General features: G+C 43.7%; 3 protein-coding genes across 4 annotated transcripts in view; 2 read left to right on the top strand and 1 right to left on the bottom strand.

Moving 5' to 3' along the window:
- Positions 1-84, top strand: part of LOC115108053 (TSC22 domain family protein 2-like) — a 37,368-nt gene extending 37,284 nt beyond the window's left edge. Inside the window, exon 3 of the mRNA XM_029631969.2 lies at positions 1-84. This exon is cut by the window's left edge and continues 2,638 nt beyond it. The gene's annotated coding sequence lies outside the window, so the exon portion shown is untranslated.
- Positions 85-8,034: 7,950 nt separating this feature from the next.
- LOC115108052 (run domain Beclin-1-interacting and cysteine-rich domain-containing protein) lies at positions 8,035-35,522 on the top strand. 2 transcript variants are annotated; one of them, XM_029631967.2, is made up of 21 exons: positions 8,035-8,285; positions 11,762-11,915; positions 12,288-12,371; positions 15,361-15,520; positions 15,899-16,005; positions 16,369-16,600; positions 17,632-18,069; positions 19,305-19,403; positions 19,569-19,684; positions 20,057-20,246; positions 20,379-20,486; positions 25,744-25,818; positions 27,509-27,569; positions 28,458-28,590; positions 28,717-28,862; positions 29,000-29,064; positions 29,199-29,437; positions 29,624-29,685; positions 29,900-30,053; positions 30,327-30,420; positions 34,620-35,522. In XM_029631967.2, exons 1-21 carry the CDS (start codon positions 8,248-8,250, stop codon positions 34,766-34,768), a joined length of 2,904 nt encoding a protein of 967 aa, XP_029487827.2. In that variant the 5' UTR covers positions 8,035-8,247; the 3' UTR covers positions 34,769-35,522. The 2 variants fall into 2 exon arrangements, with proteins under 2 accessions (XP_029487827.2, XP_064865001.1); XM_065008929.1 differs by lacking the exon at positions 25,744-25,818.
- A 12,427-nt stretch (positions 35,523-47,949) lies between these two features.
- On the bottom strand, positions 47,950-137,861 carry LOC115108051 (calmodulin-regulated spectrin-associated protein 2-like). Its single transcript, XM_065008927.1, has 18 exons — positions 137,235-137,861; positions 121,710-121,969; positions 83,752-83,916; positions 82,548-82,628; positions 70,342-70,483; positions 69,622-69,761; positions 63,621-63,725; positions 62,956-63,053; positions 61,727-61,758; positions 61,552-61,621; positions 59,227-61,426; positions 56,785-56,921; positions 56,137-56,354; positions 55,441-55,528; positions 55,031-55,096; positions 53,920-54,035; positions 51,229-51,347; positions 47,950-50,175 (listed from the first exon to the last, which is right to left on the bottom strand). The coding sequence occupies exons 1-18, from the start codon at positions 137,371-137,373 to the stop codon at positions 49,870-49,872; spliced, it is 4,482 nt and encodes a 1,493-aa protein (XP_064864999.1). The 5' UTR covers positions 137,374-137,861; the 3' UTR covers positions 47,950-49,869.
- Positions 137,862-144,179: the final 6,318 nt, after the last annotated feature.

Here is a 144,179-nt window from a genome sequence, read left to right as displayed (position 1 = left end):
ATCTTTGCCCTTGTAATGTGCTGTTGTGGCAACAAACAAAAAAATGTGTAAAAAAATAAATTACTGTTTTATTAAGAATGTCAATGTCTTGCCTGTGTGTCATCTTACAATGAATGACTAATAATCAACCTTCTGGTTACTGATGACTTGTTGTACAAGTATGAAACATGCTGTATCCAGGTTATAGAGATGCCAAAACATGTATCTCTCACCACAATCTCTGCTTGCTGTACTTTGCTCTAGGATCAACAAGAACTGAATTGATGTACACTAGGCTATTTTATTTACTCATAGGTACGGTTTTGTGCTCCAAACGTATTGGGGCAGTGACACATTTTGTGTTTTGGCTCTGTACTCCAGCACTTATGATTTGAAATTATACAATGACTGGGGTTCAGGCTTTAATTTGAAGGTACACTGCTCAAAAAAATAAAGGGAACACTAAAATAACACATTCTAGATCTGAATGAATGAAATATTCTTCTTAAATACTTTTTTCTTTACATAGTTGAATGTGCTGACAACAAAATCACACAAATTATCAATGGGAATCAAATTTATCAACCCATGGAGGTCTGGATTTGGAGTCACACTCAAAATTAAAGTGGAAAACCACACTACAGGCTGATCCAACTTTGATGTAATGTCCTTAAAACAAGTCAAAATTAGGCTCAGTACTGTGTGTGGCCTCCATGTGCCTGTATGACCTCCCTACAACGCCTGGGCATGCTCCTGATGAGGTGGCGGATGGTCTCCTGAGGGATCTCCTCCCAGACCTGGACTAAAGCATCCGCCAACTCCTGGACAGTCTGTGGTGCAACGTGGCGTTGGTGGATGGAGCAAGACATGGTGTCCCAGATGTGCTCAATTGGATTCAGGTCTGGGGAACGGGCGGGCCAGTCCATAGCATCAATGCCTTCCTCTTGCAGGAACTGCTGACACACTCCAGCCACATGAGGTCTAGCATTGTCTTGCATTAGGAGGAACCCAGGGCCAACCGCACCAGCATATGGTCTCACAAGGGGTCTGAGGATCTCATCTCGGTACTTAATGGCAGTCAGGCTACCTCTGGCCCCCTAAAGAAATGCCACCCCACACCATGACTGACCCACCACCAAACCGGTCATGCTGGAGGATGTTGCAGGCAGCAGAACGTTCTCCACGGCGTTTCCGGACTGTTACGTCTGTCACGTGCTCAAGTGTGAACCTGCTTTCATCTGTGAAGAGCACAGGGCGCCAGTGGCGAATTTGCCAATCTTGATGTTCTCTGGCAAATGCCAAACGTCCTGCACGGTGTTGGGCTGTAAGCACAACCCCCACCTATGGACGTCGGGCCGTCATACCACCCTCATGGAGTCTGTTTCTGACCGTTTGAGCAGACACATGCACATTTGTAGCCTGCTGGAGGCCATTTTGCAGGGCTCTGGCAGTGCTCCTCCTTGCACAAAGGCGGAGGTAGCGGTCCTGCTGCTGGGTTGTTGCCCTCCTACGGCCTCCTCCACATCTCCTGATGTACTGGCCTGTCTTCTGGTAGCGCCTCCATGCTCTGGACACTACGCTGACAGACACAGCAAATCTTCTTGCCACAGCTCACATTGATGTACCATCCTGGATGAGCTGCACTACCTGAGCCACTTGTGTGGGTTGTAGACTCTGTCTCATGCTACCACTAGAGTGAAAGCACTACCAGCATTCAAAAGTGACCAAAACATCAGCCAGGAAGCATAGGGACTGAGAAGTGGTCTGTGGTCACCACCTGCAGAACCACTCCTTTATTGGGGGTGTCTTGCTAATTGCCTATAATTTCCACCTGTTGTCTATTCCATTTGCACAACAGCATGTGAAATGTATTGTCAATCAGTGTTGCTTCCTAAGTGGACACTTTGATTTCACAGAAGTGTGATTGACTTGGAGTTACATTGTGTTGTTTAAGTGTTCCCTTTATTTTTTTGAGTAGTGTATTTTCATCCATATCGGGTGAACCGTTTAGAAATTACAGCACTTTTTATACATAGTCCCCCCATTTTAGAGTACCAAAGGTATTGGGATGAATTCACTTATGTGTAAGAAAGTTAGACAAATATCATACCCCTGCAAATGCTAACCTTCCCTGTTATTGTAATGGTGAGAGGTTAGCATGTCTTGCGGGTATGATATTGGTGCATCTGTAACTTCCTCACTCATCATTATTCACAATTAATTCAGGACTATCCGTAATCATGGTAGCATCCACATTCATGTAGTAGTGTTTAGAAACATATTCTTATTAACAACAAAAGTGACTCCTAAATGACACATTATTTACGATTAGTTTCTATTCGGCACAAAATAATCTATTAAACAACCAAAACAAACAGCAAATGCATCCAACAAGTTTGTAGAGTCACAAGCTTGATTTAATCATTGCATGCTTGGAATATGGGACCAAATACTAAACCTTTGGTACTTTAATGCACATAAGTGCATTTGTCCCAATACTTTTGGTCCCCTAAAATGGGGGGATAATGTACAAAAAAGTGTGGTAATTTCTAAACAGTTCACCCGATACAGATGAAAATACCCTCAAATTAAAGCTGACAGTCTGAACTTTAACATCATAGTCCTTATATTATTTCAGAGCCAAAACAAAAAATGTGTCACTGTCCCAATAGTGTTGAGGCTCACTATAAATATTCTGAACCAGGATCCTGATAGAGCAACATAAATTAGATTGAACACAAGTTACATCTCCACAATGTTTGAAACCTAGTGAAAAGTACAATATAATGCATGTTGGTATGAAGACAGATTATGAGCACTCACTACTCTGCTCAGTCATTGACACCTGAGATGTCACAGGCCATGGCTCCCATTTACCTCAACTGAATAGCTTTATTATACAGTAATTTAATAAACTGGTCTATGCAGAGACTTGTTACTGGGGAGGTTGAGGAAGCTTATTCAGGTATGTGCATGAGTGGAGCCTACACAGTTATTTAAAGAATACAGGAAATGGCCCAACAAAATGTGACTCGCCCACTGGCATCAGTCATTCGATCTCTGATTCACCTGCTCAGGAGTAATGGACCCAACATGGCTGCAGCCGTCTGAGGACACTGTCATTTTTCAACGTCTGTAAACAAAAAAATGGTGTAAATGACACCACTCTTTCCCAAGAGCAGAATTCCTCTGATCTTTATGAAATCGGTCTATTCATGTCAGACCAATAACCTAGTTTGCACTCCATCAAGATGGTTAAGTTAGAGCTAAAAGCTGAATAGGAAAGTGCCTAGGGGGCTAATACCTGTTTCCAATTTATCTAAATGGAACATATAAGTTTTACATTTGGAAGTGATTTAGGTAGCGTTTTATTATTATTTAGCTGGTATTTCCCTAGTATTTACTAAGCAATTATGTGCTAATCGATCGATCTGTACTTTCTGATACTTCATAAATTGGCACTCACTATCTGGTACTGAATAGTACAGCATGTTGCCTGTTTCCATGAATCCCTAAGACACAAAAATCCAAAATATAGGTAGTAATAAGCTTCTACTACTTTACTAGCCTGTGGAAGAGGTTTAAATACCTGGGGCATAATTTATAAACCATGAGCTTGTACAGTGAACAAAAATATAAACACAACTTGTAAAGTGTTGGTCCCTTGTTTCATGAGCTGAAATAAAAGATCCCAGAAATTATCCATATGGACAAAAAGATGATTTCTCTAAAATGTTGTGCACAAATTTGTTTACATCCCTGTTAGTGAGCAGTTCTCCTTTGTCAAGATAATCCATCTACCTGACAGGTGTGGCATATCAAGAAGCTGATTAAACAGCATGATCATTACACTGTGAACCTTGTGCTGTGAACAATAATTGCCAAATAATTGAATTTTCATTTCTCTACCATAAGCTGCCTCCAACATCGTTTTAGAGAATTTTCCAGTACGTCCAACTGGCCTCACAACCACAGACCATGTGTATGGAGTCGTGTGGGCAAGTGGTTTGCTAATGTCAACGTTGTGAACAGTGTGCCGCATGGTGGCAGTGAGGTTGTGGTATGGGCAGGCATAAGCTATGGAATACCAACACCATTGCATTGTATCGATGGCAATTTGATTGAAAAAAGATACCGTGATGAGATCCTGAGGCCCATTGTCGTGCTATTCATCCGCCACCATCACCTCATGTTTCAGCATGATAATGCACAGTCCCATGTCGCAAGGATCTGTACACAAATCCTGGAAGCTGAAAATGTCCCAGTTCTTCCATAGCCTGCATACTCACCAGACATTGACCCATTGAGCATGTTTGGCATGCTTTGGATTGACGTGTACGACAGTGTGTTCCAGTTCCTGCCAATATCCAGCAACTTCGCACAATCATTAAAGAGGAGTGGAACAACATTACACAGGCCACAATCAACAGCCTGATCAACTCTGCGAAGGAGATGTGTCGCGCTGCATGAGGCAAATGGTGGTTACACCAGATATTGACTGGTTTTCTGATCTACGCCCCCACAATAATACATCTCAATATTTGTGTATGTGCACAGACGTTTTCAGAAATGGTGCACACAGACATTTTGGCTGAAATTTACACAACAGTTATAAATAACATCCTTCTTAATTCACTTCCTAAAACAGTTCAATGGCTGTGATAGGAGAAAACTGAGGATGGATCAACAACATTGTAGTTACTCCACAATATTAACATAAATAACAGAGTGAAAAGAACGAAGCCTTGTACAGAATAAAAAATATTCCAAAACAAGCATCCTGTTTCCAGTAAGGCACAAAAGTGATACTGCTAAATATTTTGCAAAGAAATTTACTTTTTGTCCTGAATACAAAGCATTATGTTTGGGACAAATCCAACATAACACTGAGTACCACTCTTCATATTTTCAAGCATGGTGGTGACTGCATCATGATATGTTTGCTTGTCATCGGCAAGGTCTATGGAGTTATTTAGGATAAAAATAAACATAATACAGTTAAGCACAGGCAAAATTCTAGAGGAAAAACTGGTTGAGTCTACTTTCCAACAGACACTTTCACCTTCAGCAGGACAATAACCCGAAACACAAGGAGTTAATTACCAAGAAAACATTGAATGTTCCTGAGTGGCCAAGTTACAGTTTTGCCATAAATCGGCTTGAAAATCAACAAACAACTTGACAGAGCTTGAAGAATTTTAAAAAGAATATTGGGCAAATATTGTACAATCCAGGTATGCAAAGCTCTTAGAGACTTACCCAAAAACACTTACAGCTGTAATCATTGCCAAAGGTGATTCTAACATGTATTGACTCAGGGGGTTGAACACTTATCTAATCAAGATATATTAGTGTTTAATTTTTCATAAAACGTTTTAATTGTAGAATTTGTCTTCCACTTTGAAATGACAGAGTATTGTGTGTGGATCGTTTGCAAAAAAGGACAATTAAATCAATTTTATTCCCACTTTTGTAACATAACAAAATGTGTAAAAAGTCAAGGGATATGAATACTTTCTGAAGGCCCTGTATACACAATCACACACACACTACACAGATTCACATACACACACACGCGCATACCGACAACACACTTTTACACTCATCATACACTGCTGCTGTACCTCTGTTCTTTATTTTACTCTTATTATTATCTATCCTGATGCTTAGTCACTTTACCTTGCCTTCACGTACATACTGTAGATACTTCAAATACCTCATACTCCTGCACCATGATCTAGTACTGGAACTCCCTGTATATACAGTGCGGAGAACAAGTATTTGATACACTGCCGATTTTGCAGGTTTTCCTACCTACAAAGCATGTAGAGGTCTGTAATTGTTATCATAGGTACACTTCAACTGTGAGAGACGGAATCTAAAACAAAAATCCAGAAAATCACATGACCAGGTTTGCACACACTGCAGCAGGGATTTTGGCCCACTCCTCCATACAGACCTTCTCCAGATCCTTCAGGTTTCGGGGCTGTCGCTGGGCAATACGGACTTTCAGCTCCCTCCAAAGATTTTCTATTGGGTTCAGGTCTGGAGACTGACTAGGCCACTCCAGGACCTTGAGATGCTTCTTACGGAGCCACTCCTTAGTTGCCCTGGCTGTGTATTTCGGGTCATTGTCATGCTGGAAGACCCAGCCACGACCCATCTTCAATGCTCTTACTGAGGGAAGGAGGTTGTTGGCCATGATCTCGCGATACATGGCCCCATCCATCCTCCCCTCAATACGGTGCAGTCGTCCTGTCCCCTTTGCAGAAAAGCATCCCCAAAGAATGATGTTTCCACCTCCATGCTTCACGGTTGGGATGGTGTTGTTGGGGTTGTACTCATCCTTCTTCTTCCTCCAAACACGGCGAGTGGAGTTTAGACCAAAAAGCTCTATTTTTGTCTCATCAGACCACATGACCTTCTCCCATTCCTCCTCTGGATCATCCAGATGGTCATTGGCAAACTTCAGACGGGCCTGGACATGCACTGGCTTGAGCAGGGGGACCTTACGTGCGCTGCAGGATTTGAATCCATGATGGCGTAGTGTGTTACTAATGGTTTTCTTTGAGACTGTGGTCCCAGCTCTCTTCGGGTCATTGACCAGGTCCTGCCGTGTAGTTCTGGGCTGATCCCTCACCTTCCTCATGATCATTGATGCCCCACGAGGTGAGATCTTGCATGGAGCCCCAGACCGAGGGTGATTGACCGTCATCTTGAACTTCTTCCATTTTCTAATAATTGCACCAACAGTTGTTGCCTTCTCACCAAGCTGCTGGCCTATTGTCCTGTAGCCCATCCCAGCCTTGTGCAGGTCTACAATTTTCTCCCTGATGTCCTTACACAGCTCTCTGGTCTTGGCCATTGTGGAGAGGTTGAAGTCTGTTTGATTGAGTTATGGACAGGTGTCTTTTATACAGGTAACGAGTTCAAACAGGTGCAGTTAATACAGGTAATGAGTGGAGAACAGGAGGGCTTCTTAAGGAAAAACTAACAGGTCTGTGAGAGCTGGAATTCTTACTGGTTGGTAAGTGATCAAATACTTATGTCATGCAATAAAATGCTAATTAATTACTTAAAAATCATACAATGTGATTTTCTGGATTTTTGTTTTAGATTCCGTCTCTCACAGTTGAAGTGTACCTATGATAACAATTACAGACCTCTACATGCTTTGTAAGTAGGAAAACCTGCAAAATCAGCAGTGTATCAAATAGTTGTTCTCCCCACTGTAGCTCCATTCTTGTGTATTTTATTCCTCTTGTATTACTATTTTTCTTTTAATTTTTTAGCTGCATTGTTGGGAAGGGCTCAAAAACAAGCATTTCAAGGTTAAGTCTACACCCATTGCATGTGACAAATAAAAATGTATTTGATTTACTTGGAGGAATATGGTACATAGGACTAATAGCCCTTTCTTCTTCTTTTCACCAAAGTAGCAATTGTCAGCAATTGAAATTACTACATACTATTTTTTACTCTGTCTTCTGTTTGCCAACATGACCAGAGAGATGCATGTCCCCTGTAGGTAAGGCTGTCAAATCCTCTTCTTATGCACGTGGCTTCTGAACATCTTTTGTCTGTGGTTTGTTTGTTTGTGGTTTGTTTGTTTGTGTGTGTGAGAGAGAGAGAGAGAGAGAGAGAGGAAGGAAGGAAGGAGAGAAGAGAAGAGAGAGAGAGATCCCTTCACCAACAGCAGGTGGCATCATTGTAAAGCTATTAGCAGGTTTGGCATAAAAAGTGGGGTTCTAGGCTGTACTGGAATTTTCTAGAAAAGTAATTCATGCATTACCCACCAGTTACAAATAGTAATGTGAAACTTTATATTGAATGTCACTGACTTTATTTAACAGAGAAATGGAGGATAATTGAATAAGGTAGCAAATGTGCAGGCATCTTCATTTGAATAACTCAGTTATAAATTCAGCATAAGGCTATTTTACAATAAAGAGCCTAGGAAAATAAAATCTCAATCTATCACTTCAAAAACAACCTGTGTCAAGGAGTAGGAGTCTTTGAAACATCAACCCCGTCCACTACTGATGATGGCCAGGTCATGCGGTTTTGTGTTTCTGTTTAGGCCTCATGCAATTTTTGACACTGACAGCGCTCTTATTGGACCACACCAGTCACCACTCCTTACTAGCCAAAGTGAATGCGACGAGATAATGTTGAGCCACTGGCTGTAAGCGGCCGGTGACTTGTGTGTACTGGAAGTGGACTTGGGGGAAGCTGATACCATATTCGGTTTCCCCCCGGTTCGAGGAAATGGAGATTACGGCGGAGGCTGAAGCCGAGGAACGCAGGTGAGGGACTAGGTGGGGAATCGGCTAACCTAGCTGTTGTTTGCTAGCTAGCTTAGCCGGCTAGCTCGTTGGGTAACTAACTAGCTACATTAAGGTTGTTCACGAATGAAAACAAGTCTGAAATTGGCCAATGAACTTCAAATGTTGTCCTCAGTTACATGCCATATATAATACTGTCCATGACAATATGTATTTGCTAACTAGTGTGTTGACTAAATTAGCTATCGTTAGCTAGCTAACTTGAGTTAGTTTAGCGTCAACTAGCTAATAATGCTAACGTTAACTTGATATGTAGTTATCTTGCAAACTGGAAGGAAGTGAAATGTTGTTATGGCAAATTCCCTATTACAGGTGCTGTACAAGAGGGGTATTTATATAATTCACCAGGAGTGAGCCAGGTGCCCCGCTCTGTCCGACGTGAACGCGGCTCAAAACAAAAGTATAATTAAACAATTATAGTAATCAGTACGATTCTGCGGTTTCCCATACAAACGCGATTGCTTTTGATTTTAAAAGATCTCTCCTTCCCAATGAAAACTAGTTTGAAAATGCAAACATTTATAGAATATCTAGTGCGTTTCTGGATGATGCACTATGCTGTCTTGACACCATGACCGATCGGTGCAGATTACTGTTCGATTTAAGAAGGGCGCTCCTCCTTTCCTGTTTAGGCCTGATTATGTGACGGGCCATACATAGTACGGTGTAGCCTGGGCTAGATTCATCTAACCCCCTCAGTGATCGAGATACAGTACTGTAGGTGAGTGTCGACATGACCTGGATGATGGGCACTTTGGGGTGTACCCACCGGTTTCAATCAATGAAAGAATATTTCAAATAGATAAATTGGCGCTGTACACATTGTTGGATTACTTTATGGAGTAAAAATGGATTCATTTTAATAACGGAGAATCTTCTAAATTCAAACGTACCACCTGCAATTGGACGCAGACATTTTAGAAGAAGATTGGCCTATATTTTTGGGCAAGTTTAAGGTTGGTAGAACAGGATCTTAATCTGCGCTACACCAAACAGTACCTAACCTGTAACTCATGAATGGAGACCAAAAAACATTTATACCAGATAATGTGATTTAACCAATCTATAATCACTGACAGACCCCTTCAGTAGTCATGAAACAGTGGCACACACTTCAGTAGGTTCATCCTTGACCCCTTCTCCTCCAACCCTGTAACATGAACGAGCCCTGGATGTTTTAAACCGAATTTCTGTCATACTTTGCTGCAGATGAGTAATGTGAAGTTTTTAATAAGATACTTCTTACTAGAAAACTAGATCTTCCTAAAATCTCCCTTCTGGTATTGTTCTTCATTGTTCCTCATTACTCAAGACTATTTTCCCAAGTGTGTGTGGGAGAGTGTGTGTCAGTTTGAGTCAGCATTGAGTTCCAGCTAGCTGCTGATTTAAGGAAAAATGAGTAAGTCCTGGGTATGAGCTTGCACTTTGTCTGTTGTTCAAAGGGATTTCGTGCTCAGCCACCCCCCCCCCCCCTCAACATCAAATAGGCTATTTTAAGGCATAGATTCACTTTTGATTTTGCTGCTCTCTCAATGCAAGCAGAAAGTGAAACACACTTCTATTCACTCACCCAGAACAACAATATGTCAACTCTTTGTACTCAATACTGTTGTTTTAAAGAGTTTGCCATTAACCTATGTCCATTGGAGGTTGTAATCCACATCACCTTTGCCAAGGCTATATTGGCTAGGCCTAGTGTCTTACCTACAGTGCATTCGGAAAGTATTCAGACCCCTTGACTTATCATATTTTGTTACGTTACAGCCTATTTCTAAAATGTATTACATTGTTTTTGTTCATCAATCTACACACAATACCCCAAAGTGACAATGCAAAAGCAGGTTTTTCTGAAATAGGTATTCAGACCCTTTACTCAGTACTTTGAAGCACCTTTGACAGTGATTACAGCCTTGAGTTTTCTTGGCTATGACGCTACAAGCTTGGCACACCTGTATTTGGGGAGTTTCTCCCATTGTTCTCTGCAGATCCTCTCAAGCTCTGTCAGGTTGGATGGGGAGCGTCACTGCACAGCTATTTTCAGGTCTCTCCAGAGATATTCGATCGGGTTCAAGTCCGGGCTCTGGCTGGGCCATTCCGAGACACTCCTGCGTCATCCTGTTGGAAGGTGAACCTTCGCCCCGGTCTGAGGTCCTGAGCAGGTTATCATCAAGGAACTCTGTACTTTTCTCTGTTCATCTTTGCCTCCATCATCAGTCCCCGCCACTGTAAAAGATCCCCCACAGCATGATGCTGCCACCACCGTGCTTCACTGTAGCGATGGTGCCAGGTTTCCTCCAGATGTGATGCTTGGCATTCAGGCCAAAGAGTAAAATCTTGGTTTCATTAGGCCAGAGAGTCTTGTTTCTCATGGTCTGAGACTCTAGGTGCCTTTTGGCAAACTCCAAGTGGCCTGTCATGTGCCTTTTACTGAGGAGTGGCTTCAGTCCGGCCACTCTACCACAAAGGCCTGATTGGTGGAGTGCTGCAGAGATGGTTGTCCTTCTGGAAGGTTCTCCCATCTCCACAGAGGAACTCGAGCTCTGTCAGAGTGACCATCAGGTTCTTAGTCACCTCCCTGACCAAGACCCTTCTACAATGATCGCTCAATTTTGCCTGGGTCGGCCAGCTCTAGGAAGAATCTTGGTGGTTCCAAACCTCTTCCATTTAAGAATGATGGATGCCACTGTGTTCTTGGGGATCTTCAATTCTGCAGAAATGTTTTGGTACCCTTCCCCAGATCTGTGCCTCGACACAATCCTGTCTCAGAGCTCTACGGACAATTCCTTCGACCTCATGGCTTGGTTTTTGCTCTGACATGCACTGTCTACTATGGGACCTTATATAGACAGGTGTGTCCCTTTCCAAATCGCGTCCAATCAATTGAATTTACCGCAGGTGGACTCCAATCAAGTTGTAGAAACATCTCAAGGATGATCAATGGAAACAGGATTCACCTGATCTCGATTTCTAGTCTCATAGCGAAGGGTCTGAATACTTATCTAAATAAGGTATTTATGTTTTGTTATATTTAATAAATGTGCTAACATTTTTAAAAACCTGTTTTCTCTTTGTCATTATGGGGTGTTGTGTGTAGATTTCTGAAAAATATATTTAATCCATATTTAATAAGGCTGTATGTCTATGGTCTCAGTATACTTTAGAATACTTAGCCTATATCTACTTAGCCTAGTACAATGCATTTCATTGGGTGCTGTATATGCAGTGCACAGCAAGTCGTTTTTAGTCACAATGGTTCATTCGGGGTCATTGCACAGTAGTTTGTTTGTTATGGCAGATTCTTACTGTGTGATTTCCTCTGTCAGTCAATGCCGGTTTTAATTTTTCTTCTCAACTGTCTACTCTAGAATGTTTGGGTGAGGCACAAGTTCAGTCAAGCCTATACCTACCTCTTCACACTCTTCCTCCCTTCTTTCCAGGAGGGAACACTGGAAGCTGCTCTCCAGTCTAAAGACCACGGTGGAGGGCCTGGTGTCCACCAACAACCCTAATGTGTGGTCTCGCTACGGGGGTCTACAGCGGCTGCACAAGGACATGAACCACATCCTCAGCCACGGCCTCAAGCACGAGCAGGTCAGGCCTCCTTTACTTACTCTTAACTCTTTTACACTATCATTTGTGCTTTCGAAAAGGAAATAATAAGGCCTTGTTATTTGGCTGTTTCAGCCTCTTTATTTAAATGCACTTATATTATTGCCCTGGGTAAAGAGCCTCTGCTAAGTGGGAGTTCAGCGTTTCTTCCCTGCTTCCCTGCTGTAATTCTACTGCTTTTTCTCTGAATCTGTTTTCTGATGTTCTGTTTTTATCCTGTCCTGGTAACCCAAATGTATGATGGATAGGGAAAAACTGGTGGAAATGTGGTCATAACAGCACATTGTGGACTTTCATTGGCCATAAGTAGGACAATGCCATTGTACTGTAGTAAACGCCAGTTTTGTGTTGCAGGTGTACTACAAGCAGAAAGACTACTGGCCCTTTGTGTGTTGTGTCCGCTACATCAGCCCTCACCTGGCCTCACATGTAGAACAGGTATTGTACTCTAGCTATCTCTTTACAGTGATTCATCATCCCGTGTATATGATGGTGGAGCCAGTACAGTTTGTTGTGACCACAGACATTGGTTGAATCCCAAACGGCACCCTATTCCCTACACAGTGGACTACTGTTGACCAGAGCCTAATTGTGGGTATTTTATTCACAAATAAAATGTCAACATCAAATGCATTATAAAATAATGACTCATTATTTTTGAGCTTTTTCATGGAAATACGAAAGCCTAAAATAGTGAACATTCAATTGCTAAAACATTGAAAACATCCTATTGCCTCCATCAGGTCCACCTTGGCTAGACCTCAATAGGAAATTACTATGAAATCAAATATTTACTTAGTTTTTTTATTTCATTCCTTAAAGGTGCACTATGCTGAAATTGCTCTGCCATTTCCTGGTTGCTAAAATTCTAATAGTTCCCCTAATTTCCGTTTTTGACAAACCAAGTATAGAGAATCATTGAAATATGTTTTCCATAACCAAAAATATTGCATTTTCAGCTGGTGTACAAAACCGAAAGTAAAATGCACTTTTTTCCAGGTACGTTGACTGAGAACACGTTCTCATTTACAGCAATGACCTGGGGAATAGTTATAGGGGAATGAATGAGCCAATTGTAAACTGGGGATTATTAGGTGACCGTGATGGTTTGAGGGCCAGATCGGGAATTTAGCCAGGACACCGGGTTTAACACCCCTGCTCTTACAATAAGTGCCATGGGATCTTTTAATGACTTCAGAGAGTCAGGACACCCGTTTAACATTCCATCTGAAAGACAGCACCCTACACAGGGCATTGGGATCTTTTTTTAGACCAGAGGAAAGAGTGCCTCCTACTGGCCCTCCAACACCATTTCCAACAGCATCTGGTCTCCCATCCAGGGACTGACCAGGACCAACCCTGCTTAACTTCAGAAGCAAACCAGCAGTGGTATGTAGGGTGGTATGCTGCTGGCTACATAGTAGCTGCCTAAGTATTGTGCAGAGCTGTCTGACAAAATCGTTTGACTAGTTCTTCAAAGTAAATAAGGCATACTTTCAAGACCGCTTATTACCAACTACAACTATCAATCAGAGCTACCTCAAGAACTTTCTCTATCCCTCTCATCTTTGTGTTGTTTATAATTCCTCTCTCATGCGGTCTGTGTTAAGGCTATCAGTCTCTATCGAGCCGGGAAGAACAGGCGCAATAAATTATGGTCATTATAGTCGATTACCACGTTTCTATGCTGAACTAGGGTGAATATTTGCCTAATGAAAACTACAACTCCCTTCAGCCCAGCATCCCACAAAGAAAGTTCTTGACTTAATTTCTCTCGTGAATTATTTAATTTCTTTCTAGATAAACAGCGCGTTGAGCTCACAAAAAAATTAACTAATGGAATTAAAAGCAATTGAACTGATGTTTTTTTATATTTTATGAAGCCCCTTTTACGTTTGCAGTTATCACAAAGTGCTTATACAGAAACCCAGCCTAAAACCGCAAACGGCAAGCAATGCAAATGTAGAAGCACGGTGGCTAGGAAAAACTCCCTAGAAAGGCAGGAAACTAGGAAGAAACCTAAAGAGGAACCAGGCTCTGACGGGTGGCCAGTCCTCTTCTGGCTGTGTCGGGTGGAGATTATAATAGTATATGGCTAGATTGTTCTTCAAGATGTTCACAAATTCATAGATGACCAGCAGGGTCAAATAGTAATCAGTGGTTGTAGAGGGCACAACAGGTCAGCACCTCAGGGGTAAATGTTAGTTGGCTTTTCATAGCCGAGCATTCAGAGGTCGAGACAGCAGGTGCAGAGCAGCAGCACGACCAGGTGGACTGGGGACAGCCAGGAGTCATCAGGCCAGGTAGTCCTGAGGCATGGTCCTAGGGCTCCGGTCCTCCGGATGGGTGCATACTTAAAGTCACACAGGACACCAGCTAAACAAATCTAGCCCCCCGGCACATAGACTATTGCTCTCTGAGCTCTAGTCAAAAGTAGGACACTATGAGGGGTTGCGGTAACGCAGGATTCTGTGTTTTTCACACAGATTTTTTTTTTTAAATGCATAAGAAATATCTTGCTGTAGATTTAAAATGCTTGTTATTGTAATTTCTGCTTTTCATCAGACAAATGTTGTGCTTCAGTTGCCCTTCTCCACTCAGCAGACAGCACTCTGACTGATGTGTAGCTATTTTTCTCCAGTGCTTTTCACAGTTGTAGTCAGCTAGCTTTTCTCTGGTAAAATTCAATATTAACTTGAAGCAAAACATTAGGAAATGTAGCTGGCTACATTCTTTCTATGATAAACATTTAGAAAATATAATGGCCATGCATCATTTAGCAAAAAATACCTTGTCTTTTCATTGTAAGCTCATTTGGCTGCCAGCCAAATAGTGTTGAAAGCATATATATATATATATATGAGTGTCATTTGGGACACAGACATTATTGTATCTATATAGTTGTGACAACAATACAATGATTAGTCATTGTGTAACCTAATGATAAGTAGTGGTTCTAAGTTGATGCTAAACCTGAAACCTTAATGGTAGGCTGGCCCACAGTTGAAAAGAGGCAAGGATAAGTTTTAGTGAATGAATAAGCACAACTTTTGCACTCTTTCCAGGGTTGTGCCTCATCAACACCCTTCTCACATGCTACGGTGGTGAAACCCAAATGTCTTTTAACCTTTTAGCCCCTGACCTCTTTCCCATCTTGTTGATGTGCTAATGTTTTTGTGCAATCTGCTGTATCTTCAGAAAACTCTCTTGATGATCTCAGCTACCCCCTGTTACATTATCACAGAATGTACAAACAGATCTGGGTGGGTCCAGCCACAGGTTCACCTGTTTATATAGTGGTCATCTCTCTCACCATCTCTTTTCTCTTTCTGTATTTTTCCTCACCCTTCCCCCTCCGCTCTCTCTTTCTCTCCCTCTACCCTCACTTCGCTCCTTCCTCGCTCCCTCCCCTTTCTGGGCCCTGTAGTTCAGTAAGCTGGAGCCCGTGCTAAACAGGGGTGTACAGAGTGTTGGGGAAGGCTACAAGGCCGAGCGCTGGCTATTGCACAGCCTTCAGGTCCATCTGCTCTCCGCCCAGCTCAAACCCCTGCTCAAACACCAGGAACACACCCGCAAGTACTACAACGGTAAGGCTGCGTGTGAGTGTGTGTGCCCCGGCCAAACCAAGACAACTGTAGTTAAGTTTGTGGACTTGATGAAGGAATTAGGGCTGGCACGGTAATTGTAGGATCATGTAACTGTCGATTCTGGATGAAAATAAAATCATCTTCATAACCGTTTCAAATTTTTTTTTTGCTATTCAAACGAAAACAAAACGTCATCCAGAATTCCATGACCATCATAGCCCTAGAATGAATCAATGTTTTGGGCCTGTGATATCGATTGGACTGTGTCTGTGGTATTGCTTTGTCCTATTGACCTTATCTTGACTCTCTCCCTTTCTCGGTCAGTTGCTCTCTCTGTCTCACGCCTCTCCCCCTTCTCTCTTTTTCTCTGTCTCTTAGAGGATGCTTTTCTCCTAAAAGAGCCCCATGTGACGGCCATGTTTCAGTATCTGGAGGCCGTGGAGCAGAACAACCCCCGTTTGCTGGCACTCGTTGACACTGTCAAGGTGGGCACCTCTCACGCAAGCACGCACACACACACACGCGCACACACACACACACCAATCATACTCTCTCTCTGTCTGTACATCTTGGTGCCTTAAGTTCCTGTCCCTGATATCCACTTAAGCATTAGTGGAGGACCTCTCTCCCTCCATCTCTCTATTTGTCTTCTCTTTTCTGATACAGCTCAACCATGCCTTACACATAAATTGTCTCTTGCCATATTTTTTTTTTCTTTCCCCTTGTTTTTACTATACCTAATTGCCTGTGCCTGTATTGATCTCTTACCATTTATCTTACTGTACCTCTCTTTCACACTCTAATTTGTCCTCTAATCCTCCCCCTTTGTTTTTCTCCTTCTTTCTCAGCTGTCCACTCTGAAGGGCCCTCTGTGTGTGGGAGGCCTGTTGAAGAGCCAGAGTCTGTGTGAGCTGCCTGGGGCCGGGGGAGGCTGGAGGGCCGGGCTGGGCAAGAGCCAGGGGCCCCCCAGGGAAGAGCTCAACCGCATGCTCACCACCTCCCAGTGCTCCCTCTCCCACCGAGACAGAGGACACACACTGAACAGCATAAACACAGGGGTCATCTCAGAGAGGAACTCAGGTGAGGAGCGAGGGGTGGAAGGAGGATAGAGGAGAGAGAGAGAGAGAGAGGCTCCCACTGAGACAAAGGACACACAGTCAGCAATAACACAGGGGCCATCTCAGAGGGTAACTCTGCTCAGGTGAGGAAATAGGGAGCTGAAGAAGGTTAGCGAATGGAGGGAGGAAGAAGGTGAGGGATGGGTATGAGGGTGGGAAAGAGAAAGTGGTACCCAACACTGACACCACTACGGTCAGCCACATTAGAGAGCAACACAGGTGAGGATTGAGGGATAGGAGGGAGAGACGGAGGGATTTGGGTAGGGAGTGAGAACATGGGACGAAGAGCAACACCAACACAGATCAGGAGATATGGAGGAAAGCAGATGGATTGAGTGTAAGGAAGGTAGACGGGAAAGAAAGGAGGGGAGTAATAAATTAAACACAGATTAAAGCAGGGAATAAAGTAGAGGTGGATGACCTGTAGGGTAGAATTTCAGAGGGATGGAGTGGTGGGTTCTGAGAAGGAGAGGAACAGCATTGTGAATGGAGGTTAGGTAGGACATGTGCCTCCTGTTATTGCATTATCATTTCAGAAGGTCAAGGTCCACAATAAGTCACAATAGCTGAATTCACTACAGTGCTTGTGACCGCTGTGAGCCTACACAGGCCTGATTTGTAAATGGAGATATGGTTTATTGGCGATTGTAAGGAGAGAGAGGAGTTTTAGTGAATCCATCTGCCTCATCTCTCATTTGGTGTGTCTGATGGAAACATTCATAAGGTTGAAGATGGATATGGGAAGTATAGAAGTGACACTAAGAATAATTTCTGCTCTGTTATTTTACAGTTCTAGTTGAAAGTCTCAGAAAATGTCAGCCACCTTATATAAGCTGCTTCCCTTGATGCCTAAATTCCCTAGTATTTTGCTTTTGAGGTCACTGAGTCTACACCAACTTGATTGTGTAAGGAGATGCGATTTGAATAAAGCATTGATGAAGTTTCTTCAAAAAGCAGTCTGACTGAAACTCTCTTCTTGTTCCCCCTCTACAGACTCCATTCCATCAGCCAGCGCCCCGGGGGCCCCTTGGGGGTGCGTGTCAGGGTCCGGGGGGGAGGGTGAGAGGGGTGTGACTCCTCCCCGCCCCTCGGCAGCTGTCCCCCACATCGCCCTGACCGAGCCCGCCTCCCCAGGCCCTGCCCACTCAGACACCCTAGACTCTGGCGAGGGTGACGACGGCCCAGAATACCTGGCCATCGGTAACCTGGTGCAACGCTGCAATCGCCGTGACTCCCAGAGCTCCACCCCCATCAGCGAGCCCAACAGCAAGCCCAGCGGGGGTGGCGCATCAGGTGGCGAGGTTCCGGTCCCGCCTCCCGCGCCGCGAAGGTCATCCTTCTCGGAGGGACAGAGGGGGCAGGGTCGCGGGGGCAGCAGGGGGCACATCCGCTCGATGTCTGACATGGGGATCAACCACAAACATAGACATGGTGAGTGTGTGTTGTGTGTGTGTTTGTTTGCGTGTGTGTGTAGCAGGTGAGAGGCTAGGGTATGTTTGCTGAGCATGAGTGCAAACCAATACGTGTATGTTTCTTTGTGAATTTTTATTTCAAATAAGTAATTGAAGGTTAATGGCTGCAAGACTAGTGTTTATATAAGAGTGTGTGTATGCAGCAGGTTAGCGCCTGGGAGAGAGAGTGTGCAGTGCTATGTGGCGTGGCATGGACCACATCCAGCACATTTGTCATTTACCACAGTGCTTTTTCCTTTTCCTCTATTTTCTCACTGCTAACCTCCTCTCTGTCTCTGTCTGCGTGAAGGAGGGGGCCACAGGAAAATCACCATTATAATAGAGGACCCTGTAGCAGGTTGGCAGTGCAGTTCTTCTGTGCTCCGTCTCTTCCCCTCTCATCCCCCTTTTCCTGCATGATAATTCCCCACTTCCCCTTCTCTTATCTCTGGCCTTGCTTTTGGTTCCTCATTTGTGCTTTTTGTTTTTGGTTGTTGTTTGGTTGATTTTAGGTCGAACCAAGGTCACTCAAGACCCTAGGTCTTTGATTAATGTTTGGCTGGTTTTAGGTGAAACCAAAATCAAAACTGTAGGCCAAAACAGCTTGCCAGGTTCATTCATTGTGTTGGATAAGGTTTGAATACACACCACTTTCATTACATTGTGATGTTTTAATGTTGTTGTTTTTTGGTCTTTCATTGATTTTACTATTCTTTTTTTATTTATTTTTTACAAATGTTACCTTTCATCTGTTTTTTTTTCTATGGTCAGTATATAACTTCAATTTATTAGTTGCTTATGTGGTGAGAATCACTGTCAGCAGTCATAAGCGTATCATCACAATATTCACCTTGGATTTGCAGTTGGAAAGGAGACTGTTTTAGTACTTCATATTTGATCTATTTTTTAAATATTTTTACCCTGATGTCATTTACCTAGCTGATAACAAAACATTGATGTGTTCGTTGATACATTTACTTTCGATACATCCTTTGTGGGCGTCTGACTGAGCATATCTCAAAATTGATATTTAAAGATGAAATTTCAAGCTACTATGACACTGTTCAGTTCAGTCTGTTTCTGCTGTTGCCAACTTTAGCACACATGTTGAATACAGAAAACATCTGGTAACTAGGCTAGTTGGCCCTGATCTGACACTGATCTTCCTTCATTTTTGTGGTCAATCTAACATCAGCTGTGTGTTCTGTTTGTCAGAATCGTTGGTTGGAGTAGACTGCTGTGTCAAGGCCTACAGCCCCTTCTCCCCTGTCATCAGTGATGTCAGCACACCCAGCTCCCTCTATATGGAGTCAAGTGAGTACACTGGTTAAATACATGTAATTGTCAATGTCCATCACCTTACCTGAGGTATATATTCCTGTGACACCAATACTAATCAACATACAGTGTTTGAGGCTTGTCTTTGCTGAAAATGTGTGGGTGTGTGTGTCTCTGCATGTGTGTATTGTCTCTCTGCAGATGGCTCCCAGTACAGCAGTGTTCCAGACGGCATGTTCCGGAAGCCGTCAGAGGGCCAGAGCCTCATCAGCTACCTATCGGAGCAGGACTTTGGCAGCTGTGCTGACCTGGAGAAGGTGAGCCTGGGGGAGGGTTCATAATCCCACATCATCTGACCCCTGACCTTTGAGAAATTAGAATTGGAACATCTAAACGTTCCAATTCTCCCGAAGTCTGCACTCGTGCACTTTTCCCCACACATTTTAAAGCATTGGATTTGTGTACCATAATTTCTTACCCCAGAACTTGCCTTTTAAAGGAAATGTATGAGTGCACACTAAGGACAGAAAGTTAGAGAATAGGGAGAGTTATGACCTAATTGGATGGGTATCATTTAGGAGACCCTTACACTCACCTCTCCAACTGTGTTAAATCAATCATTACTTAATTTTGAAAGTGTTACAGCAAGGCCTCACTCTCCCCCCGCCCATCTGCGTGTCTCATTCCAGGAGAATGCCCACTTCAGCATCTCTGAGTCTCTAATTGCCGCCATTGAGCTGATGAAGTGCAACCTGCGGAGGCGGCGGGAGGAGGAGGAGGATGGCGACGACAGCGACTCAGAGATCCAACAGTTAAAACAGAAGATCCGCCTGCGCAGGCTGCAGATCCGACGCACCTGCCTGCCGCCCTCACAGCACTGTAAGAGCTTACGCATGGCCGGACATACACATGCACGGATGCATGCACACACAAACACACAACAACTCCCAACTTAGTCCCCATGTTGTAATTTTGCTGCTATTGATTTTAATCCTGTCTCCCTTCCTCCAGTGTTCCACTCCACAGACAGCGGAGGCTCCTGCAGAAGCTCCCAGGATTCCTTTCACATGTCCGACTCCTCAGGCTCTGCCGAGGAGGTGGAGGAGTGTGAGCTGAGAGGTAGAGAGAGGGAACCTTAGGAAGGATTGTGGACTTGGATGGAAGGGTTTATATTATATACACATCATGCAAGCTTTGTGTGCCATAAGTTCACAACCTCATTGTCATGTCCCACATATCATTCATCCACCCACCATGGCTGGAAACAGCTCCCATTTTTAATGGTATTCATTAACATTGCTCTCTGGACTGTTGAGGCAAGGTAGCTAGGTCTTTGGTAAATGTGTGTGTGTTTGTTTGACTGTGTGTTCTAAAAGTAGCCTTCGTGTGTGTGTGTGTGACTACTTCCTCCTGTTTATGTGTGGGTATACACAGTACTACTGTGTGTAGTCATAGTGCATTTGGACCCCTTGACTTTTTCTACATTTTGTTACGTTTACAGCCTTATTCTGAAATGGAGGCCATTTAAAAAAAATAATAATAATAATATCCATCTACACTTTTTTAATTTTTTAATTTCACCTTTATTTAACCAGGTAGGCTAGTCGAGAACAAGTTCTCATTTGCAACTGCGACCTGGCCAAGATAAAGCATAGCAGTGTGAACAGACAACACAGAGTTACACATGGAGTAAACAATTAACAAGTCAATAACACAGTAGAAAAAAAAGGGGAGTCTATATACATTGTGTGCAAAAGGCATGAGGAGGTAGGCGAATAATTACAATTTTGCAGATTAACACTGGAGTGATAAATGATCAGATGGACATGTACAGGTAGAGATATTGGTGTACAAAAGAGCAGAAAAGTAAATAAATAAAAACAGTATGGGGATGAGGTAGGTGAAAATGGGTGGGCTATTTACCAATAGACTATGTACAGCTGCAGCGATCGGTTAGCTGCTCAGATAGCAGATGTTTGAAGTTGGTGAGGGAGATAAAAGTCTCCAACTTCAGCGATTTTTGCAATTCGTTCCAGTCACAGGCAGCAGAGAACTGGAACGAAAGGCGGCCAAATGAGGTGTTGGCTTTAGGGATGATCAGTGAGATACACCTGCTGGAGCGCGTGCTACGGGTGGGTGTTGCCATTGTGACCAGTGAACTGAGATAAGGCGGAGCTTTACCTAGCATGGACTTGTAGATGACCTGGAGCCAGTGGGTCTGGCGACGAATATGTAGCGAGGGCCAGCCGACTAGAGCATACAAGTCGCAGTGGTGGGTGGTATAAGGTGCTTTAGTGACAAAACGGATGGCACTGTGATAAACTGAATCCAGTTTGCTGAGTAGAGTGTTGGAAGCAATTTTGTAGATGACATCGCCAAAGTCGAGGATTGGTAGGATAGTCAGTTTTACTAGGGTAAGTTTGGCGGCGTGAGTGAAGGAGGCTTTGTTGCGGAATAGAAAGCCGACTCTTGATTTGATTTTCGATTGGAGATGTTTGATATGAGTCTGGAAGGAGAGTTTACAGTCTAGCCAGACACCTAGGTACTTATAGATGTCCACATATTCAAGGTCGGAACCATCCAGGGTGGTGATGCTGGTCAGGCGTGCGGGTGCAGGCAGCGAACGGTTGAAAAGCATGCATTTGGTTTTATTAGCGTTTAAGAGCAGTTTGAGGCCACGGAAGGAGTGTTGTATGGCATTGAAGCTCGTTTGGAGGTTAGATAGCACAGTGTCCAAGGACGGGCCGGAAGTATATAGAATGGTGTCGTCTGCGTAGAGGTGGATCAGGGAATCGCCCGCAGCAAGAGCAACATCATTGATATATACAGAGAAAAGAGTCGGCCCGAGAATTGAACCCTGTGGCACCCCATAGAGATTGCCAGAGGACCGGACAGCATGCCCTCCGATTTGACACACTGAACTCTGTCTGCAAAGTAATTGGTGAACCAGGCAAGGCAGTCATCCGAAAAACCGAGGCTACTGAGTCTGCCGATAAGAATATGGTGATTGGCAGAGTCGAAAGCCTTGGCAAGGTCGATGAAGACTGCTGCACAGTACTGTCTTTTATTGATGGCGGTTATGATATCGTTTAGTACCTTGAGCGTGGCTGAGGTGTACCCGTGACCGGCACGGAAACCAGATTGCACAGCGGAGAAGGTACGGTGGGATTCGAGATGGTCAGTGACCTGTTTGTTGACTTGGCTTTTGAAGACCTTAGATAGGCAGGGCAGGATGGATATAGGTCTGTAACAGTTTGGGTCCAGGGTGTCTCCCCTTTGAAGAGGGGGATGACTGCGGCAGCTTTCCAATCCTTGGGGATCTCAGACGATATGAAAGAGAGGTTGAACAGGCTGGTAATAGGGGTTGCGACAATGGCGGCGGATAGTTTCAGAAATAGAGGGTCCAGATTGTCAAGCCCAGCTGATTTGTACGGGTCCAGGTTTTGCAGCTCTTTCAGAACATCTGCTATCTGGATTTGGGTAAAGGAGAACCTGGAGAGGCTTGGGCAGGGCCTGGGTTTACCTCCACATCACCCGCGGAACAGAGAAGGAGTAGTATGAGGGTGCGGCTAAAGGCTATCAAAACTGGTCGCCTAGAGCGTTGGGGACAGAGAATAAGAGGAGCAGGTTTCTGGGCATGGTGGAATATATTCAGGGCATAATGCGCAGACAGGGGTATGGTGGGGTGCGGGTACAGCGGAGGTAAGCCCAGGCACTGGGTGATGATGAGAGAGGTTGTATCTCTGGACATGCTGGTTGCAATGGGTGAGGTCACCGCATGTGTGGGAGGTGGGACAAAGGAGGTATCATGGGTATGAAGAGTGGAACTAGGGGCTCCATTGTGAACTAAAACAATGATAACTAACCTGAACAACAGTATACAAGGCATATTGACATTTGAGAGAGACATACAGCGAGGCATACAGTAATCACAGGTGTTGAATTGGGAGAGCTAGCTAAAACAGTAGGTGAGACAACAACAGCTAATCAGCTAGCACAACAACAGCAGGTAAAATGGCGTTAACTAGGCAGAGAGAGGGTCGGATTAACTACACACAGAGCCTGAGTGCGGCTGGGGCCGACAGATAAAACATAAACAAGCAGAATGGAGTACCGTGATTAATGGACAGTCCAGCATGCATCAGCTATGTAGCCAAGTGATCAGTGTCCAGGGGGCAGCGGTGGATGGGGCAGGGAAGCTGGACTGGCGAGTGTTATCCAGGTTTTAAAAAACGAACAATGACTAAATAGCTTGTAGCTAGTTAGCTGGTTAGCTTCTGGAGGTTCTTGAGTGTGTTCTAAAAATGAAAAATAATAGCGATTCCGTATCACATTGGGTGAGGCAGGTTACCGGAAGGTATGAACAAATTAAAAATCGAAAGAGATAGAAAGTAAATATGGGTCCAGTGACCAGGTTTCTATAAATTTCTATAGAAATTCTATAAATGTTTGCAAATGTATTAAAAATATATTTTTTACTTTTTTTTTACTTAAGTATTCATACTCTTTGCTATGAGTCTCAAAATTGAGCTCTGTTGTATCCTGTTTCCATTGATCATCCTTGAGATGTTTCCACAACTTGATTAGAGTCCACTTGTGGTAAATTCAATTGATTAGACATTATTTGGAAAGACACAGACCCGTCTATATAAGGTCCTACAGTTGACAGTGCATGTCAGAGCAAAAACCAAGCCATGAGGTCGAAGGAATTGTAGAGCTCCGAGACAGGATTGTGTCGAGGCACAGAATGATGGGGAAGGGTACCAAAAAATGTCTGCAGCATTGAAGAACCGCAAGAACACAGTGGCCTCCATCATTCTTAAATGGAAGAAGTTTGGAACCACCAAGACTCTTCCTAGAGCTGGCCGCCCGGGCCAAACTGAGCAATCGGGGTAGATTCTCTGGTCTGATGAAACCAAGATTGAACTCTTTGGCCTGAATGCCAAGCGTCACATCTGGAGGAGACCTGGCACCATCCCTACGTTGAAGCATGGTGGTGGTGGCATCATGCTGTGGGGATGTTTTTCAGAGGCAGGGACTGGAAGGCTAGTCAGGATCGAGCGAAAGCTGAACAGAGCAAAGTACAGAGAGATCTTTGATGAAACCTGCTCCAGAGCGCTCAGGACCTCAGACCAGGGCAAAGGTTCACCATCCAACAGGACAATGACCCGAAGCACATAGCAAAGACAATGCAGGAGTGGCTTCAGCACAAGTCTCTGAATGTCCTCGAGTACCCCAGCCAAAGCCTGGACTTGAAACCGATCGAACATCTCTGGTGAGACCTGAAAATAGCTGTGCAGCGACACCAAAGCTTGTAGCGACTCAAGACTTAAGGCTGGAATCGCTGCCAAAGGTGCTTCAGGCCCCAATTAACATTGACTGGGCTGTTGTGGAGCGGGTTGAGAGTTTCATGTTCCTTGGAGTCTACAACGCCTACAAACTATCATGGTCTAAACATACCAAGACCGTTGTGAAGAGGGCACGACAAAACCTTTTCCCCCTCAGGAGACTGAAAAGATTTGGCATGGGCCCCCAGATCCTCAAAAGGTTCTCAGCTGCACCATTGAGAGCATCACTGCCTGGTATGGCAACTGCTCGGCATCTGACCGTAAGGCGCTTACAGAGGGTAGTGCGAACGGCCCAGTACATCACTGGGGCCAAGCTTCCTGCCATCCAGGACCGGTGTCAGAGGAAAGGCCATAAAATTGTCAGACACTCCAGTCAACAAAGTCATAGACTATTTTCTCTGCTACCGCACGGCAAGTAGTGCCAGAGCGCCAAGTCTAGGACCAAAAGGCTCCTCAACAGCTTCTACCCCCAAGCCATTAGACTCCTGAACAATTCATAACCCCCCCTGTACACTGCTGCTACTCGCTGTTTGTTTGTTACCTATGCATAGTCACTCAACTAGCCTATACCCCTCCACACTGACTCGGTGCCCCCTGTATATATCCTCGTTATTCTTATTGTGTTACTTTTTATTATTACTTTTTATTTTAGCCTACTTGGTAAATATTTTCTTCTTGAACGGTGCTGTTGGTTAAGGACTTGTAAGTAAGCATTTCACAGTAAAGTCTACGCCTATTGTATTTGGGGCATGTGGCAAATAAAGTTTGATTTGATTCAACAAAATACTGGTAAAGGGTCTGAATACTTATGTAAATGTGACATTTGCAAACATTTCTAAAAACCTGTTTTTGCTAAGTCATTATTGTGTGTAGGTTGATGAGGAACAAAAACAATTTAATCAATTTTAGAGGCTGTAAGGCTGTAACGTAACAAAATGTAGAAAAAGTCCAGGGTTGTGAATACTTTCCAAATGCACTGTATATGTGGTGGTGTGGGGCCAGTGCTGAGTGTAGTCTCTGTCTCTCAGATGGCTGTGAGGGCCAGTCCCTGATGGCGGTGTCAAGAAGCGGCCTCTCCCTGTCGCTCGCCTCCCTCTTCTCAGGTATCTGATCTAGTGTGGGGGACAAGGGACAGGGCTAGCGGGGCACGAGAATTACGGATGTGGAAGGCTGGACAAATGTAGCTGGATTCCATGGCTCTTTCTCAATGAATCTTTCTTCGATTCCTCCCGTCCTATTCTCAACTGTATTGAAGGAGGAGGTTCAAAGTCCCTCCCCTCTGTGACCTTCTCCAATGTGTTTTGAGGAGGAGGTGGCGTGGAGAGAGGAAGCGAGGAATTATGTGAAGAGGAAGAACTCTTACCTAAACAATTATTTCCCCTTATTCTCTGCCTTTGAGTGATTTGATGTTCACTGTTAGCATCATATGGACTCTACCTTTTCCTTTGAGCATTCAGTTTAATTTGGTATCATTTCTACCAGATTGCTGCCCATTGTACAAGAGGGAAAACGTTTTCAGTTTGGAATCCAGCTAGTTGCTGGCCTGGCTTGTGTGCTTTATGGTGCCTTTGCTGCTCCAGAGTTAGGGAGACCGGCGATGAGTGTATATACATCTATGGTTTGATGGGGGTTAGGGTCTTCAGTAGACTAGTACATTTGCGGTCAGCAGTGTATAGCTACTGCTGCTATTGTGCATTAATTCATCCATCCATCCATCCATTGATTCACACGACAATTAATTTAGGCTTTATTTGTGCATGAGATTGCATCACTGATATGTTAGTACTCAACACGATCTCACTGCTTTTGAGTTCCCCCTAAAAACAGGAACTACTTAATATTAATTCCACCTTGCCAATTTGCCTATTTCTAGCATGCTGCAGTGGTAGCAAATAAATAGTCTGGCTTGCATTAAAAGAAACATCAGATATTACACGTGTGAGACAAGAATTAACGGCTTAATGGACTGCGAACAAAATGACTCCCACAGTCTTATTATATATAAGTATAGCTGTTAATAAGATGATAATTAATTTGTGTGTGTGATGCTGCTGCGTAGTATGCTTTCATAAGAAAAAGGATACTTGCTGATTATGTCATTTGTTGCAGCCTAACATTCTAATCTAGCATCCCTTTGTCATATCGTTGTTTTGAATCTTGCCAAAAGGGCTTTGGATTTGCATCGACTGCACAAATCCACATATGAACATATTCTGAAATGGACAAAAAAATTGTTTTAGACTGAACCCCTGGACTATATTGGTCAGAAACTGGGTTGTGGATTTGTGATTGGGTCATTGTCTGCTGGCCTGCCTGTCAATGACATATATTGAATATGCTAGTTCTTTCATCCCCTAGCCTAGTGATCCATAATACCCTAGTTTCCATGAGATTTTCCAGAGGCTTATAGCTCTTTATCAGATTCATGTTCTTTGAAATCCCTCGTGTTTTCAACTAGCCAAGGCTTTCTGACTCCAATGTCCCAAAATATTCTGCCCAAAATCTCTCACCAGCAGCACACTAATATGACTCCTTTTAAAAGTCCCTATGTGAACTCTCTACCACACATGTAATGTCTGATGCTTTTGTGCCTTCTATAGGACGTGTCATATCTAGGACAAATTAGTTTTCTCCTGAAACACCACCTTCAAATTTTAGCTGTAAATGTTTTTATTTGTGATTGTCTGAATGTGATGCCTGCCTTTAGAACCAAATTATGCTAGGTACTGTAATTGATGTGCTTTAAAGGAACTGAGCCTAATCTCTCGCTCTCTCTCTCATATATATATACAGATGCAGACATAAAGCGCAGTGTGACGTCCAGTGGCCGCTCGTTCCTCACCTCAGAGTCTATGTAACAACTGCTCCCCCCCACACACTCACACTCTAGCCTTGTAGATGTAGGCCCAATCCCAACTTGACCCTATGCCCTAGACCCTTTGTCCAAAGCACTTGAGATTTGATAGGTTTAGGCAATTTTGTAACAGCACCAACTTGCCCTCTGATAGGATAACATCTCCACAAGTGTATAGGGCATAGTGTCTAGAGATGGATTTGGCCATTGTCTGCTGACCTGCCTGTCCATGTTAATGACATAGGTCATATGCTAGTTCTTTCATCCCCCGAGCCAAGTGATCCATAATAGCCTAGTTTCCACAAATTTTCCAAAGACCTTATAGCTCTTTACCAGATTTATGATCCTCAAAACTTCATGTTTTCAACTAGCCAAGGTTTTCTGACTCCAACATCCCATATTTTTCCATCTGAAATCTATCACCAATATTGAATATTTTGACGTTGATTGCATGTGTGAATCTCCTGCATCTCACCTTGGCCACACCCTTTCTCCTATTGGCCCAATGAAGAATGGTAGTCCGTGGAGTGGGCCGGACGATAGACAGAATGTTTAGGTTTCGATCAAGCCCATATCAAGCACAGAGGTAACTGTAGAAAAAGAAAAGGCATGGTAGTTAGATAGCGGTAGTTAAAATTAGGCTATTGATTGCAGTAGTTGAAATGAAGCTATTGTTCACAGTAGGCTACTTGGAAATTATGCTGTCATTTGCGGTAGTTGAAATTAGGCTGTTCGCGGTAGTTGAAAATAAAAGGCTATTCTTTGTGGTAGTTGAAATTAGACAATTGTTTGATAGTGTGGCTATAATTTGCACTATTGGAAATGATATGTTGTTCACAGAAATGTGTTTGGTATATGCTTCTTCACACTTCCTACTCCCTCTCTCAGCTCTCCGTCGTTCCTCCAGTCTAACTCGGCTGAGTCGGTGGCCATGGGGCTGCTCAGGCAGTTTGAGGGCATGCAGCTCCCCGCAGCCTCAGAGCTAGACTGGCTGGTCCCAGAGCAAGACGCACCGCAAAAGGTACTCTCACACAGACACACAAGCATGCAGACACATACATGCATTTATAAACACATACATACAATATCCCCCACACATACACCTACACTCACACAAACTGACCTGTATTCTCCCTCTACCCTTCAGCTCCTGCCCATCCCTGACTCCCTGCCCATCTCTCCTGATGACGGGGAGCATGCTGACATCTACAAGCTGAGGATCCGGGTGCGAGGGAACCTAGAGTGGGCCCCGCCCCGCCCCCAGATAATCTTCAACATCCACCCCACGCCCAAGTGAGTCCTTAACACACGGACTTCTCTCCCCCTTCTTGTTTGCCTCTCCCCCTTTTTGTTTGCTTGTCTGTCACTCTTAACCCTCCTATGTCTGTCTGTCTCTAACCATCCTCTCTCCCCCTTTTTCGCTCTATTAGAAGGAAAATAGTTGTGGCGAAGCAGAACTACCGCTGTGCAGGCTGCGGGACTCGCATAGACCCAGGTACAAACCACATTGACGACCCCCCCTTTCCAAAACACAACCACATATGTTATCCTCATCCCACTGTGGTCATTTTGTGTCAAGCCTCACCCCCCTGCCTCACTCTGTTACCACTACTCCCCTTCACCGGACAGACTACATTAAGCGAATGCGCTACTGCGAGTACCTGGGCCGCTACTTCTGCCAGTGTTGCCACGAGAACGCACAGGCGGTGGTGCCGGGCCACGTGTTGAGGAAGTGGGACTTCAGCAAGTACTACATCAGCAACTTCGCCCGGGACCTGCTGGGCAAGATCGCCGGAGACCCCCTGTTCAACCCCAACGACATCAACAGTGGCCTCTACAAGAAGAACAAAGCCCTGGAGACTGTCCGGGTGAGAGGGCCGGACTTTAGCCTGGTTTAGTTTAGTCTAGTTTGATGCTTAGTTTATGCTTATCTTTGGCAGTATTTTATTTAGCTTTAGTTTAGCCTACTCATACAAGAAAGAAAATTTGTTCTGGTTATTGGTTGTGGTTTGAAATGTGTCGTATAAACCAAGTGCATTTGTACTATTCTTCAGGTTTTGAGGGTCCAACTATTCCACATGAAAAACCTATTCAAGACATGCCGCCTAGCTAAAGAGTAAGTTGTGTGCATGCATGCGTGTGCCGCCTCCTGCAATGAATTGTATTGTCGGTATGAGATTCCCTTTCTTTTACATGTGTTACATTCCTCCTAAAGTATTCTCCCCATAATGAACTGTGTTATTGCTATGAGACGACACTGTCTGCACTGTCAGGTAAAGTATTGCTGGTAGGAATTCCCCTCATGTGTGTCTTTGCGTTTGACCCCATAGCGTGCTGGACCATTTTGACAGCCTCCCAGGTCACCTGACTGAGGACCTGCACCTGTTCTCCCTCAACGACCTCAGTGCTGTGCGCAACGGAGTGCTGCCCACCCGGCTTCGAGAGCTGCTGAAATTGGGTTCCGCGCATGTGGCTGGCTGTGTGGTTAGAATCTGTTGAATTATCCTGAACTATATACTCTTCCTGTTGTCTCTAGTTCACTCTCAATTAATTATATTAATGGCTTGCTAACTATAGATTTTCCTGTAATAGAGACATTCATTGTTATACTGTAATGTACATTTTGAATTGTCATTCTATAATAGAAAATATGAGTGAAATTACTATTTGCACCATGTGTGACAGTGGACTTGAGGGTGACATTTCCATTCTCAGTGCGTCCCCTTAATGTCAATGTCTCAATTTCCCCTCTCACAGCTCTGTCAGGCCAAGGGTTTTGTGTGTGAGTTCTGCGGCAACGACAAAGACATCATCTTCCCTTTCGAGCTGAACAAGTGCACACGCTGCGAAGGTGAGCTCCCCCCGTATCCAGATTGTCATAAATTCATCCATCCCAGGAAATTCGGTAATACCAGCACTGAACACAAGAAGGGGTGTAATTTTCAATCCAAAGGTTAGCAATGCTAACAAGTACTTGTAAAATCCCATAGTGCATGCTAGCTAAATGCTAACGAACGGTCTGACAAAATATTTGCATGACATCCCAGCTCAGCTAACTAAAAAATTATTCTCAGTTTAGCTGGCAAACATTTAGTCGTGAATTCCATACTGTAACTAGATCACCTGGCTCGTGCTGCACAACAGTCAGTGACTCACCGGCTCTGTTCTCTCACCGTGACTGGGGACTATAAGCTTCATACTGAAAAATTGTAAGACCGGTGAAATGAAGAACGCCTAATAAAATAAATGAAGAACACAATCTACTTCATCTCTTAACATATTGCACAAGTGGGCTGCAGGGATTTACTAAAAAAGGATCTACAAATATTAACATTTATGAAAAAAGTACAACGGTATTGATAAATCATTCTAAGACTATTTCGAAATAACCCAGTATACCGCTCAAGCCTAATCCCAAGACAGGAGAGAGGGAGCAGGAGGAGTGGAAAAGAGTGAGGAAAGGGAAGCTAGTAGTGAGGGAACAGATGACTAAAGCAAAGGGACTGGAGAGGGCGAGATAGGAGAGTAAGGAGGGGGGGAGAGGAGGATGTTATTCAAAGCTCTCAAACAGAAAGTGGCCAAGGCATTTTGGAGGAAGATGAGGAGATAGGAGTAAATGAGGAAGGAAATCATGAAACTGAGTAGGTGGAGGACAAAGAATTTGAGGAGAGGCCATGGCTTAAATTTGGCAGAAGCAATCGGGCCTGGGCAGGGAAGGGCCTGAACGTTGCAGGTATGGCTCGGTCTTAAAATTCATGCCCGTGCAGGGCTCTAATAAGGATATGGGTCTATTTCATGTCTATGTAATGGCAGGATGAATTGGAGGGATTGAAGATGTTTTTTTTTCTTTTGATATGCACCTACCTGTTCACATTATTATTTAAGCCTAAACTTCTCTGTGTGAATGTGAAATAAACATGTTTGTGAATTTCAGTTGCTTTATCATTTCATTATCGAGGGGAAAATGTAGTAACAAATGTATACAATTGAAGCTTCCACACAGGTGTAACCTGAAATGTTTCAGTCACACCTTCATAGCTTGAGAAGCTGTGTGTCTCTCTTTTGAGAATAGGCTTCTCGTTGTTGTCTGAACTGGTTTGTGTGGTGACTTTTGGCAGGTTTCTCTGCATTTCACCACTCCTCTCCTCCCTTCTGCTTTGCCACCCTGACACGCCTCTTTTATAGTCCCATGTCACCCCTTCCCTTCGCTTCAGAGACTGTCATTGGCTATTCTGCCGTGACATCACAGCACCTCAGTCTTCTTCCCATTGTGAACAATGTTGTCAAACCGGTTATTAGCGTTGCGGGAGCGCTCCCCCATGTTTGCTTAGAGCTGGTTAACAGGTGAGTTATGGGGTGGAACATCAGTCTAGGGACTAGGCTGTTGGCCATATATTTTCTTGCGTCCTTCTACACATTTACATTTACATTTATGTCATTTAGCAGACGCTCTTATCCAGAGCGACTTACAAATTGGTGCGTTCACCTTAAGACATCCAGTGGAACAGCCACTTTACAATAGTGCATCTAAATATTTTAAGGGGGGGTGAGAAGGATTACTTTATCCTATCCTAGGTATTCCTGAAAGAGGTGGGGTTTCAGGTGTCTCCGGAAGGTGGTGATTGACTCCGCTGTCCTGGCGTCGTGAGGGAGTTTGTTCCACCATTGGGGGCCAGAGCAGCGAACAGTTTTGACTGGGCTGCGCGGAACTGTACTTCCTCAGTGGTAGGGAGGCGAGCAGGCCAGAGGTGGATGAACGCAGAGCCCTTGTTTGGGTGTAGGGCCTGATCAGAGCCTGGAGGTACTGAGGTGCCGTTCCCCTCACAGCTCCGTAGGCAAGCACCATGGTCTTGTAGCGGATGCGAGCTTCAACTGGAAGCCAGTGGAGAGAGCGGAGGAGCGGGGTGACGTGAGAGAACTTGGGAAGGTTGAACACCAGACGGGCTGCGGCGTTCTGGATGAGTTGTAGGGGTTTAATGGCACAGGCAGGGAGCCCAGCCAACAGCGAGTTGCAGTAATCCAGACGGGAGATGACAAGTGCCTGGATTAGGACCTGCGCCGCTTCCTGTGTGAGGCAGGGTCGTACTCTGCGGATGTTGTAGAGCATGAACCTACAAGAACGGGCCACCGCCTTGATGTTAGTTGAGAACGACAGGGTGTTGTCCAGGATCACGCCAAGGTTCTTAGCGCTCTGGGAGGAGGACACAATGGAGTTGTCAACCGTGATGGCGAGATCATGGAACGGGCAGTCCTTCCCGGGAGGAAGAGCAGCTCCGTCTTGCCGAGGTTCAGCTTGAGGTGGTGATCCGTCATCCACACTGATATGTCTGCCAGACATGCAGAGATGCGATTCGCCACCTGGTCATCAGAAGGGGGAAAGGAGAAGATTAATTGTGTATCGTCTGCATAGCAATGATAGGAGAGACCATGTGAGGTTATGACAGAGCCAAGTGACTTGGTGTATAGCGAGAATAGGAGAGGGCCTAGAACAGAGCCCTGGGGGACGCCAGTGGTGAGAGCGCGTGGTGAGGAGACAGATTCTCGCCACGCCACCTGGTAGGAGCGACCTGTCAGGTAGGACGCAATCCAAGCGTGGGCCGCGCCGGAGATGCCCAACTCGGAGAGGGTGGAGAGGAGGATCTGATGGTTCACAGTATCGAAGGCAGCCGATAGGTCTAGAAGGATGAGAGCAGAGGAGAGAGAGTTAGCTTTAGCAGTGCGGAGGGCCTCCGTGATACAGAGAAGAGCAGTCTCAGTTGAATGACTAGTCTTGAAACCTGACTGATTTGGATCAAGAAGGTCATTCTGAGAGAGATAGCGGGAGAGCTGGCCAAGGACGGCACGTTCAAGAGTTTTGGAGAGAAAAGAAAGAAGGGATACTGGTCTGTAGTTGTTGACATCGGAGGGATCGAGTGTAGGTTTTTTCAGAAGGGGTGCAACTCTCGCTCTCTTGAAGACAGAAGGACGTAGCCAGCGGTCAGGGATGAGTTGATGAGCGAGGTGAGGTAAGGGAGAAGGTCTCCGGAAATGGTCTGGAGAAGAGAGGAGGGGATAGGGTCAAGCGGGCAGGTTGTTGGGCGGCCGGCCGTCACAAGACGCGAGATTTCATCTGGAGAGAGAGGGGGGAGAAAGAGGTCAGAGCACAGGGTAGGGCAGTGTGAGCAGAACCAGCGGTGTCGTTTGACTTAGCAAACGAGGATCGGATGTCGTCGACCTTCTTTTCAAAATGGTTGACGAAGTCATCTGCAGAGAGGGAGGAGGGGGAGGGGAGGAGGATTCAGGAGGGAGGAGAAGGTGGCAAAGAGCTTCCTAGGGTTAGAGGCAGATGCTTGGACTTTAGAGTGGTAGAAAGTGGCTTTAGCAGCAGAGACAGAAGAGGAAAATGTAGAGAGGAGGGAGTGAAAGGATGCCAGGTCCGCAGGGAGGCGAGTTTTCCTCCATTTCCGCTCGGCTGCCCGGAGCCCTGTTCTGTGAGCTCGCAATGAGTCGTCGAGCCACGGAGCAGGAGGGGAGGACCGAGCCGGCCTGGAGGATAGGGGACATAGAGAATCAAGGGATGCAGAAAGGGAGGAGAGGAGGGTTGAGGAGGCAGAATCAGGAGATAGGTTGGAGAAGGTTTGAGCAGAGGGAAGAGATGATAGGATGGAAGAGGAGAGAGTAGCGGGGGAGAGAGAGCGAAGATTGGGACGGCGCGATACCATCCGAGTAGGGGCAGTGTGGGAAGTGTTGGATGAGAGCAAGAGGGAAAAGGATACAAGGTAGTGGTCGGAGACTTGGAGGGGAGTTGCAGTGAGGTTAGTGGAAGAACAGCATCTAGTAAAGATGAGGTCGAGCGTATTGCCTGCCTTGTGAGTAGAGGGGGAAGGTGAGAGGGTGAGGTCAAAAGAGGAGAGGAGTGGAAAGAAGGAGGCAGAGAGGAATGAGTCAAAGGTAGACGTACACAAAACAAAGTATTTTAAAACTGGACTCCAGATTGTTTGTCTCAATCTTTTATGTAGCGTTTCAGTGTGGTTGCTTTTGCAATGACATTTCTCTTGTCTTGTCTTTCAGAGTGCAAGGCGTGTTTCCATAGCAAATGTTTCCGTGCAGGCAAGGAGTGCCCGCGATGCCAGCGCCTGGCAGAGAGGCGGGAAAGGATGGCACGCAAGAACATGGAGGAGCAGGAGGATAAGGAAGAGGACAAGGGAGGCGGGAGCTAGGATGACGGACTGAGAACTAGACTGGAGAAAGATTTTTTTTTTTTTAAAGAGAACAATGATTTTACTGACTGACAGGGACCCTTATTCTTTCAGCTTATCCCTCCATCCCTCTCTTTTCCTTGAAACTGGACGAGCTCTGATTTTGTTTTTCGTTTGCTTTAGTGAAAGATTCCATTTTTTTCCCTTCACCCAAAGTGACAGGATTCTTGCTTTTGTTTTTTGAATGCATTGTCAATATTCGAAATATTATATTCATATATTGGCTTGATTTTTATGGTTTGCTGCTCTGATTCCAAGTGCAGATATCATAATAAAATGGAGTCCTGCCGTGTACAGTATGTATAGAAGTGGTAATTTTAAATAGAACAAGGTAGGTAGAAGTACTGAAATGTAAGTACTTATTACTCCACCTCCATGTTATGCTATTTTAGCCAGCCCTATGTGCCTCTGTCACCAATGTTCTTATACTGGCAGAGATAGCGCCCCATTTGGTTGTTTAAGAGGAGTTGGAATGACAGGTCTTTGGAGGGGGTCTCTCAATCAGTATTGCACAGAGTTGCGAATATTTTAAGATGATGCAGTGGAGACAGCATGTTTGTGCTACTTTGTGTGCATGTGTAAAAGGTGATATATGCATCTACTAAAAGGTGTGTGTGTGTGTGTGTGAGAGAGGTTGTCTCTGTACCTACTGTACATGCATCTGTGCAGAAATGTTTTGCACCAGCCTGATCAGGCAATTAAATATATAATTTTTTGTCTGTGTAAAATATGAAGTCTTTTTTTATTTTTTATTGCACTTGCATGTCTGGGGTTAGGGAGGTGGCAAGTCACTCTTCAAATCAAATCAAATTTTATTTGTCACATACACATGGTTAGCAGATGTTAATGCGAGTGTAGCGAAATGCTTGTGCTTCTAGTTCCGACAATGCAGTGATAACCAACAAGTAATCTAACTAACAATTCCAAAACTACTGTCTTATACACAGTGTAAGGGGATAAGGAATATGTACATAAGGATATATGAATGAGTGATGGTACAGAGCAGCATACAGTAGATGGTATCGAGTACAGTATATACATATGAGATGAGTATGTAGACAAAGTAAACAAAGTGGCATAGTTAAGTGGCTAGTGACATAAGAATGCAGTCGATGATCTAGAGTACAGTATATGCATATGAGATGAATAATGTAGGGTAAGTAACATTATATAAGGTAGCATTGTTTAAAGTGGCTAGTGATATATTTACATCATTTCCCATCAATTCCCATTATTAAAGTGGCTGGAGTTGGGTCAGTGTCAATGACAGTGTGTTGGCAGCAGCCACTCAATGTTAGTGATTGCTGTTTAACAGTCTGATGGCCTTGAGATAGAAGCTGTTTTTCAGTCTCTCGGTCCCAGCTTTGATGCACCTGTACTGACCTCGCCTTCTGGATGATAGCGGGGTGAACAGGCAGTGGTTCGGGTGGTTGATGTCCTTGATGATCTTTATGGCCTTCCTGTAACATCGGGTGGTGTAGGTGTCCTGGAGGGCAGGTAGTTTGCCCCCGGTGATGCGTTGTGCAGACCTCACTACCCTCTGGAGAGCCTTACGGTTGAGGGCGGAGCAGTTGCCGTACCAGGCGGTGATACAGCCCGCCAGGATGCTCTCGATTGTGCATCTGTAGAAGTTTGTGAGTGCTTTTGGTGACAAGCCGAATTTCTTCAGCCTCCTGAGGTTGAAGAGGCGCTGCTGCGCCTTCTTCACGACGCTGTCAGTGTGAGTGGACCAATTCAGTTTGTCTGTGATGTGTATGCCGAGGAACTTAAAACTTGCTACCCTCTTGGGCGTATTGCTGATGTTCATCTCACACAAAGCACAGGAGGCTTTCACATTTTAGAGGACCTTTCTCGCTCTTCTTACTTTGCCTCGTATTGCCATCCTGATTCTGTTTTGCTACATGGATTAAACTTTGGCCTCTTGGGCTGAGGTCCAATGTTCCAAAATGGCATCCTTTCCTCGTATTTCTGTCATGATTGCTGTCTTGAATGGGCATGATAGGTTTCCAGTGTGAAAACACATCATCCTTTCACCCTTATTGGTTATGACAAGGGAAAGGAGATAAGGAACGGTGTCAATTGAAGAGGTTTTGTACAGATCGGGACTTGAATGGCAGGAGTGGTGCAAACAGACACAGGTTTTAATTGGCTGATCTATCCATCATCTAGCACCTCCCCCTCGTGGATTTCAAAGGGTGAGCAGCGCAAGTAATGCGCTAAACAAAGCGGTGAGTTTGGGAAATCGGAAAAGTATGCATCTAAAAAACTCAGAACCAATAGATTTTCAAAGTCCCATCTAATACAGCTGTATCAGGCTTGCTCCCTCATGCCTTGATTAACCACACCCCTTTCAAATCTCACTTTGTTGCAAAATGTTACCAGACTGCAATTCAAGCCTGAGGACGAGGTTAGCTATCCCCTGACTGTCGGACAATGACAGTGTGTATGAGGCATAATATGCACATTCACAAGACTATTGGTAATAATCAACATTTTGGCCTGGTTTTCCAGACACCGAGGGAACTTAGTCTCTGACTAAGAATTTCAATGGAGAATTTCCATTAAACGGGCTTTCTGTGTCTGGGAAGCTAGCACATAGATCACAGGACTATATTCAGTGCCCTTGACTTTTTCCAAATTTTGTTACAGCCTTATTCTAAAATATATTTTTCCCTCAATCTACACACAATACCACATAATGACAAAGCAAAAACAGGTTTAGATATTTTGGCAAATTTATTTAAAATACATTTACTCAATCAAATGTATTTATTTATAAAGCCCTTTAATATTAGTCGATGTCAGAGTGCTATACAGAAACCCATCCTAAAACCCCAAACAGCAAGCAAAGCAAATGTAGAAGCACGGTGGCTAGGAGAAACTCCCTAGAAAGGCAAGAACCTAGGAAGAAACCTAGAGAGGAACCAGGCTCTGAGGGGTGGCAAGTCCTCTTCTTGCTTGGGCCGGGTGGCGATTATTAGAGTAGATGGCAAGATGTTCAAATGTTCATAGATGACCAGCAGGGTTAAATAATAATAACAGTGGTTGTAGAGGGTGCAACAGGTCAGCACCTCAGGAGTAAATGTCAGTTGGCTTTTCATAGCCGATCATTCAGTTAGTGACAGCAGGTGCGGTAGAGAGAGAGAGTCGAAAACAGCAGATCAGAGAATCTTGTTCTCATGGTCAGTCCTTTTTAGGTGCCTTTTGGCAAACTCTAAGTGGGCTGTCATGTGCCTTTTGCTGACAGGTGTGTGCATTTCCAAATCATGTCCAATCAATTGAATTTACCACAGGTGGACTCCAATCAAGTTGTAGAAACATCAAGGATGATCAATAGCACCTGAGCTCAATTTTGAATATCATAGCAAAGGGTCTGAATACTGTAAATAAGTTGTTTAAGAAAATATAATAATTATATCAATTTTACACAGGAAAATAAGACCCAGAGTTACCTCTGCTGAAGAAGATAAGTCCATTAATTGCAGCCCAAATAAATGCTTCAGAGTTCAAGTAACAGACATCTCACTCACCCGCAATATTAGACTTAAAAATAAACATCCAGTGATCAAACCAGTATTGTTTACCAGGGGGCAGGACTAAAACTGGTGAGAGTATAGGGATACTGTTACCCACGTCGGCACCAACGATGTTAGGATGAAACAGTCAAATGTCACCAAGCGTGGTAACATAGCTTCAGCATCTAAATTAGCTAAAATTATGTGGCAGTAATTGTCTCTGGCCCCCTCCCAGTTAGGGGGAGCGATACGCTCCCCAATTGCTGGTTGAAACTGTTTTCTGTCCCTCCCAAAAGATAGAATTTGTCAATTATTGGCCCTCTTTCTGGGACACACACAAACATGACAGAGCCTGGCCTGCTGAGTGAGTGACGGACTCAATCCTAGCTAGAGGGGTGCTCTCATCTTATCTGTCAACATAAACAGTGCTCTAACTCCTAGCTCCACAATGAGATAGGGTGCAGGCCAGGCAGAAGGCTGTTTGCCAGCTTAGTGGAGCCTGCCACTAGCACAGTCAGTGTAGTCAGCTCAGCGTTCCCCATTGAGACTGTCTGTACCTCGATCTAGGTTGGGCAAAACTAAACATGGCGGTGTTCGCTTTAGCAATCTCACTGGAATAAAGATCTCATCCATTCCTGCCATATCTCAAAATAGGGCTACTTAATGATCATGAGCAGATGGGCTCCTGCATTTGCTCAGTATGATTTTACAAAAATATAGATTTAGAGAGAGATTAACTTGGATTTTTCCACAAGGTCATATACAGGATACTACCCTCCACAACATAACCATCACTCCAAATAAAAACTTCAAACTTGCAACCTGATTTTGGACAAAATTACCTGGAAGGATTCCTATTATCAAGGTTCTTATTTCCAAGGACTTTACAGCTAATGCTCTGGCAAACCAACGACCAGCAAACGAAGCACAACAGAAACCTGAAAACACCATGCAACCTGCAACTGAGTGAGTAATGTTTAGTCTGAAGCTACTTTTAAAGCCAAGAAGAAAAATACACATTACAATGATATATGTTACTTTATAAGGACTGAATGCTATGTTAAGTCGACCAAGCTTGCTAGGACAGAACAGATCCGGTTGCAACTTCAATTAGCACTGAGTTGTGAAGTGCGAGGTGTCAAAGCCCTTGAGCCCAACAATGGCAGGATGTGTTTTCTGTAATGACCTTAGTGATAAATGTTTTACAGCCTGTGTTCCTAGTGGCTGCTCAGTGAAACGACCTGTCCTGATTTGTCAAAACTTGAGCAAGCCATCCTTCATGACCTGGCCTCTGTAAATTGGTATAGAATATAGCATAGCATGATCCCCCTCTGTTGAAGATGCTGAGACCTTGTTTTTTTTATATTTTCAGTGGTATTTTTAACAAATGCGCCCCCATAAATGAGAATTAAAAACCCGTTCGGACCCTGGTTCAACTGTGATCTGGCAGAGTTACACCACCTCAAGAATTCAATTTGAAGGGCTCGGCACACTCATACTCAGGCTGACTGGCTCTCGTTGAGAAATAAGTGCACTCAGGCTATCCGGAAGGCCAAAGTTAGCTACTTTAAGGAACAGTTCTCTCTCTCTTTGGGTCTAACCCCAAGAAGTTCTGGAAAACGGTTAAAGACCTGGAAAATAAACCTCCTCCTCACAGCTGCCCATATCCCTTAATGTTGATGATGTAGTTGTTACTGACAAGTAGCACATGGCTGAGCTCTTTAATCAACAGGATTCTAATTTGACTTTATAACATTTACTCATCTCCCACCCCTTCTAATGCGACTATCCCCAATGCTCCTCTCACTTTTCCCCCTGCACCGCTACAAAGTTTCTACCTGCAGGCAGTCGCTGAGTCTGAGGTGCTAAAGGAGCTTCTTAAACTTGACCCCAAAAAAACATCTGGGTCAGATGGTTTAGATCCTTTCTTCTTCAGATCCTTTCTTCCCCTATTATCGCCAAGCCTATCTCAGACTTTTTTAACTGGTCTCTCCTTTCTGGGGAGGTTCCCATTACTTGGAAGGCAGCCACGGTGCATCCTTTATTTAAAGGGTCAAGCTGATCCTAACTGTTATAGACCCATTTCTATTTTGCCCTGTTTATCAAAAGTGTTGTTAAAACTTGTCAATAATCAACTGACAAGTTGCCCTTGATTCTAAGCAATGTTGTGCTGGTATTTTTATTGACTTGGACAAAGATTTTGATACAGTAGAACATTCCATTCTTGTGGGTGGCTAAGGAGTATTGGTGTCTCTGAGGGGTATTTGGCCTGGTTTGATAACTACCTTAAAGAGTTCAGTGTATAAAGTCAGAACATCTGCTGTCTCAGCCATTGCCTGTCACCAAGGGAGTACCGCAAGGCTCGATCCTAAGCCCCACCCTCTTCTCAATTTACATCAACAACCTAGCTCAGGCAGTAGGAAGCTCTCTCATCCATTTATATGCAGATGATAGTCTTATACTCAGCTGGCCCCTCGTGTTTTGTGTTAAACGCTCTACAACAAAGCTTTTTTAGTGTCCAACAAGCTTTCTCTGCCGTTAACCTTGTTCTGGACACCTCCAAATCAAAGGTGATGTGGTTTGGTAAGAAGAATGCCCCTCTCCCCAACAGTGGGATTACTACCTCTGAAGGTTTAGAGCTTGAGGTAGTCACCTCATACAAGTACTTTGGAGTGTGGCTAGACAGGTAAACTGTCCTTCTCTCAGCACATATCAAATCTGCAGACTAAGGTTAAATCTAACTTAGTTTGCTCTATCGTAATCGCTCCTCTTGCTCCTCGTAATCGCTCCCCAGCTGCCAAACTAACCCATGCTAGATTCCAGAGATATAATTTATAGATCAGCAGGTAAGGGTGCTCTCGAGCGGAAAGATTTCTGGCTCCCAGGTGTCTTTTATACAGGTAACGAGGTAGGAGCACACTCTTAAAGGGAGTGCTCCTAATCTCAGCTTGTTACCTGTATAAAAGACACCTGTTCACAGAAGCAATCAATCAATCAGATTCCAAACTCTCCACCATGGCCAAGACCAAAGAGCTCTTCAAGGATGTCAGGGACAAGATTGTAGACCTACACAAGGCTGGAATGGGCTACAAGACCATCGCCAAGCAGCTTGGTGAGAAGGTGACAACAGTTGGTGCGATTATTTGCCAATGGAAGAAACACAAAATAACTGTCAATCTCCCTTGGCCTGGGGCTCCATGCAAGATCTCACCTAGTGGAATTGCAATGATCATGAGAATGGTGAGGAATCAGCCCAGAACTACACGGGAGGATCTTGTCAATGATCTCAAGGCAGCTGGGACCATAGTCACCAAGAAAACAATTGGTAACATACTACGCCGTGAAGGACTGAAATCCTGCAGCGCCCGCAAGGTCCTCCTGTTCAAGAAAGCACATATACATGCACGTCTGAAGTTTGCCAATGAACATCTGAATAATTCAGAGGACAACTGGGTGAAAGTGTTGTGGTCAAATGAGACCAAAATGGAGCTATTTGGCATCAACTCAACTCGCCGTGTTTGGAGGAGGAGGAATGCTGCCTATGACCCCAAGAACACCATCCCCACCGTCAAACATGGAGATGGAAACATTATGCTTTAGGGGTGTTTTTCTGCTAAGAGGACAGAACAAATTCACCGCATTAAAGGGACGATGGACGTGGCCATGTACCGTCAAATCTTGGGTGAGAAACTCCTTCCCTCAGCCAGTATTCCAGCATGACAATGACCCAAAACACAAGGCCAAGGCAATAAAGGAGTGGCTCAAGAAGAAGTACATTAAGGTCCTGGAGTGGCCTAGCCAGTCTCCAGACCATAATCCCATAGAAAATCTGTGGAAGGAGCTGAAGGTTCGAGTTGCCAAACGTCAGCCTCGAAACCTTAATGACTTGGAGAAGATCTGCAAAGAGGAGTGGGACAAAATCCCTCCTGAGATGTGTGCAAACCTGGTGGCCAACAACAAGAAACGTCTGACCTCTGTGATTGCCAACAAGGGTTTTGCCGCCAAGTACTAAGTCATGTATTGCAGAGGGGTCAAATACTTATTTCCCTCATTAAAATGCAAATCAATTTGTAACATTTTTGACGTGTTTTTCTGGATTTTGTTGTTGTTATTCTGTCTCTCACTGTTCAAATAAACCTACTATTACAATTATAGGCTGATCATTTCTTTGTCAGTGGGCAAACGTACAAAATCAGCAGGGGATCAAATACTTTTTTCCCTCGCTGTATATATTTACGCCAGTATGTTGTTGTCTTCTCTGTTGGAATCCAGTCCGTCTGCTGGAGAGTATATCGAAGGAAAGTCTCTGATTGTGTTCATAATGGATGGTTGTCGCATAGAATAGATGTTTTGGTGGTTGGCCGTATTCTCGTACTAGACTTACGTAATTTCCAGCTGCAGACTAGTAAACATACGTTTCGGATTTGCACTTATTTTGTCATGATCGATAGTCTCAGAGTTTAACCATTTCCAGCCGTGTAGCCAAAACTACAGCTGTATGGCCTCCGTGGCCTGTAGAATTGTAGCCATTCCAACATGGGGACTCTGTCCTGGCATTCTCAGACTTAATGTATTACACCCTGACTACACGCGCGAGCGTTGCAAAATAAATTTAGAAATCTATATTATTCAATTATTGCACCCACAGTGCTCGTGCGCATCAACGAGCATCTGCGTTGCCAAGGGCTAAAATAAAAGTAAGTTCTATTTGTGACGCAGATCATGCTGCAAGTTCTGCCTCTCCCATCTCCTCATTGGTTTATAGAAGCAGATACCCACGTGCCATCTCCTCATTGGTTATACCCACGTGGGTGATTGAAAGACGAACTGTGTTGTCAATCATCGTGGTAATACCATGAAAGTTTAGATGCCAATCACCATATAAGTTCAAAGAAGAAAAAGCCTGGAAGGAGGAGAGATGACTAGAAATGATTCGGTTGACTGTTAATGTGTGGATTAATTGACAGAGTAGAGGACCTTGTTTATTTCAGTAAATATAACAACTCAATGTTTATATCCCAGGACAAATGAGCTAGAAACAGCAAGCTTGCTAAATGGGACAAATTAGCTAGCAAGTGCAAACTAGCTAGCCAAATTTCCATAAATGTTTAATGCTTTTCGACCTGTCCCCAAATTAATGTAATTGGTTCAGAGTTTGTTTTGATATTTAAAAACCTGCGTGCCGTGATCACGTTTGGTGTGGGGACAAAATAAATGTTAAACGATGGCGGACGATCACCACATGCGCGCAGCCGGTATGGGTTCCGTGTTAATGTAAATTTAGTAGGAAGTGGGTTTTATACTCTGTGGAAGAAGGGGCGGTTCCATGACATCGACTTAATGTCTATGCTCACGTGGGCATGACCACTAATTTGGTTAACTTTATATGAAAACCCATATTTTCTCATTTAGAAGGTTAACTTCTTGCGGCGAGCCATCCCGGATCCGGGATCGTGAATACAGCCTCAAGCTCATTACCATAACTCAACGTTAACTATTCATGAAAATCGCAAATGAAATTAAATCAATATGCTAGCTCTCAAGCTTAGCCTTTTGTTAACAACACTGTCATCTCAGATTTTCAAAAATATGCTTCTCAACCATAGCAAAACTAGCATTTGTGTAGCAGTATTGATAGCTATTGATAGCTAGCATTAGCATTTAGCGTTAGCATTCAGCAGGCAACATTTTCACAAAAACCAGAAAACCATTCAAATAAAATAATTTACCTTTGAAGAACTTTGGATGTTTTCAATGAGGAGAATCTCAGTTAGATAGCAAATGTTCAGTTTTCCTGAAAGATTATTTGTGCAGGAGAAATCGGTCCATTTGGTGCGTCACGTTTGGCTACCAAAAAAAATGAAAATTCAGTTATCCAAACGCCAAACTTTTTTCCAAATTAACTCCATAATATCGACTGAAACATGGCAAACATTGTTTAGAACCAATCCTCAAGGTGTTTTTCACATATCTCTTCGATGATATATGGTTCGTGGAAGTGTCCTTTCCCCTCTGAATCGCATGGCAAAATGCATGCAGCTGAAGATTACGCAACAATTTAGACAAAGGACACCGGGCGGACCCCTGACAAATGTAGTCTCTTATGGCCAATCTTCCAATGATATGCCTACAAATACGTCACAATGCTGCAGACATCTTGGACGAACGGCAGAGAGCTTAGGTTCATTCATCACACATTCACAGCCATATAAGGAGACGATGGGAAACAGAGCCTCAAATTCTGCTCATTTCCTGTTTGAGGTTTCATCTTGGTTTCGCCTGTAGCATGAGTTCTGTGGCACTCACAGATAATATCTTTGTGTTTTCTTTCCAAAGCTGCCAATTATATGCATAGTCGGGCATCTTTTCGTGAAAAAATATTGCACTTAAAACGGGCACGTTTTTCTATCCAATAATGACATAGCGCCCCCATAGGTTGAAGAGGTTAACATCACATTACATCTTTTCAGAAATAGTTTCATGTTTAATCACATACGTTTCACAATATTTAGATGTAAACCTGACAGCTGGGTACACTTTAAGATATATAGTTATGTGAGTTTCCCATCCTTCATTGTATCACCAAATGAAACACACTTGACATGACTGTCCCTTAAGTGTCCACGGACCATTCCCACATTCTCAAAAATAGATTTTATTCTAAAAATTATTCAAACTTTTGATTTCCAAGGGTCTCTGTGTTCCACAGTTTACGTTCCAATCTCGAATACTACAGAGCACAGAGGCAGCATATTTTATGACCGAGCATAAAACAGTCGACTTCCCGCTCTCCCCCTCTATGAGAGAGAGCACACTGCACAGTCGTGGCCAAAAGTTTTGAGAATGACACAAATATTAATTTTCACAAAGTTTGCCACTTCAGTGTCTTTAGATATTTTTGTCAGATGTTACTATGGAATACTTAAGTATAATTACAAGCATTTCATAAGTGTCAAAGGCTTTTATTGACAATTACATGAAGTTGATGCAAAGAGTCGATATTTGCAGTGTTGACTCTCTGCAATCCGCCCTGGCATGCTGTCAATGAACTTCTGGGCCACATCCTGACCGATGGCAGCCCATTCTTGCATAATCAATGCTTGGAGTTTGTCAGAATTTGTGGGTTTTTCTTTGTCCATCCGCCTCTTGAGGATTGACCACAAGTTCTCAATTGGATTAAGGTCTGGGGAGTTTCCTGGCCATGGACCCAAAATATTGATGTTCTCCGATCCACTTAGTTATCGCTTTTGCCTTGTGGCAAGGTGCTCCATCATGCTGGAAAAGGCATTGTTCGTCACCAAACTGTTCCTGGATGATTGGGAGAAGTTGCTCTCGGAGAATGTGGTACCATTCTTTATTCATGGCTGTGTTCTTAGGCAAAATTGTGAGTGAGCCCACTCCTTTGACTGAGAAGCAACTTCACGCATGAATGGTCTCAGGATGCTTTACTGTTGGCATGACACAGGACTGATGGTAGCGCTCACCTTGTCTTCTCCGGACAAGCTTTTTTTCCGGATGCCCCAAACAATCGGAAAGGGGGTTCATCAAAGAAAATGACTTTACCTCGGTCCTCAGCAGTCCAATCCCTGTACCTTTTGCAGAAAATCAGTCTGTCCCTGATGTTTCTCCTGGAGAGAAGTGGCTTCTTTGCTGCCCTTCTTGACACCAGGCCATCCTCTAAAAGTCTTTGCCTCACTGTGCGCGCAGATGCACTCACACCTGCCTGCTGCCATTCCTGAGCAAGCTCTGTACTGGTGGTGCCCCGATCCAGCAGCTGAATCAACTTTAGGAGACGGTCCTGGCGCTTGCTGGACTTTCTTGGGCGCCCTGAAGCCTTCTTCACAACAATTGAACCGCTCTCCTTGACGTTCCTGATGATCCGATAAAAGGTTGATTTAGGTGCAGTCTCTCTGGCAGCAATATCCTTGCCTGTGAAGCCCTTTTTGTGCAAAGCAATGATGACGGCACAGGTACGTGTTTCCTTGCAGGTAACCATGGATGACAGAGGAAGAACAATGATTCCAAACACCACCCTCCTTTTGCAGCTTCCAGTCTGTTATTCAAACTCAATCAGCATCACAGAGTGATCTCCAGCCTTGTCCTCGTCAACACTCACACCTGTGTTAACGAGAGAATCACTGACATGATGTCAGCTGGTCCTTTTGTGGCAGGGCTGAAATGCAGTGGAAATGTTTTGGGGGATTCAGTTCATTTGCATGGCAAAGAGGGACTTTGCAATTAATTGCAATTCATCTGATCACTCTTCGTAACATTCTTGAGTATATGCAAATTGCCATCATACAAACTGAGGCAGCAGACTGAAAATTATTATTTGTGTCATTCTCAAAATTTTGGTCGTGGATCCCCTGTAACCTGATCCTTCAGATCATCACAGGAGAGTTATGATACCTCCAATTACCACCATGATAATGTAACTGTTCACATCCCTGACATTGCTTTCCCAGACATTATGTGTGCGCTGTGCATGTTTCAGCCATTGGAGTCAGTGGAGTAGTAGACAATACCGGGCCACTGTGGAAGTCCATTGATTGCCAAAATTCACCAATTGCATAGGAAAGACGTAATCATAAAGGCTCAACCTGAAAAATATATACTTTTCTGATAATAAATGAATAGCCTATGGCCACGATTCCGACCCGAGTTAAGCGCGAGTAAATGGAACATAGTTACATTTTTATGCACTTTTCTCCTTATGTGTAGTCTGATCTTGAACTTAAGCATGAACATAGCATGCTATTCACCCACTATTTGTTTGGGATGGAAATCTTAAAAATGAAGGTGTGGCAGACGTATTCTGACCTTGACTTAATTCCCTCGTAATTCCACCACCTTTACGAGTGAGGAAACCATGAATGATAAAGATGGCGCCGAAGAACATGGCTATTTTGTTAGTTTTTTTGTGTTTTGTGTAACTTATTTTTTTACTTATTGTGTACATAATGTTGCTGCTACCGTCTCTTATGACCAAATATAACTTCTGGACATCAGAAGAGGGATTACTCACCGAGGACTGGAAGAAACTTTTTCCTTTAACGAATCCGACGAGAAGGATATCCTGCTTTCACTGGAACTGGCCCAGATCCATGCTTTTTGCGTGAAAAAAAGCAGGAAAAGCGCAGATAGGGCAGCCTTATGAGAATCCGTAGGCAAGCAAGTAAACTCCCCCAGCAATCTGTTCTTCTTACTAGCGTGCAATCATTGGAAAATAAAATTGATGACCTATGATTAAGATTATCCTACCAACGGGACATTAAAAACTGTAACATCTTATGTTTCACTGAGACACGGCTGAACGACAATACGGACAGTATAGAGCTAGCGGGATTTTCCATGCACCGGCAGAACAGAGACATTACCTCTGGTAAAACGAGGGGTGGGGGTGTGTGTCTATTTGTCAGTAACAGCTGGTGTGTGATGTCTAACATTAAAGAAGTCTCGAGGTATTGCTCGCCTGTGGTAGAGTACCTTAGTGTGGTCTACAGCTTATCATATCTAGAGAGTTCTCATCTATATTATTCGTAGCCGTCTATTTACCACCACAGAACGAAGCTGGCACTAAGACCGCACTCAACCAACTTGATATGACAATTGAGACACACAACACACTTGAGGCCATGCTTCATTTTATTCAATGCAAAAGAAAGAAAACAAACCTACAATGTTCAGTAATATGTTGAATGACACCAGACGGTCTGATAAACAAAATGGAAGCAATGCTTCATCAGGAGGATGGACAGACTAATTTACGGCAACACTGTACAATGTCCACTCATTTATAAATAAATAGCCATTAATCTTGGCCTTAAACGGCCTAATAAGACAACTGTAACAGTAGTCCCATAGCAATATCATTTTCTACAAAATTCCAGAGACACATAACTTCTCTTTTGGTAATTCTATAAATATACCCCAATGAAAACCAAACACCAATGTTTGAATCGTATAGGGTGTGGGGAGTACTGTATGTTTGTGATATCTTCATCCTTTAATCCCCAACCTTCACAAGTTGTTGCTCGACGAGGCTACTTTAATAGACAAAAGGAAAGTGTTGACGCTGGTGGGAGACAGTAAGAAGCCTCTACCCGTATTGGAGTGACAAACTTTGCCACATTCTGCCTTCAGTCAGCTATTAGAGGAGGGAAAAAATCTTTGTCTTACAGAACATCAGTCTGGTCTCCATGTGTGCAGTAGATGTGGGGTCTCTAAAATGTACCAAATGAGTGTGGCATCTACCACAACATGTGATACATAATTGTCTTGAAATACTTTAAATGCAAATGAAATAAATCAGTATTTTTCTATACCTGATAAGTATGCAAAATAATACAAGCTGTGTGTTAATCTCACTGTCAAGCAGTATCCTATAAACAAACTTTTGACAAGGAATTTGACATTGAGAATTTAAAAAATGATACAATTCTGAAAACATTTTTGACTGAACTAAAACAGAATCAACAATAATTACTGTTTATGGTATAATACATGTAATGGTACCTAACTAGGGCTGTAGTCCATTTTCATAGTCCAAAATCTAAATCACAATCCTTAAAATAACATTAAATTGTTCTATATCATAAGTTTATATCCATAGTTAAGAAACTTCATTACAGACAGACATAACAGACATTTCACCAAATCTGGTCCATTTTGTGACAATTGAAAGGAGGTAACGTAAAAACATAAGTTTATTTTTAGTTCACAAACCTGCTGTGAACACACAGCATTAAGAAAGTACAGTGTGGTTTAAGATGTGTTCTTTAAAACACATTTTTTAAATGGAGGGATAAGCTGGAAAAAAAAAACATTTGGCCTAGTCATGCAATATATTGGGTGGCTAACACCAGCTGTGTGCTTGTTGGTTTTTTGCTCTTGTTTTTTGGCCCTCAATGTTGTGTGTAGCTTATGCAGACTTATCAGCTTGCATTTGAACCTAAAACATGGAAAAAGCGTTGTCACCTCAGCATACAGCATACAAAAGTCTCTGAGCTGATTGCACTAGGTTTACAATCAGCTCATTGCACTGACATACAAAAACAAAACAAGCGTAAGGCCACACATTTGAACAGATAAGCAAAATTCTGTCTATACAGATGAGTAACATTCAGTGCTTCAGTGTGCCAAATAAAACATATGGCATTAATTTATTTTCTTTTTTGTCTCTCTTTTGGCATATACAAAACCACATACACACACACACACTTGCTGTAATAAAATGGCTAAAACCAGACAATCTCTTGTACTAAACACATCAGTGATATCCATTTACAACTCTTAACTAAATAGTGTTTTACATTCCAGTTGTGCATATCTTTAACTGAGTCCCCATGTCCAGTTTGGAATTTTAAAGGAAAATTAACAGGAATGAAAAGAGATAACAAAACAACACAAACAGAAGTATGCATTCATCTAACTGGCATTGCAGGTGCTGAATCATCATGGATATGTACAGTGAAGTGCAAATTGAATGTGGACTGTTCCATTTGAAGGGAAATGGTGGGGGTGGCTGGGAGTGTACAGCAAGTTCCATTAGGGCTTGGCAGGTACCACTTTCTTCGGGGTGGCTGGTTTCTTGGTTTGCCACAGGTGGCCGTGGATCGTGATGGCGTCCACGCTCGCAGACATGGTCTTGGCAGGGATCTGGCTGAACTGCTTCCTGTCTGAATTGTACTTGTAGAAGCCCTCAATCATCTTACGGGTGATGCGATTGGGCCCGATGCCGGTCAGCTTGGTGGCCTCGTCCGTCTCGGGGCAGTACGTGTACAGAGAACGGAATTGGCAACCCCCATCCCGGAACAACACCAAAAAGTTGTTGGCCTCAGATTTCTCAATTTCCTGCAAAAGGGGAGCAAAGAAATTATCATTGTCCTCATACAGCATAGTAGCAGACAACAGACATGTCTAGCTGTCATCAAGGAAAGGGGTGGCTACTTTGAAGAATCTATATATAAAATATATTTTGAATTGTTTAACACTTTTATGGTTACTACATGATTCCATATGTGTTATTTGATAGTTTTGATGTCCACTATTATTCTACAATGTAGAAAATAGTAAAAATAAAGAAAAACCCTTGAATGAGTAGGTGTCCAAACCTTTGACTGGTACTCAGTGGTGTTAAGTCATTTTTTGGGGTATCTGTACTTTACTTTACTATTTATATTTTTGACTACTTTTACTTTTACTCCACTACATTCCTAAAGAAAATAATGTAGTTTTTACTCCATACATTTCCCCTGACACCCAAAAGTACTCGTTACATTTTGAATGCTTAACAGGACTGGAAATTGATCCAATTCATGCACTTATCAAGAGAACATCCCTGGTCACCCCTACTGCCCCTGACTATCCATAAAATAAAAAAACAAGAAAATGTTGCCGTCTGGTTTGCCTAATATAAGGATTTTTAAATGATTTATACTTTTACTTTTGATACTTAAGTATATTTTAAAATGTTAAAATTGAGATTTACTTTTGATATTAAGTATCTTTAAAATGAAATACTTTTAGACTTTTACTCAAGTAGTATTTTACTGGGTGACTTTCACTTTTACTTGTCATTTTCTATTACGGTATCTTTACTTTTACTCAAGTATGGTAATTGGGTACTTTTTCCACCACTACTGGTACTGTATATAAATATATTTACAAAAAAATATATGGGGGATTGGAAATGATGCAGGCAATTACAATAATGGAAGCTACAATCTATAAGCAATATTAAAGCTTATCTACACCCCCAAAAATAAAATGTAAACACATTCCTAGTAAACATCACCATAATCAAATTAATATAAAGAAATTATTCATCTGAGATGTTATTACATTGTATTGAAGAGCTACCAACACCGTAGAAATAGAATGACTAGATTGTAGAGAAGACATTACCTCTAGAATCTTGTTCTTCTGGCCTTCGTTGACCTTGCCTGCCAGGCAGCAGTGAGCCAGTGCGTTCTGAATGATATGCTTGTTCGATTTGGAACTTGGCTCCTTGTACAATTTGGGTCCTATGCACACAAGGGGAAGATTATCAGTCATCATAGCAACCATTCTATCTGGGGCCTCTGACTTGTCCCAGCAGTTTGTCAATAAATAATTTAAATGCATTATCTTAACATTACTCATCATGTAATCTTAAAACCAAGGGCCCTCTACGTTATCATAATCTCGCTCCTCTGTTTTGTTTGTCTCAAGTCAAAAACATAATAATTAATGCTGACCAATCATGGCATTAGATTCAACATGTTACCCAACCAATGTGCAGTGACAAAAACATAAACTGAAGCTGTTAGTGGTACTTCCAACTTTGAAAGGGTCTCTTTGTAAAATGCATCCCCCTGGTGGAAACTAGGCGAATTGCAACAACAGCCTGAACTAAAACAACTCTTCCCCCACCATAAAGCGGCAACATGTAACATTTTTTGGCGACCGACCAAACTCACATTAAAATGTGAGTTATAGATCTGCCATTCTCATTGAAACCAAGTCTAAGAAGCGGTAGATCTGTTCAATGTGCAGCAGTTCTATGATTTCTGTTCTTACTTTCAGTTTTGTACACCAGCTTCAAACAGCTGAAAATACAACATTTTTGGTTTGGTCTACAAACTATATTTGCTTGTTTTGTCACAAACTGAAATTAGAGGAACTATTAGAATTTTAGCAACCAGGAAACGGCAGACCAATTTCTGCATAGTGCATCTAAGTTTAGCTTTGCATCATTTTACTTTTGGTTTAGCACACCAGTTTCAAACAGCTGACAATACAATATGTTTGCTTATTGAAAATATATTTCACATCGGTTTAGATGGTACAATGATTCTCTACACTGCTTGTTTTTCCTCACATAAACTGAAATTAGGCGAACATTATAGCATTTTAGCAACCAGGTACTGGCAGGGCAATTTCAGGGGGTCTATACTTGCAAACATCAGAAAAGTTTTAAGTTTAAAATGTGCTTCAGCCGATTAAAATCGTTGACCTAATTGCGTGTGATAAAACGCTACATGTTAGCTGTTCCCATTAGATAACCTGGCACATTTAGCCCTATGCTAACCTGACCAGCTGGCCGTGATTGACCACTTGTTCATAAAATCAAAGACGGTCAAAGATCGTACCTCCAAGAAATGCGAACCATTACAAGTACTGTAACAGGGGAGATCTTAAGGGTATGATCTTTCACAGTATTCACGATTCATTCAGGATTATCTGTAATCATGGTAGCATCCACATTAATTTAGAAGTGTTTAGAAACATATTCTAATCTTATTTACAATAAAGGTGACTCCAAAATGACACAATACATGATTTACCATACTGAATAGCATACTAATGGGCACAAGATAATCTGTAACACAACCAAAACTAATTGCAAATGCATCCAACAAGTTTGGAGAGTCAAAAGCTCGGTGTAGTCAATCTGTGATAGGAATATGGGACAAAATACTACACTTTTGACTACCTTATTTACAAGAATCTTTAGGGGTGTCAATAATTTAGACGCTTACCTTTTACCATTCATTGTCTTTCAAAAGAGATAATGAATTGTGTTTGGTTGTCAATGCAACCAGGAGCGTTATGCACCCATTATTTTAGAGGCAACATGAAGTACGTATGGATGGATGGGGGGTGGTCCGGAGTGGGGCTGATGTTGGAGAAGGGGGGCTGATGTTGGTGAATTTAGAATTTTTCAAACACCTGAAACAACTTTTCCTTGCAATCTAGAGACATAATATTATGCCTTAAAAAAATGACAAATCTGAGGGGGAACATGCCCTTTCCCCCTTATGGGTATGATGCCTCTGAACGTAACCAAATATCAACAAAGAATATAACTAAATATAGACAAACTGGAATTAAATCCAGAGTAAATATGTGGCACAGATGGAACTATGCAAGCAGAAGATGCATCTCCTTCAAATCTTGCTATTTGGTTGCGGTGACAACAAAACACATTTCAATATCACTTAATATCATTAAACTTGAAATCAACCAGAGCTTGAAATCCTAGGTCTATTTATTGTCTATTTTTAGTTTAATTCTAGGGTTAATTGAAACAATAGTTGTTGATGACGTTGTAAATGCTATATAGGCCTAAATAGTATAATTAATGATATATGAGTGATAAAGTACGGTCACATTTAATTTGCTCTGTAAAACCTACCCTTTGGAAGGACTTCAATAGCAACAGTGAATACATTTTGTTTTTAAGTGGAGATCTCTCAACAATCATTCTCACCATAGCACATTGGTAATAGTCAGTGACAAATTTTATAGCGAAGCAGGGCTTGATTAAACCCCATTGGGTAACGTGTATTCTTGTTGAGTGTGGAATGTACAGTGTCTATTTTGTATACAGCAGTACTGTGTCTCTAAGACAATTTCCCCTCACGGACATTAAAGTTAATCCTATATCCTAGCCTATATAAAAGCAGTTTAAATTAATGAACTGGACCCAAATCAGATATCTTAAAAGCATGAAGTACACTCAGTTAGCAAAGCCAATCATGAAGAATTATAATACAGCTAATACAAATGATCCAATAATGTGCCACTGGTGTGTGTAATGAGTTGATCACCCACCGGTGTACTCTGTGTTAGATTTAACAGACGAGGTGGTGGAACCGTTCTCCCAATCGTCCTCCCCATTCCGGCTCCCAGATCGACAAGGGGACAGAAAACCATCTGCAGAATCAGGCCTGACACACACACACACACACACACACACACACACACACACAGAGACACCAACACAAGCACTTAGGTCACCTCTCTCCACAGGTATTGCCTTTTCAAAGGTCAGCTTTGTTATCACATATAGAATGATGTAAGAACTTCTTGCTTGCCATGGGAAAACTGTACAAGCTATTTGTGTGCACAGTACAAACAGTGTGTACCCAAGTCATTTGAACATCGCTAACAGGGATTGGCTTTGGCTACTGCGGTCCTTTGCTTATCAAAACCTTAAGTTCAAGTTATCTAAAGGGCTTTTCAAACAGCTGAACCAAACCAAGCTGTACTGAGCTGGCCTGATTACCCATCCACCATAGTTGCTGGAACCATACTGAAAAGGACCATGTGTAAACAAAATATCTGAGCCAGCACAGTTTGGTTCGGGTCGGAACAATAGCATGAAAAGGGTATATCTTTACTCTCATACAAGCATGGGCAGCAGTGAAGCAATGTGATGCAATCAAGTGTTCTTGAGGGATAGATATTACAAGTGCCTATATCACGAAGCATCTTATCTAGGTACACTCAGCATAGGGAAGAGGTTAAGAAGCAGTAGGAATATAGGCAGTGACAATGTGACATAGGGAAATAGAACAATGCTGTTTATTGTTCTGTGTAATGCATTGGGGGAAAATGCATTAACGCAGGGGTTGATGCTGAGATCTCTGTCACATTGAATGATGTTGGTGGGACCATGAAGCATCACATGGGTCGTGTTCATTAGACACCAAATGGATAAAAAGGGACTAAAACAGGAGGGACTACCTGGACTTTCCAATAAGAAACACATATTTTAGTTTTCTGTTACAAAATATTTTCTTTTGCGTGTCCTAATGAACAGGACCCTTGACTTGGTATTGGCCCAGTGTCTTAAGAATTCCCATAAGGACTCTCATTCTTATGCTACAGAAGCTGGGACAGTGAGGTGGATTCAGAGTTAAACTACTACACAGGAACTAACCTTCTCCTTCTCAGTTTAGGAGAGCTCAGAAAGAAGCACAGGCTGCCAGAATGTACGCTAGCACTTCTGACAGTTCCAAAACATTAGTGGTCAAAGAGAGTAGGTAGGAAAAAAGAGTGTAGAGAATACAGAAATGTTAGGTTAAAAGCCGTTGGCTAGAGAGAGGGTTAAAAAGCAGGTCAGAAGTGATAAGTTCAATGAAACAGAGTATGAATAAACATTTTGGGACATTTTTCAAACTTAGGTAGAATTTTCACTTGTCCCATTGACATCAATGTATGACGAAGTGAAAATGAAACTTAAGTCAAAGTTAGGATTCACCCCTTAAAGTAGAATAAATGCTAAGAGGAAATTCAACTAGGAATATGCAGAAATGTGTTTCATATACTGTTAATATAAAGGAATCTCACCTTGGTGTTCTCTTCTCAGACTGCACACTGTCGCTGTCTCCCAGGTTGAGCGAGGCCAGAGACAAGCTGGAGACGCACGGTCGTGAACCTGGATGTGAAACAAGTTTTGCACAAGATGGGACAACACCGTTACACCACGATCACAACACAGTCCGTCCACAGTATTTTGTGCCCACCTTGTCACAGCTATCTGCAGCATCATTTGATGTTTACAAACACACACATATCTCTGTATGGCTCCTTAAATTTGGCAGGATTTTGATTTTGAGTTCACTTTCGTAGTCAAAGAATGACGATGGATGCCATGGAAACCATACAGAGTCCCACATAGCATAATGAGATGTCCTTGCCAGATTATCAGAGATCGATTCAAGCCTCACATTACATTACATTACAAGATCAAATTGGTTTGGCAAAGCAGTTAAGAAATCAGGCAGGGTTAGCTACTGAATTGAAAAGAAGTTGCTTTCATAATGAAGCAATTTCTTAATAGTACTAGTTGGCATGCAGATCTCAACCAGAACAAGTACACTCTCTAGTCTACCATAAGAAGCCACACTGAGCTGCAGAGAAACCGTGTTTTATTGCAGATGGCACAAAGCTAGCTGTGGTGCCAGATGGGTGGCACTTGGGCAGACACGTCACACCAACACGACACCGACGGTGAGCCCTGAGAGTGGCTGTCTCCATGGTTACCTGCCACCCTGGTCGGGGTTCTGGGGGAGTCCATGCTGTCCCGGTGGATGGACTTGGGCCGGGCTCTCCTCTGTTTGGAGCCGGCCAGCCGCGGCTTCATCACTGTGTCCATGTCCTGCATGAGCTTGAGCTGCTTCCTCCTCATGTACTCCTGCTTGATGAACTCCCGGCGGGCCTTCTCCTCCTCCTTCCTCACGTGCTCCTCCTCTGCTTTCACTCTGAAAGGAGAAATGGATGATAACCAATAATCAAGAACATGTAAAACTATGACCGGGACACAATCATACATAGACAATGGTATGAAATTGATCAAAGTATTTGAATATTGATTGATGTACATTACCAGACAATCAGTAGTAATGTACTTTGATCAATTACATTAGCATTTCATGCTTTTACACCTGCATTGCTTGCTGTTTGGGGTTTTAGGCTGGGTTTCTGTACAGCACCTTATGACATCAGCTGTTGTAAGAAGGGCTTTATAAATACATTTGATTGATTGATTGATGTACTTTGACGAATACAATTTGATTGACTAACGTCAAACAACATGATACTATGTGTGAGGGGCTTTAAAAACAGCTCAAGTGTGAGTCTTTGTATGTGGGTGTGAGTATGTGCATGATTGTAGTGGAAGGGAATACAGACCGTGCCTCCTCTTTCTTCTGCTCTAGCTCCGCCTCCTGCTGCAGCTTCTTCTGCTGCATCTCCTTCTCCCTCCTCAGCCTCTTCTCCACGAGAGCAGCCCTCTTCTGAGCCATGTTGTTCTCCCCCTTACCGTCATCCTGGGGACAGGTACACACAGTCAGTGGTGTTCTTTCATAACCAGTGGTGTACAGTTACAGGAACTCTCAGGACTTCCCTGGTTAATGTGAGATGTTATTTCTTCTGGTACATTTAAAGGGGCAGCTGCACAGACCAAGATTATACCTACCACTCAGGACTTGAAAGCAGTTTTAGTGGAGACTTTTCGCTGAACATGCTAGCACTTTCAATGGAGACTATTAATTGAACATGCTTTTTACTCTAGGGTAAGAGTAGGCCGCCCTAGGCAGAGGCCCCTTGCTGGGTGTATTTCCTAAGTAATTACAACTAAACTGGGAGTGATGCTCTCTCTAATAGCAATACGCCTCTACTGACGACTATTTCTTACTATGGCACACAAGATCCAATACCATGTGCAAAATCTGATCATTTGATCTGAATGCTGAAAATTGCATGTGAACCTCATCACAACTATCCTACAACGAGCTCAACATCTCTACGAACCCACTTCTCAGCAGCTGCATCTGAATTATTCACAAGCTCCAGTTTCCTGACCTAGATAAAGGCACAGACAACTGTAGCTAGCTAGATACCCTCCCCAGAACAGGAAAGACCAAGTTGTCCTCGGCTTGACCTATTTAAAAAATCAGCACAGGATTTTTCAATTACATTAAACAATAGTCATTTTTGTCGGCCAAATATCCAGAATCTGACATTTACACACTAATGTAACAGTTATTGTTTTGGAGATTATTCCCAAACATAAAAAGGTCCCGAACAGTCAAAAAAGTGGTCTCTTGGAACAACTTACACCGGGTTAAGCCGCCTTAAAATTGCTCTACTGAATGAAATATTACCACTACCATGTCTATTTTTATTTACCAAACATAATTCAACATAATCGCAATAGGTTCTTTTTTTCTTACGATTACAGGCTCAAAATGGCTAGAAACAAAGACCTTTTTTCTGAAACTTGTCAACTTGTTGTTCTGAGAAATGAAGGCTACTCCATGCGAGAAATTGCCAAGAAACTGAAGATCTCGTTACAACACTGTGTACTACTCCCTTCCCTGGCTCTAACCAGAATAGAAAGAGGAGTGGGAGGCCCGGTGCACAACTGAGCAAGAGGACAAGTACATTAGTGTCTAGATTGAGAAACAGACGCCTCACATGTACTCAACTGGCAGCTTCATTAAATAGTACCAGAAAAACATCAACATCAACAGCAACATCAACAGTTCCTCTGTCCAGTGTCTGTGTTCTTTTGGCCATCTTAATCTTTTCTTTTTATTGGCCAGTCTGAGATATGGCTTTTTCTTTGCAACTCTGCCTAGAAGACCAGCATCCTGGAGTCGCCTCTTCACTGTTGACGTTAAAACTGGTGTTTGCTGGTACTATTTAATGAAGCTGCCAGTTGATGACTTGTGAGGTGTCTGTTTCTCAAACTAGACACTCTAATGTCCTCTTGCTCAGTTGTGCACCGGGGCCTCCCACTCTTTCTATTCTGGTTAGAGCCAGTTTGCACTGTTCTGTGAAGGGAGTAATACACAGCGTTGTACGAGATCTTCAGTTTCTTGGCAATTTCTCGCATGGAATAGCCTTAATTTCGCAGAACAAGAATATACTGACGATTTTCAGAAGAAAGTTCTTTGTTTCTGGCCATTTTGAGCCTGTAATCGAACCCACAAATGCTGATGCTCCAGATACTCAACTAGTCTAAAGAAGGCCAGTTTTATTGCTTATTTAATCAGCACCACAGTTTTCAGCTGTGCTAAAATAATTGCAAAAGTGTTTTCTAATGATCATTTAGCCTTTTAAAATTCTAAACTTGGATTAGCTAACACAACGTGCCATTGGAACACAGGAGTGATGGTTGCTGATAATGGGCTTATGTAGATATTCTATAAAAAAATCTGCCGTTTCCAGCTACAATAATCATTTACCACATTAACAATGTCTACCCTGTATAGGTATTTTCAAAGAACCGTCAGTCAAGGTAAGCTCCCCGCCTACTCAGTCTAATAGCTCCCCGCCCACTGTCTTTTCAGACTTCCTGGTAGTTTGACATGAGAGAAAAAGTACTTTTTCTAAAATGTTGAGTAGTTATATATCGGGAAGAAATATTATGGGTGATGTTTTAGTCACTCAAAATGCTATTTTACATGGGAATCAGAATGATTGTTCGGGATCTTTAAATTGTACAGAACGTTTGCCTCTGGGGATACTCTTGAGCCAAAAGGGTTCTAAATGGACAGAAATATTGTGTCAAAATTAGCTCACAACTATTAGCAAAAAAACTTCTATCATGTATCTTTAACTTCCTACCTTAAAGAAAAAGCCACAGGACATTTTCTCATCATCGCCATAGATCCCCTCCATGTCTCCACTCTCCTCCATGCCTTCTCCCTCAAGAGGCTTGAACACATACAGAGGCACCTCAATCAGGTTGCTTCTTGCCCCGCCAAAGAGGTCTGAGATAAGGGGGGTCTCGGTGGGGGTGACCGTAAAGGTCTCTTTCACTGGCTGGGCCAGCACTTCAGATACAGTCGACACTATTATGGGTTTGAGCTCATCCATTTTCACCTGCTTCTTCTCCTCTACTTCCATCTCCTCATGTTCCTCTGCTTCATCCTTCTTGGCAATCTCTCGGGTCCCTTCTTGTCTTTTCTGCTTGTCTTTGGCTGGGGAGGAGGGAGAAGAGGCACTACCTGCCTCTGTCTCTGGGGATAGCAGCGGTTCAGTGTCCCTGTCCCTATCCTTGTCCTCTGTCTCTGTGGTTTGACCGGCGGGTTTCTCCCCCATGTAGGCAAAGGCCATGGGCTGGAATGGGGAGAACCGGCGCAGGCGGGGGAGGCTGTCCACAGACTGGGGTGCTGTCAGGCAGCGGTTATAGGGGGCCAGCTTGAGCTCGCTGGGGCGCGGCGTGCGGGGGTTCCGTGAGTGAAAGGAGGCCGACTTCCTCTTGATGCTCGTGGGCGAGCGGTGGGCGGAGCGGGGTGAGTCGGCCGGGGAGGGTGAGCCGGAGGAGCGGGTGGAGGCGCGGGTGTATTTCTGTGGCGAGGTCTGGGGAGGGGGGATGACCCAGGCCTGTTGTTGCTTTTGTTCTCTCATAGCCATGATGACCTCCTGTTGTTGGGCCAGGCGCTGCATCTCTGTCTGCAGGAAGCCCAACGAGTGGTTCAGCTTCTCGATGGAGCGTGTGTATTCAGCTAGATCCACCTCACCGGGTCCTTGACCTCCGGCGGGACCTTGACCTCCCTCTTCTCCTTCTCCTCCTCCTCCTCCGGAGGAGGATTTCAGCCAGCGGGCCCCAGAGAGTCCCTGCCCCTGCTCAGCCCCGTCGGGCGTGTCCGCTTTGCTCCTCCCTGTTTTCCTCTCATCTTCCGTTGTCGTCTTCCCCCCTTCCTCCTGTCCTCCTACCCCCGAGGCGCCGTCACCCTTCCTCTTGACCACGTCCAGGAAGATGGAGCGGCCCATCCTCTGGCGGTGGCGAGTGAATGCGGCCTCCACCTTCTTCTTCTGCGCCTCAATGGCTTTTCGCTTCTCCTCCAGGCGCATGCGCAGCTCCACCATCTCTGTCGCCATGGCCTGGGCCGGGTCGCAAGGGAGAGGGGCCTGGGCTGGCCCAGTTGGAGTGTCTTGGGTGAGAGGCGCAATCTGCTGATGCACGGGGCTGTGTTCCGGAGTGGGTGCCCAGGAGACGGACAACGGGAGGCCCAGTTCTGAGCCCTCGGGGGTGGTCTTGAGGGAGCTGCCGCCCCCGCTGCTGCTGCTTCTTCCCCCCGATTCGGGGACACTGAGCTTCAGGAACTTCTGCTCGGCAAAGCTGGTCATCTTGGTGCCGGAGCTGGTGGAGGGAGATTTGGCGTAGCCGGAGCTGCTGGGGCAGGGGCTGGGCGTGTCCATGTCCAGCTCCATGCTCAGAGCTTCCCTCAGCGATGAGTCCTCGTCCAGGGTCTCAGCGATGTCCTCGGTCCTCACGTGGATGCCCGTGTCCACCTCCGTAGTGTCTGTGGTGCTCAACGAGTCCAGGTCCCTCTTCTCCGGTCGAGCATTAGGATCCAGGCCAACTTCACCACCTCCTCTGCCCTGGTTTGGACTGTGCAGGAAGAACCCATTTTTGATGCCCTCTGTCAGAGGGCGCTGTGGGGCCTGCCTACCGGTGTTGTGGATTATCTGAAGGGCTTCCTCCATGCTGGGGGTGGCGATGCCATTTCCGTGCCTGTCCAGGTTTGAGCCACCGTTGGGGAACCTCAGTGGGCCTCCAGGGGGTTCAGGCCTGCCAGGCTGTCTGGGCAGATTGGGCCCTGCCAGGTTGTCCAGGCGGCCCTCCTCCTCGATGCCCGTTCCCTGCCCGTTGATGGGCTGGAAGGACAGGTTCCTCTTCATGCCCCGGGGCATCTGTTGAACCTTGAAGCCCTCTGTGCTGGCAGAGCGAGTCATGCTACGGCCGGGGGGAGTGGATGTCTGGGCGGTGTCCTCTTTGTCAAAAGGGATGTCGAAGGATACACCGTAAGGCCCAGACCTGGCAAAAACAAACAGCCAGTCAATCGGTCAAATGCTAATAGAATTGTACTTTTTTGTTGTACCAAACAATAATTGTATTTTGTCTGCTACAAGTCATTAATTGACTTGCTCCATGATACTAACCTTTTCTCCTTGGGCCAAGTTCCTACACAGCCATCCACAAAGGACATTGAGGTTGATCTCTTTATTTCACCTGGATGGGAATATGCATCTCAAATTAGATCCATCAATTGTTATTATACTTTAATCTGTTTAATGATCAATTGGTAGAAGCCAAAACTTCTAGTGATCAAGTTACCTGAGTTCCTAGGTTGTGGTTGGAGAGGCAGGCTAGAGGGGGTGAAAAAAATAAATAATAATATTGTCAATCACGAACGCCTGCAAAAGTTAAAACATACAGGTTTCCAGATGACCAAGACATTATCACCTCTGTTGAGAGATTGTGGAACGGGGTCTTTTTTAAAGCTTGGCACCATAGCTTGAGCGCTGTATGTACAGTATGCGCCCACCCCAGACTACTTAATACATTCCAGATGGGTTTGCTTAACCTCTGATCAGTATCCCCTACAGATAGCCATGATGCGGCGCACAATTGGCCCAGCGTCGTCTGGGTTAGGGGCGGGTTTTGCCGGGCCGGGATGTCCTTGTCCCATCGCACTCTAGTGACTCCTGTGGCAGGCCGGGCGCATGCACGCTGACTTCGTTCGTCAGTTGCACAGTGTTTCCTCCGACACATTGGTGCGGCTGACTTCCACGTTAAGCGAGCAGTGTGTCAAGAAGCAGTGCGGAGGACGCATGGCTCTCGACTTTCGCCTCTCCCGACACCGTATGGGAGTTGCAGCGATTGGACAAGACTGTAACTACCATTTTGGGAGAAAATGGATTACATTTACAAAAATAATAGTAAAAAAAAAGTTTTATAGAGATTCAGTTCCAACGAGTCTTGTTCCATATAGACCTGGTCAGATCCAGACCCGGTCCGATTCGGGGGAAGAGGAAGAAAAGTCAATTTTTAAGCTAGCTGATAAAGTGCGAGGGGGAGGAGGTAGAAAGAGCCATTCTTACAATAACAGGGGAGGTTAGCAAATATCATACCCCCAGTATGATATTTGTACATCTGTAACTTTCTCACTCATCATTATTCACAATTCATTTAGGATTACCCGTAATTATGGTAGCATTCACATTCCTGTAGAAGTGTTTAGAAACATAATTCTATTCTTATTTACAATAAAAAGTATTTTCCATTGGGCACAAAATCATCTGAAACACAATCAAAACCAACAGCAAATGCATCCAACACATTTGTAGAGTCACAAGCTTGATGTAGTCATTGCATGCTATGAATCTGGACCAAATACTACATTTTTACTACATTAATACACATATAAGTGAATTTGTCCAAATACTTTTGCTCCCCTAAAATATATATGAGTGCATACATTTTCGAATGGGTGCCCCCAGTGTGAATCGAACATGACGTACCAACTTAGCCAAACAGGACCACAAATTAATAAGAAATAGTACCTGGGTCGTTCTGGGCTGGGCGGTCTCTCCATGAAGCTCGTCTTGGTGACATTGGAGATGGGAACAGAGGGCATGTTCCTCAACGATGTGAGGGCTGGCTCTAAAAACCAAACACAAACACATTACTTTCATTAAAAGCCCAATAGAGTTGTTTTTATATCAATATCAAATCATTTCTGGGTAACAATTAAGTACCTTACTGTAGTAGATTTCCATTAAAATGGGCAAAGACTGCTTTTCAGCAACAACAAAAAATATCTTGCTAGGACTGTCTGGGAGTGGTCTGAGTGGGGAGGGGAAAACTGAAAGCTAGCTTTTATTGGCAGAGAGGTTTGGAAATCTCGTTGTTATTGGTCTATTAACTCATTTACTGTATTTACTGTGATGTCACCATATAAAGCCAAAACTCCTGCCCATGCAAACCTGCTGATTAGAAGGTCCAGTGTCGATTGTATTTTCAACCAGAAACTATCAGGAAATAACACTGATAAAATTGTTTCACACTTTTACAGTACTAGTTTCATCAGCTGTTGCAGAATATGATATAAAACAGTGGGAAATAATATATTTTGACTGTAATGGGCTTTTAAAACCATTTAATTGAACAGGAATTATTTAATCTGGATGTCTGAAGTTTGCAAAAATACAAAACAGTTCTGAAGTACAAAAAACTGCTTTCCTTCAGTGTCCAGAACTCTTGGTTGTACAAAGGAGGGCTTAACCACTTCAAACCACCAGAACAGCTCGGCCATGAACACAAGGTAGTTATTCTGGAAAAGACAAAAACAGACAGGATGTGGTGGTAAAGCTAAGGTTAATAGAAACAGGACTGCAACATAAACATTACACACCAGGCAAAAGACCACTGCAACATGAACTCTTGTAGAAAAACGTAACGGTTCAAAACTGTCATGCAGTATACCTGAGCTTCCACAAGATGTCTCTGTTAACTTCAAAAAGACAAACTGTCATGCACATCATAAATACTTAGTTGAGATCAGTCAGTTAAATACATTGACATTTTCTTTACGAAAACCTTCATAGACCAAAGAGAACCCAACTGATTAGAGTAAAGAGTGAGCTAATTTAGTCACTTCGCTTACCTTGTTTATACAGTGTTTCCCCCATCAATTTAATAACCCTCAAAACAGAGGAGCTGTTATACATTTCCCAAGGTGTCACAATATTTTACAGTACACAGCTAGATCCCTTTAGTTAATATATCATTTACATAGTGGTATGTGGTGCTGTTGGTACTTGAATGTGCCTGTGCGTGAAAAGAAAACCATTTGCCTAGTTTCTGCTCTTCTCGAAATGGTCACAGAACCAATGAATAGGGTTGACCCACAAGGACCTGTTTGGCCAGATCGCCTGTACACAAAGAGGGGAAAGCCTGTCTTCCTTTCCCTTGCTATCCTTATAATCGGATTGATACACCATTGCAACTCATGCCCTGGTCAGAAACCATGTCAGAAAGAACAGGAACTGAAATATATAAGAGGTGCTGTCAAAAATATGAATTGATGACACTTACGAATTATGATAAAACACAATCAACGAGTCCCAGAAATGGCATGTGATATATGCCTAGTACACATTTAGATAGATGGGAAAATGAACGATGGCCACATCCTCATGACCAATCATGGTGTGTTATTGTTATTCCTTTGTTACCATCCTCATCCACTGACACGTAGCCTAAAGTCATACTCATTAGCCAAGAAAACACCTCTGTTGCAACAGGAAGTGACTATCTTGACTTGTCCAGTAAGAAATGCTTATTTCCATTTTCAGTTGCAAAATGTTTTGCTACGGTTTGCCCTGATGAACATCACCCAGGGTTCCCCAAAGAGGCGGGCACACACACGTGTTCCGATATGACCTTGAGTATATGCAGTGTTCATCAGGTCAGCAACACAATTTTTAACAAAAGGAACATTCCCTTACTCGGTGCAAAAGCAGTGTGTGTGTATGCATCTACAGTTGAAGTCATAAGTTTACATACACTTAGGTTGGAGTTATTAAAACTTGTTTTTCAACCACTCCACAAATTTCTTGTTAACAAACTATAGTTTTGGTAGGTCGGTTAGGACATCTACTTTGTGCTTGACACAAGTCATTTTTCCGACAATTGTTTACAAACAAATTATTTCACTTATAATTCACTGTATCACAATTCCAGTGGGGTCAGAAGTTTACATACAGTAAGTTGACTGTGCCTTTAAACAGATTGGAAAATTCCAGAAAATGATGTCATGGCTTTCTGATAGGCTAATTTACATCATTTGAGTCAATTGGAGGTGTACCTGTGGATGTATTTCAAGGCCTACCTTCAAACTCAGTGCCTCTTTGCTTTGACATCATGGGAAAATCTAAAGAAATCAGCCAAGACCTCAGAAAAAAAATTGGAGACCTGCACAAGTCTGGTTCATCCTTGGGAACAATTTCCAAATACCTGAAGATACTACGTTCATCTGTACAAACAATAGTACACAAGTATAAACACCATGGGACCACATAGCCGTCATACCGCTCAGGAAGGAGACGCATTCTGTCTCCTAGAGATGAACGTACTTCGGTGTGAAAAGTGTAAATCAATCCCAGAACAACAGCAAAGGACCTTGTGAAGATGTTGGAGGAAACAGGTACAAAAATATCCACAGTCAAACGAGTCCTATATTGGCATAACCTGAAATGCCGCTCAGCAAGGAAGAAGCCACTGCTCCAAAACCGCCATAAAACAGCCAGACTACGGTTTGCAACTGCACATGGGCACAAAGATTGTACTTTTGGAGAAATGTCCTCTGGTCTGATGAAACAAAAACAGAACTGTTTGGCCATAATGACCATCGTTATGTTTGGAGGGAAAAGGGGGAGGCTTGCAAGACGAAGAACACCATCCCAACCGTGAATCATGGGGGTGGCAGCATCATGTTGTGGGGGTGCTTTGCTGCAGGAGGGACTGGTGCACTTTAAAAAATAGATGGCATCATTTAGAACAATTATGTGGATATATTGAAGCAACATCTTGGTCGCAAATGGGTCTTCCAAATGGACAATGACCCCAAGCATAGTTCCAAAGTTGTGGCAAAATGGCTTAAGGACAACAAAGTCAAGGTATTTGAGTGGCCATCACAAAGCCCTCACAGACCACAATCCTATAGAAAATGTGTGGGCAGAACTGAAAAAGCGTGTGCAAGCAAGGAGGCCTAGAAACCTGACTCACCAGCTCTGTCAGGAGGAATGGGCCAAAATTCACCCAACTTATTGTGGGAAGCTTGTGGAAGCCTACCTGAAACATTTGACCCAAGTTAAACAATTTTAAAGGCAATGCTACCAAATACAGAGCCACTGGGAATGTGATGAAAGAAATACAAGCTGAAATAAATACTTCTCTCTACTATTATTCTGACATTTCACATTCCCAAATAAAGTGGTGATCCTAACACCTAAAACAGGGAATTTTTACTCTGATTAAATGTCAGGAATTGTGAAAAACTGAGTTTAAATGTATTTGGCTAAGGTGTATGTAAACTTCCGACTTCAACTGTATGTGTGTGAGTGTGTTAGTGTGTGTGTGAGAGATTCACCTCTTCAGCAATATTTACCCTCCGCTGTTTAACAGTATGTCAAGACAGCAGAAGCAGCTAACTAGAGGTGACTCCCCAAAGTGACTACACTGCATTTAAAATAATTGGTACCGTGAGCAGTTTTTGGTCATGCAGAGCATAGCTCCCCGAGTTAGCATGTGTCCATATCAGACCACAGCCAATAATCTCTGCAATCCAAACAAACAGTGATGCAAAACCAGAGCACAGGAATCATCTTTGCTCATATTCCAGGGTGTTATGTCATAACAGGCATAACATTAGAATGTTTTTATCTGTCATGACAGATAATACAGTAGCCAAAACACTGACAAACAACCATCCAGCCGGAACACTGACAAACACAATTATCCAAAGTCAAACTCTGTAGCAACTGAACTACAGTAAATTATCATAATAACTATGATCAATAAAATGTAAACCAAGTTCAATCATTCAAAACAACACATCTCAACAGAATCTCCACCACAGCCATCGTTAATCCTAGAACTCCATCTATATAACATACAGTATAGCGAACAATCACAACAACCATATTTATAGCCTGGTTGCAAATCTGGTAATGTTGTTTCGCCAACCCCTGTCTCACCAACACCAGATTGCAAGACAGCACAAACTGATCTGGTACCAGGCTACAATTTCCATTGCAGTGAGCTACAGTAGCCTACCTCCTCTAGGTCAATTCAGCTGCAGCATGAGTGGGGTCCTCCCAGTCCCAGTCTGATAGAGAAACGATAGATAAAAGAGAAAGAGAAATGGTCTCCCCTAGCCCAGATAGCAAAAGCTTGTCTGCTCCCTCCATATGTCTGTCTACCTGCTTCCTCTCACATTCGATCGTGAGCGTTATCTCTCCTAACACCACTGCCAGTCAAACATCCATTCTGTTCTGCCCCTGATTTTCTACTGATCTCCAACTCACAACACCGCAACCCTGTCGCCTGATATTACCCCGCCCAGTTGCCAGATTATCAGATTTTACTGTCACTTACTGTTCTCTGGCGGGTTGCCAGGTTTGGAGATTGCAGCGTGTCACTCCATGTCTGAGATGAGAGCTGATTGGTGCAAACAAATCTGACGCTAAAGCGTTGGAATGGATAATCTGTTTAGTAGGGACCACACTGGCAACCCCACCCCTCTCAGTGGGTGCCCACACACAGGCTACCATGGGCTATGATGTCATGAATCACTTTACATTAGCCAAGGGGCTGATTAGACCAGAGACCTGTGCGTCTGAGGCCATATGCATAGTCTCAGGTCCCCCATGTCCATAAATGATAAGATTTCTCTCTCTCTCTGTTTGTCTCTCTCTGTGTCTCCCTCACTGTGTCTCTCTCTCCGTCTTTAAATTATTATGAAAGTAAGAGGTTTGGGCTGAGTGAGTGGATGATTTTGTGGTCAAGCTGCACAGAAATAGCAACTAGAAGCTCAAACCCCTAAGAAGAGGTTCAAATGAAGTGCACAGAGACTATCTATAATATATATGGCTTTTGTCAGTGGCTAGTATACAGGTTGTTGTGAAATATAATTATGAGAAGGGACAAGCCTCTCAGACTACAGCAATTTGACTGGAACACTCGTGGGTACACTCAATATGGCGGCCGGTCCACCTATCACAGAACATTGACTTGAATGGGAATGTAATTCTAATAATTATATTTCTACTGTGGCTATCATAAACTCAATGTCAGTGTCATGATAGATGCAGTAGGACCGATTTGCCTCTTCAGCCCCAGGGCTCTGTTTTACCTGACCCGCAGCCTGAATCATCTCCTTCCTAAGCCTTCTGTGAAGTTACTTATTCAGAATCTGCCAGTGTGTCTCGGGGTTTGCTTAAAGGACCATGTCAGACACAGCTGATTCCAACTCACTAGTATTCCCCCCTCCCCTTGTGAACTGTGTGCTTTAATAGTTACTAGCAACACTTCTCCACTGAAACGACCAGCACAACTGACAGCAGGGTAGACGCCAATACTCAACACCCAGACAGGGCCAGTGGTACACTGTTGTTTGCAGCACACAAACACACACACAAACTCAGCCCCAACTCACCTTTTCTCCACTATGACACTTTTCTGCCACAAAAAAAGCAACACATACCATTTTTAACCGTTCATCAGTTTTCAGTACAGTACTTGTGAAACCATTAATGTACAAGAATAGAGAAAATGGGGAATGCAGAGATGTTTGTTTCCCACCGGTTTCTATGACTGTCCTAAAACATTGGCAACAACACACGTGACCAACACCCACTATTCACAGCCTGGGAGCCAAGACAAAGACACAAGCCAAGTGTTATGTGTCCATCCTTCCTGTACATAGATACAATACATACCGATATAATAGCTTCCAGTGAAAAATGGAGAGAGAGAGAACGAGAGAGCGAGGAGCGTAGAAGAGACAGATGAGAGAAAGGTATATAATGAGAGGAAAGAAGGAGAGAGGAGAGAGGAAAGCGAGAGAAATAGGGAAGGCAATACAGACAAAAGAGAGAGGGACAGACATAACAGAGACACATCTCACACAGACAAACCATATCTGTGGTTTGTGAGGACAGAGAGTTTACAGGATCCATTTCAGACAGATCCCATTTTCCACCAGGCTTTCTCCAGCTGTATTACATAATATGAATATACACGAATCACCAACTCTGGCAATGCTACACACACTGTAGCTGCCAAGCCTTATGCCTAGTTTGACCCATTGTCCTTAGCTCTTGGACTATCTTCCTTCCAAATGTATTATTTTCTTTGCAAAATCTCCTGAAACTTTTGCTGCCCTTTAAAAATCAACAATTCAAACCGAGTTGGCTGAACTCTGTGTGCAGTAACACCTCCACACTACTGAGCTGAGCCAAGCCATGCTGAGCTGTACTGCGCTGGAGTGGTTACACATGCAGTCTAGTTGCTGGAACGGTGCGGGAAAGGACCATGTGAAAACAAAATATCCCAGCCAACACTGTACGGTATAGACACAATAGTGTGAAAAGGGTATACATTTGAACCTCAGATATTCTTTCAAAACACACATCAAAAGCCATAACTTTGCCTTGTGGACTTACTTTGACTGAAGAGGAGGCGTAGACCATGTCCTCCAGACTGAAGTGGCAGCAGCGGTTGAGGTGCTGCTGACAGAACTCCTGCACCAGCTGCAGGTTGTACAGGCTGTCCACCAGTGACATGCTCTCCTTAAGGCAGATATCTGACAGGGACAGGCCACATGGACACATAATTGGCTAAGTTGGTTAAAGTGGGTCTGAGAGACGAGTGATGCACAAATCTCTTGGAAGTGAATCAGAAAGTGAATATCCGTTAGGAGTAGGGCTTCTGGAGGTATTTGTAAGGTATTTGTCCCTTCTTTGTATGGGATTGACCAATCAGGGATGAGAATACTGGATGTTTTCCAGAAGGTAATCAAGCCGTTTTGATGCGAAAACAGAATCTTATGGAGTGCCTTTAAATCAATCATCACTCTGAATTTGGGGTACTGAGCCTTGTGTGTGTGTGTCCATATGAGATCCCATCCACTTCATCAATGGGTTGATGGTTGATGAGATTAAGGGTGAGTTGAGACTTGATGTTCATCACTAATGGATGGCTCAATCACTCCTCCAGGAACATGAAAGGCTAGCCAGGGGAGAGCCCTTAACACCTTCAGGCTAAGTGATTGAATAACTCAGACAGCTATAGGCCTCTCAAAAAGGTAATGTGTTGATAGGGAACCACAGACACCCCCCATCACCACGGTCAGAATACAGTTTAGTGCTGTCTAGTTGGTGTACCTTCCAGTTTGACTAGCTGTGGGCAGTAGAAGTGCAGCAGAGTGGCCAGGGCGCAGCCGTCAGTGGTGTCCTTCAACAGGTTGTCCACAGGGGGGATCCAGGGCACCTGCTGTGCCACCGCCTGCTCCTTCCTGTAGCGAGCCTGGAGCACCACAGGGAAGACAGACAGACAGACAATGGGTCTGGGCATGGAGATAGATGGTGCAAGGGAGATTCATACACACACGGACAGACAAAGAAATACACTGGCAGAGGCGGACATGTGGGAATGCAGATTTCCATATCGATGGAGTGCATCTCTCATTGGAGTTGAAGAAGGATGATATTGTATCATGCAGGGACTAACGACACACAAACCATGGGAATACTTAATCGGACCTCAAAACATGACAATGTAATATCGACTTCATAATAGAGAACATCACCATGCATCAATCAGATGTTCAGTAACCTCCAAGTAACACAAATGATATTTTAATGAAATCAAATTCAGGGAAACAGAGTTAACCGCACAAAAAAGCAACACCAATAACTGCAATCACATGCTGACGTTCACTTGTGGAATGATGACATTTACTACGGTGACAGTCACCATGGAGACACTATGGAAATGGCGGTGAGAGACATTTCACTATGGAAATGGACAGATGGAAGAGGAACATATAAGCTGGTCATCTGACTTACAGGCACTAGTTTCATGTACCATTTGGTCGGAGACTTCAGGAGCAAGACAGAGAGAGAGAGAGAGAGAGAGAGAGAGAGAAGGAAATACAGAGACACATAGGAGAGATTGGAGATCGAGCGATACATGGACAGAGGGGCATAGAGAGTGAGAGAGAAACAAACAAACAGACAAGAAAAGATGAATAATCCAGTCAGCATTGGACTTTGGGTATTTTTTTGCCATGCTGGCTAAAATGTCAAATAGAGGATTCTCTCATGTCAAACAGACATCTTTCCTTGAGACAGCTAGTAGAGTACAGCTGCAGCAGCAACCAGGGGGATTTGAACCAGGGGGATTTGTCATGAATCCTAAATTGTGACTTTTCTCCTAGTTGAAGAAAAACAAACAATGTTTGTGTATTTGTACTGCGTTTGCGTGCTTGCAGTCTGAAATGGTGCTGAAATTGCTTTATGCTGCCTTCAGTGACACTGGCCCTTTTTGTGTCTGTTTCCAAAGGTTTGAGACAAGTATTACAGTACATTGGCAATAAGTGTTGACTGAGTTTGTGTCAAGTCTGACATGACATGTTTCTCACACACTTTCAAGGCTACATCAAAGACGCGTTTCGTAAGAATCACTCCTATTGGGTGGCAAAGGCTTTCTTAAACACCAACCGTCAATGGTAGCAAAACAACTAACCTACAGTACATTTTGAATGTTGCAGTTCCAGGTTGATGAAAAGGTCAGATTCTTGCAGTCCCGGCTGATTGAATAGCACTGTTCTTTGAATACTAATGTGAGTCATTCATAGACTGACCTCAAAGGCTCACAATAAGAGATATGTGCCATACTTCGTGAAGTGGACGATTAGAAGGTATAATCTCATTCACAGGCAATCTATTGATCACGCTGATCTTTCATTGTGTTGGCTGGAGAATTTATTCAACCACACCGAGGTCTTGAAAAGTCTTTGGTTTGGCCGTGTTACTTGTGAAACACTAACCAGTGTTTAGGTTTCAAACAATTTAGCTACATTTTATGTTTTTTGAACAAAGTATACAGAGATCCTTAAGGTTTAGCAAGAACAACTTCTGGTGTCTGAGTGAGTCCAGACAGTGAGAGTAGGATTGCAGCGACACATAGTGGCAGAGCATGAGGACTAGCGATAACTTAGTACACCTTTATTCAAAGAGATACAGTTCAAATGGATCAAACCCACAATTGCTGAAATCATAATAACGGCTAGTAGGCATTACTTCACCTCTCCAGGCACAAATGGCCCATAACATACTGCTACCCTTAATTGACACAGCAGAATAAACACAAGCTGAACATTTGGCAGGGGGAGACTGGGGAGTGTGTGTGGGAAGGGGGGTTGGTGGTGGTTATGGAGTGCCAGTAGGCATGTCCCAGCAATGACCCAGGTTGTGGGACTATGGCAGGAAAGGCTATAGGGCCGGGCTATGTCAGGGCTAAACCACAGCTAAAAGACAGGGCAGGGCCTCCTGGGTGGCGCAGTGGTTAAGGGCGCTGTACTGCAGCACCAGCTGTGTCACCAGAGACTCTGGGACCCAGGCTCTGTCGCAACCGGCCGCGACCGGGAGGTCCGTGGGGCGACGCACAATTGGCCTAGCGTCGTCCGGGTTAGGGAGGGTTTGGCCGGTAGGGATATCATTGTCTCATCGCGCACCAGCGACTCCTGTGGCGGGCTGGGCGCAGTGCATGCTAACCAAGGTTGCCAGGTGCACGGTGTTTCCACCGACACATTGGTGCGGCTGGCTTCCGGGTTGGATGCAAGCTGTGTTAAGAAGTAGTGCGGCTTGGTTGGGTTGTGTATCGGAGGACGCATGACTTTCAACCTTCGTCTCTCCCGAGCCCGTATGGGAGTTGTAGCAATGAGACAAGATAGTAGCTACTAACAATTGGATACCATGAAATTGGGGAGAAAAAGGGGTCAAATTCAACAAAAAACAAAAAAAAGACAGGGCAGCCACGACCACCACTAAAACCCCCTAAAGGGCGCTTAGGCTTAGCCCCAATCCCAACCATCCACCACCACATCAATCAACTCGCTGTCCTGACAGTGTTCTCCCTCTATGACAAATCACATCCTCTCCAACCAGACATGTTCAATTCATCCCGCACAGATTTGCAACTTAAAGGGATTACTTCTCTTAGTTCTATTTTTTTTTTTTTTTTACTTCTCTGCCCTGCCATTGCCTTTGACTCCACATTGACCACAAGTGTTTATTGTGTTTCGCAGCGTACTGTGCTGCAGCTTAAAATAAACCCTGGGTCGCCCCACTCAGCTCTTCTTTGTTCCGATGACTGCAGCACATCTGTCCGTGGACGGTACACGTCCCTCAACGAAGTCAGCGACTCAAAGAGCGTGACCGATTTAGGAGGTGTCTGGAGCTAGCATCCAGGTCAGAGTGCCGGGGGGAGGCGGAGAGGGAGAGGGAGCTGGAGAGAGAGAATGTGTGTCTTTTTACTGAATGCGAGCCTTTTAACTGAAGAATTTGCTTGCTTCATATGATTGTGTTTTGCGTTTCGTGTTTTGTATTTGCTTTTCATGTATTGTGTAATTGATGTGTATATAGATACAGTATGTATTGTGTAATTGATGTGTATATAGATACAGTATGTATTGTGTAATTGATGTGTATATAGATACAGTATGTATTGTGTAATTGATGTGTATATAGATACAGTATGTATTGTGTAATTGTTGTTCCACAAAGAAAAAATTACAGTCCATCATTACCGTAAGACATGAAGGTCAGTCAATACAGAAAATTTCAAGAACTTTGAAAGTTTCTTCAAGTGTAGTTGCAAAAACCATCAAGCGCTATGATGAAACTGGCTCTCAAGAGAACCGCCACAGGAAAGGAAGACCCAGAGTTACCTCTGCTACAGAGGATAAGTTCATTAGAGTTACCAGCCCATATAAAAGCTTCACAGAGTTCAAGTAACAGACACATCTCAACATCAACTGTGTGAATGGTCGAAATGCTGCAAAGAAATCACTACCAAAGGACACCAATAAGCAGAAGAAACTTGCTTGGGCCAGACCTTTGGTCTGAAGACCTTTTGGTTCAAACCGCCATGTCTTTGTGAGATGCAGAGTAGGTGAAAGGATGATCTCCGCATGTGTGGTTCCCACCGTGAAGCATGGAGGAGGAGGTGTGATGGCGTGGGGGTGCTTTGCTGGGGACACTGTCTGTGATTTATTTAGAATTAAAAGCACACAACCGGCATGGCTACCACAGCATTCTGCAGCGATACGCCATCCCATCTGGTTTGCGCTTAGTGGGATTATCATTTGTTTTTCAACAGGACATTGTTGAACACACCACACATAAGAAGGAGAGTGATGGAATGCTGCATCAGATAACCTGGCCTCCACAATCACCTGACCTCAACCCAATTGAGATGGTTTGGGATGAGTTGGACAGCAGAGTGAAGGAAAAGCAACCATCAAGTGCTCAGCATATGTGGGAACTCCTTCAAGACTCTTGGAAAAGCATTCCAGGTGAAGCTGGTTGAGAGAATGCCAAGAGTGTGCAAAGCTGTCATCAAAGCAAAGGGTGGCTACTTTGAAGAATCTAAAATAGAACATATATTTAGATTTCTTTAACACCTTTTTGGTTACTACATGATTCCATATGTGTTTTTTCATAGTTTTGATGACTTCACTATTATTCTACAATGTAGAAAATAGGAAAAAATAAAGAAAAACCTTGAATAAGTAGGTGTGTCCAAACTTTTGACTGGTACTGTGCATGTGCCAGTACAATGTCATAGTAACATGGTTACAGTAACAACTATTGAGAAACTTGTTAGGCAACTTTACTTGTAATAAGTGAAGGGTCAGGGAATCAGACAGGCCTATTACCAGACTCAGAGGTGCTTTTCATGAAGATAGAGGGGTTAAAGTGAGTCATCTACAGTGCTGCAGTCATGTTCACATACATTATATATACCAAAGTATGTGGACACCCATTCAAATGAGTGGATTCGGCTATTTTAGCCAAATGCTTTGCTGACAGGTGAATAAAATTGAGCACACAGCCATGCAATCTCCATATACAAACATTGGCAGTAGAATGGCCTTACTGAAGAGCTCAGTGACTTTCAACGTGGCACCATCATAGGATGCCACCTTTCCAACAAGTCAGTTCGTCAGATTTCTGCCCTGCTAGAGCTGCCCCGGACAACTGTAAGTGCTGTTATTGTGAAGTGGAAATGTCTAGGAGCAACAACGGCTCAGCCGCGAAGTGGTAGGCCACACAAGCTCACAGAACGGGGTCGCCGAGTGCTGTAGCACGTAGCCCGTAAAAACTGTCTGTCCTTGGTTGCAACACTCACTACTGAGTTATAAACTGCCTCTGGAAGCAACGTCGGCACAAGAACTGTTCATCGGGAAATTCATGAAATGGGTTTCCATGGCCGAGCTGCAGCACACATGTGCATTGCCAAGCGTCGGCTGGAGTGGTGTAAAGATCGACACAATTGGACTCTGGAACAGTGAACATGCATGGAATCACACTTCACCATCTGGCAGTCCAACGGACTAAACTGGGTTTGGCAGATGCCAGGAGTATGCTACTTGTCCCGATTCAAAGTGCCAAATGTAAAGTTTGGTGGAGAAGGAATTAACTGTCTGGGGCTGTTTTTCATGGTTCGGGCTAGGCCCCTTAGTTCCAGTGAAGGGAAATCTTAACAGCATACAATGACATTCTAGACAATTCTGTGCTTCCAACTTTGTGGTAACATTTTGGGGAAGGCCCTTTCCTGCTTCAGCATGTCAATTTGCACTGGTTTGACCCTCCTTTGGCAGCAATAACTTCAACCAAACGTTTTCTGTAGTTGCGGATCAGACCTGCACAACGGTCAGGAATTTTGGACCATTCCTCTTCACAAAACTGTTTCAGTTCAGCAATATTCTTGGGATGTCTGGTGTGAACTGCTCTCTTGAGGTCATGCCACAGCATCTCAATTGGGTTGAGTTCAGGACTCTGACTGGGCCTCTCCAGAAGGCGTATTTTCTTCTGTTGAAGCCATTCTGTTGTTAATTTACTTCTGTGTTTTGGGTCGTTGTCCTGTTGCATTACCCAACTTCTGTTGAGCTTCAATTGGCAGACAGATAGCCTTACATTCTCCTGCAAAATGTCTTGATAAACGTGGGAATTCATTTTTCCATCAATGATAGCAAGCTGTCCAGGCCCAGAAGCAGTAAAGCAGCCCCAAACCATTATGCCCCCTCCACCATACTTTACAGTTGGGATGAGGTTTTGATGTTGGTGTGCTGTGCCTTTTTTCTCCACACATAGTGTTGTGTGTTCCATCCAAACAACTCAACTTTAGTTTAATCTGTCCACAGACTATTTTGCCCGTAGCGCTGTGGAACATCCAGGTGCTCTTTTTGAATACTTCAGACTGTTTTTTTTTGACAGCAGTGGCTTCTTTCGTGGTGTCCTCCCATGAACACCATTCTTGTTTAGTGTTTTACATATCGTAGACTCGTCAACAGAGATGTTAGCATGTTCCAGAGATTTCTGTAAGTCTTTAGCTGACACTCTAGGATTCTTCTTAACCTCATTGAGCATTCTGTGCTGTGCTCTTGCAGTCATCTTTGCAGGTCAGCCACTCCTAGGGAGAGTAGCAACAGTGCTGAACTTTCTCCATTTATAGACAATTTGTCTTACCATGGATTGGTGAACATCAAGGCTTTTAGAGGTAATTTTGTAACCTTTTCCAGCTTTATGCAAGTCAACAATTCTCAATTGTAGGTCTTCTGAGATCTGTTTTGTTCGAGGCATGGTTCACATCAGGCAATGCTTATTGTGAATAGCAAACAAAAATTTTGTGAGTGTTTTTTATAGGGCAAGGCAGCTCTAACCAGCATCTCAAATATTGTTTAATTGATTGGTCTCCAGGTAAGATGACTCCTGACTCCAATTAGCTTTTGGAGAAGTCATTAGCCTAGGGGTTCACAAACATTTTCCAACCTACACTATAAATGTTTAAATGATGTTATTAGTTTAAGCACAGTATGTTTGTCTATTGTTGTGACTTAGACGAAGATCAAATCAAATTTGATGACCAATTTATGCAGAAATACGGGAAATTCCAAAGGGTTCACATACTTTTCCTTGCCACTGTAGATCTGGTAAAACACATTACTTCTCATACTCTGAGACGTATGTTTTGTTGTATATTGTCCCTGCCAAACACACACAAACAGCCAGGTGTCTAGCCTATCAGGCAGCACTTCGTGCAAGGTCTCTGCAGGCACATACACGTCTGTTCTGGGATGGGACATCTGCCTTGCCGCAGTGGCATTGCCTCCTGGGAACTATCCAAGATTTTCTCAAGGCTCCTTTATAGACCTATAGTACCTTCTCTCCAGGTTCACTAAAGGTGTTGTGTCACAATTACCACACAAACTGTGCCCTCCTCTGTATGGGAGGCCCAGCCAAAGTATGAAAAGAAAGACTACTATATGTTCTCAACAATTTAATGGGTAAGCCAACATTTCGGCACACTATGCCTTCTTCAGGCTTTCTTAAGGTCCAGCCACGGTAAAAGGATGGCGTGTTTAGATGGGAAAGCAAAGAAGACTGAGAAAGGGATGGGGGAGATGAGAGAAGAGAATGGGAGAGGAGGGAAATAAGGAGAGGAAAAAAGGAGTAGAAGACAGAAGAGAAGTAGAGAAGAGGAGAGAGGAGGGCAACAGAGCAGAGAGAATGACATCATCTCTCTCTCTCTATTGTCACTTTTGCTGTGTCAGAGGCCATGTTCCCATGTCAACCCTGCTGCTCGGCAGACCATAATACTGAACCAGCCTGCCTGTGATGACAGAGCATGATTCAGCTGGTACAACAGACACGCAAACAACAGCCTGTCATAAGGCATTAGAGTCTGCATGTAGCGAGACGCAACAACTCCTAGATTGGTAGCCAAGTTTAGTTTCTGACCTGTGTGAACCCAGACTAAATGACAGTTGTCTTTGTAATTAGCATTGAAACGACTTGACTGTGTGGGGTGTGAAGAAAGTAGGAGAGAAAGTACAGTAGCTGTTTGTGCCAATGGCGTGACAATTAACATCTGCCTGTACTGGGTCTGAAGTTCAAATGTATGCAGATGATACAGTGATATATGTGCATGCAAAGAGCAAACAACAAGCTGCACAAGAACTCACTACTGTAATGGTCCAGGGTACAAAGTGGCTCAGTGACTCATGTTTGCATCTCAATGTGAAGAAAAAAACTGTCTGCATGTTCTAAACAAAGAGGGCAACTGATGCTACTGAGCCAGATGTCTATGTGTCAGGGGAGGAGCTGACACATACCTTGGCATCATACGTAATTCCAACCTCTCTTTTAAAAAGCAGGTGAAAAAGGCAGCAGAACCACAAGGTCTGCCATGAGAGGTGACAGTATAGTTCCCTTAAGGAAAAGCACCTTTAGTCAATCTGCTTTCTCTGTGAGAGCTTCCCATGCCTGGAACACACTGCCATCAGACACACAGAACTGCACCACCTATCGCACCTTCACAAAAAAACGTTAAAGGCCAATCAGACTTGTGAACATAATTCCTAGCTGTGCATTGTCGCTTTCCATGTTGTCTGTAGCTTGCGAGGTGTGGAAACACGTTGTTTCTTTTATGTATTTTGTTTTGTTGCTCTTTGTGCTATTGCTCTGTCTGCATGCTACGTGTTGCTTGTCCTATGTTGCTCTGCATGTGTATTGTTATTGTAATTGTTTTTAATAACCCGCCCAGGGACTACGGTTGAAAATGAGCCGGCTGGCTAAAACCGGCACTTTTACAGAAACGTTGATTAATGTGCACTTTCCCTGTAAAAAAATAAAAATAAACTCAAAGATAGGATTTAGCAGGACCACACAAACAGATCTGGGATCAGGCTGAGAAAGGGAATTGCACAGAAATATTATGTTGTTCATGTTGAATGCTGCTATGTAACATACAGTATAAACATTGAGGCATAAATATGGAGAGATATACACTGAGTATTCAAAACATTAAGAACATCTGCTATTTTCATAACATAGAATGACCAGGTGAATCCAGGTTAAAGCTATGATCCCTTATTGATGTCACTTGTTAAATCCACTTCAGTCGGTGTAGGTAAAGGGGAGGAGGCCGGTTAAGAAGGCCTTTTATGCCTTGAGACAATTGAGACATGGATTGTGCATGTGTGCCATTCAGAGGGTCAATGGGTAAGACAAAATATTTAAGTGCCTTGAAATCGGATACCACCTGGAGCTCCTCCCCTGTGTATCAAGAATGACCCACCACCCAAAGGAAATCTAGCCAACTTGACACAACTGGGGGAAGCATTGGAGTCAACATGGGCCAGCATCCCTGTGGAACGCTTTCGACACATTGTAGAGTCCATGCTCCAACGAATTGAGGCTGTTCTGAGGGCAAAAGGGGGGGATGCATCTCAATATTAGGAAGGTGTTCCTAATGTTTGGTATACTCAGTGTATAAGTGACAGCAGAGGTTGAACCAATGACGTGTATAAACCCTGGATTGCTGATGCTATGTAATGGCCAAGAGAGGCTTTGAAGCCACCAGCTGCCATATTGATACTCCCCAGAAGTGTATTGTATGTTTTATTTAACTAGGCAAGTCAGCTATGAACAAATTCTTATTTTACAATGACGGCTTACCCCGGTCAAACCCTCCCCAAACCCAGACAACACTGGGCCAATTGAGCACTGCCCTATGGAACTCCCGATCACGGCCAGTTGTGATACAGCTGGGGATTGAACCAGGGTCTGTAGTGACGCCTCTAGCACTGAGATGCAGTGCCTTAGACCGCTGTGCCACTCAGTAGCCTTTTAAATGGAAGGTGCAGTCCTCCTTAGAAATTCGTGGAATTCTACAGTATTTCAATAAAAAGGACAAAATTGGAAAATTACATTGTAGTGGGGATAGTAACATTAGTACTCTCTAAAATAATAATTTAAGGAATATGTTTTTATATTATTTTTAGATCACATACTATAATTTAAAGTATGCATCAAGGTGTCTGTAATAGAACATACTTGGCAAAAACAAAATGTAGACATTAATAAATGCATTTCTATAGCATCCAAAATATTTCTTTACAATGGAGGAGTACCAAAATGGCTCAGCGGTGCCTTCAATACAGCGCCCCTGTCAGTCATCCAGGGTTTATACACATCATTGGATTGAACTTGAATTTAATCATTTTCAATTTGTATTAAGAAATTTTATTTGAATTCAATAGTTTTACATTGGCATTACACACGATTAATTACTAAATTCATACATGCAGTTACGTGCACAGATAGAGCCCTAGGGGTGCTGGAGTATCTGTCCTTTTGCCCTCCTATGGAAAAAGTGTCCTTTTGATCAGGGCTAAACTAATGAAGCCCTCCCCGCCCTACTGCCCCCGGGAGCCGGCAGTGCATTGCTGCCAGAGCCGCCGGAAAATGTGTGGCGAGAAAGTGTAACAGTTTAACTTTAGACCGTCCACTCGCCCATACCCGGGCGCGAACCAGGGACCCTCTGCACATATCAATAACTGACACCCACTTCAAGGTCTCAGAGCAAGTGACGTCACTGATTGAAACGCTATTTAGCGCGCACTGCTAACTAAGCTAGCCGTTTCACATCCGTTACAAAAGCATTTGCCCCAGTACTTTTCAATCCACTTTCAAAGCAGCAGCAGAAACAACGGGGCCAGTTACTTCTCAGCGCAATTTTGCGTTCTAGTTCAACATTTACTTGCTCTGTCGCAGTCTACCATTGAAAACTATTGAAGACTAGATGCAGAAAAGTATTATTTGTATTTGAGTGAAGTATTATTTGTGTAATATGATTTCCTGAAAATTCTGAAACATTATCTACTCAGATGTTTTTTTAAAAACTACACTTACAGTGGCAGCCTACAATGCAATGCAATGCAAAAGAGTAATATGATTGGCCATTCAAGAAAAGGTTGAAGACCTCTGATCTAAAGGAAATAGCAATGGTGAACTTGATCAAATGTCTGGAGTTGTTTGCAGAATGTTTTTCATTTTGCAGTGACAGTTGCTGTATCTGACCGTTTCGGGAAAAGACAAAAACAGTTGCAAATTGTGGAAGACATTCAAGAATGTTTCGCTTTTTTTCCCTTCCCGAACCTAAATATGCTGTACTGCCTGCAAATTCTGAAACATTGTCTACTCACTTCAAAGCAAAAGATCAACTGTCATTTCACCTGTTAAATTCTACTGTAGCGTACAGTGCATTCGGAAAGTATTCAGACCCTTTGACTTTTTCACATTTTGTTATTCTAAAATGGATCAAATTGTGTTTTTCCCCCCTCATGTACACACAATACCCCATAATGAACGAAAAAGATTTGTACATTTATTTAAAAAAAAACTGAAATATCACATTTGCATAAGTATTCAGTCCCTTTGCTATGAGATTTGAAAATGAAATCAGGTGCATCAGGCGCATTGAGCTCAGGTGCATCCTAAGGTTGAGCTCAGGTGTATCCTTAGGTTGAGCTCAGGTGCATCCTAGGGTTGAGCTCAGGTGCATCCTAAGGTTGAGCTCAGATGCATCCTAAGGTTGAGCTCAGATGCATCCTAAGGTTGAGCTCAGATGCATCCTAAGGTTGAGCTCAGATGCATCCTAAGGTTGAGCTCAGATGCATCCTAAGGTTGAGCTCAGATGCATCCTAAGGTTGAGCTCAGATGCATCCTAAGGTTGAGCTCAGATGCATCCTAAGGTTGAGCTCAGGGGCATCCTAAGGTTGAGCTCATGTGCATCCTAAGGTTGAGCTCATGTGCATCCTAAGGTTGAGCTCATGTGCATCCTAAGGTTGAGCTCATGTGCATCCTAAGGTTGAGCTCATGTGCATCCTAAGGTTGAGCTCATGTGCATCCTAAGGTTGAGCTCAGGTGCATCCTAAGGTTGAGCTCAGGTGCATCCTAAGGTTGAGCTCAGGTGCATCCTAAGGTGCATCAGGTGCACTGAGCTCAGGTGCATCCTCAAATTGAGCTCAGGTGCATCCTGTGAATCCTGGTGAACGCTATGATCCCTTATTGATGTCACTTGTTAAATCCACTGCAATCAGTGTAGATGAAGGGGAGGAGACAGGTAAAATAATTATTTTTAAGCCTTGAGACAATTGAGATATGGATTGTGTATGTGTGGCATTCAGTCATGTTCAGTTTTTATATGTTTTGGGGCATATTTTTAGTACGTACCGTTTATAAATGAAGCCCCGGCAGTGGTTCTAGCTTGTTTAACCTTTTTTTTTTTGTGCAGAAAATAAAGGCCTATGTTTGAAAAAAATTACTTTGAGCACCAGCCCCATCAAATGTTCTGTGCACAGCACTGCATGCATTGAATTTGAAACAAGTGCTTATTTAATTGTAAGACCAGGTCATTCGAATGTAGAAGACGCTTCTGAAAGCAGAATCATAAGAGAGAGTGGAGTGGGTAGGGGGAAGGAAGAAGACAAGAGAAAAGAGGAGAGGGAGGTACTCACCCCTGGTTTGCCAACTGGCTCAACACTCTGCATCTCTCTCCTCAGCTCCTGAGAGATGATATCTTTCAGATACTCATTTACCTGGAGAGAGAGAGAGAGAGAGAGAGAGAGAGAGAGAGAGAGAGAGCTAATCAGTTATTCAATGTTCTCATAACGTAACATCTATCTTGTAAATTGGAGGGCGTTCACCTTAGACTGTATAAAATCAAATTTTACAACATAATGTATGTCAAAAAACACAGTCCCTTCAAAACATTTTGAGCCTTCCAGCAATTTCCTTGATTTGAGTATTGGAGTTCATTGTTTCCTGGAGACTCCCACAGTTTGTCAACATCTGCAGAGTATACCACATGGTTCCCCCGAAAGGTTCCATGACAACACCAATATATTTGACACCCAAACGGTGTGTGTTGTGTCATGTGTTTGTGTGTCTATATGTATACTGTATGTCTGTGTACAGGTGTGTAGAGGTGCCTGTGTGCATCTGTAAAATGGATAGCATTCATGACTGTGTATTTTAGTGTACGAGTCTCCAGCAGGCCAGAGCTGGCAGCCCCCAAGTGTTCCCAGCAGTGGAATGTAAACAACAGCCTGTACTGGGCCATAAGGATGAGGAGGTGGAGTGTCTCCCTTGACTGGTTCAGCAGCACTCACTAAGCCTCCGTCCCAAATGGCACGCTATTCCCTATTTAGTGCGCAAATTTCTGCCCAGGGTCCATAGGGCTCTGGCCTGAAAATAATGCACTATACGTTCCATTTGGGACACAGACTAACACCCCCCTACTACTGTCACACTGCAGAGCCAGCTGCATAGGGACGGGCCCAGGGCAAGACCGCCTCCTCACAGGACAACATGCGCAGGCGGTCCCAATTCACTCCCTAGCTCTTCTCTGTTGATTCATTGTATTTGCTTATACAGGAAAAAAATATGCCAAGTATACAGTTACTAATAATATTTTGGAATTTTCAAAAACTTGAACCCTTCTCAGTAGACCTACTGATTTTCAGTGGATTTCCTGTCCTACATAGGGGAAAGAGAGAGCAGAGTAATAAGAACCAGTGTAGCACAGATTGGCTTAGCTAAGCTCAGTTCGGCTCCGTAGTGGGAAAAGGGAACAAATGTATGGTGTCCAGCTGGTCTAGACTGTAAATGGTCCTACGTGTGTGTGTGTGTGTGTGCATTAAATGCCATGCAGATATCTACCTTGTTGATCCAGCTGGTCATGGCGTCCTCTGTGTCGTATGGGGTGTCGGCGTCTTCGTCGCTGTGGGAAGAGTACTGGAGGACGCACGCCACCACCTTCTCCAAGCTCACAGTCTCCACCGTGTACGCTGTCATTAGTGTGTCGATCACCGCCAGGTGGGCGCTCTGAAAGGGGACACAATAAACAGAAATTGAGCTCATTATGTACCGTGGAGTCATGGACCTCCTTCTAATATGGTTATGTAGCTTCCTTATTCCCTCTGCACTTGTCAAATTGGCTAACTGTTACCATGGCCCTAGACTTTTTTTGGGGGGGCAGGCACAGAAACACAAAGCAGCAAGGTAAAAACCTACACAAAGCATCAGTGTAAAACCCCATATTGGAAAAACCCTATAAGAGTTTGGAATATGGTGGAATCTACAGAAGACCAGGCCTATCAGAAGGGTGTGGCCATCTATTGCCATCTTGATAAGACCTATCCAGATCTATCCAATCTACGAGGGGGCACAACAAGGATAGAGGAAAGGGAGTAGGTTATGGGAATGGAATTGAACCATGGAGTGCTATTCCTTCTCCACATATTGCCTGGCAGATCTGTCTCCAGTTGGCCGCTCCCCAGTGGCTGCTGCCCTGGAAACAGTTGGGTCCATCCCTCGTTGTGCGACCCAATTAAATTTGTGTTCACGCACACTGACAGGGAGAGAGAGAGGGGCCTACACCAAGCCTGCAGCCTGAGTCAGGAGTTTAGAGTGTGTCTCTGTCTCAACCACAGACTGAAATAGAACAGTAATATAATGTACCTCTAAGGTCTCAACATCCCACTATATAATATTAATATCATCATTCCTATTCATATTGGTTCTAGGAAATATAGGATGCTGGTGACACGTTTAGAGTGCATAATAAAGCTGTTGAAGACTTAAAGAAAGATGAATTACTATAATAAACACAAATTAAGAGGCACTACTTGCCCTGAGACATGGCTGTGTAGACTCATTAGAAGCCATATGCTGCCATGTTTTAGGACAATGGCTACAGCAGGAGAATGTGGCGTATAGTACCCCGTCCCTACAGGCACTCCAAATGTCCGTTCAGCTCAAGGGCTTGACTGGCTCTGATTATAGCCATGTGCAGAGGCCTTCAGTGGAGTACAAACCCGTCAGAAACACACACACGCTAAAAGCAGAAGCCGCCCACGCCAAAGCCAACAATGGATTCCCCAATGAATACACAGAGGCAATATGAAAAGTGACCCCTCCCCCTCATACTGGTGTCCATGTGTACAGCTCTGGCTAAAAGTAGTGTACGTTCGGACTCTGTCATACAAGAGCAGTATCCTGAAAGCCTTATAATGACAAAGACACTGGCTACCCTGCAATTATGTTATTTTAAGTCCCTCTGCACTGTAGCCAGGTCATGGTAGCGTGCTAGGAATATGGGACCAAATACAACACTTTTGACAAATGTAGTTTCAGAATCTTTAGGGGTGAGACATGTCAATAATTTTGACCCCTACCTTTTTGAGAATATTTTGTATTACTTGTTTTTTTCTCTGAGCAAATGTTCCTCTTTTTTTTGCACAAAATATAGCTCAGTACACAGTCATTATTTCTCATCTTTATCAAGTGTCAATATTTTCAAACCCCTCTGTATACTATCTGGGATGATGCATTACACCATGTGGAAGCCAAATGAAACCACTCGGCGGCAAAGAGACTTGAGTCATGGGTTAGGATTGTGTTCATTAGGCACCAAATAGAAGAAAACAGACTGAAATAGGGAGGGGCTACTTGAATTTGTCCAATAAGAAACACTCATTTTTGTTTCCCATTGCAAAACATTTTCCGTTGTGTGCCCTAATGGAGATGTGGCATACAAAATTCGGCTTCATTTCATGTTGGAAAAGTTTCTGTATAATGTATACCAGTGAATTTCCATATAAGGCCTAAATAGGGTTTGGAATAGTGGGGTAGGATTAGTCTGAGCCATATAGATTACGATTGAATCTAAACTGTTGGCTATGTAATCCCATTTTTCAGCAGCCATATGAAACAATGTTTAAGGTGAGTTTTGGGGGTAGGGTTACCTTATCCCATATCTATGATTGAGGGCAATTCCTGCTAACGCTAGCATTTCAATAAACTAACCTGCAAGCATTTCTATACGCAATCAGCACATGCTAACGCTAGTAGCCTTGCGGTAGCCTAGCCTGCGCTCGCATCTGTAGCAGTTTGTTACTGACTGTGACACCCAGTGAGTGTACTGGCTAGCTATATAATTACACACCACTCCAACCTAGCAAACCAAACACCATTGGAGGACTTTAACCCCAACAGCATTTAATAACATACCGTGAAGACACTTTGCAATGCCCTCAATTTAGCCATCTAAACAGAAGGGCAACAACACACTACTCTTCACACACACCCCTCATTACCGAAGAGAGCACAGCGCAGTGAGAAATGAATCTGGCATGTCAAAACAAATTAACATCCCAGACCGGCCTCATCTGGAAAGGCCAAAGGAGCAATGTCATTTTTCAAAGGGCTTTTTCCCTTTGGTGCATCCAGTGGAAGGATATTGATTTTGATCTGCTTTGTCCCCTGCTGCTGAGACAAAATTACAACAATAAAGATCTTATTATGTTGTAGAGAGTGTCTGGGATTGCTTGGGGGAATGTTGCTATCCGGTATGAATGGGATCATAAAAACACCAGCGGTACTACCAAGGGTGGTATTACTATGTGTGCATCCAAAATGGGACCCTATTCCCTATAGTGCACTCCTTTCCACTTAAAAGTAGTGCAATATGTAGGGGGGTAAGGTGCTATTTCAGACAGAGTCTATGACTCTTGCCCATTGAGATCAAGGGCAAGATTGTTTGAGTGACAGCCGAGCTGTTTACCTATGCTTTTAAGTGTTTACTTGGTAATACTGACACGTCACTACGAGCGTTACTGTTATGTGGACCCGTGACCCACAAGTCTCCTTGATCACAGCAGCTATGAAAACTGATATACAGTATATCCGGTAGTGATCTCATAGTAGGCTACATAAACCTATCTATCGTATTAAACAAAACATAATGGAAAGCATATTGGGTCGTTCCACTTGATTTCAATCACTTTTTGACCGCACCCCTTTTGATATAAACAAAACTTTCAATACATATTTGCCAATGGTAGATGTGGTCAGAAAGTGACTTTTTTGACCTGAGTGCTATAACATTTAGGAGATAGAAGTGCTAGAAGTGCTAGAAGTGATAGAAGTGCTCAAAGTTGACCCGTTTCGCATACCCCACCATACCATGTCTTCATCACTAGAAAATAAAAATATAATTTAAAAGCTTACAAACAGGGTTGTCAAACTATTTTGTGTCTCTTTTTTTTATTTATTATTTGAATTTTTACCCCTTTTTCGTGGTATCCAATTGTTGTAGTAGCTACTATCTTGTCTCATCGTTACAACTCCCATACAGGCTCGGGAGAGACGAAGGTTGAAAGTCATGCGTCCTCCGATACACAACCCAACCAGCCGTACTGCTTCTTAACACAGCGCGCATCCAACCCGGAAGCCAGCCGCACCAATGTGTCAGAGGGTACACCGTGCACCTGGCAACCTTGGTTAGCACGCACTGCGCCCGGCCCGCCACAGGAGTCGCTGGTGCGCGATGAGACAAGGACATCCCTACCGACCAAGCCCTCCCTAACCCGGACGACGCTAGGCCAATTGTGCGTCGCCCCACGGACCTCCCGGTCGCAACCAGTTACGACAGAGCCTGGGCCCGAACCCAGGGACTCTGATGGCACACAGCTGGCTCCCTTAACCACTGCCCCACCCGGGAGGCACTATTTTGTGTCTCAATCCACCGCATCCGCTTGTGTCGGTGGCCGAGCTACAAAACGTTTGTAGCTTCCGAATGGTTTGGCCTACAAACTTTTACACTCTATGGGAAGGGGAGACTCTCTGTTTTACTCTACGACCCTCACAAGTCACAAGTAATACAGGATTGATCTGAAGTCGGGTATGCTGATGTGCCAACTTCTGTCTATAGCTTCAGAATCGCAGTTTTGCTCTACGTGTCACGGGACTCATCTGAAAGTAGCCCATGCAAACTAATGGAAGTATGGAGTTAGTTTTGTGCCAACAAAAATAAGGGGTTAAATATGTGTCCAAAAAACTAAAATATTTCCTGAGCTGTCTTATATCTCCTAAACATAGGACAGACACTTTACAACCTTATTCTTTTTAAATTTTTATTTATGAATGTGTTATTCAATTAGTTTTTCTGAGCTATAGTAGTAAAGGCCAAATTCAATATTTTATCAATATAATTTTTTTGATACCCAAAGGGGTCCTAAAATTCTAAATAAAATAGCTAAATGATCCATGGTATGACTATCTTAAAACAATTCCAGATGTTAGCTTAGTACTACCCCAATTTTGGAGGTATTAAGGCCCGCAACAAACTAAAATTGCAGTGGAAAATGAATGTTTCTTATTCGACCAAGTCTAGATTTTACATCCAAGTTTCAGTCCGTTTTTCTATTGTTTGGTGTCTACTGAACATGACCCAGATGTGTACTTTTCTGCAGAGCTGTTTGTCTTCCAAACGGCTAATTTGGAAGGTATTGAAAGCAATGTAGACAACCCTCTATTGAAATCAGCTTAAACTGAGCACAAATGAGGGACAAATATGTACAGTCTCAGTCTCTTATGTAATCTGGGTGATACACAACAATGTTTAATTGTTTGATCAAACATTTGTTGCGTAAGAGGCTTGACCTGATTGTAACCTCCATTGGGAGAGCTGTAACCTGCTTGTGGAACATTAAGCTAGGGCCTTACACATCAAGCACTGACTGGCTCTCAAAGCACACTGTACCAGGATGAGGAAACAGTATCACAGTATGTACTGTACATAATATTGTCATTTAGCAAACGCTTTATCTATGGTGCTTGCGGTGTTGCAAGCACCATGCTCCAACCAGAGCCAAATATATATAAACACTACTCCGTATAATTTGTGTCTGTCTTTAATAAATCTCGATACACATTTTAATAATGACAAAATCAACCAATTCTATAATTGGAACCCACATTGTGCCGGTGCTTTCCAAACAGCGGGTAGCAGCCAGTCCCCCTTGAGCTGCTCCTAAACACTGAGTGGTTACTTACTTGAAACATGGTTCAGTCTATTTGGGGACTCACCAGGAAATGTTAAAGTTTAGGTGATTCACGAGGCAAAAAAGTTTGGGCATCCTATGCAATGCGTGCAGAAAGCTGGCACTGACACGAAAACAGATCTATAATGCAGTGTGGGGATTCAATATTAACAACCAAAACTGATATAATATTGAAATAAGGACTGGTTTTAGAGCAGTCAAAAAATGACTTGTCCATGTCCAAAGGCTCTCTCTCTGCCCGACGGGTTTCTAAAAATGGAATCCGTCCCATTCCAGGTAACCGTGGCAATAGCCTCACGCCATCTCGACTCGACACAGAATAGCACTCAACATTGGATGTCTGCAGGACATCAGTATGGTAGGAAAAAGCTGTGCTATAGAAGGGGTTGTTTGTTTAGCAACTTAACGGATGAGTGTGCAATTATGGGGCAAAACAGACAGGGTTGGCTTAGACTGCTGACATCGTGAACTATCTCTAATGTTTATTGAAAACATAAAAATGTATTTGCACAATGAGCACTTGTTGTCTCTCAAATACATTGCTACAGTTGTTGGTTAGCTACAGCTAGTATATTTGAGCCATATTAGCATAGACGTGACATCAGTAAAAACACCTCAAAATGAGACATGGTATGAAGAACAAGATAAAACTAGCTGAAACAAGCCACATATGACTCCCCACGTCAGCTTCTTGTCATCGTATCTAGCTATCTGGACATCCAGAATCACAACAACAGTCGGCCTTCTGCCCCATTGAAGCGTGCGCATTGGTTTCGTGATGTTGTCAACTAACCCGTCTATTGGAAGGCTTGAAACTGCTAGTTTGAGAGTGGAAGAGGTTCGAACTGCTCAATACAATTTTATTTATAAATATATAGAGGAAAACAATATTATTCAATACAGCATCCCAATAATTAACTGTGAGAATCAAGAGTCTCACGAGTGGCAATACACTTCCCATAGAAGAGATTATAAAGAGCACTGAACATCAATTTAATTTTGGAAGAATTCCACCACTGGGCATCCAAACTCTTTGTAGTATATAGATCTCTTTCGCTCTCTTTTTCCCTTTGAAATAGATGGAATGGATCCTTTGAGAGAGTGCCCAGATGCAGGCAGACACACATACTCGTGTACACACACACACACACACACACACACACACACACACACACACACACACACACTCTGCAGGAAATAGGCCCACTGTGAGAGACAGGAGAAGACCAGCGGGCAGGATTGTTCCTTTCTAGTGTATACGAGTAGACAAGGCCTTCAGTGAGGGTTTTATAACCATTTGGGTAACATGGTTCATCTGTGCATCTCAAGAACACATTTGCCTACTTAGCTAAAGCCTATCAGCTTTGGGAACCAACATCACACAAGAATAGTTGACCAAACATCCTAAATTACAGTTGGAAGGTCCACAGTGCCAAAGTGAACCGAAAGGAGAATAGTGTGTGTTATCTAAAAGCATGCTGTTCAACGAGTCCCAACCTTTTCATGTCCATCCTTTGTAATAAGATACATTTGAGGAAATCTTCCCTGATCTAGCAAAAATCCTCTACTCTGATTTCAATAGAGTGACGTGAAAATTAGATTTTTCCATAATCTCCTGGTTAGGTACTACAACCAGCTTAGCCTACTGCGGTATTACTATGAATCAAACAAAAGCTTTAACAATGAAAGACTATAGTTCTCTCTTAGGTACCAACAGATCATGAAGGAAGAAATTGTCAAATACTACATTACAGTAACATGATGTTAGCTACTGGAATTCTGTCTTTGAAATTCCAGGTAATTATGCATTTTACCACTTCCTTCTTCAGCATGAGGATTTTTAGAGAGAGACAGTTAGGTATATCAAACAGCTACTATCAGAATTTTCCATTATGACAGCACAAGTCAAGTTCCATTCCGGTCTTGGTGCCACACTACAACCAAACCTTCATCTCAAGTGCCATACTCTTTATGTTATCTGGCTCTGAAACCTGGGCATTGTTCGTTAGCCATAAATGGACATCTTGATAAAGACAGGTTCTATTGAACAAGTTCAGGTATCCATGCTTCCCACTTGAAAACGTTTCCTTCCATTTGGTGTTTATTGTGACAAAAAAAGACTCCTTTCACTCAGGGGCGACGCCACGGCAGGGCATGGCAGGACATTGGCCCTGACAGTTTTAATCCAGGCCCAGCCAATCAGCTATAGAAGCGACAGGTGCACTTGGTTTCTCTGCCATGTAGGCGAAGTGTTCCCATTTTGAACCATTTTATTTGTCTGAAGATACAAACTACGCCTACTCGGCGGGCCCAGAGCGCTAAATCATGTGCACTTGTAGGCATACCACTGGTCAATATGATAGCTAGATCACCGTGTCTAAAGCAGCTTTCACAAGCCTACAGCAAAGTTGATACTGTCTGTAGACAGTATCATGGTTTTGAAATTGTAAGATTTCAAAACCATGCCTAGAGAGTAGTCATTAAAAAGTCCATGCAACTTCTTATGTGACTTGTTCAGTGGCGATTTTAGCATGTAAATCTTGGTGGGGTAAAACATTTATAAAAATGAGATGCATGCCTGCAACGCCACTACACAACGCAACACAACAGAATACATTAATTGCACTATAACGGTGACAAACGGTGCCCTACATAATGTTGTCACAACAGCAGAGCTTTATTTTCAGCACCATGGAGTGAATCCTTACCACCGCTGCACCTGAATCCTGCACCACCGCTGTCTGTCAGTGAAACAGTTCATTCAGTTCATTTACTGCCTTTTTTTAAACCATAGCTGATATGGCTGAATTGCTCAAACAGATGTGGTTTCTACTGACAATTGATATGTACAGACTATGGCATAACGACAAACGGATTACGACAAGCGGATAAAATGCAATCCGTAATTTCGATAAAGACATTCCTGACCGAGCTAGGACGGTCGTAGTCAACATAACTATTTATTCAGCACTTTTGAAATGTACAGCAACAGAATTCTGAACATAGGCGTTCTTACAATATTCTCCACGTACACCAAATCAGAACTGTAGGATAAATAAAAGGGACATATAAGCAGACAATGAAAGCTCTTACAATATTCAATGATTACTATTCTCTAAAACAGGCTATAGGCTACATGTGCACCACCAAGTCGGAACAGCAGGCTAAGTTATGAAGGGGAAAGTTATCAAATAATTAGGGCGAGTGTTGGGTGGTGTACGTCTGGGGTGATGTACGTTTCCTTCAACAATCAGTCTTCCAGATAGATGACACAGACACAAGAACCTTGGTATAAAACTCTTTAGTAATAAAATGCAATTGCAGACAGAGATTCACGTACAGAATACCTCAGTAGTCTATAGTAAAGATCTGTGTGGTGAAACAGGAGACAACACTCTTTATACTAGTTGGTGTAGACAACCTACCGTCAATCTTACCTTAACATTGTTGCATTGGATTAGATACAAAGTATCTAAGATGAGAAAAACATGTCTAGACTGTGGTTTCTCACTTTACTATCTTGGCCTTGAGGCTGCGTGACTACACCTGACCCCCAGGGTAACCCCCAACATCCCCCCTTTGAGACTACCTAGTCTCATATAACCATGTACAGAAATCGACGTTAGACATCTGGAAATTTTAACCATTCGCATATAGGTAGTATAGTAATCATCCTCTGGGTCAGTGGCATCATAGTATTAATCATAGGAGGCAGGTAAAGCCAATACCTTTAAACCAGGCATGGTCTGTCTCTGCCATTGGTCTACTCATTGAACCAAACAACTCTCTCATGGATTTGGGTTTAGACAAAACAACAACAAAAAATTAACACTGCAGTCCCGTTTGGAGCCACTTCTCAACCTAAGTCTCGAACAAACTTTACCCACGTGTTGACAGGGCAGGCTTCACCCACACAAACAAGTAGTGTGGATAGAGCCAACATAGTCAACCACCAATGACCACATGCTGTCGTCTTCCCTCTCTTATACCCCCTAGGGGTTTGTTTATTTACAACATAACCTTGCTGATCATGTAAAATAGTTGGTTCTTCAGGGATTTGTTATTGCCCTTCATCTTTTTCAAGTCTTTGGTCTCAACTCACATCTGCTTCTGCATTTTGCTTCAGGCTGCGTCTGGCTCCACCCTCTCCTGTGGGCTGAACACCTTCTGGCAATGGGACAGGTGGTGCCAGCCGGACCTTTCCTGAACTGCCGTTGATGTTGCCATGGTTACCTTGAATGGCCCCCTCCATCTTGGCTGGTTCCATTTTCTCTTGTGGACCCGGATTTTGACCCAGTCTCCAACCTCCACAGGCAGGCAGTCAGGGTCCTCAACTGGTACCTCCTCCTGAGCTTTCCTAGTGTGAGAGTGGAGAGATCTGACAATAGTAGTTAGCTCTTTCATGTACTCCAAGTGTTCTACTTCAGCTAGAGTGAGGTCTATTTGTGTGTCAGTCATGGGTCTGTGTGCGGGAACATTCATGGGTCTTCTTTTCAACATTTCATGTGGTGTAACACCCCTGGCCTTTATTAACACTACTGCACATTTTCATTAACACCAGCGGTAAACAATCCAACCAAGATTTCTTGGTTGAGTGGCATGCCTTAGCTAACACTTGTTTAATGGATTGGTTAGCTCTCTCGGTAACCCCATTACTCCGGGAGTGGTAGATGGACAAAAACTTCTGGTCCACTCCCATCATTATGGCTACCTGCTTCACTACATCACCAGTGAAGTGAGTATCATTGTCTGCAGATAAAACCTCTGGAACACCAAATCTAGGTATTATCTCCCACACTAGTGGCTTTGCTACTGTCTTAGCATCACAGTATGTGGTGGGAAATGCCTCCACCCACCTGGTGAACCTGTCAAAAAGGACTAAACAGTACCTTGTCCTTTCTTTTCTTTCTGCAAGATCTATAAAATCCATGGCAAGATGGACAAATGGTCCTCTTGGCGTAGGGAAATTACCTAGTTTCAGAGGTGCTCCTTTGGCAATGTTAAATTGCATGCACGTAGCACATTGAAACAGAAACTGTTTCACATGCTGAGTCAAATTTGGACAAAACCAATCCAAAGAAACTGCCTCTCATATCCCCCCCCTTCACAAATGGTCCATACCATGGGCCACTTGGTAAACAGAGGCGATAAGACAAGTCTGTCTCCAAATTTTTGAAACAGGGTCAAGCTGTTGCCATACCAAATGAAAACCATCATCCAAAGCCTGTTTAAACACCAAATCATCAGTGTCTTTCCCAACAGTAGCAGAGAAGAACATGGAGTGGCTATGAGATTTGGAGGCAGCCAATTTAGCAGCCTCATCTGCCATGGCGTTACCCATACTCACAAAATCTTTCCCCCCAGTGTGAGCAGCAACCTTCACAATAGCTAAAGCAGAGGGCAGCACCATAGCCTCCAAATGATCTAAAACCATAGTTCTATTATGAATAGGAATTACACAAGCATTGTGAAAACCCCTACTCCTCCAGACAAAGGAGAGACAAATCCCTATTGCATAAGCAGAATCAGAAAAAATTGTAACCCTTTTCCCTTCTCCCATTTTACAGGCAGTAGTTGTGCCAAAAGTTAAGCCTGTTGAGCTGAGAAAGTATCTGGTAATGGTTGTTGTATGTGAGTGGTTCTATCAACTGTCACAATAAGTTTCTTCCCAGTAGTTTGATCCATATATGCAGAAACGTCAACAAAAAGCTCCAAGTCAGCATCAGTCAGGCCAGTGTCAGAGAGGTCAGGCCCAGCCTTCATTGGTGTGGGATCCACTGTCTCTGCACTGCCTTTGGTTGAATCTGTCATGGTGACCTGTGATTTTGTTTTAATCAGGTTCTATGTAATGTGGACTGAGTGACTTATCTGTATGGTACTGTATAAAAACCCAGTTCTATCCCCGTATACAGGTAGTAGAACGTAACATAGGATGATATACCCAACACAGTTCTATTTCCTCTAACCCCTCTTCTTTAGTTTCACTACATTTATTCACTAACCACGCTCCTGTAAATGGTTCCACATATGTGTGGTAAATAACCACAATTGGTTGCTGTTTTCTCAATGACATTCAATCCAGCATTGAAAAAAGGCGCAAGTTTAAGTTTGTTCTAGTCCTACCTGAAAGAGTCTGACCACAAGTCAGAAAACACTATGATGACACACCCAATGCGTTCAATGGATCCTTTGTAACTGAAAGTAATGATATTACATTACTGAGTTTGGGTAATCCAAACGTACGTTACTGATTACAATTTTGGACAGGTAACTAGTAACTGTAACAGATTACATTTAGAAAGTAACCTGCCCAACCCTGACTGCTGTGTAGTAGTAACCGTTACACTCACTGAACAAATACCCCCACAGCATTCCCCATTTATTCCAGTATGCACAAATATTTTATAAACCTGAATTTAAATGGAAGTTTCAATATACACATATCAGATAAGGACAACAGCTGCATCTAAGAATGTACACCACCATCTCAAAAACAGCACAATGTCACTAACTACTTTGTAATGATGTATGGCTAGCAGACAACATTCAAGTCTTAATAGAGAAGACCTACTTATACCTAACCGTACATACCCTGTCATACATATCCTAGCAGCACCCCTTATAGCACAGATAGAGCAACAGAGAAACCATATACAGTGGTTCCCCCTTTAAAAGTTGCGAGCTTACACCGCTTAGAAGTACCCAGCGTCACAGCTTCATTGCTCCAGACCACCACAAGGAGGAGTTAGAGCACTCATTATGCATTTGGGCCCCAAGGTTTTTACATGACCAACCATATCGAGTGGTTCCAATGACGAATTTGACATGAGCCACCCCTCCTTGGTGACTTTCCTCAACAAATATGGCTGACAAAACATTACGGGGAAGCAAATGTAAGTAGTTATAACGTCATATCGAGTCAAGCAAAACATTTACAATTGAGAGGAATATGTTAGTTAATGTAGAGACAAACGATTGTGCATATTTTTTTGTCATAAAGTTAATCTACGAAAATCGCTATTTAGCAAAAAACAATTCTGTCATATCCAATACCAGGTATTGGCCTGACAAGACGGCTGAGGGAGTCTGATGAGGCGCTAATGTGCTAGTAGCGTCCATTGTGCAGGTAGTGTCCACCCGCTCTGAGACCAAGAAGTAGTTGTTTCCCTTGCTCTGTGAGGGCTATGGTTTTTGTGGAGCGATATTTGTAATGTAGGTTTGTGAGTGTGAAATGTTGTTGTGCAGAGGGTCCCAGGTTCCTGCCAAGTGAGGGAGAGGGACGGAACCTACTCTGTTACAAATGTATAGCCTTAGTTAAACTTTCACAAACAACCAAACTACAGCTATAATCACAGACAACCTAGGAAAATAAGGGTCTTCCTAACTTAACAACATTTTTCAAAAACCAAAAAATACTTTCCTTCCCATATCAGCAAAACCGTTATGAATGGTTACAGTAGAGCTGCTAATTCATTGGTATTCTTTGCAAACACAGCAATCCAGAAAGCCTTGACAGAGAGCAGAGAGCCTCAGCAACTTCTCCCATGTAGAGCTTAGCATCCATCCTTTCATCCCTAGACAGAATTGTCAAGCTCTGCCCCATTTGTCTTTCCCACTGCTAACTCTCCTTCAACATGGCATGAGGAATGCTGAGTTACAATTCAAATAAAGTAAGCTCTTTCAAAATATTTTGAATGCGGGCCTACTGTATCTTTGGTGTATCTAATTGTAGCTTTGGTGTATCTAATTGTAGACTTGAGTCTGTCCTATGGACACCGTAGAACTGGTTTAACGCACAAGGTAAAAAAAAACTTTGGGAGAGTCCAATGGTTTTGAAATCATACAAAGAGATAATGTGACAATAGAAATAATGTACTAGAGTACCGTAATTTCCGGACTATAAGCCGCTACTTTATTCCCACACTTTGAACCTCGCGGTTTATACAATGACGCGGCTAATTTATGGATTTTTCCCGCTTTCACAAGATTCATGCCGCCAAAAAACTGAGCACCGTCACAGGACGTAAATCGAGCGCGCTCAAACTTCCCATCATTCTGATTACGGTAGTAATTTTGTCACCCTCATCATGGCAAAGACACAGAGAAATGCATATGATGCAGCTTTCAAGTTGAAGGTGATAAATCTGGCTGTTGGAAAAGGAAATAGAGCTGCTGCATGGGAGCTTGGCCTTAATGAGTCGATGATAAGACGTTGGAAACAGCAGCGTGAGGAACTGACTCAGTGCAGAAAGACAACAAAAGCTTTCAGAGGGAAGAAAAGCAGATGGCCCAAAGTATTTGCAGCCACTCGACATCAGTGTAAATCGTGCATTTAAGGTGGCGCTCCTTGTTCAGTGGGAGGCTTGGATGACAAGTGGGGAGAAATCCTTCACTAAAACGGGCCGCAGGCGAAGAGCATCTTATGGTCAAGTCTGCCAGTGGGTCCTGACAGCGTGGAGCATTGTCAAAAAATCCACTATCTTCAACAGGTTTCGAAAGGCTGGACTGCTGCGTGTTGAAGGGGCAGCATGAGCTCAGCGGGGTATTTGCCTCCGGATGAAAGTGACGAGAGCGACAATGAAAACGATCCAACATCGGATGAAGCAATTCTGAGGCTATTCAACTCCGACACCGAAGGAGATGACTTCAGTGGTTTCAGTGCACAGGAGGAGGAAGATCGTGACCAATGACTTTCTTGGTAGGCTACTGTTTTAATTTTTGTTACAAGCCGTGTTTCGTTAAAGCCTATTTATTTTTGTTACAAGCCGTGTTTCGTTTAAAGGCTGTGTAAAGTTAATTTGTTTCAATGTACCGGTAGGCACCTGCGACTTATAGACATGTGCGGCTTATTTATGTACAAAATACATATTTTTTAATAATTCAGTGGGTGCAGTTTATATTCAGGTGCGCTTAATAGTCCAGCAATTACGGTATGTCCAAAAGCAGAACACGTTGCTCAAATGTAGCAATGACCTTGATCTACAGCTGTTGGTCATCATATGACGTGTAGGCTATAATGCACGTCATTACAGTAACATGCTAGATTTAGACCGGACATGAGTGTGTTTGTGTGGTGCGTTTGTGTATGTGTGCGTGTGGGTATACCATAAGTGTGTGAGTGGCAGGAAATGTACAATATGTGTGTACCATAAGTGTTTATGAGCACCAGAGTACCGTTGATGTTTACATACACCTTAGACAAATACATTTAAACTCAGTTGTTCACACTTCCTGACAAAATTCCCTATTTTAGGTCAGTTAGGATCACCACTTTATTTTAAGAATGTGAAATGTCAGAATAATAGTAGAGAGAAGTATTTATTTCAGCTTTTATTTCTTTCATTACATTCCCAGTGGCTCAGAAGTTTACATACACTCAATTATTATTTGGTAGCATTGCCTTTAAATTGTTTAACTTCAGTCAACCGTTACAGGTAGCCTTCCACAAGCCTCCCACGATAAGTTGGGTGAATTTTGGCCCATTCCGCCTGACAGAGCTGGTGTAACTGAATCAGGTATGTAGGCCTCCTTGCACGCACACGCTTTTTCAGTTCTGCCCACAACATTTCTATAGGATGAGGTCAGGGCTTTGTGATGGCCACTCCAATACCTTGACTTTGTTGTCCTTAAGCCATTTTGCCACAACTTTGGAAGTATACTTGGGTTCATTGTCCATTTGGAAGACCCATTTGCAACCAAGCTTTAACTTCCTGACTGATGTCTTGAGATGTTGCTTCAATATATCCACATAATTTTCCTTTCTCATGAAGCCATCTATTTTGTAGAAGTGCACCAGTCCCTCCTGCAGCAAAGCACCCCCACAACATGATGCTGTCACCCCCGTGCTTCACGGTTGGGATGGTGTTCTTCGGTTTGCAAACCTCCCCCTTTTTCCTCCAAACATAACAATGGTCATTATGGCCAAAGTTCTATTTTCTTTCATCAGACCAGAGGACATTACTCCAAAAAGTACTTTATTTGTCCCCATGTGCAGTCGCAAACCGTAGTCTGGCTTTTTTTATGGCGGTTTTGGAGCAGTGGTTTCTTCCTTGCTGAGCGGCCTTTCAGGTGATGTTGGTTTAGGACTTGTTTGACTGTGGATATAGATCCTTTTGTACCTGTTTCCTCCAGCATCTTCACAAGATCCTTTGCTGTTGTTCTGGAATTGTTGATTTGCACTTAACGCACCGAAGTACGTTCATCTCTAGGAGACAGAACGCATCTCCTTCCTGAGCGGTATGACGGCTGTGTGGTCCCATGGTGTTTATACTTGCATACTATTGTTTGTACAGATGAACGTGGTACTTTCAGGCGTTTGGAAATTGCGCCGAAGGATGAACCAGACTTGTGGAGGTCTGCAAATTCTTTTCTGAGGTCTTGGCTGATTTCTTTTGATTTTTCCCATAATGTCAAGCAAAGAGGCACTGAGTTCGAAGGTAGGCCTTGAAATACATCCACATGTACACCTCCAATTGACTCAAATTATGTCAATATTAGCGTATCAGAAGATTCTAAAGCCATGACATCATTTTCTGTAATTGTTCAAGCTGTTTAAAGGCACAGTCAGACTAAGTTATGTAAACTTCTGACCCACTGGAATTGTGATACAGTGTTGTTTACAGTCTGTTGGAAAAATTACTTGTGTCATGCACAAAGTAGATGTCCTAACTGACTTGCCAAAACTATAGTTTGTTAACAAGAAATTTGTGGAGTGGTTGAAGAATGAATTTTTATGACTCGAACCTCAGTGTATGGAAACTTCCGACTTCAACTGTATGTGTGTGTATACCATAAGTGAGTAACACAGCATGTGGATGTGTGGGTGGGAGGCAGCTGCAATTTGTAGTGAGTGTCTTCAGATGTGTGAGTCCATCACAGAATCAAAGAAAGGAGTGAGCGACAGAATCAAAGAAAGGAGGGAGCGACAGGGGGAGAGAGAGAGAGCTGCATTGCAGAGAATTTCTGTTTGCCAGACGAGCAGAACATACAGTCAAATCTGTTTAACGTGCAATATCCCATTACATAAGAGATCACAGCATCACACAGCAGATAAAGACAACAGCTACATCTACAAATGTAACACCACCTCTCAGAAACAACGCAATGTCACTAACTACTTTGTGATGTATGGGTATAGTACACAAAACACAAGTCCTACAAAGAACATCTATTTGATGCAATAACTAGCTGACACAATACACAACCAAGTAAACTGGATTACAAATATATTTGTCTCTTTCTTTATTCCTCTGTTGTATAAAAAAAACTGTCCCCTGGGTAAAACATTTGGAAAACTATCCCTTTAAAAACATTTTCACACTTGTGGTGACAGATCCTTGCCTTCAGCTCTCCACACAGACAATCTTTAAATAGACTCTTACTTAAATAACAGATGCTGCTCAATCTCCTGAATTGACATTTCAATGCTGCAGCCACACACCTTTGCAATCTATACACATTACAATGTCTCCACAGTACGCACCGGTAGACAACAATACAGGTCAGTCAGTCTTTCGGACTGCTGTGGATTGATGTGTTTCCACTATTCAATCAGTAGAGAATGGGGATTTCCGCGGGACTACAATTTCAGAATTGCTTATTTGTTCTGAACAGTCTTGAGGCGTTGTGTCTTGGTCCCCTGAACTTTCTTGGGACGTTGTGTCACGGTCCCCTGAAGGTGTTGTCTAGTTGCCGGTTTCTCCCTGGGATGTCGCAGAGGACGTTTTAGCACGTTCTTGGGACGTTGTGTCATGGTCCCCTGGAAGTTTTTGTCTATTTCCCAGTTTGCCCCTGGGACATCCCTGGAGACGTTTTTAGGACGTTCCTGAGACGCTGTGTCATGGCCACCTGGACATTCTTGGGACGTTGTGTCATGGTCCCCTGGAGGTTTTTGTCACGTGATGGTTCCAGGTGTCCCAAACCCTTATACAGTACCTTCATAAAGTATTTACACCCCTTTACTTTTTCAAAATGTTGTTTTACATTTTTTTTTTTTTTACCTTTATTTAACCAGGTAGGCTGGTTGAGAACAAGTTCTCATTTGCAACTGCGACCTGGCCAAGATAAAGCATAGCAGTGTGAACAGACAACACAGAGTTACACATGGAGTAAACAATTAACAAGTCAATAACACAGTAGAAAAAAATGTGCAAAATGAAAAAAAAAAAAATTACAATTTTGCAGATTAACACTGGAGTGATAAATGATCAGATGTACAGGTAGAGATATTGGTGTGCAAAAGAGCAGAAAAGTAAATAAATAAAAACAGTATGGGGATGAGGTAGGTAAAATTGGGTGGGCTATTTACCGATAGACTATGTACAGCTGCAGCGATCGGTTAGCTGCTCAGATAGCAGATGTTTGAAATTGGTGAGGGAGATAAAAGTCTCCAACTTCAGCGATTTTGTTCCAGTCACAGGCAGCAGAGAACTGGAACGAAAGGCGGCCAAATTAGGTGTTGGCTTTAGGGATGATCAGTGAGATACACCTGCTGGAGCGCGTGCTACGGGTGGGTGTTGCCATTGTGACCAGTGAACTGAGATAAGGCGGAGCTTTACCTAGCATGGACTTGTAGATGACCTGGAGCCAGTGGGTCTGGTGATGAATATGTAGTGAGGGCCAGCCGACTAGAGCATACAGGTCACAGTGGTGGGTGGTATAAGGTGCTTTAGTAACAAAACGGATGGCACTGTGATAAACTGCATCCAGCTTGCTGAGTAGAGTGTTGGAAGCTATTTTGTAGATGACATCGCCGAAGTCGAGGATCGGTAGGATAGTCAGTTTTACTAGGGTAAGTTTGGCGGCGTGAGTGAAGGAGGCTTTGTTGCGGAATAGAAAGCCGACTCTAGATTTGATTTTAGATTGGAGATGTTTGATATATGAGTCTGGAAGGAGAGTTTACAGTCTAGCCAGACACCTAGGAATTTATGGATGTCCACATATTCTAGGTCGGAACCATCCAGGGTGGTGATGCTAGTCGGGCGTGTGGGTGCAGGCAGCGAACGGTTGAAAAGCATGCATTTGGTTTTACTAGTGTTTAAGAGCAGTTGGAGGCCACGGAAGGAGTGTTGTATGGCGTTGAAGCTCGTTTGGTGTCGTCTGCGTAGAGGTGGATCAGGGAATCGCCCGCAGCAAGAGCAACATCATTGATATATACAGAGAAAAGAGTCGGCCCGAGAATTGAACCCTGTGGCACCCCCATAGAGACTGCCAGAGGACCGGACAGCATGCCCTCCGATTTGACACACTGAACTCTGTCTGCAAAGTAATTGGTGAACCAGGCAAGGCAGTCATCAGAAAAACCGAGGCTACTGAGTCAGCCGATAAGAATATGGTGATTGACAGAGTCGAAAGCCTTGGCAAGGTCGATGAAGACGGCTGCACAGTACTGTCTTTTATCGATGGCGGTTATGATATCGTTTAGTACCTTGAGCGTGGCTGAGGTGCACCCGTGACCGGCTCGGAAACCAGATTGCACAGCGGAGAAGGTACGGTGGGATTCGAGATGGTCAGTGACCTGTTTGTTGACTTGGCTTTCGAAGACCTTAGATAGGCAGGGCCGGATGGATATAGGTCTGTAACAGTTTGGGTCCAGGGTGTCTCCCCCTTTGAAGAGGGGGATGACTGCGGCAGCTTTCCAATCCTTGGGGATCTCAGACGATATGAAAGAGAGGTTGAACAGGCTGGTAATAGGGGTTGTGACAATGTTGTGTTATAAGGTGGGATTAAAATGGATTTAATTGTCATTTTCTAACAACAGTCTACACATAATACTCTGTAATGTCAAAGTAGAAGAAAAATTCTAAAATTTGTAAAAAGAAAGAAAAATAAAACACTAATATTAATGTAAACATGTGTTTGAATCACCTTTGGCAGTCTCTAAGAGCTTTGCACACCTTTGCACAACAATATTTGTTAATTATTATTTTTTTAATTCTTCAAGCTCTGTCAAGTTGGTTGTTGATCATTGCTAGACAGCCATTTTCAAGTCTTGCCATAGATTTTCAAGCTGATTTAAGTCAAAACTGTACTAGGCCACTCAGGAACATTCAATGTCATCTTGGTAAGCTACTCCAATGTATATTTGGCATTGTGTTTTAGGTTATTGCCCTGCTGAAAGGTGAATTTGTCTCCCCTTACACTTGTGTCTATAAGGTAGTAGTTTTGGAATTGTTAGCTAGATTACTTGTTGGTTATTACTGCATTGTCGGAACTAGAAGCACAAGCATTTCGCTACACTCGCACTAACATCTGCTAACCATGTGTATGTGACAAATAAAATTTGAACGTCGTGGCCTTCTTGAATCCGTAAGAATCCCAGCCTTTTCTGATTATTCAGTTCTACACAAATGTATTTAATTAATTATTTACTAACTAACTAAATAATAACACAGAATACACATTATATGAGACAAAGGTCCCTAGTGGACTGACAAGATTTGATGGCTTATTACACAGAGAAGCGGGTGGGGAAAATTGAGAGATGGGGAGAAAGGGACATATATCGTACATTTGGAAACTACGCTCACAGTAACCATATACCTTACACACGAGCCGAAGCCGTTTGGGTAAGAAATGCAATGCATTTACGTGAAGATGTCTTTGTTTGTCATCTCTCTGTTGAAACCAATCGATCCCTCTATGGGGAACGGCTCAATGGGTTGTCCTGTCTCCAATGGAGTATTTCTTCAGAAAAGATCTTCAGATGCACCAATAAAAAAACAGATGGGATTTTCTACCTTCCCACCTCGTGTCTTTAATGAAAGTTCTAGGACCACTTTTACATGCCCAGCTGCAGACTGGCTATGTTAAGGTCTAGTCTTTATCTTCTTTACCTCATGTGGAGATTCAAAGGTCTAAGTATTTTCAGCAGTGTAGCCACAGCTACACCTTTTCTGGTCTTAGAGTTTCAACCATTTATAACGTTTAGCTCACGCTTCATGTCTGCTGGTCTGGTATGTTAATTCTAAGCGAGTCCTTTTAAGCACTCTGGTCGATAAAGGGCAGTTCCATAACACTGACATGCTCTTCAGACCTCATTCGGAGCATGGCTTAGTTAATGTGCAAAGGACATGAAATGATGATCTCTTTAGAAAACTAAAATCACCTTAAAAATCTTAACAAAAATAGTTTCATTGTTCTTCATATTTCCTACACAACGTAAAGGATGTAAACTTGACAAACCGTGTGAAAGCTCTTCATGTTACAGTATTTTCGTTATACAGTTATTAATGACATTACAAATGAAAAACATTATGACATGACTTTTTTTCCTATCTTAGAGATATTGTTCCAATATTCACTTTTTGGATGTTAGACTTTTTAGGCAGCCAACAGTCTTTCTATACAAAGGCATTCCTTTGGTTGATACTGAAGAGCAGGAAAGGGTTCTCTGCTGCATAATATTTACGATTGGCGTGAGGTGTCGTAAAACTGTCCCAGCCCCCCCTCTCCTCTCCTGTGGGAGTGAGGGGGATCTGTCGATCTGTCAGCCATTTGCCAAGCTGATCTGAGGCCTTGGATCCTCGACCATGAGAGTCATGACAGATGAGTAATGCAAGACATGTAAACATTATTAAAGTGACATTATTAAAGTGACTAGTGTTCCATTTATTAAAGTGGCCAATGATATAGGCAGCAGCATCTCTGTGCTAGTGATGGCCTTTCAGATAGAAGCTGTTTTTCAGTCTCTTGGTCCCAGCTTTGATGCACCTGTACTGACCTCACCTTCTGGATGATAGCAGGGTGAACAGGCAGTGGTTCGGGTGGTTGTTGTCCTTGATTATCTTTTTGGCCTTCCTGTGACATTGGGTGCTGTAGGTGTCCTGGAGGGCAGGTAGTTTGCCACCGGTGATGCGTTGTGCAGACCGCACCACCCTCTGGAGAGCCCTGCAGTTTTGGGCGGTGCAGTTGCCGTACCAAGCGTTGATACAGCCCGTCAGTCAGGATGCTCTCAATTGTGCATCTGTAAAAGTTTGTGAGGGTTTTAGGTGACAAGCTAAATTTCTTCAGCCTCCTGTTGCGCCTTCTTCACCACACTGTGTGTGAGTGTCTGTGTGGGTGAACCATTTCAGTTTGTCAGTGATGTGTAGGCGAGGAACTTGAAGCTTTTCACCTTCTCTACTGCTGTCCCGTCGATGTAGATTGGGGGGTGCTTCCTCTGCTGTTTCCTGAAGCCCACGATCATCTCCTTTGTTTTGTTGACTTTGAGTGAGAGGTTATTTTCCTGGCATCACACTCCCAGAGCCCTCACCTCCTCCCTGTAGGCTGTCTCATCATTGTTGGTGATCAAGCCCACTACTGTTGTGTTGTCTGCAAACTTGATGATATAGTTGGAGGCGTGCTTGGCCACGCAGTCATGGGTGAACAGTGAGTACAGGTGGGGGCTGAGCACGCAACCTTGTGGGGTCCCAGTGTTGAGGATCAGCAAATTGGGGGTGTTGTTTCCTACCTTCACCACCTGGGGGTCAGGAAGTCCAGGTCCCAATTGCACAGGGCGAGGTTCAGACCCAGGGCCTCGAGCATTAATGATGAGCTTGGAGGGTACTATGGTGTTGAATGCTGAGCTATAGTCAATGAACAGCATTCTTACACAGGTATTCCTCTTATCCAGATGGGATAGGGCAGTGTGCAGTGTGATGGCGATTGCATCGTCTGTGGATTTATTGGGGCGGTAAGCAAATTGAAGTGGGTCTAGGGTGACAGGTAAGGTGCAAGAGATATGATCCTTGACTAGTCTCTCAAAGCACTTTGTGATGACAGAACTGAGTGCTACAGGGTGATAGTATAACTATGATCTTCTGTATATAACACGTGTTGTTTTTGCTATGAGAAAATAATCCTAATGTTCTCTACTATACTCTGCTCCATAGGTTGGTGTGGATGTTTGGGATCAGATGGCACGGCTTTACTCTGTGAAAGGAGGCACCTGCCGCTGGCCTGTTGCTTTGTCCTACAACATGCTTGATTTGGCTGCAATCAAAGCAAACGTGTTGTTCAAGAAATGCATGAACTACACCCTTGCCCATTAGAGACTTCATCATGAGTCTGGCATACGGGTTACGTGAGAGACATATTAGGGCCAAGGCAGCAGCAAAGATTCCACGCAAGCCTTTGCGCGAGCCAAATTGTGCACAGCTCCCAAGGAGGAGACAGTGCCAGGTGGCCAAATGCACAAAAAACCAAACTTAAGACACCAGTGTCACCTGCAAGCGAATTGTTTTGTGGGAAGTGTGTTAAAGCAAGTGAAAGTGGCTAAGATTTGTATCAACTGTTAGGACAAGGAGTAACCGTTAAATGAAATCCAACTGATGCCATTATGTGAAAAACGCACACCATGTAAGCACGAGCTGACAATAATTGACTGCTGTCATATCGACACTTACAGTATATTCATTATAATTCCATTATTGCTTTTGTGCTGATTTTCACTACATACTGTATCAAGCACACTTAGTGCTTATAATGATGTTTAGGTCACTGTTTTCATCATTTGACCACAGATTTTGCTGACAGTGCATCTTTGTAGTTGAGAGTATTTTTAAAAAAATAGCGTTATAAAAATAAGCTGTTACCATGTTCCAAAACATATGGTTTCTGTTTCATAGTTGAATCAAAGGCACTCCACTAATAAAATTGATTGAACAGTTGATTTTATTTTATTTTACATATATCCTACAGCAACAAACTAATTTTAAATTAAAGAAAGAAATGGTATTCTAATGCTACCTACTGCATAATACCTAACACCTTCATGAACACAACCAAATTATTATTTTAGCAATAGCATATACCTGACATGATGACTCCTTGCTGTCCCCAGTCCACCTGGCCATGCTGCTGCTCCAGTTTCAACTGTTCTGCCTTACTATTATTCAACCATGCTGGTAATTTATGAACATTTGAACATCTTGGCCACGTTCTGTTATAATCTCCACCCGGCACAGCCAGAAGAGGACTGGCCACCCCACATATGCTCTCTCTAATTCTCTCTTTCTTTCTCTCTCTCGGAGGACCTGAGCCCTTGGACCGTGCCCCAGGACTACCTGACATGATGACTCCTTGCTGTCCCCAGTCCACCTGACTGTGCTGCTGCTCCAGTTTCAACTGTTCTGCCTTATTATTATTCGACCATGCTGGTCATTTATGAACATTTGAACATCTTGGTCATGTTCTGTTATAATCTCTACCCGGCACAGCCAGAAGAGGACTGGCCACCCCACATAGCCTGGTTCCTCTCTAGGTTTCTTCCTAGGTTTTGGCCTTTCTAGGGAGTTTTTCCTAGCCACCGTGCTTTTATACCTGCATTGTTTGCTGTTTGGGGTTTTAGGCTGGGTTTCTGTACAGCACTTTGAGATATCAGCTGATGTACGAAGGGCTATATAAATCAATTTGATTTGATTTGAAATGTATAAATTACACTGTCAGAATGTTGTGGGGAAATCCTTCACGGAGCCTTCACCGTGCTCTGCCACTTTAAGAGTGCGTCAGCAGTCAGAAATTAGAAAATAAAGATAGCACTTCTGGCTCTCTGTGGGGGGTAGCTCTTGGTTGGCGCGGCAGTTTGATAGTGTGTGCAATGCTGCAGAAGTCTTGTTATTTTCAGTGTGCTTAGGTTGTAAAGTGTTTAATTCGATCATCGGTGTTACCGCTTTAGGTCGTGGTTGTTATATTTTAGGACCGCACCGGTTATTGATCGCATGGATTAGTAGCAACATTGTTGCAAATCCTCTAATGTTGATGACTAGGTTCTTTCTTGTAAATTGTTTATATGAAGTTGCTGTTAAATAGCTCTGCCATGTATTATTGTATGAGGTATTTTTGGTTGGGTTACCCCTGTGCTGTGACGTGTTTTATATGGTGTGTCTTGTCTTTTCTCTCCACTGGCTCCACTGGAAGAGGTGTCTCTGTGCTCACTGGACAAATGGAACAACAATGGACACACACCAACCATAGTTTGACAATGCAGGAGAATGCCATTCGCAGTGAAAGTGTGGAGGCTCATCAGAAAGATGCGCAGCTGAGGTTGGCTCACCTCCCCCGTCAAAGGAAAACCAACAACAAACTGTTCAGAGACAGAAATATTTACAAGATTCTCTGAAGCAGGATGTTCAAGGGAAAATGCAAAGTTTCAAAACATTCATAGAAACGAACCATCATCTAGTCATAACTTATCTTGAGGAGGAACAAGAAAAGAGAGCAGAGGAGTCAGCCTCTATTGTGAAGGGAGTGTGTCATCATCTCAAAGAAGTTATGGAGGACATGAAGAACTCTCTCACAAGGAAACTACGATTTTTGATTGAACAGACTCAAAAGGAGACCTTATAATTAGATGGAAAAAGCACAGGCCACAGATCTTCAACAGGAGGAGCTGCACCAGGAGGTAATGCAGTGCTTTTCCCTTGTCGACAAATCATCTGCACCTCCCTCTAGGTTTACCTCTGCCACTGGCTCTGCCATTAAGGGAATAGGAACAGGTAGCACTACAACCCCCTTTTGAAGATACTGTTAAACAGAACTCCCATTTCCCAAAGACCCCTTTCCACTGTCATGCCTCCTCTGGAGAGCTCTCTCTCTATCAAACTACTTTTACCCACTTTTGGCAGCCCAGAAGAGGATGTTGATCCACTGTCTCCCACCAGTGTAATGATTTCCTATCTATCCGGCCCCTTACTGACTTGGAGATTCTTGACACACTCCGCAGTGTTCTCCATGGTACAGCAAGAGACTGGTGGGAGATAGCCCGTGAACATGTGTCAACCTGGGAGGAGTTAAAAATATACATTTCTCTCAGCCTTCCTCTCAGAGGACTATGAGGATGAACTGGCGGAACTGGTTTGTAACAGAGTCCAGGGTGAAGCAGAGCCAATACGGGACTTTGCCTTTACCTTTCATTACATTTCATTATAGTACAACGGTTTGATTTGTCTAATCTTAGCAATTTTTCTTCTTAGCTAGCTACATAGCCGTCTTAGCCGTCTTTGTATCATAGATAATTGCGTAATTATCGTATTTCGTCGTCCTAACGCAGTCTACACCGCCCTGCAGCTAGCTAGCTAGCTAACGTCTACCGTTAGCTAGTCCACCGTCTACCGATTAGCAGCACAACTTACACTCAACTGAACGACTTGATTAGTGTAGTGTTAGCTAGCTACATAGTTGTCTTTGCTGTCTTCGTATCCAAGATAATTGTGTAGTTTAGAGTGTGTTTCAGAGTGATTATCTTAATTTACCGAGGTTAGCTAGCCAGCTATTCGTCGTCCTTAACGTAACAGAACTTCCGCACTCAACAATCCGGTCGCATTTCGCTTCGCTCCACAGGTAGTATCACATTTTTCATTTCATTACAGTACAACGGCTTGATTTGTTTGATCGTAGCTAGCTACATAGCTAGCAACATAGCCGTCTTTGTATCAAAGATAATTGTGTAGTCTTGAGCGATTTCCTAGGTTAGCTAGCCAGCTATTGTCGTTCTTTTACGCAACGTAACGTAAATCAACACTGCTAGCTAGCCAGCTAGCCCCGAATAGCAGCACAGTAGCACAGTAGAAACCATTACACTCAACGGAACGACTTGATTAGTGTAGTGTCAACAACGCAGACACTGCCAGCTAGCCTACATAGTCAACAACGCAGCCTCTGCCAGCTAGCCTACTTCAGCAGTACTGTATCATTTTAATCATTTTAGTCAATAAGATTCTTGCTACGTAAGCTTAACTTTCTGAACACTCGAGACGTGTAGTCCACTTGTTATTCCAATCTCCTTTGCATTAGCGTAGCCTCTTGTGTAGCCTGTCAACTATGTGTCTGTCTATCCCTGTTCTCTCCTCTCTGCACAGACCATACAAACGCTCCACACCGCGTGGCCGCGGCCACCCTAATCTGGTGGTCCCAGCGCGCACGACCCACGTGGAGTTCCAGGTCTCCGGTAGCCTCTGGAACTGCCGATCTGCGGCCAACAAGGCAGAGTTCATCTCAGCCTATGCCTCCCTCCAGTCCCTCGACTTCTTGGCACTGACGGAAACATGGATCACCACAGACAACACTGCTACTCCTACTGCTCTCTCTTCGTCTGCCCACGTGTTCTCGCACACCCCGAGAGCTTCTGGTCAGCGGGGTGGTGGCACCGGGATCCTCATCTCTCCCAAGTGGTCATTCTCTCTTTCTCCCCTTACCCATCTGTCTATCGCCTCCTTTGAATTCCATGCTGTCACAGTTACCAGCCCTTTCAAGCTTAACATCCTTATCATTTATCGCCCTCCAGGTTCCCTCGGAGAGTTCATCAATGAGCTTGATGCCTTGATAAGCTCCTTTCCTGAGGACGGCTCACCTCTCACAGTTCTGGGCGACTTTAACCTCCCCACGTCTACCTTTGACTCATTCCTCTCTGCCTCCTTCTTTCCACTCCTCTCCTCTTTTGACCTCACCCTCTCACCTTCCCCCCTACTCACAAGGCAGGAAATACGCTCGACCTCATCTTTACTAGATGCTGTTCTTCCACTAACCTCATTGCAACTCCCTCCAAGTCTCCGACCACTACCTTGTATCCTTCTCCCTCTCGCTCTCATCCAACACTTCCCACACTGCCCCTACACGGATGGTATCGCGCCGTCCCAACCTTCGCTCTCTCTCCCCGCTACTCTCTCCTCTTCCATCCTATCATCTCTTCCCTCTGCTCAAACCTTCTCCAACCTATCTCCTGATTCTGCCTCCTCAACCCTCCTCTCCTCCCTTTCTGCATCCTTTGACTCTCTATGTCCCCTATCCTCCAGGCCGGCTCGGTCCTCCCCTCCCGCTCCGTGGCTCAACGACTCATTGCGAGCTCACAGAACAGGGCTCCGGGCAGCCGAGCGGAAATGGAGGAAAACTCGCCTCCCTGCGGACCTGACATCCTTTCACTCCCTCCTCTCTACATTTTCCTCTTCTCTCTCTGCTGCTAAAGCCACTTTCTACCACTCTAAATTCCAAGCATCTGCCTCTAACCCTAGGAAGCTCTTTGCAACCTTCTCCTCCCTCCTGAATCCTCCTCCCCCTCCCCCTCCTCCCTCTCTGCAGATGACTTCGTCAACCATTTTGAAAAGAAGGTCGACGACATCCGATCCTCGTTGCTAAGTCAAACGACACCGCTGGTTCTGCTCACACTGCCCTACCCTGTGCTCTGACCTCTTTCTCCCTCTCTCTCCAGATGAAATCTCGCGTCTTGTGACGGCCGGCCGCCCTACAACCTGCCCGCTTGACCCTATCCCCTCCTCTCTTCTCCAGACCATTTCCGGAGACCTCCTCCCTTACCTCACCTCGCTCATCAACTCATCCCTGACCGCTGGCTACGTCCCTTCCGTCTTCAAGAGAGCGAGAGTTGCACCCTTCTGAAAAAACCTACACTCGATCCCTCCGATGTCAACAACTACAGACCAGTATCCCTTCTTTCTTTTCTCTCCAAAACTCTTGAACGTGCCGTCCTTGGCCAGCTCTCCCGCTATCTCTCTCAGAATGACCTTCTTGATCCAAATCAGTCAGGTTTCAAGACTAGTCATTCAACTGAGACTGCTCTTCTCTGTATCACGGAGGCGCTCCGCACTGCTAAAGCTAACTCTCTCTCCTCTGCTCTCATCCTTCTAGACCTATCGGCTGCCTTCGATACTGTGAACCATCAGATCCTCCTCTCCACCCTCTCCGAGTTGGGCATCTCCGGCGCGGCCCACGCTTGGATTGCGTCCTACCTGACAGGTCGCTCCTACCAGGTGGCGTGGCGAGAATCCGTCTCCACACCACGTGCTCTCACCACTGGTGTCCCCCAGGGCTCTGTTCTAGGCCCTCTCCTATTCTCGCTATACACCAAGTCACTTGGCTCTGTCATAACCTCACATGGTCTCTCCTATCATTGCTATGCAGACGACACACAATTAATCTTCTCCTTTCCCCCTTCTGATGATCAGGTGGCGAATCGCATCTCTGCATGTCTGGCAGACATATCAGTGTGGATGACGGATCACCACCTCAAGCTGAACCTCGGCAAGACGGAGCTGCTCTTCCTCCCGGGGAAGGACTGCCCGTTCCATGATCTCGCCATCACGGTTGACAACTCCATTGTGTCCTCCTCCCAGAGCGCTAAGAACCTTGGCGTGATCCTGGACAACACCCTGTCGTTCTCAACTAACATCAAGGCGGTGGCCCGTTCCTGTAGGTTCATGCTCTACAACATCCGCAGAGTACGACCCTGCCTCACAGGAAGCGGCGCAGGTCCTAATCCAGGCACTCGTCATCTCCCGTCTGGATTACTGCAACTCGCTGTTGGCTGGGCTCCCTGCCTGTGCCATTAAACCCCTACAACTCATCCAGAACGCCGCAGCCCGTCTGGTGTTCAACCTTCCCAAGTTCTCTCACGTCACCCCGCTCCTCCGCTCTCTCCACTGGCTTCCAGTTGAAGCTCGCATCCGCTACAAGACCATGGTGCTTGCCTACGGAGCTGTGAGGGAAACGGCACCTCAGTACCTCCAGGCTCTGATCAGGCCCTACACCCAAACAAGGGCACTGCGTTCATCCACCTCTGGCCTGCTCGCCTCCCTACCACTGAGGAAGTACAGTTCCCGCTCAGCCCAGTCAAAACTGTTCGCTGCTCTGGCCCCCCAATGGTGGAACAAACTCCCTCACGACGCCAGGACAGCGGAGTCAATCACCACCTTCCGGAGACACCTGAAACCCCACCTCTTTAAGGAATACCTAGGATAGGATAAAGTAATCCCTCTCACCCCCCTTAAAAGATTTAGATGCACTACTGTTCCACTGGATGTCATAAGGTGAATGCACCAATTTGTAAGTCGCTCTGGATAAGAGCGTCTGCTAAATGACTTAAATGTAAATGTAATTACTGAGCAGGAGATGGTCAAACTTATTCTTAAAAACATGGTTCCCCGCCTTGCCAGTCAACTTCGGGAATGTGTGCAGAATGTGGATAATCTGGTGCATCTTGGACTCAGTTTGAGAAGGACTGTAAGCACCACCTCCAAACTCAAAACTTTGTTCCCTCATCCCGGTAACCCAATAACTCTCCTGGGGCTAAAACGTCTCAGCCGTTTGTGCCCAAGATCCAAGACAAAAGTCCAGTGATGTGCTGGAGGTGTATAGTCCAACATCCTCCAGGTTCTTGCCTCCTCTATGGCCAGCGTTAGGATTCAGGAATAGGTCAGAAGACTGACAGTCTAGACAGGCGTGGTGGCTTGCATACAATTTGGTCGGCCTTAATGCCCACCATGAAGCCTTCAGACAACTATCTGTCTTATTCCTATTCCGCAACAACTATTGGTTCCTCTGACTGTTAGGAACTGGAGAGGGAAGGCCATAATCGACTTACACCCTGATGCAAGAGCCCCTGTGGCGAAACATGACATTACATCACGAGGAGCTTAGAACCTGGGAGGAAGGACCATTGTACTTGGCCAATGGAGAACCTACCACTCCCTTGGGCTGGATTGATATGACAATACAGCTGCACGATGAGATTATTAACCTTCCTGTCGCTATACTTGCAGATCCGAGCCTTGCATTTGCTGTAGTCCTTGGACTTCATGTTCTTCAGTGGACTGACCATCTCAATGTCCAAACCATCCTATCGGCTGAGTTCTGACCATTCCCGGAATCATCCATTTCAATCTGGAAATGCACTGATTTCAGGGTGGAGCCTGCTACCTTATTCAGAATCCTGGCTAGGTCAAGACAAAGACAATGACAAAGAAAATACAAAGAAAAGACAAAAACAAGTTCCGCCAGAGAACCATGCTATCACCCTGATTACAGCCGTCCCCCCGTCCCCCCCTTTCTATTCAAGTCCAAAAGCAAACCTGAGGCTGATTTCTACATCAAACAAGCAGTGGAACAGGCATGTCTGTCGGAGGACAAGAGGTGGCAGCTCTCACAGATGTTGGAGATGAACAGTGAGGTCTGTACTCTTACACCCGGCCGTACAACTGTCTTCAAACACAAAATCTATACCAAGTCCCCATTAAACAGCATCCCTACAGGCTGTCCCCCGCCAAACTTGCAAATCTCAATGAACAGCTCAAAAGCATGTTGGAGAATGGAGTTATGGAACCTTCTTTTATTCAGATAGGCTTCTCCGGTTGTCCTGATTCCAAAGAAAGATGGTGGATATCGATTCTGTGTAGACTACAGGAAGCCGGATGCATTAACAGAAAATGATGCCTACCCTCTACCGAACATCAGTGACATACTGGAATCTCTGGCAGGGGCATCCATCTTCAGTAATTTGGATCTGAACAGCGGCAATGGAACCCGCCAGTCAGGACTAGACTGACTTTGTCACCCCTGCTGGTTTGTACTCCTTCAATCTGGGGCGGCAGGGTAGCAGCCTAATGGTTAGAGCGTTGGGCTAGTAACCGAAAGGTTGCAAGTTTGAATCCCCGAGCTGACAAGGTACAAATCTGTCGTTCTGCCCCTGAACAAGGCAGTTAACCCACTGTTCCTAGGCCGTCATTGAAAATAAGAATTAGTTCTTAACTGACTTTCCTAGTTAAATAAAGGAAAAATAAAATAAAATAAATCTACTCCTCCTCTGTCACGGATCATTTGCAAGACATACTGTCCGTCTTCAACAGACTAAATGCTGCAGGTATGACCCTGAACTTGAAGAAGTGTAATTTCTGTTTGCCAGAACTCAAGTTCCTTGGTCATGTGGTTAATGCTGAAGGTATCCATGCAGATCCAGCCAAAGAAGCAGCAGTGCAGGAATTCCCAATTCCCACATCCCTCAAGGCTGTTCAGCGCTTCCTGGGTACGGCTGGATGGTACCACAGGTTTGTCCATGACTTCAAATGTTGCCGAAACAGTTTTTTTTGTGGCACAGAAATACCTTATTTTACATAAGTATTTAGACCCTTTGCTATGAGACTCGAAATTGAACTCACCATTGATCATCCTTGAGAGTTTTCTACAACTTGATTGGAGTCCACCTGTGGTAAATTCAATTGGTTGGACATGATTTGGAAAAGGCACACACCTGTCTATATTAGGTCCCACAGTTGACAGTGCATGTCTGAGCAAAAACCAAGCCATGAGGTCGAAGGAATTGTAGAGCTCTGTGGCGAGGCACAGACCTGGGGAAGGGTACCAAAAAATGTCTGCACCATTGAAGGTCCTCAAAAACACAGTGGCCTCCATAATTCTTAAATGGAAGAAGTTTGGAACCACCAAGACTCTTCCTAGAGCTGGCCGCTGGCAGCAATCGGGGGAGAAGGGCCTTGGTCGGGGAGGTGACCAAGAACCAGATGGTCACTCTGAAAGAGCTCTAGAGTTTCTCTGTGGAGATGGGAGAACCTTCCAGAAGGACAACCATCTCTACAGCACTCCACCAATCAGGCCTTTATGATAGAGTGGCCAGACTGAAGCCACTCCTCAGTAAAAGGCACATGACAGCCCGCTTGAAGTTTGCCAAAATGTACCTAAAGACTCTCAGACCATGACAAACACATTTCTCTGGTCTGATGAAACCAGATTGATCTATTTTGCCTGAAACCAAGCGTCACGTCTGGAGGAAACCTAGCACCAGTGAAGCATGGTGGTGGCAGCATCATACTGTGGGGATGTTTTCAGCGCAGGGAGTGGGAGACTAATCAAATCAAATCAAATTTATTTGTCACATACACATGGTTAGTAGATGTTAATGCGAGTGTAGCGAAGTGCTTGTGCTTCTAGTTCCGACAATGCAGTAATAACCAACGAGTAATCTAACCTAACAATTCCAAAACTACTACCTTATACACACAAGTGTAAAGGGATAAAGAATATGTACATAAAGATATATGAATGAGGATTGTGGCAAAGATGAACAAAGATGAACAAAGCAAAGTACAGGGAACCATGATGTAAACCTGCAACGGAGCACTCAGGACCTCAGACTGGGGTGAAGGTTCACCTTCCAACTGGACCATGATCCTAAGCACACAGCCAAGACAATGCAGGAGTGGCTTCAGGACAAGTCTCTTGAGTGACCCAGCCAAAGCCCGGACTTGAACCCGATTGAACATCTCTGGAGAGACCTGAAAATAGCTGTGCAGCGACACTCCCCATCCAACCTGAGAGAGCTTGAGAGGATCTGCAGAGAAAAATGGGACAAATTCCCCAAATACAGGTGTGCCAAGCTTGTAAAGTCATACCAAAGAAGACTCAAGGCTGTAATCGCTGCCAATGGTGCTTCAACAAAGAACTGAGTAAAGGGTCTGAATACTTATGTAAATGTGATATCAGTTTGTTTATTTATTTATTTATTTGCAAGCATTCCTAAAAACATGTTTTTGCTTTGTCATTATGGGGTACTGTGCCTAGATTGACGAGGGGAAAAAAATATTTTAATCAATTTTAGAATAAGCCTGTAACCTAACAAAATGTGGAACAAGTCAAGGGCTCTGAATACTTTCCAAAGGTACTGTATGGTATCTCCTATTGCCCTGGAATAGGTGGTCTTCACTAATATACCCCTTCAACAATGTAAACAATTTCTATTTGGTTCAAAATGTATAAACAATGAAACTGGGAATCAAAATGGCATGCCCATATTCCAATATTTCACAATAATACCTTGCGATCAGGAGGGTGGCCTTTTGCATCCCCCCTAATGGTCCAAATGTGGAATCTGTACCCTTACCGATATCATGGACAGTAATGGTTTGAGAAAATTACAAGATTTGAAAGATCCATACACACGACCAGGCAACTCCTTTTTTCTATATTTACAACTTAAGTCAGCTATGCTGACCTATTGAGTCCCTTGGGAAACACAACTACCGAACCATCCAATGATGGGATTTATAAATAAATTATTTGGGCTGCCGAAAGGACTGATCTTTATTCTATATAAACAAGTTTTGGAAAGCTCATATTCTGAGCTAGCCTTTAAAAAATAATGGTCCACAGATTTAACTGAATCTGAACAACCCTTTAACTGGAACAGAATATAGTAAAATCCCATAATCGAAACCATCAATTTAGACATTTTAAGTTTGTTTACAGGGCTAAATGTTTTAAATACTGATCTCATACTATTATATATATATTTTTATTATGTTGATGTCACAAATGAATCATCTGTACATTTCTTCATAAAAAATGTAGTTATTCGTTACACAGTACTACTTATTTCTCTGAGAGTGAGACATATATAGCATTTAGCAAAAAACATGGTTATTTGTCTCTCTGAAATGAAACCATCAAGTGACAGATTTTAAACAAATACATGTCTGTCATTCAACAACCCCCATGCCCCGATTTAGATAGTGAAAAAACAAACCAATCTCTTTCAGAATTTCTTTAAAACAATCAAATCTAATTTAGCAGCAATTCTGAAAATGGATATATAGCATCTTGGAATGAAACTTCACTAATTTTTTCTAATTTCTTTATGCATTTAATGAATAAAATACTTTTATTAGCATCTCTTAAAAGTTGGTGTGAGAGACTTGTTTTATGGGTCACATCAACAACAATGCTGTTTTAGAGGAGTTCAGGGGGAGGGAGAGGAGAGAACTAACAGCAGCAGCTCCTGTACTAAAATGAATAACATTCATTACTGGCTACTGAGGAAAACATAAAGCAATAGAGCAATACACATACAGCATACTACAGAAAGGTACTACAGGGCGTACGGTCTGTGGATAAGGTGTATAGTCAGTCATCGCAGTGATATCTCACATTCCATATGATACATTTATGAAATCTCTGAGTGATTCCTTTGACTCTCTATGTCCCCTATCCTCCAGGCCGGCTCGGTCCTTCCCTCCCGCTCCGTGGCTCGACGACTCATTGCGAGCTCACAGAACAGGGCTCCGGGCAGCCGAGCGGAAATGGAGGAAAACTCGCCTCCCTGCGGACCTGGCATCCTTTCACTCCCTCCTCTCTACATTTTCCTCTTCTGTCTCTGCTGCTAAAGCCACTTTCTACCACTCTAAATTCCAAGCATCTGCCTCTAACCCTAGGAAGCTCTTTGCCACCTTCTCCTCCCTCCTGAATCCTCCTCCCCCTCCCCCTCCTCCCTCTCTGCAGATGACTCACAACCATTTTGAAAAGAAGGTCGACGACATCCGATCCTCGTTTGCTAAGTCAAACGACACCGCTGGTTCTGCTCACACTGCCCTACCCTGTGCTCTGACCTCTTTCTCCCCTCTCTCCAGATGAAATCTCGCGTCTTGTGACGGCCGGCCGCCCAACAACCTGCCCGCTTGACCCTATCCCCTCCTCTCTTCTCCAGACCATTTCCGGAGACCTTCTCCCTTACCTCACCTCGCTCATCAACTCATCCCTGACCGCTGGCTACGTCCCTTCCGTCTCTTCAAGAGAGCGAGAGTTGCACCCCTTCTGAAAAAACTACACTCGATCCCTCCGATGTCAAAAACTACAGACCAGTATCCCTTCTTTCTTTTCTCTCCAAAACTCTTGAACGTGCCGTCCTTGGCCAGCTCTCTCGCTATCTCTCTCAGAATGACCTTCTTGATCCAAATCAGTCAGGTTTCAAGACTAGTCATTCAACTGAGACTGCTCTTCTCTGTATCACGGAGGCGCTCCGCACTGCTAAAGCTAACTCTCTCTCCTCTGCTCTCATCCTTCTAGACCTATCGGCTGCCTTCGATACTGTGAACCATCAGATCCTCCTCTCCACCCTCTCCGAGTTGGGCATCTCCGGCGCGGCCCACGCTTGGATTGCGTCCTACCTGACAGGTCGCTCCTACCAGGTGGCGTGGCGAGAATCTGTCTCCTCACCACGTGCTCTCACCACTGGTGTCCCCAGGGCTCTGTTCTAGGCCCTCTCCTATTCTCGCTATACACCAAGTCACTTGGCTCTGTCATAACCTCACATGGTCTCTCCTATCATTGCTATGCAGACGACACACAATTAATCTTCTCCTTTCCCCCTTCTGATGACCAGGCGGCGAATCGCATCTCTGCATGTCTGGCAGACATATCAGTGTGGATGACGGATCACCACCTCAAGCTGAACCTCGGCAAGACGGAGCTGCTCTTCCTCCCGGGGAAGGACTGCCCGTTCCATGATCTCGCCATCACGGTTGACAACTCCATTGTGTCCTCCTCCCAGAGCGCTAAGAACCTTGGCGTGATCCTGGACAACACCCTGTCGTTCTCAAATAACATCAAGGCGGTGGCCCGTTCCTGTAGGTTCATGCTCTACAACATCCGCAGAGTACGACCCTGCCTCACACAGGAAGCGGCGCAGGTCCTAATCCAGGCACATCTCCCGTCTGGATTACTGCAACTCGCTGTTGGCTGGGCTCCCTGCCTGTGCCATTAAACCCCTACAACTCATCCAGAACGCCGCAGCCCGTCTGGTGTTCAACCTTCCCAAGTTCTCTCACGTCACCCCGCTCCTCCGCTCTCTCCACTGGCTTCCAGTTGAAGCTCGCATCCGCTGCAAGACCATGGTGCTTGCCTACGGAGCTGTGAGGGGAATGGCACCTCAGTACCTCCAGGCTCTGATCAGGCCCTACACCCAAACAAGGGCACTGCGTTCATCCACCTCTGGCCTGCTCGCCTCCCTACCACTGAGGAAGTACAGTTCCCGCTCAGCCCAGTCAAAACTGTTCGCTGCTCTGGCCCCCCAATGGTGGAACAAACTCCCTCACGACGCCAGGACAGCGGAGTCAATCACCACCTTCCGGAGACACCTGAAACCCCACCTCTTTAAGGAATACCTAGGATAGGATAAAGTATTCCTTCTCACCCCCCTTAAAAGATTTAGATGCACTATTGTAAAGTGGCTGTTCCACTGGATGTCATAAGGTGAATGCACCAATTTGTAAGTCGCTCTGGATAAGAGCGTCTGCTAAATGACTTAAATGTAAATGTAATTCCTCAAGATACTGGCCCATGTTTACTCCATTGCTTCCCACAGTTGTGTCAAGTTGGCTTGATGTCCTTTGGGGAGTGGACCATTCTTGGTACAAAGGAGAAACTGTTTGAAAAACCCAGCAGTGTTGCAGTTCTTGACACAAGCCGGTGAGCCTGGCACCTACTACCATACCCCATTCAGAGACACTTAAATATTTTGTCTTGCCCATTCACACTCTAAAATGGCACACATACACAATCCATGTCTCAATTGTCTCAAGGCTTAAAAATCCTTCTTTAACCTGTCTTCTCCAGTTCATGTACGCAGATTGAAATGGATTTAACAAGTGACATCAATAAGGGATCATAGCTTTTACCTGGATTCACCTGGGCAGTCTGTGATGGAAAGAGCAGGTGTCCTCAATGTTTCAACGTCCCAAGAACCCATATTTGTATCTAAAAGCATAATTGAGACATAATCTCATTCCATCTCAATAGGGCTGCCTGCCTAGCCTAGTCACTTCTGTAGTGCCTCGACAAAGCAGCCTAGCCTAGTCACTTCTGTAGTACCTCGACAAAGCAGCCTAGCCTAGTCACTTCTGTAGTGCCTCAACAAAGCAGACTAGCCTAGTCACTTCTGTAGTGCCTTGACAAAGCAGCCTAGCCTAGTCACTTCTGTAGTGCCTCACAAAGCAGCCTAGCCTAGTCACCTCTGTAGTGCCTCGACAAAGCAGCCTAGCCTAGTCACTTCTGTAGTGCCTCGACAAAGCAGCCTAGCCTAGTCACCTCTGTAGTGCCTCGACAAAGCAGCCTAGCCTAGTCACTTCTGTAGTGCCTCGACAAAGCAGCCTAGCCTAGTCACTTCTGTAGTGCCTCGACAAAGCAGCCTAGCCTAGTCACTTCTGTAGTGCCTCGACAAAGCAGCCTAGCCTAGTCACTTCTGTAGTGCCTCGACAAAGCATCACAATAAGAAGCAACATAGAATCTGAATCACAAATGGCACCTTCCCAAAATAGTGCACTACTTTTGACCTGAACCTTAGAGAGAGAACTGAGGGAGAAAGTGGGAGAAAGATACCGAAAGATAAAACAGGGGAATACGGAGAAAAGAGCTTTAGAGAGAATATGGGTGGATGGACAAAAAGACAGCCACAGTACTGGGGACAGGCAGAAAAACACTGACAGTCAGACAGGGTTAAAATTCCATATAGACTCTGGGGAGGACCGTAAAAATAGTGGGTCTGGATTTGAAATGATTAGGGGGATGCCCACATTCCCATTCTAATGCTTATGATGGTGTCCTGATTCGTTATGGAAGGGAACACCTGTCAATTAAACCCTGTAGATTGAGACCACACACTGAGAAAACAGAGGCTATAGAGATGTACAAAGAGACAAAAGGGAGAGTGGAAGATAGAAAGACACGTGTGCACCCGTGCACACACTTTTCTTTCCCTTACATGCTGACCCCACAGAGTGAGTGTGCCATCGCGCATGTTGATTTTTGTCCACCCACACCACATGATCAGGACATCCAATGAGGAGATGAGAGAGGCGCGACTTGCAGTGCGTCAAGTGTCACAAATAGAACCAAGTTCTATTTTAGCGCATGGCAACTCAGACGGTTGTTGACGCGCGTGAGCAGTGTGGGCGCAACGCGGGCGGTGTGGTCAGCATGTTAGGGCGCCTTTTTAGTCATTCAGTTCCTCTTATGTTTGTTGTGTAGTAAATGTTTTTATTTATTTTTTCCTGTAAAAGCACATTGTGTTGCATTCCATGTCTGAAAAGTGCTGTATAAATAAAGCTTGATTTGATTTGATCTGATGTGAAAGAAATCCACAGTAGCTGTACCCACAACCAAAACAAAGATGGCCACCTAGCCATTATCCCCCACCCCCAAACCATCAATCGAACCCCTCTTTCTTACCATCTGTATGGGCCTCTTGCGGAGGTCACGCTCTGTGACCAGCCTCTCCTGGTCTGTGATGTAGAGGCCCTTCTGAGCCAGGGCCTGGAAGACATCATCGTGGCCAACCAGGGGCTTGGCGGCGTCATTCTTCAGGATGAGGCTCCCGGCTCTACAGTAGAGATCAGCAGACAGCAGCAGGTTGGCCACTGGAGGCTTCAGGTGCTCCTGATCATACTGGTCTGTGTAGAAGGGCTCCTTCAGGTCGGCCGGCACACTGTCTGCTTAGGAGAGAGAGGGAGAACGGTTCAAAATGATGAATATGAATACGCAGTTTGTACCAAAGTCAATTTTAATTCATTAACACTTAACAGTATGTGAGAGAGAAAGTAAGGAATGATAGAGGGGAGGAGCTTCAGTTTAAAAGCATGCAGGCCTAAACACAGTGGAAGGTCAGCCTACACCACCTCATATTACCTCCTACTGCATTTTTGTCACATTCCTGATATGATGAGAATCAATCAATTAGTGAATCTAGAAGATCAGCACGTTTGAAAGGGTTATTTGAAGGTTTGATATTTCACTACATGACTGATGGTAACTCAGTGTTTAACTCTGGCAAGTCTACTTCATTCTTTCCTCATCCAAAGACATGGGCGTGATCTCCATAGGATGGAGCACACGGTGCGTTACCATGGAAACTACAGCAGGAGAGGAACCCGATCGATTCATGTGCACTCCATATCTCTCTAGCTCCCAGGGAGCTTCCCTCAGTCTGCTTTATCAAAGAGAGAGAGACGGATAACATAAGAGAGTGTGTGCGCATTTGTGGGGGCAGGCGCACACGAGCTGACAGATACGAGTGGGCCTGATTTCAATAATTCAGCTCCTTATTGTCAGACTTACAGGGTGTTGAGAAAATGGGGAAGGTATAAAAACCAGAGAGACTGAGATTGCTCAAACAGCTACGAAAATAACCAGATTTTCACACCGCTCAAGTGGCTGCACATTAGAACAAACAAAGTGTCGTTAAAAGGAGATTGACCCCCACCCTGTAATGCTACATGGGGTAACGCTCCCACACACACAGACACATGCATACACACACAGACCGATCTCCGGATATGCAACACACCCATATCAGAAGGAGCAGATGGGTGTTCGTTATGACGAGGGTGTGTAAAGCCACGGTGACAGAGGCTTTCGCAGCTTCACACTGCTCATCCCACCCTCACACCACTCAGCGAATCATTTCAGACAGGCCAAGTCAGCAGCTAATAACAGAAACACGTTATCTGATCAAAGACAAGGTCACCAAAGGGTCCTAGAGGTATACATTTCTATTAACCGCAGATCTAGGATCAGATTACCCTATCAATAATCCTCACCTAAACCATTATGTGGATGAAGAATACATCTGAACTGGTATCAGTGGTTACATTTGGGGCAACTTTGACCTACGCCTTGAGGAGAACGCAACTGAACAAAGGAATAATTGGAGGGATGGTGGGCGTGGCTCCGACAGAGGTGAGGACAGGGCCATGTTCAGTACAAAAACGTTTTGGAACGTTGCAGATAGAAATGCTATGAATAGAGCCAACGTAATTCTTTATTCTAGATGTCAGAGGCATTTTTGTTGTTCTAGATAGCATATTTATGCTGAGCACACCCCAGGTTAGGTTTAGTGATGGGGCTAGAGCTCTTCGAGACGATTACACAATAATGCACCCCTTGATCAAAGACTACATTGACAAGGGATAGCCTACTCCTCTCTCACTGGGCTTGCCCTTCAAAGAGGACCCAGATAAGATAGTAAACAGTAGCATTCACAAAGAGGCAAAGAAAAACACCAAAAGGAAATCCATACCTGTCAATAGGTCCATTTTAAGCAAGTCGGAATCAAGTATCAAGTCACTGAGGCCGACTTCGAGTCGAGTCCCAAATCTAACAGGTTACGTTTGAGTCAAGTCCTCAGGTCTCTCGCCTTTCTAACCTCGGTTGGTACAATGCAATTAGTGAGGAGGAGAACTGCCTTATTATGTTCCACACAGGTTACCATTGCAATCAAACCTCTGTACAACACCAACATCTGAGAGAGAAAAAAATCCTATTCCAAACTCCAGATTCATTTTAATATGTGTGTGTGTGTTTGTGTGTGTTCGTGTGTGTGTGTTAATGTGTTTAATTGCTTATGTGCCTGAAAGTATTCTGAGCCTTGAGCAGTGTTCCCTGGGATCTGAAGACCAGCTCTGCCTCTCTACCTCTGGGAACGAAAGAGACCGTATTTATGGAATCATCCCATTTCATTCAGACCTAATTAAAAATACATGGAGGATCTGGTTAGAAGTTCATGTACTGTATTCTCTAATATTAGAGCAGCAAAACATAATCTGCTCACTGGCACTGCAGTAGAATATTCTGTCTGCAGCTTGAATCAAATTGCATCACTCTTGGTCAGAACATTTGGGAAAACTAGTTAAAAGGATGTGTCACTAAAAATACATAAGGTTGTATATTAAGTGGTACATTCCTTTATGAGGAAATGTTTGACTGTTCTTTTATGCTAGATGTAGATCTTCAGATGTTGATCTTTATGAATACCAGCTAGATAATATTATCATTTGGTTAGTTAAAGACCCAGTGAAGTCCAAAACGAATTATTTATAAATATATATACACACACACACACACACACACACACACACACACACACACACACACACACACACACACACACACACACACACACACACACACACACACACACACACACACACACACACACACACACACACACACACACAAAACATTCAAGTATGTGGACACCTGCACTTCGAACATCTCATTCCAAAATCATGGGGATTAATATGGAGTTGGTCCCCCCTTTGCTGCGATAACAGCCTCCACTCTTCTGGAAAGGCTTTCCACTATGTGTTGGAACATTACCACGGTAACTTGCTTCCATTCAGCCACAAGAGCATTAGTGAGGTCGGGCACTGATGGTCAGGGCTCTGTTCAGGCCAGTCAAGTTCTTCCACACCGATCACAAAAAAAACATTTCTTATGGACCTCGCCTTCTGCACGGGGGCATTGTCATGCTGAAACAGGAAAAGGCTATCCCCAAACTGTTGCCACAAAGTTGGAAGCACAGAATCGTCTAGAATGTCATTGTATGCTGTAGCGTTAAGATTTCCCTTCACTGGAACTTAAGGGGACTAGCCCGAACCATGAAAAACAGCCCCAGACCATTATTCCTCCTCCACCAAACTTTACAGTTGGCACTATGTTGGCACTATGCATTAGGGCAGGTAGTGTTCTACTAGCATCTGCCAAACCCAGATTCATCCGTCGGATTGCCAGATTGTGAAGTGTGATTCATCACTCCAGAGAACCCGTTTCCACTGCTCAAGAGTCCAATGGAGGAGAGTTTTACACCACTCCAGCCAACGCTTGGCATTGTGCATGGGAATCTTAGGCTTGTGTGCGGCTGCTTGGTCATGGAATGCCATTTCATGAAGCTCCTGACGAAAAATTATTGTGCTGATTTTGATTTATTGTGCTGATTTTGATTTATTGTGCTGATTTTGCTTCCAGAGGCAGTTTGTAACTCGGTAGTGAGTGTTGCAACTGAGGAAAGAGGATTTTTACACGCTACATGCTTCAGAACTCGGCAGTCCCGTTCTGTGAGCTTGTGTGGCTTACCACTTCATGGCTGAGCCGTTGTTGCTCCTAGACGTTTCCACTTCACAATAACACTTACAGTTGGCCCGGGGCAGCTCTTTCAGGGCAGAAATTTGATGAACTGACTTGTTGGAAAGGTGGCATCTTATGATGGTGCCACATTGAAAGTCACTGAGATCTTCAGTAAGTCCATTCTACTGCCAATGTTTGTGTATGGAGATTGCACGGCTGTGTGCTCGATTTTACATACAGTTGAAGCCGGAAGTTTACATACACCTTAGCCAAATACATTGAAGTCCATTTTTCACAATTCCTGACATTTAATCCTAGTAAAAATTCCCTGTTTTAGGTCAGTTAGGATCACCGCTTTATTTTAAGAATGTAAAATGTCAGAATAATAGTAGAGAGAATGATTTATTTCAGGTTTTATTTCTTTCATCACATTCCCAGTGGGTCAGAAGTTTACATACACTCAATTAGTATTTGGTAGCATTGCCTTTAAATTGTTTAACTTGGGTCAAACATTTTGGGTAGCCTTCCACAAGCTTCCCACAATAAGTTGGATGAATTTTGGCCCATTCCTCCTCTCAGAGCTGGTGTAACTGAGTCAGGTTTCTAGGCCTCCATGCTCGCACACGCTTTTTCAGTTCTACCCACAAATGTTCTATAGGATGAGGTCAGGCCTTTGTGATGGCCACTCCAATACCTTGACTTTGTTGTCCTTAAGACGTTTTGCCACAACTTTGGAAGTATGCTTGGGGTCAATGTCCATTTGGAAGACCCATTTGCGACCAAGCTGTAACTTGGTCTTGAGATGTTGCTTCAATATATCCACATAATTGTCCTCCCTCATGATGCCATCTATTTTGTGAAGTGCACCAGTCCCTCCTGCAGCAAAGTACCCCCACAACATGATGCTGCCACCCCCGTGCTTCATGGTTGGGATGGTGCTCATCGGCTTGCAAGCCTCCCCCTTTTTCCTCCAAACATAACGATGGTCATTATGGCCAAACAGTTCTATTTTGTTTCATCAGACCAGAGGACATACGATCTTTGTCCCCATGTGCAGTCGCAAACCGTAGTTTGGCTTTTTTATGGGGGTTTTGGAGCAGTGGCTTTTTTCCTTGCTGAGTGGCCTTTCAGGTTATGTCGATATAGGACTCGTTTGACTGTGGATATAGAAACTTTTGTACCCGTTTCCTCCAGTATCTTCACAAGGTCCTTTGCTGTTGTTCTGGGATTGATTTGCACTTTTCGCCCCAAAGTACGTTCATCTCTAGGAGACAGAACATGTCGCCTTCCTGAGCGGTATGATGGCTGCGTGGTCCCATGGTGTTTATACTTGCGTACTATTGTTTGTACAGATGAACGTGGTACCTTCAGGCATTTGGAAATTGCTCCCAAGGATGAAACAGACTTGTGGAGGTCTCCAATTGTTTTTCTGAGGTTTTGGCTGATTTCTTTTGATTTTCCCATGAGGTCAAGCAAAGAGGCACTGAGTTTGAAGGTAGGCCTTGAAATACATCCACAGGTACACCTCCAATTGACTCAAATGATGTCAATTAGCCTATCAGAAGCTTCTAAAGCCATGACATCATTTTCTGGAATTTTCCAAGCTGTTTAAAGGCACAGTCAACTTAGTGTATGTAAACTTCTGACCCACTGGAATTGTGATACAGTGAATTATAAGTGAAATAATCTGTCTGTAAACAATTGTTGGAAAAATGACCTGTGTCATGCACAAAGTAGATGTCCTATCCGACTTGCCAAAACTATAGTTTGTTAACATGAAATTTGTGGAGTGGTTGAAAAACAAATTTGAATGACTCCAACCAAAGTGTATGTAAACTTCCTGAATTCAACTGTACCTGTCAGCAACGGGTATGGCTGAAATTGCTGAATCCACTCATTTGAACAGGTTCCACATACTTTTGTGTATATATAGTATATATTTCTAAACTGTGGTTGGAATAATACGGTGACATCACCAGGAATTAAATTAGTTAATAGACCAATAAGAAAGAGAGTTCCAAACCTCTCTGCCAATAAGAGCTGGTTTTCAGTTCTCTTCCCCAGTCAGACCACTCCCAGACAGTCATAGCAAAATACTTGCTATAGAAATTACTCTTTGCTAAGAAGCTATTTTAGTCTGTTTTTCATCATTTTAATTGAAAACAATCACAGTTAATTGTTACCCAGAAATGATTTGCTATTGAGATAAAAATAAAAAAAAATGTCTGCATTGGACCTTTAAAGGAATACAAAACAGATGTCTTGTTGAGGTTCAGTGCTAGTTTCAAAGCACATTGGTTTTAGAAGGGCTTATACTCCACGCAAGTCTCCCAAAAGCAGACATCTGGATGTATTTGTTCCAGATTTCCTGATTATTCTAAAGATCTAATTTAACTGTACTATATATAAGAATACGAATATGTATATAGTGTGTAAATAGTATTTTTGTTTTCCCTTGGTATCTTTCCTATTCATAACTATTATTGTATTTTTGATTTTGAGTGTAATGTAATGTCTTAATGTTGTTCTTGTCAGGATTTGGCCAGGGTTGTTCCGGTTTTTGGTCACTAGATGCCCCCATTGTGCCTTTTGACCTTTTGTTTTCCCTTGATCCCCATTATTATTTGCACCTGTGCCTCGTTTCCCCTGATTGTATTTAAACCTTTTGTTTTCCTCAGTCCTTTGCTCTGTGTTTGTATGTTAGCACCCAGCCCTAGTACTCTGTGAACTCTTGTTGATCCCGGTGGACTCTCTTGTGGAATTCTGTTTTTTGTTCTTGTTTGTTTGTTTTTGAGTATTTTTTTGAGGCTTTTTGTGCTATACCTTCCACCTTGTGGATTTACCTTTTTGTCTTGGAGGATTACCTTTGTTCTTGTGGAATTCCTTTTGAAGTTGTGGAGTTACATGTTTTCCTGAAGAACTTCATTTTTTACTTCATTAAATACATCGTCTCAAGTATTGCTGTGTCTGCCTCATCTTCTGGGTTCTGTCAACTATTCGTGGCTCAGTTGGTTAAGTGACTGTTTCTCACTCCGAAGACCCGGGTTCGTAACCGGGTCCTGACAGAAACACAGAGCCAAAAAATGAACCCAGAGGCAGCCAGTTCCCAGGACCTTGTTGCCAGGCTGTTCCACCACCAGGAGACTGTCCAACGCCACGAAGCTGCCCTGGTTCAGCAAGAGGCCTTAATGGCTAGACATTCTCATCTTCTGTCGGAGATGCTGACTTCCATAAAGCAGATATCTGATCGACTTACCTCGGCAACAGTTCCCGTCCCAGTACCTCAGATTCACGTACCCATGGCAGTTAACCCTCTGGCGGAACCTCGTCTTCCACCTCCCCAACGGTTCTCAGGTGATCCAACTGCTTGTAAAGGGTTTCTCACCCAATGTTCTCTCTCCTTCGAGCTGCAACCCTCGTCGTTCCCCACCGACCGGTCTAAGATCGCATATATCATCACCCTGCTGTCGGAAAAAGCCCTGGCCTGGGCTACTGCTGTGTGGAATGCCCATAGTTCCTGCTGTGCCAGCTACTCTGCCTTTGCTGAGGAATTCAAACGAGTGTTTCAAGGCCCAAGCAGTGGTCCTGACTCAGCCAAACAGCTCCTGACTCTCCACCAAGGTCGGCGCAGCGTGACGGACTATGCCATCCAGTTCCGCACGGTGGCAGCAGCGAGTGGCTGGAACAACGAGGCGCTCACTGTGTGCTTTCTGAAAGGCCTTTCCGACACTATCCAAGATGAACTGGCCACTCGGGAACCACCGGACAATCTCGAGTCCCTGATCAAGTTGGCCTCACGCATTGACCAGCGTCTGAGAGAGAGAGAACTCAACCGTAGACCTCTAGCCCCTATCAGTCCCAGCTCCGAGTCCCCACCTTTATCCTCGCTGGCTCCACCGGAACCCATGCAGATTGGACGCATCTCCCAGGCTGAGAGAGACCGCCGGATGAGGGAGCGACGCTGTCTATATTGTGGCAAACCGGGCCATTTCCGTTCCATGTGTCCCGGGCTCCAGGGAAACGCTCTGTCCCGTACAGACCGGGGGGAACTGTAACGGGAAACAACCTCCTCCCATCCGTCCAACTCCCGTCTGCTCATTCCAGTCACCCTTTCCTGGGACAACCACAAGCTTCACCTTCAAGCCTTGGTAGACTCTGGAGCCGCAGGTAACTTCATGGATGGTGTCTGGGCGAAGGAGAATGGCGTTCCCTCTGAACCTCTAAGTAACCCCATGAGGGTTACTACATTGGATGGAAGCCCTTTGGGATCTGGACTTGTCACTCATGTCACTACCTCCTTGCGACTTTCAGTTTCACAACACAAGGAATTGATGAACTTTCATTTGATCTCCTGTTCCGAGTTCCCTCTCGTCCTTGGATACCCCTGGCTTCACAGCCATAACCCTCACATCGACTGGTCTGTGGGCACTATCAAGCAGTGGGGTCCTCGTGCCAAGCTACATGTATTTTCCCGAATTCCCCGAGTTCTACTCCCGAGTCTTTAGAATCCATCGACCTGACCCGAGTTCCCGAGTGTTACCATGACCTCAAACTGGTATTTAGCAAACAGAGGGCCACCATGCTACCACCCCATAGACCTTATGATTGCCCCATCGAACTGTTTCCGGGCACTTGCCCCCAGGGAAGTCGGATCTTTTCCTATCTCCACCCGAACGAGCTGCTATGGATACCTACATCAAGGACGCTCTGGAAGCAGGCCTCATGCGTCCATCCACCTCCCGGCGGGAGCAGGGTTTCTTTGTGGCCAAGAAAGACGGTGGATTACGTCCTTGCATCGACTACCGGGGACTCAATGCCATAACCGTCCGTAACCGTTACCCGCTACCCCTTATGGCCACAGCCTTCGAGCTGCTCAGGAAGCAGTTGTTTTCACTAAGCTTGACCTGCGGAGCATACCATCTTGTGCGGATCAGACCTGGTGACGAGTGGAAGACCGCGTTCAACACGCCTACTGGTCACTATGAATACTTGGTGATGCCCTTCGGCCTGACCAACGCCCCAGCGGTGTTCCAAGCGCTCATAAACGATGTGCTTAGGGATATGCTTAACATATTTGTGTTTGTTTACTTGGATGACATCCTCATCTTTTCGAGCTCTCTTCAAGAACACACAAAGCATGTCAGACAAGTACTCAAACGCCTCCCTAGACAGCCATCTGTACGTTAAGCCGGAAAAATGTGAATTCCATTCATCCAGTACAATTCCTGGGATTTGTAGTGGAACCGGTCGAGTCCAAATGGACCCCAGGAAGGTAGGGGCGGTAGCGGATTGGCCCACCCCCAAATCCGTTAAGGAAGTTCAGCGTTTCCTGGGCTTCACAAACTTTTACCGCAAGTTCATCAAGAACTTCAGCTTGGTGGCAGCCCCTCTCTCAGCTTTAACCAAGGGTGGCAATGCAAGGTTTTGTGGGAAGAAGAAGCTGAGACGGCCTTCCAAGGACTCAAGCAGCGCGTCCTCTCTGCTCCCATCCTGATACTACCGACTACGGATGAACCGTTTGTGGTGGAGTAGACGCCTCAGAGGTTGGTGTTGGAGCTGTCCTGTCTCAGAGGGTGAAGACAAGAAGCTTCATCCGTGCGCTTTCTTCTCACCGGCTTACCCCCCGCTGAGAGGAACTACGATGTGGGGATCGTGAACTCCTAGCGGTTAAGATGGCATTGAAGGAATGGAGACACTGGCTCGAGGGGCTTCTCACCCGTTTCAAGTGCTTACGGACCACAAAAATCTGGAGTATATCCAGCAGGCGAAGCGGTTGAACTCTAGACAAGCTAGATGGTCTCTTTTCTTCAATCAATTCCAGTTTATCCTCACCTATCGGCCCGGGTCGAAGAATCTCAAACCGGATGCCCTGTCCCGAGTCTACGCTCCTGCCATTCGAGATGACACGGACATGCCTGTCCTTTCTGCTGCTAAGATTGTGGCTCGATTTCGTGGCAAGGATTGAGGATACCGTGAGAGACGAGCTCAAGCTATCGAACCGGACCCGAAAGGGGTCCTGCCAATCGGTTGTTTGTCCCCAAGGCAGTGAGGACTCAGGTCCTTCTGTGGGGGCACTCCTCTCGCCTCACCTGTCACCCGGGCGTAGGTCGCACCTTGGAGTTCATCCAGCGTAAGTTCTGGTGGCCTACCATAAGAGAAGACGTTGCCTCTTTCGTCAATGCCTGCCCCGTGTGCTGCCAGGGCAAATCTTCTCACCTCCGCCCTCAAGGACTCCTTCACCTTTACCTATTCCCCACAGACCCTGGTCCCATATCTCGTTGGACTTTATTACTGGCCTTCCTCCATCCCATGGCAATACTACTATCCTAGTCATAATCGACAGGTTTTCAAAGCGGCCAGGTTCGTCCCTCTGACTAAGTTACCTTCTGCCAAGGAGACTGCTGAGTTGGTAATTAATCATGTGTTCGAGTCTTCGGCATTCCTCAAGATATGGTTTCTGACAGAGGTCCCCAGTTCGCCTCAAGGTTTTGGAAGGCCTTCTGCCAACTCATGGGTGCTTCTGCCAGTCTATCTTCAGGGTACCATCCGGAGTCCAACGGCCAAACAGAGAGGATGAATCAAGAGCTGGAAGCCACCCTCCGATGTATGACTCGTAACAACCCGTCCACATGGTCGTCCTTCATTGTTGGGCCGAATACGCGCACAACACCTTGCGCTCCTCCTCCACTGGTATGTCCCCGCACGAGTGTCAGTTTGGCTATGCCCCTCCATTGTTCCCGGACCAGGAGGCAGAAGTCAGAGTGCTTCAGCCTTGAAGTTCGTCCAGACGCTGTCGGCTTATGTGGAGGAAGACCCGTCTTAATCTTATGCGTTCCTCACAGAGGTACCAACAACAAGCCAACAGACGTCGCCGTCCCGGGCCTACCCTGCGCCCGGCCAGAGAGTCTGGCTCTCCACAGAGACTTACCACTACGGGTGGAGTCTCACCAAGCTGTCCCAAAAATACATCGGTCCCTTTAAGGTTGCCAGGAGAGTTAACCCAGTTTCTTATCGCCTACACTTACCCAGATCCCTTAAGATTAATCCCACATTTCACATTTCCTTATTAAAACCTGTTGTTTTTCTCCCCTTGTCCCGGCAGACAGACCTCCCCCTCCGCCTCGTGTCATTGGGGGCCAGCCGGCTTATACCGTCCATTGGATACTGGATTCCCGCCGGGTGCAGCGGTCCTGGCAGTATCTGGTGGACTGGGAAGGCTACGGTCCCGAGGAGCGCTCCTGGGTTCCTGCCAAAGACATACTGGACCCTGACCTCATTCGTCAGTTCAGGGCTCTCCACCCTGAGAGAACTGGTAGGAACGTCCAGGAGCCGTTCCTAGGGGATTCTGTCAGGATTTGGCCAGGGTTGTTCCGGTTTTTGGTCACTAGATGCCCCCATTGTGCCTTTTGACCTTTTGTTTCCCTTGATCCCCATTATTATTTGCACCTGTGCCTCGTTTCCCCCTGATTGTATTTAAACCCTTTGTTTTCCTCAGTCCTTTGCTCTGTGTTTGTATGTTAGCACCCAGCCCTAGTACTCTGTGAACTCTTGTTGATCCCGGTGGACTCTCTTGTGGAATTCTGTTTTTTGTTCTTGTTTGTTTGTTTTTGAGTATTTTTTTGAGGCTTTTTGTGCTATACCTTCCACCTTGTGGATTTACCTTTTTGTCTTGGAGGATTACCTTTGTTCTTGTGGAATTCCTTTTGAAGTTGTGGAGTTACATGTTTTCCTGAAGAACTTCATTTTTTACTTCATTAAATACATCGTCTCAAGTATTGCTGTGTCTGCCTCATCTTCTGGGTTCTGCCAACTATTCGTGGCTCAGTTGGTTAAGTGACTGTTTCTCACTCCGAAGACCCGGGTTCGTAACCGGGTCCTGACAGTTCTTGTCTATTACTTTCTGTACTTTTTCATGTATTTGTATGTGGACCCCAGGAAGAGTAGCTGCTGCATGTGCAGTAGCTAATGGGGATCCTAATGAACTAAACCTTAAAGCTTTACACGCAACCTAGCAAGCCTCAAACCACGCCCACCTGAGAATGCAGCTCTTGTTCAGCTTTCATTTGGCCTAGAAGTGGATAATCCACATGTCAACTACTTGTCACTTCACTGATTGATTTCAAATAGAAACAGACTATATTCATACGATTAATTGTGCAAACCACCTTTTCTCTTGGACTCTACTATCGGGGAAAAGTGTGACACGATGTCTCAAAAGGATGGGGATATAATTGGAAATCGTAGACATGGGACTAAAAGGTTTTTTCAAAGTTGATTTAACGATGGGGATTAAATGCACTGACACGGCAACTACGTGAAAAGAGAGAAGAGAAAACGGTCTAGTAAGTGTTCCCCTTCGTTGGATATAACATTTTCTTGTTTGATTAGATTAAAGTAAACAGTCACCACTCAGAAAAGAAAGCCAACACGAAAAATCCATATATCTAAATCAATTGAACATTTTTTTTTATCTTTCCCCTATTCTCAAATAAATATGCATTGGTTAATTCTAAAGTGATATATGTTTATGTTCACAACAGGTGGATACTATTTTGGCACAAAACATTTTCCTCCTCAATCATAAGTAATGTTGCACATCTTTGGGAGAAAGCCAAAAAGTTGATGGGAGATTGGGAGGGGGCGGTTACAAATTCTATTGGGTTTGGTACCTTAGAAAGAGCTGATTGGATAGAGAGTAATTTAATGCAAATGTATTCAATTCTGCCTATATGTATATGCAAATTAGGGTAACACTTTACTTGACACCCAGCGTCATAACACACTATGACATGGTCATAACCATGTCAAAATATGTCATAACAGCTGACTTAACTTATCATAATATGGTCATAACACTGTCATGACACATATATTTACACCTGTTGTGACATATATTGTGTTATTTTATGGCTGGCTATGACACCTACATGATACTATCAAAACCCACATTTATTCAAATGTGTTTTTTCCCTGCCAAGAAGTTTCCTTTCATTTGAAAGTTTGTTTTTCTTAAATCCTTTGTTGTTGTTGTAATTCATTCTTTTACAGTCATCATATTTTATAACTTGTAGAAAATGCACTTTCTGACACCACGAAGAAGCATTATGACCACCATATAAGCCAGATAGGCCTATCACGTACATGCCCTTAAGTCAGTCATCAGTCAAAAGAGCATTGGGGTAGGTGCATGTCTGACATCAATGTGTAAGCAATTACAATGATAATTGAATTTGGAACATTTCAGAAAATGTTATATAACATAAACATACTGTTGAGAAGTAGGCTATGGTGTAATGGAATGTTTTGCCTTGTGTGGTAGGTTTTGTGGGTGTTGACACTCTAATGTATCTGGGGCGGCAGGTAGCCTAGCGGTTAGAGCATTGTGGGCCAGTAACCGAAAGGTTGCTGGATCGACTCCCCGAGCTGACAAGGTAAAAATCTGTTGTTCTGCCCCTGAACAAGGCAGTTAATTGTAAATAAGAATTTGTTCTTAACTGACTTGCCTAAATAGTTTACTTTTTTTTTTTAAATGTACATGTACATTTCAGAAAATGTTTTACAGAAATGTTATATAAGAAGGTTTTGTGGGTTTTGACACTTATGTAGAAGTCAAAATCGGACATAAAATACCATAATATATCTCACAACAGGTCTAAATATATGTCATTACAGTGTTATGACCAGGTTATATCAGGTGTTATGACATTATGACATGGTTATGACAGTGTGTTACCAATTAGTTGTTATTTTCAACCAGTCTCAACATCAACAGTGACGAAGCGACTCCGGGATGCTGGCCTTCTAGGCAAAGTTGCAAAGAAAAAGCCATATCTCACTGGACAAACAAAAAAAATATTATATGATGGGCAAAAGAACACAGACACTGGACAGAGGAACCCTGCCCAGCACCCGGAGTCGCCTCTTCACTGTTGACGTTGAGACTGGTGTTTTGCGGATACTATTTAATAAAGCTGCCAGTTGAGGACTTGTGAGGCATCTGTTTCTCAAACTAGACACTCTAATGTACTTGTCCTCTTGCTCAGTTGTGCACCGGGACCTCCCACTCCTCTTTCTATTCTTTCTGTTCTGTGAAGGAAGTAGTACACAGCATTGTACGAGAACTTCAGTTTTTGGCAATTTCTCGCATGGAATAGCTTTCATTTCTCAGAACAAGAATAGACTGACGAGTTGCAGAAGAAAGTTCTTTGTTTCTGGCCATTTTGAGCATGTAATCGAACCCACAAATGCTGATGCTCCAGATACTCGAATTGAGGTAAAACAGTAAATCTGGTCATAGATTATGCATGTATGAACTACACATTGAATCATCCAGCCTAAAACAGGAGGTTTAAATAAAATGTATTGACACCAACGTACCAGAAGATGTCTTTAAAACACAATTATATAATTGTCTAGCATCAGTGAGCTGATGTGTACTGTACTACTTTGTTACCTCTATCGAAGTAATCTCTGCATCCGCTATATGCCCTTCAATTTAGTAAACAGTCGGCTTGAGTACACTGAGTACAGCACAATCCTGAGCCTCTGGCAAACTGCTGGCATTACCAAAAACAAAACAAAACCAAGGATCAAAACAGCTCAAATAAGTATACGATAGGAATTACTTTTATATCAGAACATGTGCTGTTATAACTGCTTTCAAAAGTCAGGTATTGTCCCCTAGACTACCAGGCTTATAGCAATACCACATGCCTTGGAATGAAACTCAAGGTGCAGTAACTAAAATGCATCGCAAAGACCCCTAGGGCCACTTTCCCAGACACAGATTAAGCCTTGCCTAAAATGCACTTTCAGTGCAGAATCTCCTACTATTGAACATGCCTTTTAGTCCAGGGCTACTCTCAATTTGTGTCCGGGATACCAGCCCCTAAGCAGGCTACAACTTGACCGGCTCAAAGCTACATTCCACATTATTGAGCTGGGCCTTGCCGCACAGATGAGTCAGAAGCTCTCTATTATTTTCTTCAGTGACCATTGAGACTCAATGGTTTACAGCAACGGACTGGGGTGGAAAACATTTGGGCTGCGATGATTCACATCAGTCTGTCTGCCCCCCTAAAGATTGACAGAGGTTTGGGTTCTGGTTGGAGTTTATAATAACAAATAACTTATTTGGGCATACCTCCACATTAATAAACTGTTGTCTTTATTGAAGAACCTATTGGTTATCCAAACGTGACTCCTATTACTCTTCTAATACTTTGAACTATATGAAACAGTACTATTTCATTACTATTATGTAATATGAGCCACATTTGCCAACTGTAAGCTTACTGATAACCATGGTACAACAATAACCATGTGATAATGAATGTAACTCCATTATGCCCATCTAGATTTGATTTTATGGAGTGGGCCTGTCATACTCAGGGTCACAGCTCTCAAGCAAGGAGACATCCACAATCTGTTGAGATTGATGAGATCATTTGTGGCATCCCTTCACAACTTAATGTTTACAGTCCACTGCAACTGAACTAGATAGGAAATTATCATGCAACAGTTATTTTTCTTAGCATAGGTCTCTTTGGGAATTATGTATGTGTGTTTGTTATGGAAGGATATTCTCCTCTTGGGTATTCTAAATAAAGTGATTCAACATATATTTATATAAATACTACATACACATCCATTGTACAACAATGTACATACACATATTGTAATATACATACAATAATTGTACAGAAATATATTGCAAGCTTGAATGGTCTGTGTGTGATGTTATGTATAGCTGAGCGATAATATCGCAGGGAAGAATAGCCAAATTGTTGACCAATGTGTTTGAAAAACAATTCAAAGGTAATTATTGACAAAATACATGTTTAAACCACCTACCTGTCACAAATGCTTTGGCCACTAGCCATGTGAGGCTACAGCAGATTTTTGCTCGTGAAAAATCATAACGATCAAAAGACTTTATTGCGGGAACAATAAAGGTATTTTTTAATTCCTTTGCGTCCGTCACTTCACCCATTATAACACCCTGAGTGTCAATACCAGCCGTCGGAAACCCAAAGGTTACTATGTAGCAATAGAAGTCGATGACATCCCACCAAAGGAATTTAATGCACCAAACTTGACTTGATTTGCAGCCTTCAATGCCTACGTCAATTTACAATTCGTTGGAGGAGACATGGATAATTGACTGCAAGCCATCGGTAAGGTATCGTCTAACTCCTTTGAGTCAATATGAATCGTGGAAGCAGTGCCTCTCCTTGTATTTTTCATCCATACCGCTGCTACCATTTGAAATGGAGCTCGCTGAATAGCTGTCAACCAATTTCTGAATCTCAAAGAGAAATACGCATATTTTCTTCAGATAGAGAGGAAAAAACATTCCCATTATTCAGTCTTTGTTCTTTCACCTTCCTTTACATGTTCCCCTTTGGATAGCTTTTTTTCTCCACTATTCAATCTCTGCTTTTCTTCGCTTGTTACGGTTTTCCTGCCGCACTGTGGCTATAAAAGAGCTGCACTATTGCGCGTGCGCATACCACCCAGCCACTTCTGCACCACATGCAAAAGAGGAAAGCACGCCTTTACTACAGAGTGTAAATAAAACAGAATGTACGCATGCATAGTTTGAATTGTTTGGATAAAATGCTGCGTCTGCGTATATGTAGAATGAGATGGATTATTTAAGTGTGTCTTAGTCAGGAGTTATTCTCATAAATAGATGGTTCTCATAAATAGATGAATTTGCCTAACATTTTGTGGTAGGTTGGCTATGTATTGTCAGTTGCAAGTATACACAGTATGATTAATGCATCACTCCTTTATTATAGGGATTTGCAGTCCTAATATTCACCATAGATAACAGGCTTGTTGAATTCGACATTGACTAACTGAAATCATGTTGTGCAGCTTTATGTTAACATGTCAATTTGCTTCGGGCATGTTTGTAAATTCGATTTTTTTTTTTAAAGCTACAAATCCAACATGCAGAAGCCTACTTGTTTCCTGTCATGAGAATATTTGGCCTGAACTACATTACCCAGGATGCACTTAACTGGAGACGTCATCAACATTAGTCTGCGTTCTGAGTTGGTGGAGAGTGGACAAGATACAGTACATCAGGTATTCCCAAACTGGGTTACCGCAATACCATCGGGGGTACGCCAAATGAAAATGTGGTTCACATTATTTATTTTTTTAGACCAGGAAATTATAGGGTTCATTTATTTTTATTTGTTCACATTTCAAACAGTCCATTTATATTTTCCAACGGGGCTATACATGTGGTTGAGTTTTTTGTAGCCTGAGTAGCCTCGTTTCAATGCCAAAATTAAACCATCTAACTTAAACTCACCCCATTCCGTACAAATGTGCCCAAACATTCAAACGAGGCTACAAAGAAAACTAATGGGACTCTAGCGACTGTGTTGACTTCAAAATCGAGGGTGTGAATTACGTTTCAATTTAAGCATTGATCGACCTAGTAATGGCTCTATAGGATTGGAGAAAAGTTGAAAAAACGGACCCTCCGTTACATCGTGACGTGTCATGCCGTAACGTACAGCAAGCATAAAGCAACTATTTCAATCTTACAATCTCTCTCCACCAGGTGTAGCACTATTCTCATCCTTTAAAAACAAGAAATGGACAGTGACGGGGGTAAGGGGGGGAAAGGTAGTCATTTTTTGCATCATCATTGCATGCGATCATCATTCTCAAAGCTGCTGTTAACTTCTAAGATCACTGTAGCACCGCCCTAAAAACCCGATTCAACTGCGACACAAACCTTCAAATAGGTATGCAATGACACATTATATAAACTCTTTATAGTGTTTTATTTACATTTTAAATGCGATAAGGTGATAAGTTGGACAGATCGAGTGAAAAAAAGCAATTTTCCCACACAACATCTCTCCTTACATTTTACATTTACATTTAAGTCATTTAGCAGACGCTCTTATCCAGAGCGACTTACAAATTGGGAGAGAAGAGTCAGTGACGTCAGATGCATCTCCACTGGTGTGATTGTTCCAGCCTCTTTCCAATCCCAGATCAACACAGAGGTCGGAGGTCCATGTCACAGCCAATAGTCTTCCAGAGTTATTCAGGGACGCTATTTGGCTGTTTTGACTTTGGACCACACCTAGTCTCTTACAACAGTGACAGATCAGTGTTCCACAGTGTTACGTCAGATGGCTTTGTGGTTAACAATTTTGGTCCAGTCACGGTGGAACCCGAACTCAACCATGTTGATGCGATGTCACCTGAGTATTCACAGGTTGGTCTCGTCCCCAGGTGGGGTCGTTCATGTTCTTCAGGACTCTCCTCAGGATCTTCTCCAGCTCCTTCCTGGCTTTCTGCTCTTCATCCAGGGTCCTCCTCATCTTCTTGTTGTCCTGTTTCAGCTCCTGCACTTCACTATCACGCATTAGTTTTGCTTCCCCACCCGCCATTTTTAAAAAGACCCGACGGGGCTCATTGTCTTCTTGAATTATGCAGAAACGGACAGCGTTTAGGTCATGTAATTGATTCTCTTTGAAAGGGGAGAGATTGTGCTTTACAATGGTATTGACATTACAGTTGATCTGGAAGTATTACATTTTTGGGGCGCTAAAATAAGGGCAATTGTACAGACCAAGGCGATGTACAAGTTTACGTTAGTGTTCAGCGAAATAACAACACAATGTCAAATACAGGTAACCTAGTCAAATAATTAACAACCAATCACATTAACCATTACTCTCGCAAGAATTCCACTATGTAGCCAAACGTAGCTGCTGCTCATTCTGTTTGCTCGAAAATGGATAAATAGTTTTTTTTTTTTTAAAGGTAAGGCCCGCGTCCATAGAGACACATGCCAGCTCTACTGGTAGAACTGCCACTACTAGCAGTACTACACCTGCACCTGTTGATGACACAAATTGTTCTGCTTCCATGAGCACATCCAATGCTAGAATCAGTAATTCTGCATTTGTTGTTAGCCCAGCTAGCATGGACACTTGATAGTTGGGAATATGATGCAGCTGAAGAGCTACTGCCCCCTTACCCGGGAAAGCACCGAACAACAGACACGGACATTGGACCATCGAAGAGGTGCAAGTATGATGAGAACTACTTTGATTTGGAGTTGACTTATATTGGGAGTAGTGCCTTTCCTCAGCCACAGTGTGTTATATGTGCAAAAGTACAATCTCACAACTCGATTAAACCTTCACTCTTGTGCAGACATTTAGAAACAAAACATTCCAATTTGAAAAATAAGCCACAGGAGTTTTTTGAGCGAGAATTAAGACGACTTTCAAGTAGTAAGACATGTATAAAAGCAACAGATACAATTAATGACAACGGTCTAGAAGCATCTTATATGGTGAGCTAACGAGTGGCTAGGACAGGCAAGCCCCATACTATTGTGGAGGACTTAATTCTTCCTGCTTCCGTGGATATGGCAAGGATAATGCTGGGGGAAATGGCCCAAAAAACTCTACAGACAATGCCTTCATCAGACAACACTGTTTCATGACGCGTCAGTGACATGGCAGGAGATGTTTTGAAACAATTACTGCTTTGCATACAAGCCAGTAAATTCTATCCATTAGAGATGGATGAGTCAACAAACGTGGCAGGCCTGGCACATCTCCTGATATACAGTTGAAGTCAGAAGTTTACATATACCTTAGCCAAAAACATTTAAACTCAGTTTTTCACAATTCCTGACATTTAATAATTTAATCCTATCCACCACTTTATTTTAAGAATGTGAAATGTCAGAATAATAGTAGAGAGAATGATTTATTTCAGCTTTTATTTATTTCATCACATTCCCAGTGGGTCAGAAGTTTGCATACACTCAATTATTATTTGGTAGCATTGCCTTTGGGTCAAACATTTTGGGTAGCCTTCCACAAGCTTCCCACAATAAGTTGGGTGAATTTTGGCCCATTCCTCCTGACAGAGCTGGTGTAATTGAGTCAGGTTTGTTGGCCTCCTTGCTCGCACACGCTTTTTCAGTTCTGCCCAGAAGTTTTCTATAGGATGAGGTCAGGGCTTTGTGATGGCCACTCCAATACCTTGACTTTGTTGTCCTTAAGCCGTTTTGCCACATCTTTGGAAGTATGCTTGGGGTCATTGTCCATTTGGCAAACCCATTTGCGACCAAGCTTTAACTTCCTGACTGATGTCTTGAGATGTTGCTTCAGCATATCCACATAATTGTCCTCCCTCATGAAGCCATCTATTTTGTGAAGTGCACCAGTCCCTCCTTCAGCAAAGTACCCCTACAACATGATGTCGCCTCCCCCGTGCTTCACGGTTGGGATGGTGTTCTTCGGCTTGCAAGCCTCCCTCTTTTTCCTCCAAACATAACGATGGTCATTATGGCCAAACAGTTCTATTTTTGTTTCACCAGATTCCTCCAAAAAGTACGATCTTTGTCCCCATGTGCAGTTGCAAACCGTAGTCTGGCTTTTTTTATGGTGGTTTTGGAGGTGAGGCTTCTTCCTTGCTGAGTGGCCTTTCAGGTTATGTCAATATAGGACTCGTTTGACTGTGGATATAGATACTTTTGTACCTGTTTCCTCCAGTACGATCATCTCTAGGAGACAGAACGCATCTCCTTCCTGAGCGGTATGATGGCTGTGTGGTCCCATGGTGTTTATACTTGCGTACTATTGTTTGTACAGATGAACGTGGTACTTTCAGGCATTTGGAAATTGCCTCCAAGGATGAACCAGACTTGTGGAGGTCTACAATGGTTTTTCTGAGGTCTTGGCTGATTTCTTTTGATTTTCCCATGATGTCAAACAAAGAGGCACTGAGTTTGAAGGTAGGCCTTGAAATACATTCACAGGTACACCTCCAATTGATGATGTCAATTAGCCTATCAAAAGCTTCTAAAGCCATGACATCATTTTCTGGAATTTTCCAAGCTGTTTAAAGGCACAGTCAACTTAGTGTATATAATCTTTTGACCCACTGGAATTGTGATACAGTGAAAAAATGTGTCTGTCAACAATTGCTGGAAAAATGACTTGTCATGCACAAAGTAGATGTCCTAACCAACTTGCCAAAACTGTAGTTTGTTAACATGAAATTTGTGGAGTGGTTGAAAAACAAGTTTGAACCTTTTTGGGATAGGGTGCAGCATTTTCACTTTTGGATGAATAGCGTGCCCAGAGTGAACTGCCTCCTACTCTGTCCCAGATGCTAATATATGCATATTATTATTAGTATTGGATAGAAAACACTCTGAAGTTTCTAAAACGGTTTGAAAGATGTCTGTGAGTATAACAGAACTCATATGGCAGGCGAAAACCTGAGAAAAATCCAACCAGAAAGTGGGACATCTGAGGTTTGTAGTTTTTCAAAGCTTGGCCTACCAAATATATGGATAAGGTTGCACTTCCTAGGGCTTCCACTAGATGTCACCCGTCTTTAGAAACTGGTTTGAGGATTCTACTATAAAGGAGGGGCTCATGAGACCTCTTTGAGTCAGTGGTCTGGTAGAGAGCCTTGGTCTCATGACGCGCGCTCCCGACAGAGTTACTTCACGTTCCAGTGCTTTTCTGAAGACAAAGGAATTGTCCAGTTGGAACATTGTTGATGTTTTATGTTAAAAACATCCCAAAGATTGATTCCATACATCGTTTGACATGTTTCTAAAGGAAATGGAACCTTTTGAATTTTGGTCTGGATGAAATGCTCGCGCCTCATGAAGATGGATTACTGGGCTGAACACGCTAACAACAAGTGGCTATTTGGACATAAATGATGGAACTTTGTGGAACAAATCATTCATTTTTTTTTTGTCGAACTGGGATTCCTGGGAGTGCCTTCTGATGAAGATCATCAAAGGTAAGTGAATATTTATGGTATTGTTTCTAACTTTGTTGATTCCAAACTGAGCGCCGTTCTCACATTATGCTTTTTCCGTAAGTTTAAAAAAAATCTGACACAGAGGTTGCATTAAGGAGAAGTCTATCTTTAATTCTGTGAATAACACTTGTATCTTTTATCAATGTTTATTATGAGTATTTCTGCTAAATTACCGGATGTTTTGGAATCAAAACATTACTGCATGTAACGCGCCAATGTAAACTGAGATTTTGGGATATAAATATGCACATTATCGAACAAAACAGACATGTATTGTGTAACATGATGTCCTATGAGTGTCATCTGATGAAGATCATCAAAGGTTAGTCATTAATTCTATCTATATTTCTACTTTTTGTGACTCCTATTTTTGGCTGGAAAATGGCTGTGTGTTTTTTCGACTTGGCTCTGAACTAACATAATCATATGTTGTGCTTTAGGTGTAAAGCATGTTTGAAATTGGACAGGATGGGTAGATTAACAAGATGTTTATCTTTCATATGCTGTACTGGACTTGTTAATGTGTGAAAGTTACATATTTTTAACCCTGCGCTAGAAAGGTTAATGACGCCAACTTAAGTGTGTGTGAACTTCCAACTTCAACTGTATGTCCGTTACGTTTATGGGGGGTCAATTAGGGAAGACATCCTCTTCTGCAAACTACTGGAAACCAGGACAACAGGAGAGGATATATTTAAAGTACAAGACAGCTTTGTGACATCAAACGGACTTTGGTGGTCAAGATGTGTTGGTATCTGTACTGATGGCGCAAAAGCCATGACAGGGAGACATAGTGGAGTGGTAACGCGCGTGCAAGCAGTTGCTACCGACACCACTTGGGTACACTGCAGCATCCACCGAGAGGCTCTTGCTGCCAAGGGAATGTCTGACAGCTTGAAAGATGTTTTGGACACTACAGTGAAAATTGTTAACTTTGTTAAAGCAAGGCCCCTG

This window comes from Oncorhynchus nerka, linkage group LG24, assembly GCF_034236695.1.
Source record: "Oncorhynchus nerka isolate Pitt River linkage group LG24, Oner_Uvic_2.0, whole genome shotgun sequence".
NCBI lineage: Eukaryota > Metazoa > Chordata > Actinopteri > Salmoniformes > Salmonidae > Oncorhynchus > Oncorhynchus nerka.
This window is presented reverse-complemented; position numbering and strand designations above follow the sequence as displayed.

Bases quoted from the DNA above. Each gene is read 5' to 3' on its own strand.
- LOC115108051 (XM_065008927.1), bottom strand. From the start codon at position 137,373: ATGGGTGAAGTGACGGACGCAAAGGAATTAAAAAATACCTTTATTGTT. The intron at 82,629-83,751 runs GTAGATATCTGC...CTCTCTCTCCAG, and splicing joins TGACCAGCTGGATCAACAAG to GTAAATGAGTATCTGAAAGA. The intron at 51,348-53,919 runs GTGGGTGATCAA...TTGTGTGCATAG, and splicing joins ATCTAACACAGAGTACACCG to GACCCAAATTGTACAAGGAG.
- LOC115108052 (XM_029631967.2), top strand. From the start codon at position 8,248: ATGGAGATTACGGCGGAGGCTGAAGCCGAGGAACGCAG. The intron at 11,916-12,287 runs GTCAGGCCTCCT...TTTGTGTTGCAG, and splicing joins ACGGCCTCAAGCACGAGCAG to GTGTACTACAAGCAGAAAGA. The intron at 29,065-29,198 runs GTACAAACCACA...TTCACCGGACAG, and splicing joins CGGGACTCGCATAGACCCAG to ACTACATTAAGCGAATGCGC.